The 144,179-nt window shown below is 46.3% G+C and overlaps 1 long non-coding RNA gene across 1 annotated transcript; it reads right to left on the minus strand.

Moving 5' to 3' along the window:
* Positions 1-3,499: 3,499 nt before the first annotated feature.
* LOC118902489 lies at positions 3,500-102,682 on the minus strand. Its single transcript, XR_005021567.1, has 3 exons — positions 102,284-102,682; positions 101,248-101,323; positions 3,500-3,624 (listed from the first exon to the last, which is right to left on the minus strand). It is a non-coding gene; the product is annotated as an uncharacterized LOC118902489 (long non-coding RNA).
* Positions 102,683-144,179: the final 41,497 nt, after the last annotated feature.

Below are 144,179 nucleotides of genomic sequence, written 5' to 3' on the forward strand. Positions count from 1 at the left end.
CGGTTTATTTTTATCTGTTGATTTTGCAATTAACAAAGAGAAGGCGCCTCTTTCCGACACGCTGGTTCAGGGGTTCAGCGCGTCTCGCTACCTTGACCTCTTTACCAGCCTCCGACGTCGCGGCGTGGCTGCACAACTGGGAAAGATTTACACTTATTTTCCTATAATGGAAAACTCATCGCCGGACATCGAGTTACTCACTTTGATTTGTTTTCTTTGGAAGAAGCGGCCGGCGGCGGCAGCAGTGCCCCAAGCTGGGTCATTAATATGGCAGCAACAGCAACAAAGACCTTTACAGCCGCTGCCTGTAAACCGTGGATAAAGTTCAAGCATTTATTCTGTCTGAGGCCTCCCAGTGTCTATAAAAGCCCAGCACGATTATATGATCAGTGTCAAGACCCACTCTCCCTCTTTGTGCTCCGGGGTGCATTTCCTTGCCCTGTCCCTCCGTGTTGCCACCGCAGCTGCTCTGGTGCTAATAGCAACCCAAGGCACAGACGACTGGAGTGTTCCTTGGGCTTTGTTTTAAACATGGTGTTTGCTTGTGTTAACTACCGCCTGGCTCTCTGACACCCGTGAATGGAGCTATGCGGGGCTGTCAATCAACAACAATAATAATGCCATCTGGGTTTGAATAATACTAACGAGAAGAAGAAGAAGAGGGATACTGTGTATTAACATAGCACCTTTGTCCCAGAAGCTCAGAGGGCGTTTGGGATAATAATTCATTCATGCTCGGAGCACTGCTTGGCGGTAGATATTATGATCCCACCGCGGGGGACTGAGACACAGAGAGGGCAAGTGGCTGGCCCTGAGGTCACACAGTAAGTCAGGGGTGGCATAGAACTTAGTTGCTGAGAGTCCCCCAAAGCACTGGCCCTGCAGGATCACACTGATCTATGCCTCTGTGCCTCTGGTTTTAAGCTCTAGTTATACGAGGAGCTATAAGACCTAGTTTTTCCATACCTTATGGGATGAAGGAAAGGAAGAAGTGAAAAGAATGTCCTAGGGTGGAGGACACCTCAGAGATACTCAGCGTTTTCAGAGAGCCCATCCAAGCCAGGGGCAAGGAGGGGAGGGTGACCGGATGTAGGGGTACCACGCCGAGAGACATCTGGGATTTCCGAAGGGGGGGGAGGATGGTGGAAGGATGTTAAAGCGAGATGGATAAAGAGAAAGAGAGATTTCCCAAGTAGGGGAAAAGGTGAGCTCAGCACAGAGCCAGAAAGCTCTCAGAAGGCCAAACAAGAGCAACAGCCAGCCAGAAGGAAGGATAAGGCTGGAGAGGCCAAGAATTTCCTGGCTTGGTCTAAAATCCCATTCTGCACTTTGCAGGTCCCACCGAGGTCCCTCCCTTCCCAAACCCCTTAGCACCCGGGGGGTTCAAACCTGTCACTTTAACTCAGTAGATTCTCTCCTAACTTCTCTGTGCCTCAGTTTCCACCTCTGTAAAACCGGTTAATAACATTGTCCCATTGGGTGGCCTAGCACAAAGCAATAACTTCCAAATTAATCTCTCCGACTCCAACCTCTCTCCGATCCCTGTCATTGGGTCGTGATGAGGATGAAATAAATAAAATGCTGAGAACAGTGCATGACACATAGTGGTGCCTTATAAACGTCAGCTGCTCTTATCACAGGCGGTAATAGGACTGTAATCGTCACCATCATCATCTTCCTCTGGCCTCTTCCTCCTGGACAGTTAAGGAATGGAACAAGCACCATGGGGAAAGTGTCCAGCCATATAAGGCCACATGATGAAAGCTTCCAGGGCCACCTCCCTCGGCCGTGCTGTGTCGCTTTCAGGAACAGCACTCTGCAGACCAGCACTGCGCTACCATCACGCGCTGTGTGCTTTAATCCTGTCTCCTCTGATAGACTCTGAACCACGCACGGTAACACGTCTAATTCTCCTCCATCCCCCAGGGCACCCAACTCCACTTGACAGGCAGCCTTTGCTCGGAAGACACATGTCACTTTTCCATGATTTCTCGACCACCTGCCATGTGCCGGCCTCTGAGCTGATGTATTAGGGAGGCTCTTCCCCCGGGAGATCAAATTCCTTGGTAGAAGAGATAAGCCATATGAGGAATAATTCACAAACCTTAGTGGGCCTCAGAATTCCTTGGACGGCTTGTTAAAAAGAATCTAAAATGACTTCGAATGCCTATCGAAATTTCATTTTTATTCTTTTTCAGTGGAACTTGTAAAAGTCTGTAAGAAAAGAAATGACGAGATCAAAGAGATAGCCCAGAAAATCAACCTTGCAATGCTGTAGAGCGTGGATGAGACCAAGGAGAGATTGAAGTTGGGGAAATTGATTCGGGAGTAGCTGTCGTGTTCTAGGGAGGTGCGAAAAGTGCCGAGCGAAATAACGAACTGATGGATTGGTTTTGAAGTCTTCTTAAACCTCTCATCAAATCCTTACTCTCCCGGTTCCGTCTCCCTTGCAGAGCTGGAGCTGACACCTTCTGCCCTATAAGTTCGTTATTTATGGTCTCGTCTGTCCTTTGCTTTTGTCCCTGACCCAGTTTAGAGACGCTTTATCACTGGGACTGCCTCTGCGGCCCTCTAGTTTCCAAGGCAAGCATTCTTGGCAATCAATAAACAGATTTACAGTTCCTCCCCAGACTTTCCAGGCAGAAAGCCCCTGTGTCACATCTCTCCAGGGCGCAGGCAAGTCCTCCTCCCTCTTCTCCATCTCTCACCCCATGCGAGGACTTTGACCTTGAGTGGATTTGGGCTCCCGTTTTCTCTTTTCCTCTAGACTCTGAGCTCCTTGAGGGCAGACCCCAACCTCTATCCCGCATTCCTTTTCAGTGTAGCGGCTGCCATAGCGTAGGTGCTGGAGAAATCTGTCTTGAAAATAATTAAGGACACATTTTATTAAAACTATCTGTCATTCTTTGTGTATTAGATATGGAATGCCACATCCCCTGTAGATATCCTTGTGAAAGCATATGGCTTACGGGATTTCTGTTTCAGACAGAATTTGTTAGATCCACACAAGAAGGCAGTGTCTGTGGGACGGCCTTCAAGAACAAGAAGTCACCTCCGTAACAGAGGAGTCTTCACAAATATATATGACTTCTTCCCTCCCTCCCTCCTTCCTTCCCTCTCTCCCTTCCCTCCTCTCTCCCTCCCTTCCCTTCCTCTTCCCTCCCTTCCTTCCTTCCCTCCCTCCTTCCTCCCTCCCTTCCTTCCTTCTTCCCTCCCTCCCTTCCCTTCTTCCCTTCCTTCCTTCCTCCCTCCCTCCCTTCCATCCTTCCTTCCTTCCTTTCTCCCTTCCTTCCTTCCTTTCTTCCTTCCAGCAACACACGGTGACTGTGTGAGATTCTTATACAAGGCACTGTGGGAGACTGGTTCCTGCCCTTAAGAAGTTCAAAATCCAATGAAAGATACACACCCACTCATCCTTTTATCGGATAAACTGAATTTTATTTGAAACCAAGGCACAAACCACACAGGTCCGCCTGTGTAGGAAGGAGAAACAGGATCGCGGTGCTGGAGCTAGAATCAGGGGAGCTGGACCGCTGGGCTGCTTCTCCGCAGAGGAGCTGTAGGCACAGCCTGGTGGGGTGCGGCCCAGGGAGCCAGAACCGCAGCGATAATGTGGCAGGTGAGCTGCGGGGAGATGGAGAAAGATATTGATGGACCTAAATGAGCCGCAGTGAGGACACGGGGTCCTACTCACAGGCAAGGACACGGATGGAAGCTTTGGGAACAGTGACATGAACCCCAAGTCCAACAGCGCTGGCCCCGGTGGTCAGCCGGCCTTGGCCCTGTGTCTTGAGGCTGCGGTGCTTTCTACACTTTCCCCCGTGGCTGTAGGACACGCTGGACACTTCCCTTTGGGGCCTGGGCCTGGGGATTCATCTGGCCTGGGTCTGGATCTATCTGTCCTTGGAGCGTTTTTCTTGAGAACCCTCACTCCCTTCCCTCTCCTCACCCAGGGCATGGTCTTGACCTTCAGCCTGAGATGGCGCTCTCAAGCTGAAGCTCTCAGTCTTTGAAGCTCTGTGCTCCCCCCAGGAGACAGACCACCACGATGGGCAAAGGGCCCCCGGGCGCCGGCCCCCTGCTCTGCTGCCCAGTCCTCACCACGCCATGGATTTTCCTGGAGGGAAACAGAGGAATCCACACGCTCCCGGCTTGAAAAGATTCCACGCTGTCTGCACAAACAGAGCCTAGAGTCTCCCGGAACTGCCTTGCTCTCACCTCACCCCCAGAAAGGCTCCCTTCCCAGCCCTTGCAGGCAGGCTGTGAATTGTGGCTCTGACTGCTACACACTGATGTACTATGGGGCTGAGGCTTGGGGTTTCTGCCTTAAAAAAAATAAATCTCTGCATTTCCTCTCTGCACTGGTCATGCTCGTCTCTGAGGACCTTTACTTCCCAGGCAGCCCTGAGCAGCACAGACAAGCGGATTCTTGGGAGTGGCCTGACCTCACTGCAGGCACCCAGGCATCGCTGTGTGGTCTGCAAACACGGTCAGCCGACGTCCACCAGAGCCACACACACGACGAACCGTTCACCATGCTCGGACGCCTTTCCACGCTCCGGCGCCTCTGCCCACAATGCCCCTTCTTTCCTGCTCTGCTTGGGGAACTCCTGTTCATTGTTCAATGCTTAGCTTTAAGGGCGCTCATATTGGGAAGACTTCCCCGCCTCCCAAGTAGAAAGATCCTGGCTTCTTCCTTCACTGTGCTCTTTGGAGGTGCCTCAGTGACAGTGCTGAGGAGGCTGATTTATGGTTGTCTGTTTAGAGATCACTTCCCCATCTAGACTATGAGCGACCTGGGGGAGGCCCTCAGGAGACAGTTGTACAGGTTGTGCACTGTTCAACCCTCTGGGGTGCCATTCACATTGTAGTCTAAATATATCCTGCACAGTTCTAAGCAGCAGCTTTGAGGTAGTTGGATCTTATTGTTAATAGGGCCTGGTGCACAACAAAAGTTTGTTTATTCAACCTAATGTAAGGCCTCTGCTCAGATTTTAACTCCTCCTGCCCTGGTCCCATAAAAGATGAAAGAAACACGAGTTAGCCCAATAGCCTCACAGTGAGAAAATGTCCAGTTCCCCTTGGAGACAGTACATTAGTTATAGATCTAGGAAGATACTCAAGATCTCAATAAGGCCTTCAAACAGCTAATGGCTGGTCCAGGGGTATCAAAGGGGGTTTCAACTCATGGGCCAAATCAGATTAGGAGACAGTGACTCCCCAAAGCATTAAACTGACAAGTCCGCTGAGTCAGCATCCGAGCTCAGTGGGAAGGAAGGCCCCGTGGATGTGTGAAGTCTGTCCTGGAGGAGCGATGGGAAGTGGAGGCTTGTGTGCCACGTGGCTGCCGCCCTTTCCAGTCTGGTCCTGGACGAGTGACAGTGAGCCGTCAGACAGTATAATAGAAGCCACTGTCCTGTCCTGCCCTGATGTTCTCGGGGTCCTATGACTGGTACATGAATTTTTGTCCCAGTGCCTCAGTTTCCCACCTATGTAATGAGATAACTTTCTTTCAGGGTTTTGGAGGGTCAAAGGGGAGCTTCTAATCCCAGCCCCGCCTCCAGTAAAAGAAAAAGACTCTGTGGGATACAGAGAGGCCCAGAACACCTTTCAGCTCACCATGCAATATAGGATCCGCCCCCATCCTCACTCTGACACCCATTTATTTTCTGGGCGGCCCCCCTACCCCTGTATCCTGAGATTAGGAGAAAATGAAGATGGGAGGGTAGGAAAGGCAGTTATAATAATAACAACGATTCTGACTACTTGAAATGCAGTAGACAGGCATCAGTGGGTAGGGCAAGGGTTCTGGTTTGCCCTCTATCACTGAAGGAAGGGCCAGAGGGTTGTGATCAGGACCCCAGGCTCCGGGACCCCCTCGCCTGGGCTCAGCTCCGGGTCGTGATACTAGTCAGCGATGTGACGCCGAGCAATTTGCTTCACTTGACACTCCAGTTTCCTTGTCTGTGAAAGGGGGCTGACGTCGCACGTAGCTCTCAGAGTCGTGAGGATTAAGTGACCTAAGAAACGTGTGGTACTTAGAGCAGAGCCTGGTTCACGGTAAGCTTCCAGCGTTACTGTTACTTGTGCGGTTACTCTTACCATACGGTGCTGCCCTCCCAGCCCAACGAGGAAGGGGCCGTGGACATAGACAATGTGACAGGAGCACTTGAGGATGGACCAGGGGCCACCCAGTAGTCCAGCAATGACCCGCTCCCATTGCTTCCACCCCACCTCCACCCCCGTTATCATTCTAGCTTTCACAGCCTCAGCTCAAGCTGTCCCCACCTCCCACCGCATCCTTTTCTCAGGTGGTCTGTGCATGAGTGAACGACCACCTGCCTCCAGCGTGCTCGGCTCTCTGCCAGGAATGTCAGAGCTCAGACACTCTGTCTTGCGTGCCAACCACTTAATAAAAGACCCTATGGACACTGGCACCTATAAGGTTTGCAAATCCCCTGGATGATGCCGTGGCTTGCTGCACTATTCCTAAGCGCATGCGTTTATTTATTACTCTTTTATCAGATGCTAAGTTGACTATGAGAGCAAGATCTTGGAGGAAACAAGAGGGATGCTCGCCCAGCCCTGGCGCGTTTCCTGTGGATCAGTGTGTAGAATGACCGGGCCTCCCCTGTCTACCTGGCAAACGCTTCTCCATCCTTTCAAGCTCAGCACAACCACAACCTCCTCTGGGAAGCCTTCCTGATCATCCCCGAACCTCTGAGCAGACTTGGTAACTCTTTTGTGAATTCTTTTTGCCTATAATTTATAATAGACTTTCTGACGTTATGCTTCAATTGCTTATTACACTCTGAGCATCCTGCAGGCAGGAAAATCCTAATTTACCTCTGACTGCCCGGCGCCTGACAGGGCCTGGTGCACTGCAGGAGTGCATCGTGTTTGTAGTGGCACCTCTCTGCCCACAAAAGCTCTCTGGGGCCACGGATTTTCAGAGTTTAAGACTTGGTTTCAGGTATGAATCCCAGGCTGCCAGAAGGATTCAAAGCAAATATGAGGGAAGATATGTTGACAATTATGGTCATAAAACTCCAGAAAAACTTACCAGAAATTCTGGAATCTTTTTCTTGGGCTTTACAAATGAGGGAGGATAATTTGGTCCTGATCCTGTTTGGTGGTGGGGACAGACCTGGCTCTCCACTGGCCTTCAGCTCCAGGAGTCTTTAAGATGACTTCTGGGCATATGTGGGTGCCCGTGGGCAAGAGGCTCACCCACTTCCACCTCTCCCTCACCCTGTCCCACTGGGTAGGGTGCCCAGCCCTGCCTTTCTGCCCAAGTTACAGCCTTCTTTCCTGTCAGGTCAAGTCCCACCTTCCCTACAAAGCCTCTTCTGATCAGCCCCATCCAGAGGGAAACTCTCCTTCCTCTGGGTTCTGGGCAGCATGACATTGACCAGGCCTCTGATTGGTTCAGGAATGTCACATGGGAAATTCCTCTGAAAGAAAACATTATTTCTCTTAGGCCTCTGTTTCGCTCCTCAGCGCTGAGCACAGTTTGGGATCCTGGTGTGTGTGTGTGCATGTGTGCATGAGTGCGTGTGTGTGTGTGTGTTGGCATGGCAACATAATATGTATAATCCGATTCGGAGATCCTGGTGTCACATCTGGAACAAAACAAACTCATTTCTAACATCTTGCAGGGTGCATGAGGTCTCTGCCACGCTAAGGTCTCGAAGAAACGAAGCAGCCCCCAAACAGGGTGGAGAGCTGATGTTCCTTCCCTGCCTGCTGGCCTGCCCTCCCCCTGCCCACCACCCCAGATACGGAATGGAAACTTTCAGGGGAAGAGACTTCTGAACAGCTGTGCGAGAGACCACACGGATTCCCCACATCTGCCAGCATCCAGTGGGCGAGCTCATTTCCCCGGGGGCTGCCGTCTGCGCCTGTGGGGTCCTCGTCAGTCTGCCTCGGGAGGGGCTGCGGAGGAAAGAGGAAGTGGCCCCAGGTGGAAGGAGACCTTCCTCACATCAGAAAGCTCACTGGAGACAGGCTGAAGGGCGAGGGAGCCCACGGACGCCTGCCTTGACGAAGAGAGTTTGCTTTCGAGAAAGTCCCTTTGTCCGTTATGGTTGAAAGGAGGTATTATCAAATGTACAATGGATTTTAAAAAGAAACTTCACTCCCATCAAGTCCTCCTCCTCCCTCCCCAAAGTCAAAGTCAAGAAGCGACTGCTGGTTAGAAAATATCCTACAAAGGAATATGGCCCTGGACCACGACAGCTTTCTAGGGTTAAAAACAACGTTTTAATGTGTACATGCCCTATCGCCCACAAAGAGCTTTCACCCTTTCACCTGTGGCGTCTGGTCCCCAGGTGGCCGTCTGGGAGAGGTGGGCAGACAGCGCTGACATCCGTGTTGGTACCAGGATAGGTACTGATGTGGGTACTGACGTGGGCGGAGCACCCACCCCGACTTTCTAACGTGGGAGCTGAGACTTACAGAGGCTTCCTGGATCGCCCAAGTTCACAAACCAGAACAGAGGACTCGGGCTCTTGCATTTGACTTGTAAACCCACGTACTTTTCCTTTTGCAAAACCGTGAAGTGGTCTCTCAAGCTGCCTTTTTCTTCTTCTCCCACTTCCTGAGGGCCCTGTCTCACAAACCCAGCCAAGCCCTGGGATTCCTGTGGGTAGGACACAATCCCTTCCCAAGTTGAGTTTGGGGTCCACACCCTGGCAGAGCAGCAGAGGGGGGGTTTCAGCCACACTGTCCAACCCCTTTGGAAAGCCCACCGTGACCCTCTGGATGTGTGGCTATGGCCCCAAAGTGTGGGGAACCAGGCTTGTGGGAGATCTGGGTACCCAGGCAGCCTGGCATCTCCTGTCGAGCTGTAGGGCATCACCTATCCTGGGCCTGGGCGTTGTCACCTGTAAATTAAGGGGGCGGGGCCAGTGATTTCCAGAGACACTCCCAGCTCCCCGGCTTCCAGGGTTCCATGACGGACAGGGGACAAGGGTGGAGAATTTCCCTGGAGGGAGCCTGTGCCTCTGAGACCCTTCCCTCCAAGCTCGTCCTGCTGTCAGCCTGGAGCTGGGCCGGCCCTGCCTGGCTTGGGGACCCCTTTGTGCAGCATCGGTTGAAGGCTGGGTGAGGGCGGGCTGGGGCCAGCAGGGGGGAGACCCACTGGGGTATTTTTTTCAGATGCATATGTCCCCTCTCAGGCAGCCCTTTCAGCGCTTGGGACAATGTGCTCTTTTTGTCCCCAGCTCTTTCAGCCGCCTGTTCATTCTCTTTGCATCTGCTGTCACACAGGACATCCCGGCTGGCAGGCGACCATGGGGACACATTGTGCTCCCTTAATGAAGCATGGGGCTGGGGATATGGGGGTGGTTGGGGGCCTGTGTGAGCCAGGGGCACCCCATCTTTCCACTCCAGGCTCCTCTAGAGGAAAAGGACCCTCAGCCCCTCTTTTACCTCTTACTGTCCAGATGGATGTGACTAGCTCCACATCAGAGGCTTCGGAGATGGGATGCTTGGTTTGGGGGGGGTGGGTGTGAGCTGGAAGACAGAGGGTGCCGTTTTCCCTCAAGGAAACTGAGGCACAGCTGGGCAGGTAGGAGGGAGGTCCTGGGAGAAGGGGGGTTCTACCAAGAGCACTGGGCCTCCATCCTTCCCACAAAGAGATTCCCTGCGCCATCCAACATCCGAGCAGGTAAGACAGGACGCTGGGTACCCTCTTTCATTCTTTAAAAACTTGCCATGCCATCAGCCACCTGGGGTTAGTTTCTAAGGGGTAAGTTTTGAAGCCAGGGGGTCAGGGGAATGGTCTCTCGGGGTCCCCTCAGGCCCTCATGTGTTAAGAGTTGGAGGCCTTCTCCATCCAGGTGAAGAAGGAAAAGCGGGATGGCTGCAGAGTTTGCAGGAAGTGGCCAAGGGCCACACAACGTACAATAGCACACAAGTGGGCAGCTGGGGGAGATGGCAAGGTCATGCATGGGTCTTCCCCTCACCCCAAATGTTCTTTAAGAAGGTCCTGTCATCATGTTCCCCACCGCCCAACAGTAAAGAAAAATGAAATCGCTGGAATCCTGGGGGAAGAGAGGCTTTTCTCCCTTTGTGGCTTGTAGACACACATCTGTGATCTCTGCACCAGAGACGATGATGCTACCAGAGCCTACGGCTGTCTGCACGGTGGGCATGGCCAAGGCACCTCCCCGTCTCCCATCCCGGTGCCAGCGGGCAAGGCAGCCCCGACGTTTCCAGTCAGGGCTGCCCTTGGTCGTCTGCGGCTCTCAGGGCCAGCAGAAGTCCTTTTCCCCAGAAGGGAGCCCCTCGCTCCAGGCCCTTCCCTACTTGCTAGGTCACCTTGCGTATGCCAGGCTTCACTACGACGTTCTGGCCTGTGCAGATGGTTTCCGGACGGTTCCTGCAACTTCAGAGTTGGCCTTTCTGGTGTGTTTCCCGCCCCAGTCCACCCCTCGCTCCTCCTGGCCTGCTTCCCCGCCGCCCACCACCCTAAAGAAAAAAGCCTGGGCCTTGTCCAACAAGGCCCCCTGTCCCCTTTAACAAGCAGAGTGTGCTGGCATTGCGATTGGTGGTCTTCTCCCTGAAGGTCGTTAATTGGTACAGAATGTAGACTTTAGTTGTCTTGCCAGCCCCGATGAAAACGCAGCTGGCAGGTAGCCGAGACGGAGGAATTTGTCATAGGCTAGATCAGCCCAAGCTCTAAGAACCAAGTGCGCGGCTTATGCAAATAGTTTTGCTTAGCATGGACCCTGTGTTCCTCTCCCCCTTCGCTCCCCCGGCAACGTTTCTCCAACCGAAGGGTGGGAGGGGTACAGGGGAAGGAGTGGAGCAAGCACTTACTTGCCAGATCTCATTCTACATCAGAAAGGAGCAAATTGCTTTCCAAAAAAAAGAAAAAGGCAGGGGGAAAAGAAGACAAAACACCCATCCTTTGGGCTAATGTACAGAGCCGTTTGAAAGCTGAATGGCTCAGTAAGAAGGGCCAGCAGTGAGTGTATTTGGAGAGAGACTATTATCCCCCATCAAAACCCATTCACGCTCTCTGGGAGGCCTGCAGAGCACCTGGGTGGGGACTTGGAACGTGGGGATCTCTTCTTCCCTTGGCCACGATGATGTCACCTCCTCAACCCAGATGCTGACGTCAGCCTCATTTGGCCAGAGCATCTGGGCACCTGCAAATCCCAGCAGAGAGAAGGGTTGCAGTGGCTACTCTCAGCATGGGTATCCAGCAGATAAGCCAATTCCAAGCTGTGTGATTTGGGATACACCACTTAACCTCTCTGAGCTTCAGCTTTCTCATCTGCAAAAACAGGGGTAGAACCCTTCCCACATATTGAAGTACTACACCTGGCACATAGTAAGGGCTCAGTATGAATAAAGCAAGATAACAAGAGAAAGTAATGAGAACGCTGCCCTGTAAGCCATAAACAGTAAAATGTTGGCTGAATCTTGACTGGCTCCTAAGGTTGGTGAAAAGACCAAAAAAAATAATCAAGAGAAAAGTTGAATTTCAAGGCGTCAAGTTGGTTCAACCCTGGTTGTATTGAAGATGGGGGCGTGGGGTGTGATTGGGGAAGAAAGCTGTGAGGTTAGTCTAGGACAGGGTTTCCCAACCTCAGCTACTGACATCTGGGGCTGTGTGATTCTTTGTTAAGGAGGGTGCTGCCTTGTGCCATTAGGACGGTCAGTGTCCTCTACCAACGAGATGCCTGTAGCAGCTTCCCCGGTTGTAACAACCAAAACGGTCTCCAGACATTCCTAAATGTTCCCTGGAGGACAAAATCTCTGTCAGTTGAGAACTACCACTGGTCCAAGATAACTTCCCCCAGGCAAGCAGATTAGTGACCTGGTGAGCCCCTCGGATGTGGGCATGGGAGGCTTACACTTCTGCTGCTGCCTGACACTGTGGCAGAGATCGCAGTTCCCTGGTTAAGGACCATCATGAAGGTCAAGGAGGGTGTGAACCGGATTTCTGTGCATGCCAAGGATGGAGAGGGTATCGTCGACTCCCGGTATCTAGTCTGTCATGGAAAGAACTTGGAAGTCATCATTCCATCCTGCCAACAAGTAAAAAGCTGAACAAACTGAACAATCAACAAATCTTAGATCCATCAGAGAGGTGAAGTCAGAAGGCAAAGCACTGCCCCTCAAACTGGAGAGACAGACAAGTGAATACAGAAAAGCACAACTTAGAGGACTAGAAACCCACCAGCCAGGGTAGGAAAACCTAAACTGTAACTGACAGATGCTGCAGCCTCAGGATGGACAAGTCTGAGAGGTAAAACTCCAGGGGGACCCCCTCCCCATTTTTGTCAGTTCTACCTCCAGGATCTCTACCAGGTTCTCACAGTGATTATTGGGGGGTGGGGGGGGGAAAGGAAGAGCATTCTGTTCTTCTTAACAAGGCCTGACCTCAAGAGAAACTATTTTCCTGGAATCTGTCCTACTGGGGTCTGATCACAGCCCAACCAGTGGGGGAAGGGAAATACCTATAGCCCACTCTAGACATCGTATTGCACCTAAAGCATGGAGGTGGGGGACCGAGAGGTGCTTGTGGAGCTCAGAGTCCGGGGACACAGGCTCACTAAAGGACTGAGACCTATTATAGGACCACAGAAGGCTTCCTCTCCCCCAGCCTCACCACTACATCCCTAAAGTCTTTGCACCCAGGATATCATGTCCGCTCAGCAAGAACAAATTACAAGGCATACTAAAAGGCAAAGACAAAGTTTGAAGAGGTGGAGTAAGCATCAGAACCAGACTGGTATGTGGCAGGGATGTTAGAATGACCAGACTAGGAATTTAAAACAACCACGATTAATAACCTAAGGGCTCTAACGGATAACACAGATTGGCAATGTAAGCAGAGAGATGGAAATTCTAAGAAAGAATCTAAAAGAAAGGCTAGAGATAGAAAGCACTGTCACAGAAATGAAGGATGCCTTTGATGGGCACATTAGATCACATACAGCTGAGGAAAGGATCTCTCAGTAAGCAACAAGGTCCTAGCACAACAAGGTATAGGATGGGGAGCTGTATTCAATACCTTGTAATAACTTACAATGGAAAAGAATTGGAAAAAGAATCTATATCTATCTATCTATCTATATCTCAACTTGAGGATATTTCAATAGAAATTTCCAAAACTGAAAAACAAGGAGAGAAAAAGACAGAGGAAGAAGAAGAAGAAGGAGAAGGAGAAGAGGAGGAGGAGGAGAAGGAGGGAGAATAAGAAGAAGGAGAAGGAGAAGGAGGGGGAAGGGAGAGGGAGGAGGAGGACGAGGGAGGGGGAAGGAGGAGAGGGGAGAGGAGGGGGAGGGGGAGGAGGGAGAATAAGAAGAAGGAGAAGGAGGGGGAAGGGAGAGGGAGGAGGAGGACGAGGGAGGGGGGAGGAGGAGGGGGAAGGGGGAGGAGGAGAGGGGAGAGGAGGGGGAGGGGGAGGAGGAAGAAAAAGTGTCTAAAACCTGTGAGACAACTACAAAAGGTGTAATGCCTGTGTAATGGGAATACCAGAAGGAGAAGAAAGAAAGAAAGAACAGAAGAAATATTTGAAGTAATAATGACTGAGAATTTCCCCAAATTAATATCAGACACTAAATCACAGATGCAGGAATCTCAGAGAATATCAAGCAGGATAAATGCCACAAAACTATACCTACACGGATCATATTCAAACTGCATAACATCAAAAATAAAGAAAAAATCTGGAAAGAAGCCAGAGGGGGGCAAAAAACCCTCATCTATTCTATAAAGAAACAAGGATAAGAATTACATCCAACTTCTCAAAAACCATGCAAGCAAGAAGACAGTGGAGTAAAAGCATTTCAAGTGTTGAGGAAAAAACCCACTAACCTAGAATTCTGTATCCATCAAAATTATCCTTCAAAACTGAAGGATAAATAAAAACTTTCTCAGACAAACATTAAGGGAATTCATCGCCAGCGTATCTGCCTTGGAAGAAATGTTAGAAGAAGTTCTTCAGAGAGAAGAAAAACAATATCAGTCAGAAACTCGGATCTACATAAAAAGAGGAAGAGCATTAAAGAAGGAATAAGTGAAGGTTAACTTATTTTTCTTGTTCTTAATTCATCTAAAAGATAACAGTTTGTTCAAATTAATAGCAATAATATATTCTATTATGTATGCTTATGTATGTATATACATGCTTATGTATATATATATATATATGCTTATATATAAGTGAAATGAAGGACAGCAAAGATACAAGGTATGGGAGGGAGCAATTAGGATTATTTTGTTAGTATAAAGTACTTATACATGAAACACTACAGTGTTATTTGAAAGTGGACTTGGATTAGTTGTAAATATATATTGCAAACTCTAGGGCAACCACTAAACAAGTTTTTAAAGAAAGAAGTATTACTGATACACTACGAAACTATAGAAAATAGAATCATTGTAAAATGCTCAATTAAGCCCACAAAGGCAGTGGATATTACACTGAGATCACAGGAAGTAAAAGCAAAAACTGAGAAACAGAACTACATCAAACTTCAGCACAGCAAAGGGACTCATTAGCAGAATTCAAAGGCAATCTATAGGATGGGAGAAAATATTTGCAAACCGTATATATGATAAGGTATTAATATCCAAAAAAATAAGAAACTCCTAAAACTCAGTAGCAAAAAAAATTTTTTTACCTGATTTAAAAATGGGCAAAAGACTTCCATAAGCATTTTTTCAAAGAAAGCATGAAAATGGTGAATAAGTACATGAAAAGATGCACAACATCCCTTATCATCAGGGAAATGCAAATCAAAAACCACAGTGAGAACACCTCACACCCAATTAGGATGGCTACTATTTTTAAAAAACACGCACAGAAAATAACAAGTGTGGTGCCAAAGGTAAAGAAATTATAACCCTTGTGCACTGTTGGTGGGAATCTAAAATGGTGCAACTGCTACTGAAAACAGTACGGAGGTTTCCTCAAAAAATAAAAATAGAACTACCGTTATGATCCGTGATCCCACTTCTGGATATATAGCCAAAAGAATTGAAGGCACAGTCTTTTTTTTTTTTTTTTTAATTAGAGTACAATTGCTTTACAATTTTGTGTTAGTTTCTGCTGTACAATGAAGTGAATCAGCTATTTGTATACATCTATCTCCTCCCTCTTGAACCTGCCTCCCACCCACCCCCCTCCCACTCACTTAGGTCATCACAGAGCACTGAGCTGAGCTTCCTGTGCTTTATAGCAGGTTCCCACTAGCTATCTATTTTACACATGGTAGTGTATAAGTCTTGAAGAAGTATCTGCACTCCCACGTTCACTACAGCATTATTCAGAATAGGTAAGAGGAGGAAACAGCTTAAGCATCCAGACGAATAAACAAAGAAAATGTGGTATATACACACAACATAATATCAGCCTCAAAAAAGAGAGACTCCTGTCATAAGCTACGACATGAATGAACTTTGAGATGTTATGCATAGTGGAAAAAGCCAATCACAGAAGAACAAATACTGCATGATCCCACGTAGATGAGGTGCCTAAATTAGTCAAACCCACAGAAGCAGAAAGTAGAAGAGTGGTAGCCAGGGGCTGGAGGGAGGCAGATAGGAGGAGTTGCTGATCAATAAGTATAAGCTTTCAGTCATGCAAGATGAAAAAGTTCCAGAACAGTTTGCGTACAGTTACCACTTTTGTACTGTACACTTAAAATGGCTAGGATGGTAAATTTTATGTTATGTATTTTTTACCACAATAAAACACACACATACACACACCATAAAAGAGAGCGGAAAACAAAAATAGGAACAAAGAATAAAGACAAGGGATAGAAAACAGTAACATATATGGTAGATATTAATCCAACTATATCTATAAGCACTTTAAATGTCAGTGGTCTAAATATACCAATTAAAGACAGAGATTGTCAGAGAGGATTAAAAAAAGAGACCCAACTATACGTTATATCTACAAGAAAACCATTTTAAATACAAAGACACATATAGATTAAAAGTAAAAGGATAGAGAAAGATATACCATGCTAACAGTAATCAAAAGAAAGTGGTTGCAGCTATATTAATTTTCAGACAGAGCAGATTCCAGAGGAAGATAGTTATCAGGGATAAGGAGGGCATTACATAATGATAAAGGGGCCAATCCTTCAAGACGACATAACAATCCTAAATGGCTATGCACCTAACAACAGAGTGTCATACTGTGAGGCAAAAAGATTGAAAGACGGCAAGAAGTAGATGAGTCCACTACTGTAGCTGAAACTTCAACACCCCTCTATCGGAAATGGGTTGATTGAGCAGAAAGAAAATTAGCAAGGACAAATTGAAATCAATAGCACCATCCATCAGCTGACTATGATTGATATCTATCAACTATTTATCCAACAATAGCAGAAGGCATATTCTTCTCAAGCTCACAGGCAGTGCTCACGAAGATATACCACATCCTGGGCCATAAAACACATACTAACGTATTTTAAAATACAATGTCTGCCCTCAGACCACAATGGAATTAAACTAGAAATCTATAACAGAAAGGTAGGTGGAAAATCCCCAAATACTTAGAGAGCAAACAACACACTTCTGAATAACAGAAGGATCAAAGAAGAAATCTCAAGGGAAATTAAAAAAAATTTTTTTTAACTAAATGAAAATGAGAATACAACTTGTCAAAATTTGTGAGATGCAACAAAAACCATGCTTAGAGGGAAATTTATAGCAGCAAATACATATATTAGAAAAAAAAAAAGATCTAAAATCAGTCATCTAAGCTTCCATCTTAAGAAACTAGAAAAAGAAGAGCAAATTACCACCCCCCCGCAAAAAAAACCGAATAAAAGAAACAAGAAAAATTAGAGCAGAATGAATACATTGAAAACAGGAGATCAATAGATAAAACCTGTAAGGCTACAGGCAAAGCAACTGCACATAAGCGCTGTCCTCCAGCTGATAAAGTTATTTCCTATGGGGGTATGAGTAAACAATATGATTCTGCTATAAACTGTGTACTGGAAATGGACAATTAAGTAAATGGAAGGTGGGGAGTGGGGGCCAATGGTTCCTGTTGGAGTGAGAGATTACAGGATAAGCAAGGGGCGGAGGCTAGAATACACCACGTGGTAATGGATTAGAGTTGAAGACGTTAGCATGAACTTATGTTCCCACATGATTACACCTAGAAATCTTTACTGATATGTGTACATACATGAGATAGTGCACACACAATTATCGCCTTGCTTTGCCAGCTGAAAGAGCCTAAAAGCAATGGCACTCCAGTAGCAATGCGCACAGCTAGTACCCAGATCTTGGTTCTAACAACCATCCTCCAGTGAAAGGGACCAGGCTTCTCAAAGAATAGCTGATTCAAAGACTGGGTCAGGAAATACCCAGAACAAGTCGGAGCACCTTGCATTTCCAGAAAGTAAGGAAGTCTCAAAAAGTAAAGTGAGTGAAAATTAAAGTGAGATAATATATATGAAAGCAGTTTATAAAGCATTATGGCTTGTAAGAATTGTATGTCAGTAAGAACAAATGGATCTGAGTAAGGTCTGTGAGTTTCAGTGCATGGGCAGTATGATATCTGCTTTGACTGCTCTGAAGGTTTCCTGATTCTAGGATGTTGAAGTTGTAGAATAAGCAAGTCTGAATAAAAGAGATATCACTGTATTTAGAGAAGAACAGGTCCTTGCTCTTGTAAATATCTTAGTACACAAATCATCCCATTCCCAATGCACACAGAGATAAATAGCTGCTTCTCTTACATGTGCATGTTTTAGATTTATCAGGGCTGTGAAGCCTGAATCGTAAACTCTAAAAAGCCTGGAACCTTCGGCAAATATCTAAGAGGGGCATCCTGCATTCTAAGCACCATGGTATTTTCTTTCTTGACAAGGAAGCCAGTTCATTGCCCTCAGTGTCCCCCATCTAATCCTGCTCCACAAAGATCGACATGAAAAGGTACAAACGTTCTGTTTTCTTGTCTAAAACTCTATACAGTAAGCCCCCTACATACAAACGAGTTCCGTTCCGAGAGCGTGTTCGTAAGTCCAGTTTGTTCACAAGTCCAACAAAGTTAGCCTAGGTGCCCAACTAACACAATCGGCTATATAGTACCATACTGTAGTAGGTTTATAATATTTTTCACACAAATAATACATAAAGAAACACAAAAAATAAAGAAAACTTTTATTCTTACAGTACAGTCCCTTGGAAAGTACAGCAGTACGGTACAACAGCTGGCACACAGGGGCTGGCATTGAGGGAAAAGGCAAGAAGAGTTACTGACTGGAGGAGGGAGAGGAGGTGGGAGGTGGTAGAGCTGAAGGATCGTCAGCAATAGGAGACGGAGGGCAAGCTGCAATTTCACTCACGCCTGACATTGACGGCACAGGTTCTGGTTCCCTGCTGGATTCAATTCTATCTACCCTCTTGAAAATACGATCCAGTGATGTCTGGGTAGTAGCTCTTTTTTTCTCGTCATAGATGACACGGTAGCACTGGATTGCATTCTGAACGGCTGCTGCATCCTTCATGTACCATTCTGCTTTCAGGTCCTGTGCCTCAAAAACTAACAGTGCCTCCTCAAATAAAGAAAATCCCCTTGCCATTTCCTGCATCGTGAATCTCTTCAGTTCTTCAGTTACTTCTTGCTCCTCTTGTCTCTCTTCGTCCTTTTCTCTGGGCCTCCAATTCCATCAGGTCTTCATTAGTAAGCTCCTCGTGTTGCACGGCAAGGAGTTCAGTGAAGTCCTCCTCTTGCAGATCTAGCTTGAAATAAAGACACTGTACTACGGTACTCTATACAGTACTGTACGGTAAAGTACACAAAAGCACAACCACTTGTAGAGGATGCACGCACGTGACAATGTACGTCAGACACGTGAACTAACTTACGTGATTGGACATGCGAATGCACGTTTGCATGTTTGAAAGTTCAAAACTTGAAGGTTCGTATGTAGGGGACTTACTGTAATGGCTCCTTGTGGTCAAAAGAAGTGCTTTTCTGGACATTCCTTTGAACAGCAGCACAGTTTTTCCACATGAAATATTCACTAACCCATTAAATATAATGAGTAACAGCTGGAAACAACCTGATCCACCACCCCCTTGATACTAGTAACTGTTCTTAAGGTACCTCCAAAGGACCACTGGCTCCACATGACAGACCTTGAGAAACACTGGCCTAACAGACAAGTTGCCAACTCCTTAGCATGACACAGAATGCCCTTCACAATCTGGCCCCGAGATTTCCAGCCTTCTACTGCGCTACATCTCATACCCTCCCTCCACACATGTGAGCATATGTGTACCTCAGTTTCCTCATCATTAAAATGGGGATGATGAAACTCGCATGGCCGTTGGGAGACTCAGTTCAGTTCCTACACTTAAAGTGCTCAGATAGTGCCTGGTACTTAGTAAGCACTCAATAAATATTAGTCTCTATTAATTTTTTACCTTAACCTTTGACACAGCCCTACAGAACTTCTTATTGTCTCCAAACAAAGTGTTTTTTAAAGCATCTGTATTTTGCATATGTATTCCTCTACCTAAAACCTCGTCTCCTTTCTTTCCTTTACGGCCTAGCAAACTCTTACTCATCCTTCAAAACCCATCCCAAATATTTCATTTGGGATGCTCTTCTAGTTTTCAAGGCGAAAGTCAAGTGTTCATCCTTTGTTCTCCATAGCACCCAATACATACCTCCATCATGGCCTTGCCACACAGTACTGAGGGTCAATCCAGGCCAGTAGCGAAATATGCATTCACATAGCCATGAGTTCTGACATCCAGCAATCATGCAAGAAACTTTTACTGGGGAGAAATGCAGTGATAAAGGCAAAATGGGGCTTCCCTAGTGGCGCAGTGGTTAAGAATCCGCCTGCCAATGCAGGGCACACGGGTTCGAGCCCTGGTTCGGGAAGATCCCGCATGCCACGTAGCAACTAAGCCCATGAGCCACAACTACTGAGCCTGTGCTCTAGAGGTCACGACGCACAACTACTGAGCCCATGTGCCACAACTACTGAAGCCCACGCACCTAGAGCCCGTGTTCCGCAACAAGAGAAGCCACCACAATGAGAAGCCCGTGCACCGCAACGAAGTGTAGCCCCCGCTCGCCGCAACTAGAGAAAGCCTGCGCGCAGCAACGAAGACCCAACGCAGCCAAAAATAAAATAAATAAATAAATTTATTTAAAAAATAAATAAATAAAAGCAAAATGGCATGGTCGCAAACTGGGAAAGGATTAACTTCAGATTTTATTGTAAAAATATGCCCACAAGAGGGCAAGAGGTGCTTAAGAATGATTTTTTAAAAAGTGGCTTTGAGGGCTTAACTAAAAGGGCACAATTGAATGTTTTAGCGCTGGAATTATGACCCAATGGCAGCTTAGCAAGGACGCTACTCCCACTGGCTCAGAAAAGCCCTCAAATCAGTAATTGGGGGTCCACTGCCTTCCCCCCTGGAATGTCTCTCAGCTGTCTGGATGACCTTGGACACGCAATGCCCACATTCCACTGCGCGCTCATGGAACCCTGTGCTCAAGACCTACCTCCTCAATAATGCTCTGACTTGGACCCTTCTCTGTCTGCTACTCATCAAAACGTGTTGTCTGACAGCCCATCTATTTAGAGACTTTGAAAGATCTAACCGTAGTTTTTTTGAAACAACTTTACTGAGATAACGTTGACATATAAAAACTGCATATATTTAAAGTGTACGACTTGATGTCTTGATATATGTATTCACATCCACAGGAAAGTTTAAGAGGAGGAGGGTGTCAGGCAGGTAGACAGGACCACGGGCAGCCCTGTGCTGGCACGGGCTCCTTTTGTGCTCTTCTAGGTACTGGCCTCACCTATCCTGCAGGAAACCCTACCTCAGGAAAGCTTAGAAAGACTGCATCAAAGTGGCTTCTCCGTATCCCCACTTCTAAGCCATGATGTGACTAAGCACTCAGATGCTGGCCATCTTGCTGTTAGTCGCCTGGTCAGTCCCGGCCAGGATCTGATCACCAGTTCTGGTCAGACACGTCCTACTTACATGTCCATTGATGGAAAACCATACTGGACCCCAGAACGGCAGTGACTGTGGACTCATTCGTATCCTCAAAGACTTCTCAATCTTCTCTTCTCCTCTCTGAGTACTTCTGGTGTCTTTCTTCCCAAATCCCATGTTCTGCCATTTGGCCATTTCCGGAGCTTTCTTCTAGATCTTTACACCCTCACCCTTGCATGTAGTTGCCACCCCTTCCACTGCCTTATGACAAGCACTCCATCCATTAGTCACCACATTGCCTACTCCCCCCTCTCAGCTCCTCTGCTGATAACCTATTGAAATCGTCAGCAGAAGTAGATTATCCACTCTGGGAATCTATTTTCTTTGACTCTAATCACCCTGGTTGACTTCTCCTTCTCTGAGACTACAAGACTTTCTCCTTTCTCTCACAGCCATCAATCGATTTGTGATCACTGATGTAGAATAATTCTTCTATGAGTCTAGACAGAACGTGCATGCACACACAGTCCTTGCCAACGTGACACTTAATAATAATAATAATAATAATGACAACAACATCACCAAATGGTGCTGCCTGGACTTCCTTTTTATGAGGAGGGAGAGACAAAAGTAAACAGCTGATATCATAGAGTATTTTAGAGTAGACAGAGGGCTTTTATCTATTTCAATAGAAGCCTTCTGATTGACTGCTCACTTCATAGTCTATCTGCTCCCAAAGTAAAACAGTTCTGTGTATTCCAGCGCCTGAGAGAGGGGCTCGAGGCAGATGATTTAAGACGACAGAGCCAGACCCAAAGGTGCCGGAGCAGGAACTGGTTCCCCTTATGCTGTCTCTCTTCCTTGGGGGAGAAGCTGACAGTGGCTGATCCTAGTTGCTAGCCAGGAAGAGAGGCAGAGCAGAGGAGGTGCTGCTTCCTCTCGAGGTCTCCCTCCTTGGACCGGGTGGAGCGGATTCCTTTGCCTGTTGTTTTCCCTTGGGGCCCCGCAGAAAGAACACCCCAAGTGTGAATGCTTGCGTAGGAGGGACCCAGGACTACTGTGGAAAGTCTGTGGGTGTGGGGAGATGGGGGGCATTGAGGTAGAGGATGGGGCGGGGAGAAGCAGGGTGGAGCTTCAGTGGAGATCAAGTGTACAACCACTGCATGGGGTGGTTAGAGAGGAAGTGAAAGGCTCTTTGCCCCAAAATATGGCTTCCCCAAGCCTGAGAAAATAGCTGGAATGCCCTCATTACACATCCTGCTTCTTTAATACAGTAAGAGTTTCTGATAAAATGCAAAGATTTCATCAAAAAGAAGTAGTATCTTATACTCCGCTTATTTAATGCTGAGCCAGGCACAAGGAAGTGAGACAGCAGACAGGTAAGTTCTGACAAGTCAGGAAGGATGGTACAGGAGAGATGCCCAACGTGAGGAATTGCCCAAGTGATGGATGCAATGTGATAATAACATGAGCCCAAGTGGGGGGAGACGGTGGCTTTAGGAGAGGGGGAGGGACACCTATGACAAGACTCACCCATTCCCCTACTTTGCTTCAGCCATCCCAAGCCTGATGTGAATTTCACCGTGCGTGTCAGTTACTCAGGGGGACCCTGAGCGTGCACCTGGGTCAGGTTCTCCACGCTCACCTATATTCGGGGCACTCATCTCAGACTGTGGCCACACACTCAGTAGGGAGAATGTTGACTAATGTCTCTCTCCCCTGCTGGCCTGTGGCCTCAGGAGAGTTTGGAGAGGGTAGGGGGTGGCCTGGTGTCGCTCCTCACTTTATTATCAACATCTGGCATGGGGCTTCCTGCACTGCGATTGAATGAAAGAATAAACAAATATGCCAAAAAAGAACACACAACATGGCGAAGCAATTGCCAAGTGAGAGAAAAGGTAAAACAGCATAGGAATCTGGAAAGGGGAAAATATCTGGAACACTCATACTGTTGTGAAATCATAGAATTACAGAGCTGAAAACGCCTTGGAGATTGAATGTGCAGCTCAGTATATAACTTATTACTACAAATGCTAGCCCTGTCCATTGTCGGAGAACGTTAATCTTTGGAAACATCCTTCTCAAATTGAGCCAAAGATTGCCCATTTACTTCTACTTGTTGGTCCTAGTTCTACCTTCTGGAGTTAGCCATTTAATAGTAATAGCTAAATGTATTAAAGTTTATGTGCGAGACCTTGTTTTAAGAATTTTGTATACATTACATCAGCTAGCCCTCAAAATAATCCTATTATTATCTACATATTACAGGTGAGAAACTGAGGCTCAGAGATGTTAAGTACCACATGCAAGGTCACACAACTAAGTAAGTGGTAGAGCCAAGATCCAAACCCAAGTCTGCCCAATTAGGTCTCTCTCTTACCTTCGACACCTCATTCTGTAAGAGTAATTTCTTTATGTGGCATCCCAAATGTGTGTTGGCAGTTGTGATATCTGCCCTATGACAATTCTAACTATGTCGTTGTTGCTCCATTGTTCACATGTCAGAATAATAACAACAACTTATTTTTGTATTTAATCACATGCCAGGCATTGTAATAAGTTCTTTAATATATTATCTCACAACAAACTGTAGAATAGATATTCTTCTTCTTCTTTTACAGATGAGGCTAAGAGACACGGAGCAATTTACCCAAGATGAGACAGATAGTAAATGATAGATTCAGGATTGAAACGTGACTCTCTCTTACACCAAAGGGAAGGATTTCATTTACTTTTTTAATGTTTCTCAAGTTACCATCTTGACTTGGCCAAAAACTGAGATCCTCTAGGGAACAAATATTTTAAAACCATAAACTTAATTGATAAACAAGAAATCTGATTATTGAAAAGAACAATAAAGTAAATATTTGCCAACTCTGATAAAGAAAACTATATTAAATATTTTTAGAAACTTAAGAATGAGAAAAGAAACATAACAAAAGATATACTGATATTTTTTAATTGCAAAAGAATACCATATATAATTTTGTAACAACTTTAACTTAGATGAAATAAATGGTTTTCTAGGAGACTTATTCAAAAGATGTAGAAAACCTGACTTAGAGCAATAATGACAGCAAAACTGAAAAGGTAATGAAAGATGTAACTCTTAAAATGGCATCAGAAAATGCTCTAACCTTTTTACTTTCAGTAATGGAAGCTTGTTCCAGCCTGTTTTAGACCAAACCTGTCCCTGAGAACAAGTAGAAGAGCTGGATTAAAAGTTAAATAAATAAAGAAATAATCTATTCAAGGCACTGGAGAGCCACCAGGGCAGCAAATATTTGTAAGAACAAGATGCCAGAGGGAAGTCCAGATTGGTGAGTTCAACACTCGTTGTGGCTCTTCCGTTAGCGACATTTGATCAAAAATTGTGGCTGTGAAGCTGAGAGCACTTTCAGCACCTGTCAAGGTTTGGGGAACAAAGTTTGGAGATCAGAACCCCCCAAGAGGAAATACCTGGTTAGCCTCCCTGGTTTTCCATTGAGATCCCAAAAGACTATCCCTTAGGGGTAAGGGTGAACCAGAACCATACTGGCCCCCACCAACACGAAAGCCCACTTCAAATCTCTAGTTGGATTATTGATCAGCCCTAATCTAACTGCCTACAAGAAACAACAACAACAAAATTCTATGGAAGAGGACACTACATAGAAAATCAAATTATCTCTCCAATATTTTATATAAAATATCTAGATAAAAAAATATACAATGAAAACACTAACCCAAACAAAACCTGCAGCTGTATTAATATCAGACAAAGTAGATTTTAAAGCAAGAAATATAGAAATATGTCTTTAGTAGAGACGAGGAAGGTATTTTAATATGGTAAAGGAAGTCATTTCACCAGGAAGACATAAAACTTTTAAATTTGTATTTACCAAAAAAAACCCCAAAAAAACCACATACCTTCAAAATGCATAAACAAATATTGACAAAACTTAAAGGTGAAATGGACAAATTCACAACCACAGTGGGAGATATTTAGTGAAATTCTTATCAAAATATATCATATACAGAAAAGTATACAAATTATAAGTGTAATGCTTTATAGTGGGAGATTATAATATGTTTCTTAGGAACTACAGAATAAGCAGACAGAAGTCAGTAAGATTATAAAAGATTTAAACAACATAATTAACAAACTTGACTTAATTTACATATACAATGTATGATACCCAACAACTGCAGAATTCAAGTGCATATAGACTTGACAAAATATATTTACCAGAACTGACTATATGCTAGTTCATAAAGCAAGTCTCAAAACATTTTCAAATTATGCAGAATATGTCCTTTGATCACAGTAGATTAAACTAGAAATCAATAATACAAAGATAACGAGAAAATCTCCGTGTAGTTGGAAATTAAGCAACATGCTTCTAAATAACCTGTAGGACAAGGAAGAGATAGTAGATATTTTTAAATTAAATTATTATGAAAATATGACAAATCAAAATATATGGGATACAGCTAATATAGTACTTACAGGGTAAAGTGTATAGCCTTAAGTGCATATATTTGGAGAGTTAAGTTTTTAATCTAAAACTCAATGATCCTACACATAAGGAAAAGACAACTAAGTGGGGAAAAAAATAGGTAAACATCCCAAATAGGCATTCACAAAGGACGATATCCAAATTGCCAAAACATGTAAGAAAATGCGCTCAACTCAGTTATCAGGAGCAGCAAATTTAAACCCACTGAAACACAACTGAACACAGACCACAGTGGCTAACATTAAAAAAAAAAAAAAGACTCATAACACCATCAAGTGTTGGTAAGGATACTGAGCAACTAAAGTTCTCATGCACTACTTCTGGGAATATGAATTTATACACCCACTTTGGAAAGCAGTTGGTGGAACCTAGTAACGGTCGACATATGCACATTCACTGACCCTATTTTTCCACTCTCAGTAGAAATGTGTGAGTGAATGCCCCAAAGACACGTACAAAAATGTTCAGAGCAGGGTTACTCATACGCTCTAAAACCGAAAATCATGCAAATGCCCCTCAATAGCAGAATGAATAGATAAATTGTGGCATATTTTATACAATGAAATACTAGACAACTAAAATGAACAGACTCTTGCTTCACACTGCAAAAGAACACAAGAGTATATATACTGTATGATTCCATTTATATAAAATGCAAAATCAGGCAAAACTAATCCAAGGTGATAGAAGTCAGGGCAGTGATGATGTCTGGGGAGGAAAGTGGGGGGCAGTGGCTGGAAGGAGGCAGGAAAGGGCTTCTTGGGTCTAAGTCATGCTCTATTTCTTGGGTCTAAGCCATGCTCTATTTCTTGGGTCTAAGTCATGCTCTATTTCTTGGCCTGGGTGGTGGTCCTAGGAGAATGTTAACTCTGGAATAATTCATCAAGCCAAAACTTATGACTTGAGTGCTTATCTCTGTGTATGACATACTTCAATTAGAATGTTTAAAAAAAATTTAAAGTCACTAGACCCAGATGTATCCATGGATGAACTCTACCTGACCCTAAAAGTTGCAGATAATCTTTGTGATATATAAATTGTTCCAGAGCAGAGAAAAAAGGTGAAGGACACAAAACTCGTTTAAAAAGTTTAATGTAATCCCAAAGACAAAGCCTGACAAAGAAATTATAAGCCAGCCTTACATATGAACTAGATGCAAAAATCCTAAACAAAATATAGGCAAATCAAATTCAGCCATATAATATAAGGATAATATCTCATGACCAAGTAAGATTTATTTCAGGAATGCAAAGTTGGTTCAACACTAGCGGCATAATTTATATATTAACATCATAAGAAAAAAAAAATCCCATTTTCAAACTAGGAGTACAAGGAAATTTTCTTCAGTGTATGTGGGTTATCTACCAGGAATGGTGAAAACAGAAGCCTATCTATCAAAATGAGGAACAAAAAAAGGATACCTCGATTATTGCTGTTACTCAACATTTTACTGGAGATCCAGACAAATTCTGTACACAAAAAAATATACACAGAAATAATAAAAAAGAAAAGACAAAACTGTTATTGTATGCAGATTGCATGATCATCTACCTTGAAAATCTAAGATTATATATATATATATATATATGTAAAATTATCCCTGGCAGTCCAGTGTACTCCCAATGCAGGGGGCGTGGGTTCAATCCCTGGTTGGGGAACTAAGATCCCACATAACGCAAGGCTTGGCCAAAAAAAAAAAATTATTGGAATCAATAGATGTCAGATAGTGCTAAAAATATACAAGAACTAATTTCTTTCCTATAAATCAGCAATAACCAAATAGTAAATCTAATAGCGTTTGCTATAGCAACAAAGTCCTAAAAATAGGCATATACTTAATAAGAAACATGTAAGATCTATAAAGTGAAACTATGACACTTTCTTAACTGAACAACATAAAAAAGATTTGAGTAAAAGTTAGTTTCTGTGCCACGGTAAAAATGTTCTATATTATAAAGTTAATTTCCCCAAATTAATTCATGAATTAAAAAAAAGTCCCAATGAAAATTGCAACAGATTTTTTTAACGTATCTTGACAAATTAATTGTAAAATTAATCTAGCAGAGAAAATAAACAAATAAAGGCAGGACTTTTATGATATAGAACAATATTACAATAAAGGCGTCAATGAATTTTTTAAAAAATAAATTTATTTATTTATTTTTGGGTGTGTTGGGTCTTCATTGTTGGATCTTCGTTGCTGCACGTGGGTTTTCTCTAGTTGCGCGAGCGGGGGCTACTCTTCGTTGTGGTGCGTGGGCCTCTCACTGCAGTGGCTTTTCTTGTTTCAGAGCACAGGCTCTAGGCGCGCGGGCTTCAGTACTTGTGGCTCGCGGGCTCTAGAGCGCAGGCTCAGTAGTTGTGGCGCACAGGCTTAGTTGCTCCGCGGCATGTGGGATCTTCCCAGACCAGGGATTGAACCCATGTCCCCTGCATTGGCAGTCGGATTCTTAATCACTGCGCCACCAGGGAAGTCCCATGTCGATGAATTTTAATTAGGCCTGTTAACTGGTTGGTTAATAGTTTTATCACTTATAGTTTATTGAATCACCTAATAATTAAATAATGTGGTTTATAATAACAAATACAATTGGCATTCCTAGGTTTGGGAATGGAACTGACTGGTAAGGATACAGTTCAATGGGTAGGAGCTGAATGATTCAGGTGTCCTAGACACCTAAAGTCAGTGGGTATTCAGTGTATCATATACTTAGTATATTTAACAAATCGAAAGGGTAGGTTAATCAGGTAGGTGATCACTTCCTTTAGTGAACTCCTACTGTTCAAAATAATGGTGTTTAAAACACTATGGGACCTCCCCACCCCTTAGGTATGGGCTATGCATAGTAACTGTTTCCAAAGAGATCAATATGGAAAGAGTGGAGAAAAGAGTAAGTTTACCATGAAGAAACCAGAGAAACACTGTTACAGCCAGGTGATCCAGGCCAATGTCAGCCGTCACAGGTAATGTTGATAATATGCACCCTTGATATGATGTGAGGAAACTGGCACTTTACTTCTGTGATCTTCCTCCCCAAATTTATAACCCCAGCTAAATCATGAGAGAAACATCAGACAAATCCCAATAAAGGGACATTCTACAATATACCTGACTAGACCCCCGCAAAACTGCCAAGGTCATCAAAAACAAGGGAAGTCTGAGAGATTGTCACGGCCAAGAAAAGCCTGTGTGACATGATGACTAGATGTAATGAGGTTTCCTGGATAGGATCCTGGGGAAAGGACGTTAGGTAAAAAATAAGGACATCTAAATAAACTGTGGACTTTAGTCAACAGTGTGTCAGTGTGGGTTCATTAATTTCAACAAATGTACCACACTAATGTAAGATGTTAATAATAGGGGAAATTGGATAAGGTAGTATATGTGAACTGTCTTTACTATCTTCTCAATTTTTCTGTAAATCTAAAACTGTTCTAAAAGGTAGTCTATTTAAAAAACAAATAAGCAGGGCTTCCCTGGTGGTGCACTGGTTGAGAATCTGCCTGCCAATGCAGGGGACACGGGTTCGAGCCCTGGTCTGGGAAGATCCCACATGCCGCAGAGCAACTGGGCCTGTGAGCCACAACTACTGAGCCTGCGCGTCTGGAGCCTGTGCTCCGCAACAAGAGAGGCCGCGACAGTGAGAGGCCCGTGCACCGCGATGAAGAGTGGCCCCCGCTTGCCGCAACTAGAGAAAGCTCTCGCACAGAAACGAAGACCCAACACAGCCAAAAATAAATAAATAAATAAATAAAAATTAAAAAAAAAAAAAAAGCAAACAAACAGTATAAACGATATTATTACAAATGACCAGAAACCTCTCCCTGGGTGATGGACTTAAAGAGAAGGTTTGAAAAGCTCTTCTTTGTGTTTTCTGCATATTTAAAAGTTTCCACAATTAACATGCATTACTTTTGTGCATAAAAAATACAATTTAAAGCCAAAGCAAAGAAAACTAGTATCCTTTTGTCTCCTTCCTCCTCGGCCCCCTCATCTCCTCTCAGTCCTTTGCATATTCAGCCTCATCCTAGGCTTTGGGACCAGCTCCAATCTGTACCAAACCCCAGCAGAGGGGCCTCGAGTGAGGCCGTAAAAGGGAAAGCTGACACTTGGCTGGAGCAGAGAGTTTGTTTATCTTAAAAAGAAATTGTGCAAACAATGCACTTCCTTGCATGCTCCTCACAGTGCAATTCACAGTAGCCAAAAGGGGGAAATAACCTAATGCCCATCAATAGATGAACAGATAAACAAAATATCTATATAATATCTATCTATACCATGGAATACTACTAAGCCATAAAAAGGAGTGAAGTTCTGATCCATGCTACCATAAGGATGAACCTCAAAAACACCATGCTCAGTGAAAAAGCCAGATACTCTAGGTCACACAATATATGATTCCATTTATGTGAAATACTCAGAACAAGTAAATCCATAGAGTCAGAGCAGACTGCTGGCTGCTAGGGGCTGGAGGGAGGGGGAAATGAGGACTAACTGTTTAATGGGTACTAGTTTCCTTTCTGGGGTGATGCAAATATTTTGGAAGTAGATAGATGTGGGGGTTATACAACACTGTGAAGATACCAAATGTCACTGAATTGTTCACTTTAAAGTTGTTAATTTTATGTTACGTAAATTTCCAATAAAAATTTTAAATTCTCTGTAAAATTTTAAAAGAAATTGTGGAGATGAGCCTCTCTGGGCCCTTTGTTTCGCTGGGGAAGTGGTACATATCCCGGTTTTGGAAATCCTGGATGCCTCTCCAGGGAATGCGTGTGAAAGGCAGCACTTCTGACTCAGTCTAAGGACTTCACAACCTACCCAGGAGGGAAAGGGGAGTGAATGTAGCAGATGGAGTCAGAACAGTGGGGATGCAGGCCCATAAAGCTGCAGAGAAGGCTGAGCTAGCTGGAGAGAAGGAGAGTCAGTCCCTGGTAAGAGCGTGGGCTCCGGGTTCAGAAAAATCTGTGTTTGTATCCCAGCCCTGCTCCCAGCTACAGGAATCTCTTTATCTCTCTGAGCATCAGTAACTTAAGAATACTGATATACCACAATCTCTCATCCACAATCCCCGAATCCCAACAGGAAGTTCTACTGTAAGTCTGGTGCAAACTCATTTGGTTGCAAAACCGGGCTTGACCAGAAGTAAAGCTATTTATAGGCTTTATTTATTCCACTTAATATGAATATTCATACATTTCATTTTAGACATATTAATGCATTTGATTAGAGAATGCTCCCCCCGACCCAGCTGAGGGTGTTTGATTAATGTACAGTGCAGGTACCTCATTACCTTTCTTATATCTGCAAAATTAATTAATAAATTAATTCCCAAACTCATCCGGCCCTGAGGGTTTTGGATAAGCACTGACGACCTGTAAACGATCAAATGTATTACATGTTTGTTACATGCTAGTCTAGTGCTTCACGCTTTGCATAGATTTTCTCATTTGATGCACATAAAACCTGTAACAAATTGGAACTCAATAAATATGAGCTGCTATTATGGAGTGGCATCAATACAGGGAATCTCCATAGAAAAAGTCAACTTCAAGGATTTAAAGGTGGCCAGTTGGGAGGGGAATGGTGGATAGCGTGGGAAAGGCTTCTACAAAAGCTGGGAAGAGGGGCTATTTCCATTCTCATTTTTCTCTCATCTCAACCGCTGAGGAAAGAAAACAGTTGGAGACAGTCAGGAACCCATGGCAAGGAGTCTGTATTTGCTAAGGAAAGGTGGGAGGGTCTGAGGAGGAACGGCCATGGATTATGGATTTCAGTCCAGCTGGAAACTGGATTTCCACCATTTCCCCTCACTCTAGTGCTTCCACATAAAACCAAATGAAGATAAAATGTAGACACTACCAGGATGTTTTGTGGATGGAGGAAAACCACATGTTTGTAGTTCTTTAAGGATATTGAATTCAACGGCCACGTTCGTGTAAGACATGTTGCAGAAGGTGTCCTTCCTAAAAACCTGAAAATATTTACATCTCAGCACTTGATGGAATATCCATCAAGGAATTCCTGGATCATTGAGAGAGGGCACAAAGAAAAGCAAAATCAGAGTCAAAACTGAGGACCACAGATTCAATTTCCAGCCCAAGGTCACAGATCTGCCTAGTATAAGGCAAGGGAGGGGACTCAAATATCCTTCCTTTCAACAACAGATGTATTCACCGCTCTAGGGTACACTTAGAAATGGTTGAATCAAGGACAGTTCTGCGGAGGATTCATCAGAGAAGCCCCACTCTTAACACCAATCCCTAGCAGCTGTTCTAAGTGTCTTCTTTTATCATAGGTTACATTATCCAAGTTTAAACCACACAATGAAAGATCCAGAAAGATCTCAAAGGAGAGCCCACAGAATGATTGGCAATGAAAGGCAAAAGGGTTTTGCCTTTGTCTCCCTGGATTTATGGCATGCGACAGAGGTAGTGCCCAGCCTAACCCCACCACCAGCCCCTTGGATGTCCTCGGGCAAGACCGCTACCGTCAAACAAGAGGATTTAACAACTAATCGCCAAGACCTCTTTCAAAAGTTCTTAAAATGTAACTTCAGATCCATAGAAAAGTTGTGAAAATAATACAAAGAATCCATCTACACTCTTCATCCAGATTCCTCAAAGATTAACATTTCACTCTGGTTTATCCTTTTCTGTGTGTGTGTGTGTGTGTGTCTGTGTGTGTGTGTGTGTACTGTGTGAGATTAAATTGCAGACATGAAGCCCCTTTACCCCTATTTATTTCAGACTGTCTTTCCCAAAAATAAGACATACTCTAATACTACCATAATACAACTCTATAAATCAAGAAATTAGCATTGATAACAATACTACTATCTAAATTACAGACTTGACAAAGATTTCACCAATTGCCCCAATAACACCCTTTTATTGAAAAAGAAAATCCAGACTCGTATTGTGTTCATTTATCATGTCTCTAATTTAGTCCCCCTTAATCTGGAACAGTTCCTCAGTCTGTCTTTGTGTTTTCATGCCATAGACATTTTTGAAGAGTAGAGCTCAATTTGTTTGTAAACTGTCCTTCAAGTTGGGTTTGTCTAATGTTTCCTGGTGATTAGATTATACATATTTGGCAGGAACTCCATTTCAGAAAGCACATAAAGTCAATTTGTCCCATTATTGCTGATGTTAATTTTGATCACTCATTTAAGATGGTGTCTGCCAGGTTTCTCCACTGTAAAATGAATATTTTCCCCCTTGTAATTAGTAAGTGTATGATGGGTAGACATTGAGATTATATAAAATTTGAATACTCCTCAAACTTTTACCGATCGGTTTTAGCATCCATTGATGTTTCTTGCCTAAATCAATTATTATGATGGTTGCCAAATGGTGATTTTCTAATTCCATCATTTCTTCTACATTTATTAGTTGGCTTTCCATGATGAGAAAGAGCTTTTCTTTCTTCTCTTTCTTTTTCTTTCTTTCTTTCTTTTCTTTCTCTCTCTCTCTCTTCTTTCTTTCTTCCTTTCTTTCAAGTGTAGATTCATGGATTCTTAATTATTCCTTTAGTATTATTATTCATTTTGATGTTCAAATTGTTCTAGATTCTCTAAGACCTTCTTTAATATTCTATAAGAAGAGAAGGATGAACATTATGTGTTTGTAAACACCCAGTTATTTTTAAGGGTGATGTTTAAGTTATAAACGAAATGTTGAACCACGGCCTAAAATACACCAAGGAAAGAGATGCCATGGTTGAGTACCCAAGCCTTAAAGAAAAGGATTGAATGCTTTGAACGTAAGTGTTTGTGTGGGGCTGGGAGAGAACAGCTATGGGAAGGGGGCCCTTAAGTACAGCTAAGTCTGTGAACTGTGGAAACCTCTCTGATACAATGGGAGGTTTGAGTTTCCCATTTCACTCAGGTCATAGCTGAAGGTTATTTACTTAAGCTTTTCCAGGAGCTGAGTCTGATGGGCCATGCAACCCTTCCACTCTTGTATTTATTCTGACTGTATCCAGTTGGCTTAATTTCCTCCCACTTCTTCCTCCACACCTGCCCCCAACTAGCAGGAAATAGAGCCTCTGGCCATCACCCGTGATGCTGAATGAATTATTTGGAAATGGTTTCTTCAAGCACGTGGAATGGCATTCGTAACTTCTGGGTTTGGTTCACGTGAAAACTACGAAAATCTCACTGGGTAGGAGAACCCAAAGGTAATCTCCAGGGCTACAAGCTGTGTGTCCCTTGTGTTGGCCACAGCTTGAAAGTGTCATTCACTGTCCACACTCATCCCACCCCAACGTTAGATAAATCTACATAGACGTTGGTTCAGGCTGGAAGGGAACGGTTCTCTTCTTAAACTGGGCTCCACTAGGAAATAACGGCATGCCTGAAAATCACTTGGAAAAAAATAAATACCTCTGCCAAAACCCAGTCATCTAAATTGGTTTAACATCTTTGGGCCGGGGCAGAGGGTGACTAGTCGTAGGTGCCTAGGTAACCTGCATTTTCTGGACTCTCTGGACAGAATGAAGAGGTGGGGTGCGTGGGAGGGGGCAGCCTCATTCCCTCTTGGTCACCCAGCTCAGTGGCCAGGCAGCACAGGAATCTGCACATGTGCTTTCAGGAGACCAAGGGGCCTGTGCTTCAGTGGTGGCATGTAGATGCTCCTCTGAAATGCTAATAAAGACTCCATTTGGGGACTGCTAACAAAGTTCTCAGACTTGTTAACGGATCCCTCCCTCTGAAGGCCAGAGACAGCAGCGTTAAACAAATGGCTCCAGCTGATTTTAACCTAATTTCCAGCTCATCACCCTTCTAAAGAAATATCCAAATGCTCTCTCTCCTTTCATGCTATCTCCCTCTTCTCAGATTAAGGAGAAAAGGAAATTGAGGGGTAAGAAGGACATGGAAACTGAGACAGAGTGCTGCTAGGGTCCGGTTGTTGAGCGGTTCTTGCATTTAATCCTCACAACAGATGAGGTAAAGCTAAGGAAACTGAGACTTGGAGAAAGTATGTGATTTGCCAAGAGCTCTGAGATCCAACCCTCTTTCCGGGTGCTGAGCTATGTCTGGTGAGTCAGAGGACTAGTTTATGGTCATAGCTTGGCTACAGGTTTTCTGTACAACTTTAAGTAAATCATATAAGTTCTCTGAACCTGTTTTCTCAACAATAAAATAGGGATTTGTTTCTATATATACAAATGTATATATAGAGATAGATATGACTATCCAAATGGATATCCATATATATCTCCACATATATTTGTGTAAATATATCTATATATCTATATCTATCTCCCTATATATCTCTACCTATCCATCCATCCATTCATCCATCCATCCATCCACCCATCATCTATCTATCCACCCAACTATCATCTATCTATCCATCCATCCATCATCTGTCTATCTATCCATCTATTATCTATCTGTCCATCCATCCATCATCTATCTATCCATCCATTTTCTATCTATCCATCCATTATCTATCTATCTATCTATCTATCTATCTATCTATCTATCTATCTATCTATCTATCTATCTATCTATCTATCTATCTTTCTATCCATCCATCCATCCATCTATCTCTCTATCTCCCTCCTAGAAAGGATTTGCAGAGCCTCCATCTCCTTATCTCCTACTGCCTAATCAACCCACTCCAATTTGCCTTCCTATCCCATCACTCCAGGAAACAGCTTTCTTTAAAGTCATCAGTGACCTCCAGGTTGCTAGTTTCAGTGGATATTTACAGTCCTTATTTTTTCATTATATTAGTTTCATACAACATAATGATTTGACATTTGTGTATACTGAAAAATAATCACCACAAAAAGTCTAGTTAACATCCATCATCACACACAGTTACAAATTTTTTCCCCTGTGGTGAGAACTTTTAAGATTTACTTCCTTAACAACTTTGCAATATATAATATGGTATTATTAACTATAGTCACCATGCTGTACATTACATCCCCAGGACTTATTTATATTATAACTGGAAGTTTGTGCCTTTTGCCGCCACCCCCCCCACCTCTGGCAGTTACCAATCTGTTCTCTGTATGTATGGTTTCAGGTTTTTAGCTTTTGTTTGGTTTTTGGGGGTTTTTTAAGATTCCACATATAACTGAGATCATATGGTATTTGTTTTGTCTGTCTCACTTACTTCAGTTAGCATAATACCCTCAAGGTCCATCCATGTTGTCACAAATGGCAAGATTTTCTTCTTTTTTTACAGCTAAATAATATTCTGTTGAATATATATACCACATCTTCTTTAACCATTCATCCGTTAGTGAATACTTAGGTTGCTTTCATGTCTTGGCTATTATAAATAATGCTACAATGAACATAGGGGGTACATATATCTTTTCAAGTTAGTGTTTTCATTTCCTTTGAATAAATACCCAGTAATGGAATTGTTATATCATCTATGGTAGTTTTATTTCTAATTTTTTGAGGAAGCTCCATACTGTTTTCCGTAGTGGCTTCACCAATTTGCATTCCCAACAACAGTGCACAAGGGTTCCCTTTTCTCCACATCCTTGCCAACACTTGTTATTTCTTGTCTTTTTGAGGATAGCCATTCTAATAGTTGTGAGATGATATCTAACTGTGATTTTGATTTGCATTTTACTGATGATTATGATGTTGAGCATCTTTTTCCTGTGCCTCTTGGCTATCTGTATGTTTTCTTTGGAAAAATGTCTATTAAGATACTCTGCCCATTTTTAATTTTTTGGTTTTTGGTTTGTTTTTTTTTTTTTTTTGGATATCAACTCTCTATAAGATATACAATTTGCAAATATTTTTCTCCCATTCAGTAAGTTGCCTTCTCATTTCTGTGATGTTTTCCTTGTGGTTTACAGAAGCTCTTTAATTTGATGTAGTCCCACTTGTTTATTTTTGCTTTTGTTGCCTTTTCTTTTATTTTCAAATCCAAAAAATCATTATCAAAACCAACGTCTAGGAGCTTACTGCTTATGTCTTCTTCTAGAAGTTTTATAATTTCAGGTCTTACACTCAAGTCCTTAATCCATTTTGAGTTAATTTTTGTGTATGGTGTAAGATAACGGTCCAGTTTGATTCTCTTGCATGTCACTGTCCGGTTTTCCCAACACCATTTGTTGAAGAGACTCTCCTTTCCCCATTGTATATTCTTGGCTCCTTGTCAAAAATAAATTGACCATATATGCATGGATTTATTTCTGGGCTCTCTATTCTATTCCATTGATTTATGTGTCTGTTTTTATGCCAATACCATACTGTTTTGATTACTATAGGTTTGTAATATAGTTTCAATGAATAGTTCAATGAATAGAAACAACATCCACCCAGGTTTACAAGTCAGAAATTAGGTGTCATCCTCGATCAGTCATTACCCTCCCTCCATATCTAATCTATCACCAAGTTCTCAGTATCCTCTTCATGTCCATCATCACAACCCAAGTACACTAACAGCACCTCTTCCCTGGACTACTGCTGATCTTCCAAACCATTCTTGTTCCCCTCCAGTCTGTTCTCCACACTGCAGCCAGAGTGATCTTTATGAACTGGAATCTGATAATGTCATACTTCCTGCTTAAAATCTTTGGTAGCTTTCCTCGCTCCCACTGCAAAACGCATAATCCTTAACATGACCCATAAAGCTTGCCAGGTCTTTCCCTCCTGACTTCTCTGTGCTTCACGCCCCACGATTCTCATTCTGTAGGCTCCAGCTACACCACCTTCTTTCACGTCTCTGAATCTGCTGTAAACCCATCCTTCTGCAGGGCCTTTGCACATGCTCTTCCTACAGCCCCGATCACTCCTCTCTCTTCATCTAGACAACCCTTACCTTTATTTTTATTTTTTTAAGCGTTTATCTCAGTCATAACTTCCTCCAGGAGGACTTCTATGACCTCCTTGGCCCACAGGGAGTTGAATTTCCCTGTTATGTGTTCTCATAGCATTAATAACAGTAGAAATTCGTTTAACCAACCTCTCCTTAACTGACTTTCCAGATTCACTAACACTTTCCAGCTCTCTATGATTGGTACCCATGGTACTCTGAATGCTGGAAGCTGTTAGGCCACTCTTTAACGTGACTGACTATTTCTGTTTCTCTCTTGTTTAGAGTTTGCTTATCAAGGGTCATTTGTATTTGTTCCCAAATTGATTCACGCTAGTTGTGCACGCTATTGTAATTTACATAACTGAATTAAATATTATGTAAGCCAATGAAATGTGAGTACAAAAAGTATTCATCTGTATGAGAATTCAGTTGGATCATTTGGGAAGACTTGATAAAGGTAAGGCACCCAAACTTGCTTAGCAGTGAGTGAAACAATTGTAAAAGATCGGGGAGGGCATTATCAAACTACAGAAGAATTCTGCAGATTTCTTTTCAAGTCTGTCTTTAACTTCTCCCTCCCCTTTCAAGAAATCAAAACAGGAAATCATGGACGATGCATTAAGGGTGTGTTTTATACAAGAAAGAACACAGAAAAGGCATTGGCTCTGCATCAAAAGATTCATGCAGGTGTGTGTGTGTGTGTGTGTGTGTGTGTGTGTATGTACACACATATATCTGTCATGTTAAAATACATATTCGTGGTATATATCTTTTCTTATAATTCCTTCCTCCAGATCAACCCTTCATACAGGTAGTAACACTGGAACATCCCCATCAGGACTCATCATAGAATTCACAGAGCCCAGTGTAAATAGAAATATGGGCTCCTCATTCAAAGTGTATTAGGTATTTCAAGATGGTGACAGCACAGCCTTCAACCAAGTGTGGCGCCCTGTGATTCAGCAAAGGTCACATCCCCATGAAACAGGCTCTGGTTCCCATCTCCTAGCACAGAATTTGGCATGTGATAAGTGATTCTTTCACTCAGTAGGTATTTATTGAAGGCCTTCAATGTGCCAGGCACTGCTCTAGACTCTGAAAATATACTACTGAACAACAGAGAATCAGTGATGTTTGAGCTACAAATTTGGCTCTGAGCTTCCTGGTAACCAAAGCAAAACATGAGATACCATCAATCACATCATTCTTATTATCAGAAAGGAGGAAGCAAACCAATGTCCCAGGGATAAAAAGAGATAGCAGTCTACCTCTTACTCCCTGACAGAACCAAATGAGATGGCAGCTGTGAAAATAACCTAAAGAAACAGAAGGTGCTATGATACACAGGGAGGTATTAGCATTAGAATTCTTTCTTTCTATTTATTTATTTATTTTTGGCTGCGTTGGGTCTTTGTTGCTGCATGTGGGCTTTCTCTAGTTGTGGCGAGCGGGGGCTACTCTTTGTTGCAGTGCGCGGGCTTCTCATTGCAGTGGCTTCTCCTGTTGTGGAGCATGGGCTCTAGGTGCACGGGCTTCAGCAACTGTGGCACGTGGGCTCAGTAGTTGTGGCTCACGGGCTCTAGAGCGCAGGCTCAGTAGTTGTGATGCACGGGCTTAGCTGCTCTGCAGCATGTGGGATCTTCCTGGACCAGGGCTCGAACCCGTGTCCCCTGCATTGGCAGGCAGATTCTTAACCACTGCGCCACCAGGGAAGCCCCTAGAATTCTTTCACAGGATGAAAGGGAAAACTTTTCATTGTGACATCTCTGTTTTTCCTGGAAGGGTGCTCAGTAAATTCATCTTCGTAGGCAAAGAAACTTTCAAATCGGCTAACGTTTTAATGTTGGAATCCAACCATCACTTCAGCGTACAAAAATTTCAACCAGTCTGTACAAGTTTCACCGATCTCCCTTCCTGACCCTTACAAGAGGAAGAAGGCTGCCCAGTGCCAGGCGGGCAGACATTAAAGATGCCCTGGGTCTCAGTCCTCCCCTCCCCCTCCCCCTCCCCCACTCCAGGAGGCTGGAGGCTGGAGACGCTGGAGTCTTTTCCTGCTGCTCGACCCTCATAACCCCAAGGCCCCAGTGGGTCCACCCTCAGTAACACGGACAGGACTTGTGAACAGACAGACATGGAGCCAAGGAAATGTTGCTAAGGGCAGCGAAAAGGAACCTCTGCCATCCTCACCTTCCTGCCATTGCACTTCTCTCTTCCTCTCTTCCTGGCTTGCTACCCATTTCTTGGTGTTTCTGTGCTCTCTTCTCACCACCATCACCACCATCGTTGACTCAGAGGAAGTCCTATGTAGTCTACGTTTCACAGAGACAGACAGTTCGGCAGGACAGACATACGCAGGCTGGCTTTGCCTTTCTTTGTGGCTGTTACCCTGTGTCTGTGTATCTCTCTCCCACACACAGACAAACCAAATAAAGATCTGTGTGTACTTCAGAGAGAGAGAGAGAGTTTGATGGGAAACCAATAAATAAAAAATACCAGCTATCTTGACTAGTAGACTTTTATCTAGATGGAAAAAAAACAAAACCAAAACCTCATTAGGTCAGAAACATCTTAGGACCCTAAATGGAGCTCAGAGAAGTTCATTTCGTGACTATTTGAAACATTAAACAACGAGCCCACAGATTCCCTCAGCCACCTGTTTTAGGCTTTTCAATACCAAACGTCAACCCGTAGAGACCAGCTACAGCCAGAGAGAAAAAGATCTGAGCATCTCCACCAAAGATGTCACCAGACTACGAATCTACTGCCCTTTGAAGTCCCCCATAAAGTGTGAAAGAGACAGCATCCTCACCAGCCACTGGCGTCAACAACTGACACGGGTCCCTTCAATGGGTACCCGCTTAGGTATCAAAGAGACACCTTTAATGAGAGAAGAGCTTGCTGCGGGATTTCTATTTTAGGCCTTGTGCTAGTAAATATAATTCTGTTTACACAGTCTTGGGTCTGGGACCAGCTCGAGCTGCAAAATGACTGTTTGAAGTGCACCTTAAGTGTGGTCTTTGAAGCTCTGAGCTGTGGTACATGTGGTCGAGTCTCTTTCTTTTTCTCCACCGTGGCAGAATTGTCAACTGTTCTTCAGTGGCTTATATAACATCCATGTGAACAAGGCGAGGACCTGGGGCTGGGGGCCCAGCCCACTGGAATTGTGGGTGGCTGTCCTTGGCATTGGAAGAGAGTAGCACCCCTGGCCTCCACCCACTAGATGCTTGTAGATCTGCCCATAGTCGTGACAAATAAAGAAGTCTCCAGACATTGCCAAATGTTCCCGCGAGGAGCAAAATTGTCCTCAGTTGAGGACCACTGCTCACAGTACTTCTTCACTACATCCCTCAAGCTTTATTAAGTAGGATTTTAAGTTTTGTTCTAAGACTCACAGATCTTGAAATCAAACTTATGGTTACCAAAGGGGAAATGTGGGGGAAATGATAAATTAGGAGATTGGGATTAATATATATACACTACTATATATAAAATAGATAACTAACAAGGACCTACTGTATAGCACAGGGAACTCTACTCAATATTCTGTAATAACCTATATGGAAAAAGAATCTGAAAAAGAATCGAGATATATAGATATAGATATATAGATATATCTGATTCACTTTGCTGTACACCGGAACGAACACAACATTGTAAGTCAACTATACTCCAATAAAAATTAAAATATATATATAAATAGAAAATAGATTTTGTTCTAAACCTTTGTTCATTGATATTATGTTTTTTTCTTTAACCGATGAATCAATTCAAAAGGTTTTAAATTCTAAACATATGTTGCTTTTTTTTTTAGTTACCTTTTTGTTGTTCATTTATAACCTAATTAGACTGGGTCAGGGAAGGTGGGCTCTACAATCCTTATTCTTCTGCATTTGTGGAGACTTGCTTTGTGGCTGAGTACCTTGTCGGTTTCTGTAACTATCTCTTCTGTGTTTGAAAAATGTGCATTCTTCAACTGTTGGGTACACGATTCTATACAGGTCTGTTAGATCAACTTGTTCATTGCGTTATTCAAATCTTAGACAGTCTTGCCAATTTTTGTGCCTCCTGACGTACCAATTACCAGAAAGGTGTATTTTAAAATCTTCTGTAACGATTTGTCAGTTCCTCCCTGAAATTCGGTCAAATTTTTGCTTTTGTACATTTTGAGGGTCTAAAATAGGTAAATACAAATTTGGATGTGTTATACTCTCCTGATGAATTGTTCCTTTTATCACTATATAATGACCTTCTTTTTGCCTTAAAGATGTTTACTCTGCTGCAGCCTTCTAGATAGTTTTGTTTTGATTGGTATTTGCCTAGTATACCTCTTTTTATCATTTACTTTCAATTGTTTTGAATCCTTCTGTTTTAGGTATCAATATGTATTTTGAAAGCGGCATAAGTAAGTTTTCTTTCTGTTTTTTTCACATTGAACCTGACAATTGTCTTTCAACTCGTGAGTGTAATCCACTTAGATTTATTGTGTTTCTTAATATATTTAGATTTATTTCCACCATTTCTTGAGGGACTTTCTATTTACTCTGCTTTTTAATGCCTTTTCTTCCTCTTTTCCTGTCTTCTTTTGGATAGATCAAGGTTTCCATATTTCTCTCTTTCCCTCAATTAATTTAGAAATTACATGTTCTGTTTCTACTCTTTCAGGGGTTATCCTGAAACTTTTGTCAAGCCAGTTGGACCTAAATTCTAAAGTTAATATTACTACCCTCTTCCTAAATAATATAAGGAATTTAGAATATTTTAACCCATCTTACATATCGCTATCCAACATTTTAGGTAGTTCCACTTCAGTTTTATACCCTAAGTGTTATTATTTTCATTATTGTTGGCTTTGAGCAAATTAATGCATTTTTTGGCTTTGCCTAGATGTTTATCAGCATCTATAATAACCATCCCTTCTTGCCTCTGAATCTTTCCCTCTGACTTCAATTTCTTCTTTCCTAAAACACAGACTCTAGAAGTCTTTTCCATGAGTGTCCTTGAAAAATACATTTTTTTGGTCATTGCTTTAGAATATCTTTATTTCCTCTTGTTTTTAAATGATAGTTGAAGATGGTAAAAATGAAGACTGACCATTTTTTTTCTCTCTGCACCTTAAAAATACTATTTCATTGACTTCTGGCTCCACTGTTGCTTTTGAGAAGTCAGTTATAAGTCCAATTATGATTTCTTAGTGAGCAATCCATATTTCTCTCTTGTCGCTTTTAAGATCTATTTCTTTTTGGTTTTCAAAAGTTCTCCTATGATGTTATGGGTACAAGTTTCATTTGATCTTTCTTAGGACTCATTTCCTGCCTCTGAAGATTTGTTTCTCTCATAGGTTCTGGAAAATTCTCAGCCTTTTTCTCTTTGGTTGTTTTCTTTCCTCCTTCTCTTAATATTCTCTACCTGAAATTCTATTACTCATACGTTTCCCCTCTTTCTATCCTCCATGTCTCTTAATCTTGTTTTTATATTTTCTATTTATGTATCTATGCTGCATTGGGGGCAGTTTTCTGAAATCTGCCAGTTCTTAACCTCTTACTTCAGCTATGTGTAACCCATGTCATTTACTGCACTTTGTTTTTCTAGGTTCTATTTGTTTCTTCAGGTCTGTCTGGGGTTTTTTTTGGTAGTGTCTTAATGATTTTTTTCCCCTTTATATATCTTTAACGATGTAAAAAAAACACTAATTTCTAGTCTGTCTCCAAAAGCTCTATTTTCTGAATGAAGATTCTTGGTGGTCTACACCTATTGTTTGCTGTATCTGCTGATGTTTGCCCATGGGGGGTTGTGAGACTATAACTTCAGAGTTGAGAATTCACTACGGTGGGAATGAGAATTCTGAAGGGGCTGCACTGAGCGTGTGTCCTGCAAGGGCCATCTGTGTACAGTTCTCCGTGGGATCCCAGCAGCACTGTCCAGAAGATGGCTTCTCATTATTGTTGATTTGAGGGTTCCTGGACCACTCAAGTAATGTCAGTGCAAACCCCTGCTCCACGTGAAGGTCAGCATGTAATTATGAGATTACAGGGGACACTTGTTTTCCTTCCACTCATAGCCCAGGCTCAACAGACAAGCTTATACGGCATCTCCCTTTGTAGGTGACCAGAATGTTTCCTTATAAACCTCTTCCTCGCGTTACGTGAAAGCCTTCATTCCAACTCTCCACCTGGCACAGACCCAAGGCCTCATATTCAAATTTCTGTGGACCTGAAAACCCAATCTAAATTAGAAAATTTAAAATCCTAAAAGCCTAAAACCCCAATCCTCCCCATACCTGCCCCAGCATCCAGGGTCGCCCCACATCCGTTCACTCATTTTCAATTCCTGCTTGTTTTCTCCTGGGGGATCCTTCTTACTTTCTGTGAGCTCATCTTTGCATGTAGAAAAAACAATTTTTTTATATATATATTTTGTTCAGCATTTCTAGGAGTTTTGAGATAGGAGAGTTTTCAGGTCATCTAATGTGCCATATTGTAGAAAATAGGGATCCCCCCACCCAGACATAACAGTCAAAAGCACTAATTTGATGTTTCCCCATTACCTAAACAGTAACTACACAGCTCATCAGCATGACCTGGAGAAAACAATCTGGCTCATATGTGCTTTTCCTGTTCCGTTTTCCATCTCTCTCTTCTTTTTAAAAAATTCTTTTTTATTTTTACATAATTTTTAAAGTTTATTTTCCATTTACAGTTACTACAAAATATTGGCTATACTCCCGTGTTGTAGAATACATCCTTGAGCCTGTCTGACGCTCAATAGTTTGTATGTCTAAATCCCCCACCCCGATATTGCCTACCGCCCCTCCCCACTGGTAACCATTAGTTCATTCTCTATATCTGTGAGTCTGTTTCTTTTATGTTATAGTCACTAGTTTGTTGTAGTTTTTTAGATTCCACATATAAGCGATATCATATGGTGTTTATCTTTCTCTGTCTGGCTTATTTCACTTAGCATAATGCCTTCCAAGTCCATCCATGTTGCTGCAAATGGCAAGATTTCATTCTTTTTTATGTGTGAGTAGTCCACGTCTTCTTTATCCATTCATCTGTTGATGGACACTTAGGTCATTTCCATGTTTTGCTTATTGTAAATAACACTGCTATGAACAATGGGTTTCATGTATCTTTTTGAATTAGTGTTTTGGTTTTTTGTTTTTTTTTTTTCCGGATATATACCCAGGTCCATCTCTTCTTAATGCCCTACATTCTAGCCACACAGACAGCACATGGTTCTACCAACTTCCACACACCTACAACTACCAGACTTAGGCTCTGCCGCATCCTTCTCTCATTTCACAAACTGCTGTTTTCTGGCCAGAGCAAACCCCAAATATTGGGTCCAACACTCCAAAACATAATTAATCAAGCCCTCCCCGAAGCTCCCACTACATACATACCTTGTTCAGAATCCTTATCACATAGAACAAAGCATTTTTACATCTTTAGCTAGATTCAGATCTTTTATGGGGTTAAAAGCAAGATTTTATCCATCACCCCCAACATGCAGCACAATACCTGGCACATGGTAGACACTCTAAGATGCTATAGCAATTGTCTTGAATTATGAGGCTATTCAATTCTTGCCCAGAGATATACAGCTTGAAATTATGGTACCTTTGTGTGTCATAAGCAGCCTTATTTTTGAAAATTTCTACATAACTGCTAATTGTCACTGGTGCTAGGTTAGTCGCAATACAGGGCAGATAGGCTCAGTCTAGCCTCTGCCCATAATTTTTATTAGATATTAGTCCTGACTCATGATGAAGTTCCATTTCGATAGCTGAGTGAGGGGTCACTTATAATCTAGGACAGACAGTACAGCTGCAAGGCATGAAGACAACAATACAGAAACATAACCAGCCTGTCTTACTCACTGTTGTAACCCCACAGCACGGTCACTGACATGGAGCAAGTGTTGAATGAACACACGAATAAACACGAACGAGTGGGCAAGAGATTGTGTGATAAAAAAAGAGAAACTTCAGCCAAGTGGCAGACAGAGGAAGTTAGAAGGTATGTCTGACTCCACCACTGGACTTGTGGCTTGGATCGTATCTTATTCGCCATGGTATGTGTCTCGCATGTACAACACACTGAGTTGAGTGTGGACTAAGCAAACACTTCGTTTGCTTGGATGGATGGATGAATGAGAAACTTAATTATGTGCAAACTGAATGAATGAGAAACTCCCAGATCTAGAGTTACGGAGAGAGGGAAACCGAAAGGCCAACGTGTTGGATAAGAAGGAAGAAATTAATTTTCATAAACCTTTTGGGTTTGGCCTCATCCATGCATGCCAGCCTTACTCGCTTGACCCTCCTGCCCACCCATCCATCTATCCGTCCATCCACTTACCATCCATTCACTCAAGAAACATTTTCCAAGTACCTACTGTGCGCCAAGCACCGTGCTTGGGGTTTACAGATTTCAGTTTTGTATTGAGAAAAACTTGCTGATTCTCTAGCCGTAAAATGGTCCCACCGGCAGGCTGGGAGCTGATATGTCTCAGAATTTTCATTCATTCCTCCTTCATTCATTCCTCCAGCAAAAATCTTTGAGCACGTCCTCTCTGCCAGACACTGTGAGGCACCAGGGATTCATTCCTTACTTTATGTGTTTATTCATTCAATAAACAATGTGTAAGCATCTAATGAGTGCCAGCCATAGATGGGGGTCTCTGCTTTCAAAGAGCTTAATGTTAATAGTATTAAGACTCAGGCAAGAGACAAGTAAACAAATAAATAAACTAGTTGAGATAATGATAAGGCAAAATAATAATGAAATCGGGATGTGCTGGAGAGTGAGTATATCACGTGCATATGATATAAAATCTCTGTGGTCCCTGCCCTCAGAGGCAGAGACTTCTAAGAAAGCAGAGCGCTCACCAGATGCTCTGGGTGCCGCCTACCTGGATTCTTTGGACAGGCAACCCTGATGCGAGCACACGGCCGTGTGACCTGGCCTGGGGGCAGAGAAGCGGGGTCTTGGAGAGAATGGACCAGAAGGACGGGCCCCCTGTAGAGGCCTCTCTGCCTGCACTGCGTGTCACCAGGGGCAGAGCTCCTCGCCCCGTGGCCCTGGCTGACCTGAGAGCATGAATATCTGCCTTCAAGCCATTCAAATGAACCACCACGGCCTCCGTGGTCAGGAACTTTGACTCCCGGTGGACCTGCTTTTGAACTAGTGGTCTGGAGGTGAATGACTCCATATCTTGTTACTAATTCCCTACGGCCACCACTTCTTCCTGCCGACCACTAGCAGGAGGGCTGGGCGGGGACGGGCACAGAAGTTCAGCCGGGGGTCCTGGACGGATCAGTCCACCCAGCTCCGGCCCCTGCCATCTGGCCTCCTGCTGCCCCCCTCCCCCCGCCCCAGTGCTTTAGCCTGGCCTGACCGCACAGGTTTTGGAAGAGGCCAAGGTCACCGTGGGCCGACCTCCCCAGATGGACGCAGCCCGACACCGCAGCTGTGGTCCAGCCTGACCATGGATGCTCGGGGGCACTTACGCCAGATGAGGGCTGGGCCTCCACCGGTGAGGCTCTGATTAGACCCAGAGACCATGGCTTGATTCCCCTCCTCCCCCCCGCCGGTTCCTTCCAGACCCCAATCTCCTTACTTCCCAGCCCTGCTCCTTTTCCTGCCCCTCAAGACACCATCAGCCCTCCTCTGAGGTTGGTGTTCAAGGGAGAGGCCCTCCACCCAGGAACCCAGGCAAACACTGGTGAGAACCATCACTGGGCACCATTCCAGGGGATCAGCAAGTGGTCCCCTCAGTTCATGGGGCCACGGAGGAGCCCGGCCCTGCTGGACTGCAGGCTGGACAGTCTCCTCCGAGGGGCCAGGCTGCAGAGATCGGAGGCTGAGTGGGGTAGTGGTCTGGACCCCAGAAGCATCAATTATTGTTCTAATGGGCATATTTGCTCTGTGCTTTGACTGCAGCCATACAGCTTGGCCTAAAACACATTCTTTTTTGTAGCGGCTTATGATCCAGGGAAATGGAGGTGCTTCGTCTTTTCTAAAAATTACAGCCTTGACCATCACCCTTTGAATATACGTCTGTAAGCGCATGTATCACGTTGTACTGAGATAGTCCCCTTGTACATCCATTTCCTCCACTGGACTGTGGACTCCTCAAAGACGGGGACCCTTTCTTATTTGTCCTTGGCCCTCTCGTTGGTGACTGAGGAAGGAAATGGTGAGGATGACAGCTGCGTCGCTAGCCCAGAGCGAATCCAACTTTCATTCCAGGTCTCTTTGGATTTATCTTGGAGTTTATTTCAACTATGGTCATATCCAATGGTTCAGACACTAAAAATAATCTGGCATGAAACAATTAAAATCAACATTTGCTGGAAAGATGGATTAGGGTGTGGTGTCTTAGTTTACAACAGATTAATAAAATGGTGAGACAAACACTGTGTGATATCACTTACATGTGGAATCTCAAAAATACAACAAACTAGTGAATTTAACAAAAAATAAGCAGACTCACAGATACAGAGAACAAACTATGGTTACCAGTGAGGAGAGGGAATGGGGGAGGGGCAATGGATTCAGAGCCACAAACTACTAGGTATAAAATAAGCTACAAGAATATGTTGGGGCTTCCCTGGTGGCGCAGTGGTTGGGAGTCTGCCTGCCAGTGCGGGGGACACGGGTTCGAGCCCTGGTCTGGGAGGATCCCACATGCCGCAGAGCGACTAAGCCCGTGAGCCACAACTACTGAGCCTGCGCGTCTGAAGCCTGTGCTCTGCAACAAGAGAGGCCGCGATAGTGAGAAGCCCGCGCACCGTGATGAAGAGTGGCCCCCACTTGCCGCAACTAGAGAAAGCCCTCACACAGAAACGAAGACCCAACACAGCCATAAATAAATAAATAAATAAATAAATAAATAAATAAAAGAATATGTTGTACAACACAGGGAATATAGCCGATATTTTATAATAACTATAAATGGAATATACCCTTTAAAACTGGTGAGTCACTATATTGTACACCTGTAACTTCTATAAAATTGTACAGCAACTATACTTCAATTAAAAAATAAAAAATAGCCAATGAATTGAAGTATAACTGATTTTTGTGTACTAATCTTGTAGCCTTGCTAAATACTGTTTTAATATCTATTTTTTTAAAGAAAACTATTCTATCAATAAGTACACAATTGTTTTGTCTGTGAATAAAGATGATCTTTTTTTCAAAAAATAAAATCAAAATTAAAAAAAAAAAGTAAATTGCAGTGAAAAAATAAAATAAAATGGTGAGCTTCAAAACTGTGTATGATTCTGTTCAGATAAAGTTAACTGTGAGTGAGATTTTTCTTCTAAGATGCTCTTCTCCTAAGGTGCTGCTAAGATGCTCTGCTTCCGATTCTCTTCTACTAGGGTTTCTCTTAGAAATGAGGTCTTCTCTAAATTGAGAGGGGAGCATCAAGGACCCATTGATCCCTTTTCTATCTGGTCCCTGGATTTACAGCGAGAACCACAAGCTGGAGAAACAACACGTGACTTCAAGAAAGGGGGCCTCCTGGGGGCCTCTAACCAACCATTTCTCTTCACCTGCCAAGTGGAGATAACCAACCACTGAGTAGGCTGAGTGACATGGGTTGATCCCACAGCCCTGCTGAGCCAGGGCAAGCCGTCTCCCCTGAGAGGCAGCTTGTGTCTGGGCTGGTGGCAAAGCTGTCTGCTTCTACGCCCTCCTAGTGTGGGAGCCAGAATCTAGAAAGGGACCCTGACAGGAGAAGCTTGAGTGAGAACAGCTTCCTTCGACTGAAAGCTTCTGTAAGGGCAGAGATTGTCTCCATGCTTACGGACAGGCTATGGCCCTGGTGGCTGGTTGTCTGCTGAGCTGGAGAGGGGATGTTCCTCCCGTGAGTTCGGCTCTAGCTGCTGCTTCCCGCTGCCCTGAGGAAAGATCGTCCTCACCTTCTCCTTACCTGGCACAGTGACTCAGGGGGAGGCTTGGAACCAGACCCCAGGACACCGATTCCCAGGACACAGTCTCACTGGCAGAGGGACCTCGGAGTTTGCTGTGAAAGGCATGGCCTCTGGCGTCAGGCAGACCTAGATTCACATCCCAGTTTTGCCAGTTACTGGCTGTGTGACTTTGGGCTAGCTACTCGATTCTCTCTGTGCTTTGGTTTACCCATCTGTAAAATGGGCATAACAACAGCTACCTCGTGAGATTGTTGTGAGAATTAGGGATATAATATTTCTAAAACACTGAATAGGATACCAGAAATACAGTAAATGCTAAATAAATGCTCACTAAATAATTCCGTGGTGCCATCTAGTTCCCTGGAGTCCTGAGATCTTTCCCAGGAGTTTAAGAGCCCCTTGTATGGGAAAGGGGGCAGGGAGGAGAGAAAAAGCGAGCTGGGTTATCCGCCTCCCTTTAGCTAAAGCAAATGTTCTGTTTCTGTTGTCTCTGTCTGTTCCACGTCTAAGTCTGATGCGTCTACTCTAATCCAATCCCCTCGTGTGGAAGATGAAGAAGCAGAGGCCCAGGGACCGTAGGGATGTCCCTTGGCTGGTCCAACATGAGGCTGGGAAGCAACATCCTGTGGTGTCTAAGAGCACAGGTTCTGCAATGATGCTGCCTGGGTCAGGTGTCTGTTCTATCACTGCCTATCTTTGTAATCTCGAGCTTGTTACTCACTTCTTTGTGCCTCAATTTCCTCATCTTTAAAATGCCTGCTTCTATGTGGTATACACACACACACACACACACACAATGGAATACTACTCAGCCATAAGAAAAGAGTGAAATAATGCCATTTGCAGCAACATGGATGGACCTAGAGATTATCATACTAAGTGAAGCAAGTCAGACAAAGACAAATATCATACGATATCACTTACATGGCATCTAAAATATGACATAAATGTACTTATCCACAAAACAGAAACAGACTCACAGACATAGAGAACAGACTTGTGGTTGCCAAGGGGGAGGGGGGTGAGGGAGGGAAGGACTGGGGCTTTGGGATTAGCAGATGCAAACTATTATATGTAGAACGGGTGAACAACAAGGTCCTATTGTACAGCACAGGGAACTATATTCAATAGCCTATAATAAACCATAACGGAAAAGAAAAAAACTGTAAAATGCCTGCTTCTAAGGGTTTTTGTGAAGATTAAGTAAAATTTTATATCTAAAATGCTCAGAATGTCATCTGACATAGTGCTAAGCCTTAGTGATTATTTTTAGAACACCTGACCCCACTTCACAGTCTAGGAAAATTTAACTGTGAGTAAGATATTGACTTTAACGTGTCCTCATCCTTCACGGCAAACAGGATGCTTCATGAGGTGAAAAGAGCTTCAGTGGGCTGTGACCAACACAGAGAAGTGTCGTGTCTCCTCCGGCCCTGAAGGTTACTGACTTGGGTCAGACACTTTTGCTCAGAGAGTGAGTGGACAGATTTAGTTTAATGAAGAAGGAAAGCCCGTGGAGGGCAAAAAAAGGAGCGGCTGGAAGGACAGAGGCTCTTTTCTAAGCAATTTCTTGCTCCACCGTTATCCCTGCGGATAGGTTTGTGAAGCAGGGGTATGTGGGACCATTTCGGTGCTATTTTGACCACTAGAGTTCCGTGGAATGTTTGCTATCCTTAGAGGGTGGATTCCCAAGGAGAGGTAATGTCCACAGCAGACTAGACATGGTACCACCACCCCCGTTCCCTTGCTGGACCTGGCTTTGGTCTGTTTTCCAGGAATGCAAGTCATCCACTTCTGTTCCCTGGTTCCTTCTGTGACCGGGTAGCATTGGCAAGGCACAGACAGCTCTGGGCCAAGGATGGAGGGAGGCTTTTCTCCTTTAAAGCAGGCTTCCCAAATGTTCAAGACCATCAGTGCCCCCATTTTCTAACCAATACAGTCCAAACTCTTCAAGGGCCTCCCGAGACTGCCTTCCCTGAATTCCATCCTTCCATCCCCAACATCACATCATTCGATCCTCTCTGCCCACCTTCACTCTTTCTCCGCCCTCTCCTTCCCCATCACACACCCATCCTCAAGATTCTCACCCGTTCTCCAACGCCTGCATTGAACCCCATAATTGGATGAGCTCCATACCAGGTATCCTATAACACACTGTCCCTCTCCTATACCATTTACCACGTACTGCGAGCAATGAAGTTGGAAATGTAGCTGAGGAGCTTTCTAAGCCAACTGTAGAAGGAGCAGCTTGATTCCTCCTGACCCTCTACGGCAAAGAGTGAGGAGAGAGATAACACGAAGATAGGAACTGTAAGCCAAGAAAAACCCAAAAAACAAAAAACAGAACTTGGAAGTTTGGGAAATTCCCAGCCTGTCCATACCGCAAAAAATACAGTTTGTTCTGCGGAGAACACTAAGGGCGTGGCTGAGCAATGCCGTGACAAGGAGATGGTGAGTGTGGCTGTGGCTGAGCAATGCCGTGACAAGGAGATGGTGAGTGTGACCCAGAGGTTCGCCCAGCCTGCTCAGGACACGCAGCATTAGAGATGGGATTAGGCCAGCAGAGGCAGCATTAGAGATGGGATTAGGCCAGCAGAGGCAGCATTAGAGATGGGATTAGGCCAGCAGACACGCCAGCATGAACCAGAGGGGGCAGGCAAAGAGGCATGGAGTCAACGAAGGCTGTTAGACGTCCTGGATGCTACAGGTTGGGACCATAGAGCTATCTGGCTACACATGTGTGCTATCCTTCCAGAAAAGGGAGGAGGGACCCCAAAGGCAATTCAGAGATGACCAGGGCTGCCACTCCCACCACAAGGCCCAGAGAGCACAGGCCAGGGGTCTGAGGGGAAAGGGGAGGGCGGGGCTGTCTCCTCCTCTGTGTCAGAGGAGAGGCCTGTGGCCCTCAGCAGAGACCCACAGTGTGGGCTGTCCCCCCATCCCCCAGAGAGCCACCTTACGGACGGGGCCCCACCTGGAGCCCCTGCACCGTTGTGGGGATGACGTTGCCACCCCGATGGGGCTGGAGGGCAGAGCACTGAGTCAAAGAGGATTATTCTTGAGGCCTCGGATCTCATGGAATTTGCCCTGCTAGGTCTGGGACTTGCTTGGGACCCATCACCCCTTCCATCTTTCCTACTTCTCTCTTTTGGAGGGAAGATATCTGTCCAATGCTTGTCCCATCATTGTAGTTTGAAATCACATGTCTTGTGTGGTTTCACAGGTTCACGGCTAGAGAGGAATTTTGCCTCAGGATAAATAACACCTCAGATGTCGTTCATATCTGATTTAGAGGATATTTAGATGAGACTGAACTTTAGACATAAGAGTTGATGGTGGAATGAGCTTAGAATTTAGGGGCCGTCAGGATGGAATGTATGTATTTTGCATGCAAGAAGGACATGATTTGGGGAAAGGGCAGGAGCAGAAATCTATGGACAGAATTGTGGTCCCCCCGTTCATATGTTGAAGTCCTAACCCCCAATATGATAGTATTTGGAAATGGGGCCTCTGGAAGGTAATCAGGTTGAGATGAGGTCATGAGGGTGAAGCCCTCATGATGGGATTAGTGTCCTCATGAAAGGAGGAAGAGACCAGGGCTCGCTCATGATCTCTCTTGCTCTCTCTCTCTCTCTGCCATGTGTGGACCCAGCAAGACTCCGCAACTGTGAGAAGTAAATGTTTGTTGTTTCAGCCATGCCATTGATGGCATTTCGTTAGAGCAGCCCAAGCACACGAATACAACAACCAAGGTTTTCCTGGGACCCTCACAAAGAGAACCACGGGCTACACAACTTACAGTAGAGAAATCAACAAACGACATGCATGGGCGGAAATTCAAGAAAACACATGGAACTTGGAAGAGAAATCAGAAACACAAGTCACGATCTTTATAGGGGTCACAGATAACCAAGGTATTTCGGTTTTGAAAAAGTGGGGTTAAGTGCCAAGGGATTAGGCATCTCCGATGTTTTTCAAAATCACTTCCTTTGGGAAGTCTTCCGTGGTCTCCTGCTGGTTTCTCCCTGAAAGTTTAGCAACTTATTCCACAGAGATATTTCCAGGGACGGCGTCATCTACCCAGCCCTGTCTGCACAGAGTGGGAATGGATGCATATCCTTTTTCGGTCCCCACTGAGTGCCAGGGAGAGCGAAAGCAAGATACTCCTGTTCACTCATCCGAGGATGCTGTGTCGCCAGCAATAACTCTGAAGTGCTCTTCACAGTTTTTATGGCACTTTTTATTATCTTCATCGATCCTCATAACAAACCCTGGAAAGTGGTTGGTGTCATCATCCCATCTTACAGATAAGAAAACTGAGGCTCAGAAAGGTGAAGTAACTTGCCCAAGGTCATTCCATTCATAAATGGAAGAACTGGGTTCCTAGCCCAAAGCACTTGACTCTAGAGATCATACACTCATCACTATGCAGGACCGTCTCTCAGGCGTGTGTGTGTGTGTGTACACAGGCACACAAGTGAAAGAAAGGCATGTGGTGGAAGGACGCGGGAGTCATTTATTTCTGTCCTTTCAGACTCTTTGAGTGAAAACTCCACACTTAAGGGGTAGATTGTAATTGCTTATTAATAAAATAAGTTTTATTAATACATGTGTTTATAAAATACTTTCTATTTTGAAAAACTCTTTCTTCCAGAAGTGAGGACTGGGGAAGGGGTATGACACAGAGGCAGTTGGGGTGGTCATTGCCATTCATTCATTCATTCATTCAGAAAATGCTCATTAAGTCCCTTTCCTGAGCTAAATTCCGTGCAGGTGGCGGAGGCCTCTCTGGACCTCAGGCCCTGTCTCTGCTCCGGCCCACTGCGCTCCAGGCCCCGCACTGGGGTCCTCTTCCCGTGATGCTGACTGGCGGTCATCCTCGGCGGGGACGCTGGTACCTGTGCAGACAGTCTCTGATGGAGACTTTGCCCAGGCATTCAGCGGCGACAAGAAAGGAATGTGCTTTCATTCTTCCCAGGCTCTACCTGGGTGCGCTGGAGCTGCTGTCACCAGGAGGCTTCTGTAAATAAAGCTGCTTAATCTCCTTAGCCGGATGGTGGTGTCAGCCGGCCGGGAGCCGGCAGGAAAGCAGCATCGTGCCTCAGATTCCCCAAATTGTTGGGAGTGGTGGGTGATCCCACACAATCAGAGGGGCCTGCGCTGGCTTGTCCAAGGGAGGGGAGCTGGGTTCAGGGTTTTCTCTCCGTCTGCTGCTCCGGGCATGCTCCATGAGGCGTCTTTGCCAGCCCAGAGGGGCTGAGCAAATTCCCTGGACGTCAGGCAGCTGGGTGGTTTCCAGAAGCACTAACACTGCCACTTCCTCCCACTGGAGAGCTCCCCAGGGGCTTACACGAGAACTCCCAGCTCCCCAGCCCAGCCCCTGGGGCTCATCACCCTATAAAGTACCCAGACCTATGCATCTGTGGGTCTCTGAGGCTTCTGCAACTTGTGAGGCCCTCTTTAAGAAAAAGGACACCGACCAAACAGCTGGAGCCTCACCAGGTTTTGGGAGGGGTCCATGGCAGCAAGGAGGCCTGAAGCTCAGCTTCGTCAGAATCATGTAAAGACCCCCAGTGCCCACACCTGCCTTTTCAGTCTCTCTCTCTTGACCCCTACGTGGATCCCTCCAACCCCGCCAACATCTGTGCTCAGAGGGCATCTTCATATTCTGTTCGGCATCCTTACTCATGCTTCTGTGAGATAAATCTACACGTAAACGACGCTTAGCTCCTTGAGATACTAGATTAACGACAATTGCTATTAGAGTAACTGTTTTTCTGGGTGCCTCCTAGGTGTCGACTTTGTGCTAGATGCTTACAGCCCACAAGGCAGGGAAAGATTAAAGACCACTCTGTTCACGTGAGGCACTACATCTCAGAGATGTTAAGTCACTTGCCATGGGTCCTATGGCTAGTAAGTAGCCCAAAAAAGGTGTAAGTTAAAAATCACATCTTTCAGACTTCAAAGTCTAGGCTCTTTTATGCACACCAAGCTGCCTTTGTTCTTTTCTGTGTTCTCTGTAAGGTCCTCCATGAAGCCCAGTGCCAGACACACAGTAGTATTTTCCAAAGCACTTACACCTGGGTGAGAATGTTCCTTAGAGGGAAACAGGGCCACATATCTGCAATTGGGTCCCAGAAAAATTCAAGTCTTAGTGTTACCACTATACTAGACTCCTAAATGTTTACTATTTGATGCTTATTCATTGGCTTTTGCATCAGGCGCCCCATTTCTGCTTTTCACATGCAGACCTCGCCTACATGTACCAAGCAGCTATATCACAATAATGCTGGGGGAAAATCCCCTGAAATTCAACGGTGTAGCTCTAAGCATCTACTTCTTGCTCACGCCTCCATGGTTCAGCTGGGCTTGGCTTGGTTTCTGGTCGGCTCCGTGTGCCTCTCTTCCTCCTTGGGCCAGTGGTTTCCCAGGGTAAATGCATCTCAGGGCAAAGAAAGGCACACAGAGGACCAGCCCCATCGCTAAAGCACATTCAAGCCTTTGCTCGTGCTACAACCTGTTGACCAAAGAAAGTCATACGGCCAAGATCAAGGTCCAGGACAGAGAAGTCCACCCTGCCTACCATGAGAACACACAAGGCAGAGATGCCTGACATCGCTGCGGGGAGACCAGTGATCAAGGACCTCCGTGTAAAGCTGAAGAGAAAGATGCCCCCAGCTAACCTTCAAGCTCTCAAAACAGGCTTCCAGTCCGTTCAAAGGGTGTCAGGATAATTCCTTTCAAAACTCTCCAAATCACTTTAACTTCAAATGCCAACAGATCTATGCTATGAAGTATTTTCAGAGAAGAGTAGGAAGAAAATGGCAAGCACTGAAAACTCAAAAATGCTGGGTGACCCAGCTTCCAAGAGAAAGCAGCCCACGGAAGTTGAAAACTACTTTTTAGTAGGACTCCAAAGGCACATAACTGGGGAGTAACTCAAGCTCGTTTCCAAGTCTCTTGGTCTCGAGTAGGTGGGACCATAGTTAAAGGAGAGCCTCCCAACTCTCCACCTATAAAAGTTTCTGCTGACGAACTTTTTCAGTCATTTGATATCAAGAAGGGAGGCAATTTCCATTCTTTCCCTGCACCGGGCCGTGATTAAAAGTTTGGTGTCCTACCTGTATTTGAACTAGCAATCTGTCTGTTGAGTTGGACTACCTCTAGCCTGGGGGGGATGTCAGGTAAACAGAGGAAAGCAACTGGAATTCACTCACAATAAAACAAAGGAACAAAAGGTAAAAAAGCACTCTGGAATTCACCAAGAAGAACCCCATACTTAAGTTGTCAGGGATGCATTCTCCTTTAAAACTGTTTTGTCATTGTCCCTGGAAATCAGTGTCAGTGATGACTTTTTAAAAGTAGAGAGGGATAAATTAGGAGGTTGGGATTAACATATACACACTACTATATATAAAATAGACAACCAACAAGGACCTACTGTATAGCACAGGGAACTCTGCTCAGTATTCTGAAATAACCGATATGGGAAAACAGTCTGAAAAAGAATAGATACATGTATATGTATAACTGAATCACTGTGCTGTACACCTGAAACTAATACAACATTGTAAATCAACTATAGTTCAGTAAAATAAATAAATAAATAAAATATCTTTTGAGAAATATGTGTAGTAATTATGCATCTTTTAATGCAGAAACAGATGCGCCAAAAATAGTCAGGGGGTTATTTCTATGTATGGAATCATTAAAATAAACAGTTATTTATTTATTTAATATATGATGTTATTTCTCCTTTATTTTATTTTTATTTTCTGTTTCTTCTCTATTAGCCAGGTGTTAATTACATATTAAAAAGAGGAAAAGGTTAAAATAAGAAAAGGAACAAGCTTAAAATTTTTCTTCTTTTGGAAATGGCAAGTCATGGAGAAAATGTGTTTATAATGTGTCCCAAAGTGTATTCTGCAGACACTGGTTCTTCATGCATTAATGAAGGTCCTTGATAATTAATGGGGTCCTTGATAATTAAATATGGAAAGATCTTAGACCAAATTAAAACCTTTAAAAACTGCAAGAGGGAATAGCCAAGAAGAGAGCAGAGTAAGTAGCATTCCCAACCCTACTAGACCAATGATCCTTTTTTATCAAGAAGCAGCCCTCCAGAGTAGCGCATCTTGGGAATTACTACTTGAGGCCATCAGTGCCAAAGCATCAGTTCTGGTGCAGAGACAACAAACTGTTTAGCAAGACTGGTGGACTGGACCGCTGCCAGCCACGATGCCAAGCAGGTCTGTGTTGCCCTCTCCTGGGTTTAGTGGACCCTACTCCCCCCCATCCCATTTCCCGTCTTCTCCATCCTGCACGCCCTGCCCTCTGCCCTGCAAAGCTTCAGTATCAGAACCAAGATGGCAGAGTGGACATATGAGAAGTCCTCCGTTGAGGCAAGAGGCTGCTGCTCTGCGCTCTCACAGCAACTTGGGCCGTCCTTCTACATAACGCTAACACAGCTCATTCATCCTTTCAACCCCACTATTCATTCAAAAACATGGGCCTTACATGAGCAAGACGCTGCACTTAGGCACTAGGGATTCAGTGGTAAGAACAACAAACGCTCTCTTTACCTTCCTGGAGCTTAAATTCTATCGAAGAGAATGAATCAGCAACGAAAGAATCAGTAAGATGGGTCCTGAGTTAATCATTGTTAAAACTGGGTGGTGGATACACGGAGTTACTTTTACTATCCTCTCTACTTTTGTATACGTGTGAAATTTTCCATAAAAAAAGGTTTTTTAACGTAAATAACAGAATCACACAACTAAATGCAAAATTCCATTGGTGACAAGTATTCTGAAGGACGGAGAGAGATGGTATGATATGAGCACTTAGGGGAGAGAAGCACGGTAGGTGGGGAAGGTTTTCTCAGATGAAGCAATGAGTGAGCTGATTTCTCTGGAAACCGGGTCACCAAATAGCTACAGGACTGGGGAGGAGGCTTCCAGCAGAGGGGACAGCAAGAGCACAGGGCTTGAGTAGACGGCGTCACACACGTGGGACCCAAGGGAGCCGCGTGGCTGGAACCCTGGAGTAGAGAGGATGCTGGGGGAGAAGCCGGAGAAGTGGGAGGGGCCGGGCCAGGGCTAGTCTGGGAGCACCCAGGAAAGCAGTAAGTCCTGCTCATCTCTAGCCCTGTGTAGCCTCTATGTCTGTGGAACAAGTCTGCAAATGAATACATAAAGCATGAGTGAAATGACCGAGGTTAGACAGAGGAGGGGCCAGGGCCAGGTGCAGCCAGGTAGCCGAGGTCCTCAGATGTTCTGCCCTTTAGGGACCCACTACCCTGGTCCACCCACTCCCGCCTCTGAGATGAGCCATGGCTGGAGGAGAGCCGATCTTCCCGCCTCTGACGTTTCCTTCCACCTGGAGCTGTCACTGGCCTCCCTGACACCCCGCCTCTCTGCCTCCCCACACCCACTCTGTCCCAGGCAGGTAGAGGGTGTACTTCATTGGCAAATTTGGAAGGAGAAGCTGGGCAGCCCTTTCCTCTCTTCTTCTCTTGGAAGCTGGCTGCCCACACAAGCCTGCGTCCTGCCCCCTACTCTGTGCTCTCGGTTTTACCAGAGGCCTGGCCCCAGAGAAGGCAGCACAGCCCTGCTGCGGCTGAGAGGACAGTCTGCCCAATACTGGTGTTTCATAGAGTGAGCCCTCTCGCCCATAGATATAAACCACTTTCTCCAATTTGTCAATAATGAAAGGGATAGTTCAGCTCCCATCACTTCCTCCTTTGCCTTATTCTCCTGATGGCTCTGAATCAGGATGGGATAGAGGAATGCTATTTATTGAATCAAGGCTCCCACTGCGTCTCCTAAAGAAAGTCACCCTCGGGGGGCTCCCAGCGTTGGAGTGGCCACCTGCCCATGACCCCCAGGGCACAGTCCTTGCTCCCCTGAAGCTTCTGCTTAAACTTCCTATTTCTCTGCTTTTAGTCCTTGCTGCAAGATCTGACTCTCATTCTTTTATTCATTTATTAAGTAAGGTGGAGAAGGTTCCTTCTCCCATGGGGCTTACAGTCTAGTGAGAATCCACAGAAAGAAACACAATAAAAAGCCAAGATAGGGAATTCCCTGGCTGACCAGTGGTTAGGACTTGGTGCTTTCACTGCTGAGGGCCCAGGTTTGATCCCTGGTCGGGGAACTAAGAACCTGCAAGCTGTGCGTCACGGCCAAAAAAAAAAAAAAAAAAAAAAGCCAAGATAATTTCAGAGAGTAACAACTACTATAAAAACAATCTAACGGGGCTTCCCTGGTGGCGCAGTGGTTGAGAATCTGCCTGCTAATGCAGGGGACACGGGTTCGAGCCCTGGTCTAGGAAGATCCCACATGCCGCGGAGCAACTAGGCCCGTGAGCCACAACTACTGAGCCTGCGCGTCTGGAGCCTGTGCTCCGCAACAAGAGAGGCCGCGATAGTGAGAGGCCCGCGCACCGTGATGAAGAGTGGCCCCCACTTGCCCCAAGTAGAGAAAGCCCTCCCACAGAAACGAAGACCCAACACAGACAAAAAGAAAGAAAGAAAGAAAGAAATTAAAAAAAAAAAAAGAATGCAACACATTCTTAAAAAAAAAAAAAACAATCTAAGGCAACATGATAGAGAGTATCTGTGGGCAACTTTAGATTATGTAGCAGGAAGTGGTATTTAAGTGGAAACGCGAATGACAAGAAGGAAGTAGCCATGCAAACTTCTGGGCAGAGGGAACAGCATCTGCAAATGCCCTGAGGTGGGAATGAGCTTCATGAGTCTGAGAAAGAGAAATAATGATGTTACGGCACAGGAAAGACGGGGGCAGGTTGCAGGCTGAAGGCGGGGTGGCAGGAGCAAGTCACGTGGGGTCTCGTGGGCTTTTCTTGTAACATATCAGGAAGAACCCTGGGCCTTTCCCACAATCGTCACTGTGTCCACGATGGGTCATCCCTCTTGTTCAGCAGAAAGGTGAGAGTATAAATGAACAAGAGCTCAAAGTTTGAAGCGCCGCCCTTTCAGTCATATCCATGGTTGCCTGTTGGGTTTTTGTTTGTGTTTGTTTTGACTTTTAAGAATTACAGAAAAGGGTCAATGCTTCACCCAAATAAGTGAGTCACTAATAGCAGAATTTCAGGCAGTTCTGGGGAAAAACTTGGGGATTCCTTCAAGTCTCCAGACTAGGGTCATAGGCAGGGACAAACCAGGACTGAAAAAATGCAGTAACAGTGGGAGGGAAAAGCAAAACAGAGTGCCAATTATTTCAGTAAAAAAGCAAAGACGCTAGCAGCGCATCCCCCAAAGAGAGAAGCACGTGGTGACACCTGTGCAGAAGTCCCCTCCGTCACCTGCTGAGCGCTTGGAGGAGGAGACCTGAAGAGCAGAGGGGAGGGCACCCGTGTAAGCTGCCTTTTGGGGTTCATTGTTCAGAGCAGGTGCTGTTGGGGAAGATGGGTGTGGGGAAGATTCTCACGCTCAGGCTGGAAAATATCCCACCCGAACTAAAAACGCCATTTTTCTCACTCTGCCCTGCCAAGAACCAAACTCCAGGCACTGCAGACACACAGGAGAGGGGTGCCCACAGGGAAGCCCCGAACCCTCCAAGCAGCCAGAAAGCAGCCTTGCGCCCGGCTAACCTGATTGGCTGCAGAGTCTTCAGACTCACCTGTCGCTTCCTGTAGATGCGGATGAAGTTTTGTTTCTAGTAACCAAGTCTGCCCACCGGGAGAAGCCTTCCGAGGTCACAGTCTGTCTCTGTCACAGGATAGTTGGGATTTCCCCTGATCTTAAAAAGCCCCAGCATCCCGGGGGGTCTCTAATTCCTACATCTGCAGAGACCTTCAGCGAGGTGCCCTGTACTCTTCTCTGAGCCGCAAACCTGCTAGATTCCCACACTTCCCAAATAGGCAGAAGTTCCCAGCGTGATTTGGAGCGCTCCGTCCTTTGATTTGGGTGCCGTTGTGCTATCAGGAGCAGAAATCAGAAGGAAGCGCTCTGCTTTGCCACGCAGCCAAATGAACAAGCACGAACTCCCCTGGACGGTCCCCTTGGCGTGCAGTGCTGGGGGCGCTGATTAGCAGGGAGCGCAGGATAGGAGCCTGTGAGCCTGTCTTCTCCCCTTCTTGGTCTCTGTCTACAGACTGAAGCCTGAAACCTGCCCTGCAGAGAGAGGGAGAGCGAGCGAGCCCACGGGGAGACCCGCATCAGCCAGGAACCAGCACAATCAAAAGCGAACAAAACTATTCCGAAAACCCAGGGCAGCATGCAGGCAGGCAGGGCTGTCCCCCAGTGTTTGAGTTTAGTTCCTGTCTGAGCGTGAGGCCGGACGGGCTTTCTGAAAACAACCCCCCGCCTCCTTTCCAAGTTCAGTTCATTTCCATCCAGCAAACTTCCACTGAACATCTGTAATGTTCCAAGCTGACTCTGATGCGCTCTCCCCTCCGGGAGCTCCCGGGGAGGTGGAAGGGGCAGCTAGAGTGAGGTTTGCAAACTGGCGATCCCCGGGCCAACGTGGTCCAAGGCCTGGTTTTACAGGACCCGCCAGCTTTTTACTTGGTTTTGTAAAAATCAAAAGAGGAATTGTATGTGGTGGCATGTGGAAATTAGATGAAATTCAGATCTCAGCGTCCACAGGTAAAGTTTTATTGGGACACAGCCCTGCCCTTGGTTTCCCTGTGGTCCATGGGTGCTTTTGCCCTAAGGTGGCTGCAGTGAGTAGTTGCGACAGAGGCCACATGGCCCACAAAGCCCAGAGTGTTTGCTCTCTGGCCCTTTACCGAGCAGGTTTGCTGACCCTTGGGCTAAAGTTCTGTCTCCAGCAGTAATAATATAAGGTCATTTCCAAAGATAAGAAAACTCCCATGCCGTCGAAGCGTTCTTGGGTCTCTTATTATTTATAACAAATGACTTGATGACTTGGTGAGCTGTCACTCTGCTACGTGGATGTGGGGTTTCTAGTAGTCTGGGGGGAAAGGACTCAGGCTCTCCAAAGAAGGTTCTGAAGTGAGATTACAGTAAGTATTGGAGAGGGAAGAGCGTCCTGGGTGACACTCAGAGTCAGACCTCCTGGGTGCAAATCTGAGCCCCACCGCTAACCAGAGGGACCTTGGACAAGATGCTTAACTTGGCTGTTTCAGTTTCTTGACCTATAAATTGGGCATAAGAAAAATATTTACCTACTAGGGCTTTCCTAAAGATTAGTTAATTAAAAGATATAAAGCATTTAAAAGATTGCCCATGATTATTAGTGAGAAATGTCACAACTCTCGCGTTTCTTTAAAGCTTATGTGCTTGTACACTGTCATTTAGTGACTAGTGAAGATGGCTAATGTTTGCTATGCTCTTCTAAGGAAGTTGGTTTGCTTGTTTGTTTTGAAACAATCTTTGGCTGGAGACAAGGGGATCCTCGTGCGTTGCTGGTAGTATTGTAAATTGGTACAGCCGCTATGGAAAACAGTATGGAGGTTCCTCCAAAAATTAAAAATAAAACTGCCATATGACCCAGCAATTTCATTTCTGGGTATTTATCCAAAGAAAATGAAAACATATATTTGAAAAGATATATCCACACAAATGTTCATTGCAGCATTATATACGGTAGCCAAGATACAGAAGCAACTTAAGTGTCCATTGATAGATGAATGGATAAAGAAGGTGTGGTGTGTGTGTGTGTGTGTGTGTGTGTGTGTGTGTGTAAAGGAAATACTACTCAGCCATACAAAAATGAGCTCTTACCATCTGTGACAACGTGGCTGAATCTAGAGGGTATTATGCTAAGTGAATTGAGAAAGACAAATACAGTATGATCTCACTTACCTGTGAAATCTAAAAAACAAAACAAACAAAAAAACAAAATGGGGCTTCCCTGGTGGCGCAGTGGTTGAGAATCTGCCTGCCAATGCAGGGGACACGGGTTCGAGCCCTGGTCTGGGAAGATCCCACATGCCGCGGAGCAACTAGGCCCGTGACCCACAACTACCGAGCCTGCGCATCTGGAGCCTGTGCTCCGCAACAAGAGAGGCCACGATAGTGAGAGGCCCGCGCACCGCGATGAAGAGTGGCCCCCGCTCGCCGCAACTAGAGAAAGCCCTCACAGAAACGGAGACCCAACACAGCCAAGAATAAATAAATAAATAAAATAAAAATTTAAAAAAACCAAAAAAACAAAAAATGAAAACAGTCTCATAGATACAGAGAACCATCAGGTAGTTGCCAGAGGGAAGGGGGAAATGGGAGGGCAAAGAAGCTGAAGAGGATTAAGAGGTACAGACCTCTAGAGAGAAGATGCATGAGGCACAGGGATGTAATATACCACATAAAGAATATGGTCAATAATACTATATTACTTTGTATGGGGACAGATGGTTACTAGATGTATCGTGGTGATCATTTCATAATGTATGCAAATGTCCAATCACTATAGTACACCTGAAACTAGCATCATATTGTCAACTATATTTCCATTAAATAAAAGAATGTGGATACACTGTGATTACGGTTATATAAACAAAACATGCATTTGAATAAAAAAATAAAAAATTGAACAATCTTTAGCAATAAGTTAAGGGAAGTTAACTGGTTGTACAATGAAGCTGAAATCTCTCTAGAGAAAAACCATCACAAAGGAATGACGTAATTTCATTCACTGTAGAGAATAGGGGTCAGCTGAGTGCTAAACCCAGCGAGATAAGCAGGATGTGTTTTTCTGTTGAACATTAAGAGAAGTTTCTTGTGGCAGCAAACTACAGAGCAGAGGGTTAAAAGAGGTAAAGACTCATTATCCCTGATAACCAACCACAACAGAACAGAAAAGCTAGTTCGTAGCTGTTAAAAATAAATCCGAACGCCCCAGTTAGTGAAAACTGTATTCAGAACTGTTTGATGAATGTGAAGTTAGACGTATACACACTACTATGTATAAAACAGATAACTAATACCGACCTACTGTACAGCACAGGGAACTCTACGCAGTGCTCTGTAATGACCTACATGGGAAAAGAATCTAAGAAAGAGTGGATACATATATACGTATAACTGATTCACTTTGCTGTACAACTGAAACTAACAAACATTGTAAATCAACTGCATTCCAAGAAAAATTTTTTTAAATGTGAAGTTAACTACAGATATACTTAACGTCTTCCTGTGTTATATCATTTTTGAACTTTGATCTAATTGGCACAAGCAGACATTAGGGAGTGATTCCAATGGGTATTAAGACTTTCATAAAGAATGACATTTTTGTAGAACATTCAAGAACTTTTTAAAGTTATCTTCGACTGCAGGAAAATCTTGAGGAAGAACTCACCGGCGTCTCCAAGGCTTGCTTTGTGACCCTCAACCTTTTGAGTCACGGTCAATATCCCAGTGTGACAAAGAGGGTGGTGACTCTGGTGAAGGCGCCACAAACATCAGCCCCGTGACCTTCAACAACCCGGTTACATCTCTGACCTCAGTTTTCTCGTCTGACAAAAGAGGGCAGCCGACGGGTTGAACTTTAGGTTTCCTCTGAGTTATTAGCAGCCATGACCTTTAAGTTGCAAACTGGCAGCATGACTTTTGTCATCTCTGCTACTGTATTTGGTCAACGTTTGAGGGTCTATAGCAGGGGCAGGTATAGGGGAAGGGAACGGGGAAAACGATGATTTACAGATATTCTAACACTTATTTTCTCTTTCTGTGAAAGAAACTCGAAAGAAACCGAGAGGGTTGGTTTCAGTTTGAACTTCCGGCCTTCTGTTAAGCATCTGATGTGGGTTGATCTGAACATGACACGGTCCCTGATGGGAGAATTGCTTATCACTGTGTCCACGTATTTCTGTATTAATTCACAGCATGATGGCGAGGAAGGAACCAGGAAGAACCTGGGTAATCCCATGAATGCATCCCTTTAATTAGATAATCTGTAGTATTTATGATTTTGGGGGAACCACAACTTGGCATGCCCCGTTTCTTTTCCCAGCCTCATCTCTTCCTACTCACCCTCCTGCCTCTTAACTTCAGTCAAGGGAATCTGCTCCTCTCCTTTGCCTCTACCGAGGTCAGACTATTTTCTATACATCAGGGTATGACACTCAGCCCCGAGGGGAAGAGGGATGACCTTAGCCACCTGCTGCAATTACATTGCTTTAAAAATTCAGGTGTGCCTGGGGCACTTCTGCTACAGTCCTGTTAGAGATGCACTGCTCAGACTTGGGGGGCCTATAACACCCTTACTTTGAAACCAAAGAAAGAAAGATCAGTGCTTTGGGCGAGTGTCTTAAGTCAGTTCTTCAACAGGCACCCGGAGATGGAGGTTGACAGGGGAGTGATTGTGGGAAAAATAATTATGGGGAAGTAGGACAGTCCCAACAGCCCCAGATGCTCCCACGGGGAATTCTGGAGAATTGCGATGCCTTCTAAGAGTTGTCCTGCCCTGAGGAGAGGAGGCCAGGCCTTCACATACCCCCATCCACCTGTCATCGGATGTGGGTTGCCCCTGTGGAGTACGTGACCTTGGGTCAGGTGGCTGTCTTCAGCAGAGGGCAATTCCCAGAGATGGACCAGCCCACTATACTTCCAGCATCTGGGAGAGTGAGCGCTTCATCCGGAAGGTGGATTCAGGGCAGTTTGTCACCGCACACACCACAGTGTGCTTTCACTGTGAGTTTGGAGGAGGGAGGGGAGATTTTCATCATTTGGGTACCACACACAGGAGATGGCTGTTTGTTTCACCTTGGGTTCCTCAGTGGCAGGCCACAGAAACCAAGGCAGGATGCCTTCATCTATTGATGGGACCAAAAGCATAGGAACCTGCAGAACTAGGTATGGGCACAGAGGAGAAACTAGGACTAGCATCACCACAGCTTCTGGACCCCTCATCTGGCTACTGGCCTGGGAATTAACACCCTCCCGTCTTTGTGGTGATGGTGTTGGTTCATCCTTTCAGCTCTCGGCTCAAGATCTCAAGGACTGGGAAAGAGAATCTGATTGGCTTAGTTTAGTTCACGTACCACCACTTAGCTAGGGGCAGACAAAGGATGGTTTCCCCCAAACTGCACACAATGGGGGTGGGATGCCATGAGGAAGGGGATATATATGCTGAGACACACACACACATTCACATATGTACACACAAACCCATAAACGTTTAAAAGTGGCGCATAATTAGCCAGGAGGACACATCCTTTTTCCCATCCATCCTCGAAAAGGTACGAACAATGGGCTCAGACATCATTCTGGCGCAAAGAGGATGCAGGACAACCTTGGTGAGAGTGACATCACACCCCCAGGTCCCCAAAGGAAACGGCATTTCAAAATGAGCAAGATGAAGTTCTAATCATCGAAACAGGTTTCTTTCTTAAAGAAGAAAAACAAAGGCAATGTCTTCTCACTGGGAAGTTTCCCATCAGAATTTTCTAGAGACCAAAACAGCAAAACAGTTCTTAAACAGAGTCAGAAATTAACACTGGACTTTCCCTGCAGTTGTTTTGCTGCCCTTTCCCCCCTTTATCGCAGGGAGGTTTAAGACTAAGGCAGGTGACGCCCAGGAGATGGAGTTTCTATTCACTGCTCGTGGTGCCAGGTGGACCAAGGTTCACAAAGGGTATCTTCAGGTCACTGCTTGGATGTTGTAAGTTATATATCAGGCAGCTGTTTCCCAGGGAAACAGGGAGACCTCTTCACTAAGTGTTGCACAGCGCAGGCTCTCAATGTGTGTTGGAAGGAAGGGAGGAAGGAAGGAAGGAAGGAAGGAAGGAAGGAAGGAAGGAAGGAGGGAGGGAAGGGAGGGAGGGAGGGAAACAGAAAGGGGTAAGGAAGCCTACCCTTGACTCATCAGCATCTAGATCACAGGTAGATCACACATCCTACTCAGGCATGACCTTTTCTGACTAGATCCCCTGTGCAGAGATCTAGAATTACTGAGGAATCTCCCCCTCATTAACAAAAGAGTATGGGTGTAAGTCAGGGACAGGAAAGAGCCCGTCCTGAGAGTTCTGCTGATTAGTGATTTATTCGAAGAACTAATGATTGAGAGGCTAACAGTTTTATGATAGAAATGTGTAAACCCTTCTAGTCCAACAACCTTATTTTACAAATGAAGACACCAAGGGCTAGAAAAATAATGTGGGACTTCTGCTTCCGGCCAAAATGGAGCAGCGGGGACCTTATTTATCATCTGACTTAGACAAAAAAAAAAAAAAAAAAAATCTCTCTGGATCAGCATGTCTTTCTTTTCTCTGAAAACCAACTCAGGACTGGAGAGCAGGGCTGGGACTTAGGTGAGGCAAGTGAGGCCTTCCTGCCCAGCGCTGAGGGCGAGGGCCATCTCAATCTTGCCCGCTTGGCACTCTGCTTGCCTCCAGGGGACAATCGTGTGTGACTGAGGTGAAGATCCAGGTAAAGATCTCGGCTGAGTGCTTGGAGCTGCACTTTCTGCTTCCTCTTTCATGTGGTTTTGGTTTGGACTCTACCTTTGATAAAGACGTTCACTCCCATCAGCCTCCCTGCCTCTTCCACCAAAGCCTCCCCCACCTCACCCGCCTCCACTCGGCTGCCGGCTTCGGGTGCCCCAGTGTGGCTGCTGCCTTGAGCCCCGCCCACTGTGGTCGCGGTCGCCGCCCAACCGCCCCCCCCTCCACTGTCCCGAGAGGTCCCCGGAGCACCGGCCACTTGGCGCTTCCTTGGGCCTGTCCGGCTCTTTCTCCCCAGCTTTGCATGTCGTGCTCCTGGCCTGTGTCAGGCCTGGGCAACATGGACTCCAAGTAGAGAGGAACTCTGGGCAGATTGGACTGGACCAGCCTTGTCCCTTCTTGGGAGACACTGACGCGGGTTGACAGGTGGCGTTTGGGGAGGTGGGGATGGGGGGAGGACGCTAACAGGCCAGCTGAGTGCCCCTGTGGCTAGAAGGCTCTGTTTCTAGCAGTCATGGGACAGCGGGCCTGCCCCCTCTCTCTAAAAGTCAAAACAGAACTTGCAAAACCGAGTGCAAACAGCCTTCCTGCATCTCCCAAGGCCCGCGCTGATCTGCTTGGAGCACGAGTCCTCCACAGATATCAGTTTCTAGCCGGCACCCTGGGTCATTCCCTACGCGATGGAGGGAGGACGGATGCTTTCCCTTATCAAAGCCAAGGTCAGGAGTGATGATAAGAGAATCTTGGGCTGAAAAAGCCCCCTTAAGGGTCATCTCTTGCATCCCCCTCCAGCTAAGGCTTTCCGTCCTCCTCTGCAGATAGACCCCTGGCTGCGGGCCTCCCCTGAATCAGCCCCTGCTCATTCACACTCCAGCGATGGGCAGCTCCATGGACATGGGACAGACAGGGAACGACATCTTTCTGAGATTTGGGTTAGATGTCACCTGCTCTAACACAAGACCAGTCCCTCCTGTCTTATCTCTTGCGGAGAAGGGAACAGAACAGCAACAGGCTGGAGGGCTGGAGGAGGACCAGGAGGAGGGACTGAAGTCAAAACCAAGGCAGCCGAGTCCAAGGCTGAGGACACTTGGCTCCGTCTAAACCCTGGCTCCTCAAATTGTGGTCCATGGCCCAGGAGCATCTGCTTCCCCTGGGAGCCAAGGAGAAATGCAGAATCTCGGGTCCCACCCCAGACCTACTGATTTCACTTCTGCAATTTTATCAAGATCTCCCAGTGACTCATTTGTCCGTAAAAGTTTGAGAAGCGCTGGGCTAGGGCTCAGCCTCCTCATTCACCGTGAGCTTTGGGGCAGCGTGAGCTTTGGGGCAGGAGCCTCGACCCAGAGTGAGATTCCTACACCACACCCTTCCCTGAGCCCCCGAGGGCAGCGGGCTCGGCTCCAAAATCATCCCAGCCATCTACCCGGAGCCGGGTGGGAGCGGTCCTCCAGGCGATGGGTCCCTCCATCTCTGTTGCTACTGGAGAAGCGCAAGCTTCACACCCAGCTGGGGCCCTGCTGGCTGCAGCCCCACGTCGCCCCGCTTTTGCGCTCGGTACAGGGCACTCGGTTTTGTAGGGTGGTGAGGGTTCTTTTTCTTTATGTGTGTGTAATTCACTTGGCTTGCTTTTTTTGTTTTGAACAAGGGGTGGGTTTTATGTCTCTGAATGACACCCTTGTGGCCTGTGTCCCCCCCCCCCCGGCCCCCTTCGAGGCAAGGCCTGTTTTTAAGCATCAGGGTTCTGCCACCCGGACCTGGGGAGGCATACTTAAAGCTGTTTAAATTGACAGACCAGGCAAACAGGATTAACTCTGCGGGCACAGAAGGGGAGGCAGGGGCCAGAGGGGCCACAGCACGGTCTACATGGATGAGCAGGAGGACAGCCGGCCGGGCTGGGCAGGGGCCTATCGCTCGAGCCGGCCAAGAATTCTCGATCTGGGAGGTAGGCAGAGAGCTTGCAATCTGCCGGTGATTGGATTAGACATGGTGTGAAATTCGGAGCAGGGCCGCACGGCTGGGGCTGGGGCCCAGGCTGCTGTGCGGCCCCAGACCGCGTGGGGATGCCTGGCCTGCCCCAGCAGGCCTTGGAGACGGCTTGGATGTCACGGCCCTCACAGGCTCCCCAGCGCCTGGCCTGGCATCTTCCCGCCCCACTGAATCTGCCCCTGCGTTCTCAGGGAACGTGGGGCCCCGGGCCCCTGCTCAGAGCGACCCTCACTCGGCCGTGCTCTCAGCAGAGGCCCGGCTGCCGAGGAGGGAGGGGCCCCGTCTATCAGGTCTCTCTCTCGCTACCCTCCCTTTGCCTTTTCCTTTGTCTCGTTTCTGTCTTCCTCGTGTGCTCTCTCCCTCCTGCATGGCCTGGTCCATTCAGAGGATTCTGCTCCATCTGGATCTGTTTAAGACCCCGCTTCCACTCGTGGTTTCCACTTTCTCAGGGGTTGGGAAGTCCTGACGGGCATCCCTGAGGACTTTGCAGCTTCCTCCTGAAGCCTGATCAGGCAACCGGGGCTGGCGGAGCCGGAGGGCGGGTGGGATTTCTCCTCGCTGAGAAGCTGACAAGGTTTAAGCCTTTCTGGCGAAGGCGAGAACACCAGGTGCAGGTCGAGAAAGGGAAAAGAGCGACTAGAGGAAGAGGTTGAGTGGGCGGAACTGGATTTTAATGGGCCTTCCCAGACCCCGGCCAGACCCCAGTTGGGAAAGGGGCTGTTTTAGCCAGAAGAAGCAGCCTCTGGCTGGCGATGGTGACGCAAGCCACTGGTCAGGGCATGGACGCCTGGATCCCAGGCAGAAGGCCGACGCCCGTCACCTCCTGCCCTCCCTCCGACTCTTGTCACAAAAGGCAAATTTTAAAAAAAATCTCTAAGCCATCCTGCCACGCGGAGAAGTCTTTGATTCTAAGTCTGCCCCTCAGCTGCGGCCCAAGTACAGCGTTGGCCAAACGTCCTTCCTTGTCTGTTTCACTGTGTCTGAAGCAAGAAGGTCAGGGATCACACCCCCTTCATCTGCTTTGAAAAGTCGCCCATCTCTTGCTATAAGAAAGACCTCCATGGTTCAGCTAGTTCTAGGACCACAGCATGTTAGAGCTGGAACAGGGCACAGAAACAAGCTCCCTTACTTTACAGATGATGACACTGAGGTCCCTGGGGCCCCAGTGTCACGTCAGAGTGTCCAGACATCTCTCCAGCTCCCCTGTTAATGACCAGCCCTGTCACTAGTCAGGGGAGAGCATGCCATGAACAAGGTCTCCTGCCCCTGGTGCATCACTTTCCTCTCCTGCTGGCGCCACGACTCCACCTCCAAGGACACCTGAGCACGGTTCCCAACAAACCACAGGAGGTGTGTTCCCCTGTGGTACCTGGGAAACACCTGTCAGGAGGGCATCCCCCTCCCTCCCCCTGACCTCTCCCCACCCCAGGGGCAGCTAGACTTTCTTTCTTACTTGGGGATTGTGAGTGCCTCTTTGGTGCCTTTCAGAGAGGACAGCCTGTATTAGTCTATAGATTTCAAGGCATGCCACACTTCAGATCCACCTGCATTGTCTACCTAGGTTGTGTGTTAACAAGAATTCCAGGGTTTGCTAGGAAGAGTGGTCCAAATGTCTGCTATGGGTGAGGGGGAGAATGGTGACTCAAACTGCAGCCCCTGAACTTGGCATAGAAACAGGCAAGCCAGTGCACCCCGGAAGAACACACGTCCCCAAGCCTGCAGAGCTCCACCCTTAACTCCAAAGAGGTGCCTTCCCTTTCTCCAGCCCGCGGCAAGCATGCTCGGGGCTCCCCAGCCCTTGCTTGGCCATTGAGACGAGTGATTTTCCAGTGGAGAGAAAAAGCTTTTTGAACCTTCCAATCCCCAGTATGCAAACAGAAAACAAATTACAGAGACACCAACAGCCCCTGGGTCTTATTCAAAATGTCCCCCAATTCTGCAGGCACCTCCTACCCACAATTTTCTGTCCACTGTTTGTGGATGCCAGTCTCCCAAACTGGCCCCCGCAAAACTCTCCCCACCCTGTGCTCGTAGGCGTTTCTCCCTGGTGGGGAGATGGAGTCTCTTTCCTTTCCTCTTGATCTGGGCTGGCCTGTGACTGGCTTTGACCTACAGAATTTGGCTAAAGTAACCTGGGACTTCCAAGCCCTGATTTTCAGAGGACTGGTGGCTCCCGCTTCCTCTCTCTTTGGAAGCCAGCAGGGATGTGAAATGCCAGAGAGCCCAAGCCCATGTGCTATGCGGAAGCCCAAGGCAACCAGAGGAGAAGCCACGTGCAGGACCCCCAAGGCCCCAGACACAGGACTGAGATCGTGGTTTCCCGCCAGCTCGGTGTCAGCAGAATGCAGCCAATGAATGACCCCAGATGACTCCTCATGGTCAGAACTGCCTGGCTGAGTCCCGCCCAATTTACTGACCCACAGAATTGTCGTTTTAAGATGCTAAGTTTTGGGGTGGTTTGTTACACAGCAGTAAACCCACTGAAACACTCTGTGATCGTGTTTGTGGCCCGACACCAGTGAAGCCACGACTTCTTTCGGTCATGTTTCAAAGTCAGTCTATCACTGACTGCCGCGTGGGCTGCAAACCACCCACAGGACTGCCTCATTCCTCGGAACTGAAGGAATCACCCACGCATCTTCACACTGTGTAGACAGGATCGGGAGTGTATTGGAATGCTCTGGTGCAGCTTTGGAAAGGACAAGTGGGTCTCCTACATTTCTTTTAAGTCTGACAGTGTTCCATTCCATCCTCGTTTCTTTGGCCCCTTCACTGCCTGGGCTCCTGTGCCCATCCAAGGACTATACAGTTTCAATTCCCTGCAGGTGATTTGTAGCGCATCCCAGGGTCATTGTCTCCATCCATCCCCCCAGAAAGTCCCATCATTCTTCTCCTCGGAGTTCTGGAGTAAAAGTTCTCTTTACCAAGCCAGGTGCCAAACATGAGCAGACCTTGTCCGAAGGTGTGGCGTTCTGCCCACGGCCATGGAGAGCTTGGTCCCGTAATCTGCTCTCCTGGGGACATTCGCAGAGCTCTTAGTGTGCAGTTGGCACTCAAAAGTGAGTCCCCAGGCAGGTAAACCGCCAATGGTTCAGTAACACTATTTCAAACCGTATTAGATAGTGAAAAGGCTGGGGAGAAGAAGGGAGCAAAAATAGTGTACTAAGATGAGCTCAAAAGTACTTATTCTTTAAAAAAAACCCTAGTTCCCATCAATAGGAGACTGGTTATATAAACCACAATATTCTCACACAATGGAACATTAACAGCTATAAAAAGAATGAGGAAGTTTTAAAAATATATTGATATGGAAAGTTATCCAATGTACACTGTTCTGCAAAAAAAAGTTTCAAAATGTGTACAAAGGGTGCTTCCTTTTTGTCTAATGGGGAAGGGCAACAATAACGTATATTTACACGTGTTTGCATTTGCATAAAGAAACACGGAGAGAATACACATGAAGTTAACAACAATGGTTTCTCCTGGCAGAGCAGAGAGGAAAGAGGGACGTGAGGGTAGGTGGATGACACGGTGAACTGAAATTTACCATAAGCTTTTTTATTGTTTTGATTTGGGGCCATGTGAACTGCATTACCTAATGCAAAAAAATGTTAGGGGGGAAAAAGGATACGTACTTTGCCTAATTTGATTAAAGAAAAGCACAAAAAGCAAAACCAGGATCCGAAGCTTTGGGTGTGACCATGCCTATTTAAGTTGCCCAGGAAAACCCCAGGATTTACAAAGAGCTTGAAAAATCTCAGGAAGGAGGAGAGGCAAAGGCAGCGCTCTATCATGGTTTCCAAGAATCTGAAGCCACATTGGGGTCTGCAGGGCGAAGTGGGAGAAACAGGCTCCCACACCTGAAGGAGGTGTTAGACTCTAAGAATTGTTAGGAGGGGTTTCCATCTGGACTTAGGAACCTCACACTCTGATTTGGCTGAGTCTTGAATGAGCTTCCAGACCCGTGATTCCAAGATAATTATCCCAGTCCAGATGTTCCTCGACAGTGAGAAAGAGTTCCTTTCTCCAGCTGTATCCTAACGGCAGGTGGAAACCGGCAGGTCTGAACCTGAGCTCCATGGGTCAGGGGGCTTGTGCCTTGGGTACTAAACCTGGACAAGGTGAAATGACTTGCATTCATTAAATTAGCATTCCTTCCCTCCTTTTAGAAATAGAAGATTATAACTTCCTTGAGAGCAGGGACACCCACGCCCTTCCCATTTCTGTTACTACTTGTGGAATGAATGAAGGAATGAACGCACTGTCTAAAACCTATGAAATACAGTTTGTTTGCAAGTTGTGTGAAAAATCATTTGCAGTAAAGCCATCAAGTTATTTTCTGAAGCAACAAAGGTTCCAGGCGGTTTCTGACACTGGGAGAAGGTGATAGCTTCGCCAGTAGAGGGCAGTGGTGACTTGTCAATTAATACAAGAGTGTGTGTGTGTGTGTGTGTGTGTGTGTGTGTGTGTGTGTGTGTCTACGAACTGCAGCCCACACTCTTCTCTATTCCTTCTCTCCAGAGTCAGCTTCTTCCTGCTGTTTCTGTCAAGACAGAATGACCTGCCTTCGGTCAATACATACACTTCAGTGATGGACAGCTGAGGTCATAGTCCTTGACCCACAAAACCCCCTTGGCTGGACTTGGCAAACCCACTCTGTGCTGGAATGAACTTGAATTCTACATTAATACCTTCTTAATAACATTCAGAGACCGTGGGGATTGTTTTCTGGGAAAAGAAGATGCCGCCTCCTTCCCTCTTCCCCTGGGGCCTCTGACCCCTCTTTATCTCCTGACAGGCACCATATCTAATCACAGGAATGAGGGGCAGCCCAGCAAGACCTGGGCGCTCTCCGGGTGGAGGGAGCCGGCAGTGACAAGCTCTCAGCCAGGATCCCAGGATCGCAGGCTGCTCAAATATTTAAGGGTACAAAGAAGCAGCTGTCAAGCACTTGTGCATTCGGGAGGGAGAGGGAGTCGGGCATAATTAGCCTGCACTGGTTCCCCGAAAGGACTTCTCCTCCCCTGGGGCCCCTTGAGCCCAACCGACTGCATGCAAATCAGCACCAGAGGAGGTTGTTTCCCTGCATTCCTTTCCTCCCAAACTCTGGGAAAGAAGACTTTCTACTCCAGGGTAATAAACGAGTGCTCCTCCACAGACCTGGCGGACATCCTTCACCCCTGACTTTTGCTGGACCTCAGTCATTTCATCTGATAAATGGGAGAACTGAATTCACCAACTCGCCACTTCCCAACTGAGGAGCCACGTGGTACCCAGCAGAATGCAAACAGTGACCCTCTGGGACAAAACTAACTCCAGAAAGTCAGGTGTGTGCAGGGTCAGGTCAGGCCTCACAGGCCGAGCGTGGTGTGGCCTGGAACCACTAAGGGTGGGGGAGGCGGGAGGCAGGTGTCACACAGGAAGGGAGAACAATGACATCCAAGTAATCATCCTTCGATCTGTGTAACTGCTTACAGAGCGCTCTTCCATGCCCCGCACCTCCTGAAACCTCAGGATGGATTGTGATGTTGACCAGAGCAGGGACGGCCCCACTTTAAAGACGAGACTGGAGCAAACCCAGGGTGAGCACCCACCCCGTGGTTCTCCAGTTTGCTGATTTCACAGCAGGCTCTCCTGTAACAAATGGGTAGAAGGCACTGGTGGAAACAAGCAAGGTGCCCGGCTTCCACACAGAGGTGGCAGGAAGCTCAGGATGGGGGATTCGGGCAAGACCTTCTGGGGTGGGAGGGTCCCCCGGAGGTAACCCCAAACCACCCCAAACGTTGTGGGTGGGAGGGGGCTCACTGGCTGTAAGCTGCTGGGCTTACAGAGCTGCAAGGAAGAGCAAAAAAGGGAGACGCCATCAGTCTTGGTTTTCAGAGGTACAGACTAAAGGCTGTTTGGTGCTTATGGTTGATTTGACTCCAACATGGCAAAAAACTAAAATCCTCTGTGTACTTAGCCTGAAAGGGGCTACGTCAAGGGATGGATGGCACTGAGTGTGGTCCAGTGTCCAACTCTCTCCAGCAATGAAGAACGACGGTCTTTATGGGGAGCCTTTAGGCTGGAGGCACTGGTTTGCCTGTGACCTGGGAGAGTTGGATGGGGAGGTGTGGCCAGGGAGGGAAGCCCTGGTAAATGTAGGTGGAGTCAACACCCAAAGTTGTGCGTGGCTGGTGCCCATCTCTGTCCTGCAGATGTTTTAGAAACACCGTAGGGCACAGTTAACTGGGTACCTCACTTCTCTCAGGTATGAAATCACTGAAAATGATCGTAACAATTACTGTCGTATCACGATGCCTTGATATAGGTATCACGTTTCCTAGTCTCCGTACACATATTATCTCACTTGATCCCCCCAAACCTGGAACACATACAAGGCAGGAACTATTACTGTTCTTTTACAGAGGAGGAAGCCGAGTCCCAGGAACTGAAATGATTTGGTCAAGGTTACACAGCTGGAACATCACTGAGCTGAAGCTCAAACACAAAACTCCTGACTCCATCTTCCAAGTTGAGAAGAGGAAGAGACAGACCCGGCAGCCTGGCCTCCCAGACCTTTCCGAGGGCCTTGCTGGGTGCAGCTCCAAGGAAAGGCAGTACAGAGCTATCTGTGCAGTCCCCGTGACTTCAGGAAGCTTCAGTGGCCTTTCCCCACTGGATCAGGAGGAAGAAGAAAGGAAGGATGGGGTGAGGGTGCAGCAGAGGAGTGTGGAGGGAAATGAGAGAAAAAGCAATGGGCTGGGAATCCACGGCCTTTTTTTTTTCAATTGAAGTATAACTGACGTACAGTATTATATTAGTTTCAGGTGAACAACATAGTAATTCAATATTTTTATACGTTCCAAAATGATCACCACGATAAGTCTAGTTACCATCTGTCTCCATACAAAGTTATTACTGTATTATTGGCTATGTTCCCTATGCTGTACATCTCTGTGACATTTAAATTTTATAACTGGGACTTTGCACCTCATAATCCCTTTTGCCTATTTTGCCCATCCCCCCTTCCCTTCCCTCTGGCAATCACCCATTTGTTCTCTGTATCTATGAGTCTGTTTCTGCCTTTTTGTGTGTGTTTGCTCCTTTGGTTTCTTTTTTTTTTTAAGATTCCCTATATAAGTGAAATCATATGGTATTTGTCTTTCTCTGACTTATTTCACTTAGCACAATACCCTCTAGGTCTATCCATGTTGTCGCAAATGGCAAGATGTCATTCCTTTTTATGGCTGAGTAATATTCCATTGTATAAACATACACCACATCTTCTTTATTCATCTATGGATGGACACTTTGGTGTCCATGTCTTTGGTCCATGTCTTGGCTATTGTAAATAGTGCTGCAGTGAACATAGGGGTGCATATATCTTTTCAAATTAGTGTTTTCATTTTCTTCAGATAAATACTCAGAAATGGAATTGCTGGATCATATGGTAGTTGTATTTTTAATTTTTTGAGGAACCTCCATACTGTTTTCCACACTGGCTGCACCAATTCACGCCCACCAACAGTGTAGGAGGGCTCCCTTTTCTCTGCACCCTCACCAACACGTGTTATTTCTTGTCTTTTTGATAACAGCCATTCTGACAGGTGTGAGGTGATATCTCATTGCGGTTTTGATTTGCATTTCCCTGATGATTAGTGATGCTGAGCATCTTTTCATGGGTCTCTTTGCCATTTGTATGTCTTCTTTGGAAAAATGTCTGTTCAGATCCTCTGCCCGTTTTGTAATTAGATTTTTTTTTTGATATTGAGCTGAGTGCTTATAAATAACTTTGGATATTAACCCCTTATTGGTTATATTGTTTGCAAATACCTTCTCCCATTCAGTAGGTTGTTAATGATTTCCTTCACTGTGCAGAAGATTTTTATTTTTGCTTTTGCTGCCCTTGCCTGAGAAGACAAATTGAAGAAATATACTGCTAAGATTGATGTCAAAGAGCTTACTGCCTATGTTTTCTTCTAGGAGTCTTATGGTTTCGGGTCTAAGAATCTATGGTCTCGGAGTTTAGTCTGACTGTGCTTTTAGCTGCAACTTGGGGAAGGTCACTGCATCAATCTGAATCCCAGGCCCACCCTGTGTAAAATAAGATGCTGGAACAAATGATTCTAAAGTCCCTTCTGGCTCTAAAACGTTAGGATTAAATATTCATCTGTGTACACATGGACACACACACACACACACACACGGACCACTGCACCCAGATTATGAATGCTAACACTAATTCATTCATTCATTCATTCATTCATTCAGTAGTTGCTTGTTATATGCAAAGCAATGTTAGTGCTCAGTTATGACTTAAAGATGAACATAAGCTAGTTGTATATTTGAATTTCAAAGTAAACCAAACTATTTACGTTGGTATTTCAACCTGTATGTACCAAGAAGAAGGTTGGAAATTTAGGATAAGTTATCAGTGACTTGAGCTTGCAGGAGATGCTGGGTCCCCATGTTCATGCTAGCTACGAGTAAGCTCAGAGAGTATATCTTGCTCAGGAACTAAACCACGTATCCAGCACATAGTGAAACCGAACGCACAGGCTTGATGAACTATTTCACGTGCCAGGTTCCCCAACAAGAGCTGAAATTGCCCTTAAGACACAGATCATCCTAAGAGGTACCACGTCCTGTGGACTTTTTCCCACATTAGTGTAGTGAAATAACTGCAGATGGGAAAGGGGTAACCAATGGTGGTATTTTGCTGGAAGAGAGGATGTTATGAGCCCTGGCAGGGTGACCATCTCTCCTGCCCACTTCTGCCTAGTGCCACCGTGGAATGAAACACTTCCTTCTACTTTCCAATTGCATCTGCCCCCCTAAGCTCACCAAGAGGCCGGGGCTGAGGGTGGAAGCCAGGAAGGAGAGAGAGCCAGTTCACCAAGACACAGAGAGGTTGAGCCAGTGGTCTCGGCCCACACAGGAAATCGGATGCAGGGGCCCTGGCGCAGCCCTGGAATTCATGAGCTCCAGGCTTCGCTTCTAGACAGATGCTTGTGTTTCCTCCGATGTTTGTTTAATGGCAGAAACATTTCACTGGAAACCAGAGACCTGGCTTCTCTGAGGCTCACCTGTTGCTTTGGAATGTATTTATTTGTACACGGGGCCCCGTCTCGGCAGACTGTTCCCTTCCTCCAGCCAGAAGGCTGATGTGCTCACGTCACGGTCTCCACGGCAACGGACCCTGATATTACAAACGGCAGATTGTGCCTCCAGGTAGATAGAAAGTGACCCCGGCAGGTAATGTGGGCCAAACAAACTTCCTGGTTCCAGGCAAAGGTCTCAAAGAAGAACAGTAAAATGTGCCCTCACTCCCCACCCCTGGACACGCTCTTCTCCGGGGCAACAAACATCTCACCATCTGAGGTCTAGTTTTTTTCTCCCATTATTCTTGCGAAGGGAGGCAAAAGCATTTCTGCTTTCCTTACTGATCACCGCCCCTCCCTCAATCCCTCTGCCTCCAGGGTACTCATAAAACTAAAGACAAAGACAAAACGCCAGCTCCCCTGGGTATGGTCATGTCTGAGCACGGACCCTGGGTATGGAGACGTGCGTCCTAGGCATGGTGGTGGTGAATCTTCGTGGGTCGGTGCTGATTCATCCTCGAAAGGAAAGGAAAGGAAAGGGAAGGAGAGGAGAGGAGAGGAGGAGGAGGAGGAGGAGGAGGAGGAGGAGGAGGAGGAGGAGGAGAAGGAGAAGGAGAAGGAGAAGGGAAGAGGAGAAAAAAGAACAGAACAGAACAGACCACTGGAACTATGGGAAGCCACCCCTCCCCCAGCCAGCACATCTCTGTACCACCAAGTCCCGAGCGTCAGGGCTCCTCCTCATGGTTTGCCTCCAGGGTCCCCGACAGCCTGACTCTCAGTTCCTATGGCCTCCAGGCCATCAGTTCCATCCCACCAGGGCCAGGGGACCCAGCCCTCTTACAGCCTCTCCCGGGCACTTATCTGCTTTGGTGTTTCCCGTGTCCCTAAGCTTGGAGCTGTCTCCTACGCCAGACCATGGCTCCAGGGCCCTGGAGACGGAATTATGGGCTTGGAGGAGGTAAAGCGGAGCACGGGGTGTGAGCCACGCACCCGGCTCCCGCACCCCCTCACAACCACCTCCCTAGGCTTCTCCTAAGGCCCGCCTCTGAGGCCTGGCCACAGCTGGCGGGGCCATCTCAACCCAAGCCTCCAGTCCTGAGGAGCTCGAGGAACTGAGCTGAGATGCCAATCGAAGTGTGTCTACCTCAGAAACCAAGGGCTGGCCTGGCCCTTCCTCTTTCAGCTTTGGACCATAGCGACATCCCCAAGCCACCTGCATCTCATACAGAATACATTCCTGCCCGCAGCAAACAGCTACGGTATCCATAGCCTTGGGAGGGGCTGGTTAGTCATCACACTGCCAGGAAGTGGACATCTTACCAGTGGTCTGGAGAAAGGGGGACCCGGGAGAAGGCACTCTCTGTCCCCACCAGGCCTGCATGTCCAAATCTGACCCACCCTGCAAGACCGCAGACAAAGCCCATCCTCCACAAAGCTTCCCTGAAACACACCTGGCAGGGACCACTGCACACCCACAGCACCTGATCCAACCCCTGCCCAGGTGTGTATCACTGCATCTCGTGTTCACAGGTAAGCTACATCCTACCTTCCCTACTAGGCTTCATAAGCTGCATAAGGACAGGGTCTGTGTCTGATCATTGTGTCCTCTTTTGCCTTGAACTTAATAGCTGCTTAATAAACCAGAGTAAATGCATAAATGACTATAATGCGATGGGCCGTGTGTGACTTCAGTGTCTGGACTACTTCCACCCACCTTCTCCTTCCACTCCTAAGGGCTCTTATCCCTGCCCCCCTGCCGGCCACACAGAGATGCTACTTCACACCCAGCTGTGGATGCATGTGCTGTAAGGCTCCCCTCCCCACCTTCCCAATCCTAAGTGCGACACATAGGTTAATGTTACCTAGTCAGCTCTTTTGGGGCAGTGACCTTCCCAAAAAGGCATTTCTTTTTATTTTTCAATCAATAAAAACAGAGCTCCCCTTTTGAAATTTTTGTTTAAGGTTCTAGACCCTGGCCTTGAGCTGTAGGCAAGAGACCTCCTCTTCCAAGATGACGAGATCCTTTCTTCTACGCAAATTAAACTATAAGCTTTCCTAATGGAGCAGATCTCTAGAACTGGCTATTTCTTCCAAATGAACCACATACTGTCTTCTTGGCACAATTAGTTTTAGCTTTGACTGCAAATGACAGAAATAGTATTGGCTTAAACAAGATGGAAAGTTATTTCTCCCTCCAATAGAAGTCTGGAGGAGTTAGTGCAGGGGTGCCAGGGGGGCTTCCTAAGGTCATCAGGGCCCTAGGATCCTTCTATGTGGTCTGTTATTCTCAGAGCTTGGCTGCTACCTCATGGCTCAGAATGACTGCTGAGCTCCAGCTCTCATGCCGGCAGCCCACCTGCCGAAACAAGGAAGCAGTGAAGAGGGACACACTTCTTCCCTTTAAAGACACTTCCAGGAACTTGCCCACTACACTTCCCCTAAACTCTACTGGCCACAAGGGAAGTCGATAAATGTCATCCTTCTTCTGTTTAGGTTACAGATTGCGTTTCTAAGGAAGAAGCAGGTAATAGCTACTAGAGACACTAGCAGACCTAGCTCTACTTTGTCCTGAATAATTATTTTTCCATCTTTGAAAGACCAGTTTTCTCATTCCTCAGTGGCCAGGACTGGCAGAATCTCTACGTCCACCTTTGCTTTTTTTTTTTTTAAACCATTGAATTATACACTTTATTTTTTTATTTTTTTTGGCTGCACCACCACACAGTATGTGTCTTAGTTCTCCGACCAGGGATCGAGCGTGTGCCCCCTGCAGTGGAAGCGAGGAGTCTTAACCACTGGACCGCCAGGGAGGTCCCCACCTTTGCTCTTTTTTTTAAACCATTGAATTATACACTTTATTTATTTTTTAATTTTTTTTGGCTGCACCACCGCACAGTATGTGGGATCTTAGTTCCCCGACCAGGGATCGAGCGCATGGCCCCTGCAGTGGAAGCGTGGAGTCTTAACCACTGGACCGTCAGGGAGGTCCCCACCTTTGCGTCTCATAAACCAGGTGTTTAGATGGGGCTGGGGGATCCAAGGTACAGCAGGTCAGGTGATTTTCTCAAAACATGCAGCCAACTAAAGCCAAGACAGGAGGGACACACGGAGGTCCCGACTCCCAGGCTCACTGGAGTGACAGCTCTAGGAGGCTCAGCTGGGTCTGAGTCAGGAGAGGAGCTTGTCACTGCACAAAGCCCAGGGTGCCGACGAATGCCAGGACCGGGAGAGACACGGGGGCCTGGCTGAGAGCAACCTCCGGAAGCTGTGGGTAAGAAATCTGTGCCCGGAGGCGCCGGGTGCCAGCTGCACAGGGACTGCGGCTCCCTGGTGCCATCTTGCCCCTCAGCGCCCCGCTCTCCTCCCAGGGCAAGACCTGCAGCGCCTGCTCCAGCCGTGGCAGTCTCCCACCACCTGGCCGGGAGCTTGGGACCCCGAGAGGCAAACCCCACAGCTGCACCCATTCTTGGGGGCACCGAGTTTCCAGGTGAACACATCCCTGCCTGGGCTGGTAGCTACGTGCAGACTTTCCCGTTATCGTCCTGAATCTGGCCCGGCCCCTCCAGCTCGTGCCTCCCTGAGTGGGACGTGCCCTCCCACTGATGGGTTCTCCTCCCCAGGGCCTCGGGAAAGGTATTTGGGCTGGCGGTTTGCCTGTCCCTTCTCCCTGGGTGCCAGGTCCTCTGAACATCCCACAGACTGTGGGAAGGATGGTTTTGAAAGATCTTACACACGTAGGCTTATAGTGTCCTATAAGGTGGGGATGTGCCAGGTCCGGACTAGCTTGGGCTGGAAGGCAGGATGCCTGGCTTCTATTCAGGGTTAAGTGGACCCACAAGGGAAGAAAGACACTGTCCTGCTCAAAGTACCTTTCAGGGGAGAGCAGTGGGGAGCCCATTCAAATGGGGAAATGGAAGCTCTTCAGGCTTCCATCCTTCGGAAATGCAGCCTCCCTCCCTGGGCCGGAAGATCACCTCCGGACTTCAGGTGAGTTAAGTTATTCTCACTCCCCTTTCACAGGGGAGAACACTGAGGCCCAACCACTAGGATGGGGTATAATTTCCCACTTCCTCTGTATCCTGCACAGCTCACAGGCCCTTTCTAAAGGGGTGCTGGGCCACCATCCAGGCATGCCCTCGTGCTGGATCTGCAATGGTGAATCCTGTTTTTTTGAAAAGCCCAGTGTAGGAGGGTTAACTCTTCAGGACAGTTAAGCTAAGCTTCCTTATTATCAAACAGGGTTCCCTGCCTCCCCTCCTCCTCCTCCCACCTCCCTCTTTCCCCTCCTCCTTCCCTTCATCTTCCTCCCCTTCTTCTCCTTCCCCTTCTTCTTCTCCTTCTTCCTCCTCCTCCTCCTTCTTCTTCATGAAAATGTTGTTTTTTAAAAAATGAAATCCTCCCCTCTAAGCCTAAAGTCTCCTCTGACCCCCCCGCCCAAGTACCGCTCTTCACTCTACTCCCCAAAGGAAGCCCCATCGCCAGTTCAGGGTGCATCTTCCCGGCCCGTGGGTGCACACAGAGCTCTTTTTTCCCCCGACAAAACAACAGGCCTGGAGAAAGAGGTTAGAGGGCTCCCTTTCGCACCAGATCCGGACCGTTTTTGCCTCTCCTTTCTCTTCTCCAAGAATCCTCCAAGAACAGGTTCATTGCACCCCTCCCCACTGCACTTGGACTGAGTTCTCTCTTACACCATCCTCTTCATACCCCAAACCAAGGGGGCCCAGGGAGGGGCCGCCCGGGTAAGGAGAGGAAGTGGGCATTGGCCCAGCGGCCAGGGAGGAGGCCCTTCTGGGTGTGGTGGAGAATGTCAGAGGCCTGAGCGCCTGCAGAAACGCATCCATGGGAATGTTCCCAGTCTGCTTGCCATGTTATCCCAGGCTGGAAGACGGCTGCGTGACCCTTGTCCCCAGGTAGGCAAAATCAGACGCAGAGAGAGGGGCAGAACTGCGCGAGGACATCCTGTCTCCTGCCCCACTCAGGACCTCGCCACGACTCCACAGAGAAGCCGCCTGCTCTGGAACATGTCATGACTGAGTCTCTCTTTTGGTTTTAGGAACACGAGGTACAACAAACAGATGGTGAATGGCGGCCAACAGGACACCTGAGCTCTACTCTTGCATACTTAGAATTAAGAATTTTCCACGTCCTGTGTTGTCTTCATATGCAATATGAATGGAGAATAGATCTTATGCCTCCTTGAGACTTCTAAGTTTAAAAGATTCCCATTTTGGAAGGAAGGAGCTAGGAATGAAAGTAGCAACAGGCATTGGAAACACTGGTCTTCAAATCCACCAACTGTGGTCTTCGGGCAGGTTGTGTTTTTTGCTTTTTTTGTTAATTGGTTGTTTTTTTAACATCTCCAGTTCCCTACCTATCTACTTAATTTTTGCCAGTTTTAATACTTTTTTACTGAAGTATAGTTGATCTACAATGTGTTAATTTCTGCTGTATAGCAAAGTGATTCAGTTATACATATATATATATTATTTTGTATATTCTTTTCCATTATGGTTTATCATAGAATATTGAATACAGTTCTCTGTGCTATACAGTAGGATCTTGTTGTTTATCCCCCACCTACTTTAAAGTAATTAAACGGATCTGAGGATTAAATGAGATGACACTTACAAAAGGAGCTAGTTTGAGACCTGGCACACGATGGGTATTTGGTAAACAGTGGTTTCATAACCAGTCTCACTTTCTTTGAGTGTCGTGGTCTTGCCCCAATTAGTTTAATCCAGTGGACATCAGGCATTTAAAAAAAATGAAATTTGGGACTTCCCTGGCGGTCCAGTGCTTAAGACTTCGCCTTCCAATGCAGGGGGTGTGGGTTCGATCCCTGGTCAGGGAGCTAAGATCCCACATGCCTCGGGGCCAAAAAACCAAAACAGAAAACAGAAGCAGTATTGTAACAAATTCAATAAAGACTTAAAAAAAAAATGGTCCACGTCAAAAATTCTTTAAAAAATAAAAAAAATGAAATTCTTTCCACACGTCCAGGTTTGTGGACTGTCGTCATAAATCCCCCAATCTTAGTGGCAGGCTGGAAGGTTTTTTAAAAATGTATGTAACAGTGGTTCATTGAGCAAGCACCGAAAATGAAGTGGACAGCTGAGGCAATTTTCTAGATAATCCCCGCCCCAAATCGGGGATGCCTGGGGCTGAAGGATCAGGACACTTGTGCCAGTCCCTGCCCCGTCCTGCCCAGTACAGACCTGCTTGTTTCACTGATCCTTTCCTTAATAGACTTATTTAAAAATACAGTGTTGATTCACTATTTATCTCAAACTGTATGCAAAGATTCTTCGGAGGAAAGAGACAGGGTTGTGTCTCTTAGCACCTTAAGTGCTAGTTTTTAACAGACATTAAATCTGGATTAACAATCATAATAGCCTGACTTGCTGTTGCTTTTGGAAAAGCCAGAAACACAGCCTTGTCTGTTGCCTCGGTTTTTTTTAAATTAAACTATAGTTGATTTACACTATTATGTTAGTTTCAGGTGTACAGCTGCAGATTCTTTTCCATTATAGGTTATTAGAAGATACGGAATATAGTTCCCTGTGCTATACAGTAAATCCTTGTTGTTTACCTAGCCTCCTTTGTTTCCACCATGTCTCCATAAAGGGCCCAAGGTGTCTATGAACACTGCCAATTTGCAAAGAGAAAAGAGAAACTCGGAGAGGTTATGGGACTGGTCCATGGTCACACAGGGAGGCTATGATTACATCTGAACAACAATCCAGGTCTCCAGATTTCAGGTACATTTGAGAACATTTGAGAAGCCTCTGGGGAGGGTCCAGCTTCAAAAGAGAGAGCTGATGCCCTGACAGCCTGATGCAATTTAAGGAATGCTGGAGGACCAACCAGTCTTCCTCCCTCTCTACCCTCTTCACCCAAAAGCATTCCTCCCACTGAGATGCCTGAAGTGATTCATTCCTTGGAGGATTCCCAGTCACTGGTCCAAAGATGATCTGGGGCTGGTTGCACACTGACTCAGTACGCCGGGGGTGGAGGGCAGGGATTCACATTTGTTAAATGCTCCCCTGGTGACCCACAGCCAGGTTTTAGTTCACTTTGATTTGAGTCTTGCTTTCCCAGCTGTCCTAATTTGAAAAGGAAGGACACCTCAGAGGCATGAGCCCAGATGGCTGGAACCTTAGTGCAAAATTATCCTGGTCCTGAGAGACGGCCCTCGATAAAGGGTCTCCCTGATCAAATATGCTTGGCAATGCTAATCACACTTTTTGCTTTCTTGCAGATTTGTTGTTCATATTAGCGTGGTAAAGGCTCTCGAAATTCTTGATAAAACTTGGTCAGCACAGCGTTTCCCAAATGGAGTTGACCCAGAACCCTCCCCCATTTTTTCCCTAACACCTGTTAGTGTTCCAAGGGACACACTTTGGGAAACGCTGACTTTGCGTAAACCACTTCTGCAGCTTTCTCTCTGGACAATCCAGAAAAGTAAAGGGAGATTAACGGGAGCTGGAAAAGTTCCAAAAGGTTAAAAACATGACCAAGTAAAAATTTCATCTGTTTCATAGTTGTGCTTGAGACCAGCTCGATTTTAAGGTCTCACGCAAATACCATGCAGGAGATTCCCACAGACTTGGGTGCGAGCTTTCTATATTTTCCCTATGAAGTGAGTTTTTGTACATCAAAATTGTTTTCTACAAATATTGATATTATTTGTAGGTGGTTTTAGAGTTGATGAAGTCCTCAATATGTTGATATAATATATATGAGTTGGAGGGTGAATATTAATATCTCATTTTACGACAAGAATATTGACATTCTGTAAGCGTAAGCAACTCCTTTGAGAGCTGGAAGTGCTCAAAAATAATTCAGTCCAATGTTCCTAAGCCTGATTCCACATCACAAATACGTAGTGCCTTTGCTAAAATCATGCGCCCTGGACATTCTGCTGCAGTACTTCTCGTGTAGGGCCCAGGAAGCTGTCCCTTTCATTAACCCAGGTGACGCTGATGCTGTCTGCCTGTGGACCCATGTTTGGGTTTAATCCTCTCTTTTTTTATTAAGAAAACTTAGACCCAGAAAGATAAAGGGAAGGACCCCAAATCACAGAGCCAGGGCTCAAACATGGATTTTTTCCTCTTCCAAGTGTACTGCTGTTGCCCCTGAACGTTCGCTGCCTTACCTTGGAGCACAAGGAGTCAGGGTGGCTCGTGGTGGGTGGATCGTGGTGGGTGAGTCATGGTGGTTCATGTAAGATATTCAATTAGCACATCTGGAGGCAAGAGGGAAAGGCACTTTGGGGGGGTCAGCTAATCTTTATAGGAGTCATATCTGTGCAAAATTGTTTTCTTGAATGAATAAAATAAGATTTTCACATTCGACATTTAATTATTTTCCCTTTAAAAGTGACTCAGCACGGACATCGAGAACAGATTGGTGGTCGCCAAGGGGGGAGGGGCTTGGGGGAGGGATGGAGTGGGAGATGTAAGCTTTTATGTATAGAATGGATCAACAAGGGCCTACTGTATAGCACAGAGAGCTATACTCAAAATCCTATGATAAACCATAATGGAAAAGAGTATAAAAAGATTTATATATATATGTATAACTGCATCATTTTGCTGTAGAGCAGAAATGAACACATCTTATACTTCAATTAAAAAAATACTAAAACAGGAAAACATAAAGAAATACAAGTGATTCAGCCTCTCAGAATCTGTCTCCACACTTCCATCTTTCAGAAATCCTTCCTAGAATCATCCAACCCACAAGCCCAGGCTTTGATCTCACCCCTCGTCAGCAGCTGGATATCCTACTACCCTTGAAGATATATACTTTTGCTGATCTGTTGAATGTAAATATTCCTGAGACCTTTTCCTGACCTGTGTCCAGCCAGAGGTAAAATCTCCGTCTGTCCTCACTCTGGGTCCCCACTGGGTCTATACCAAGTTAATGAACATCATCAGCCAGGCGTGGTAGAAAAATATAGCTGAGGGTCAGGAAGCGCGGGTTGTCATCCCAGTTCTGCCACTAACTGGCTGGCTGCCCTCAGGCAATTCCTTCCTCACCCTCTGCTTCCATTTCCCCGTTAATAAGTGAACACATCGGACTTGATTAGTATTTCCCAGGAGACGTTCCAAAGGACAGTTCCTCAGGAGGTTAATGATTGTTATATGAAAGAAGGCCCTCTGTGGTGAAGTACCTTTCAGAAACACCAGGACACGTGGGTCTCTACTGCAGGACGCCTCAGAGCCTTGACCATTCCTCATGCATCTCCACGGGTGGCGGGGGGCGGGGATGGATTGTACAGAACTCTTGCTGGGGAGGCATCCTGCGAGATTAATGCTCTACTTGGCCAGAGTCTGGGCAGGACTAGCTCCAGGGTCCCTTCCAGGATGAAGAGATGTGAAGAGTGGACTAAGAACTGGGCCAGAAGCCAGGAGATTGGGGTTCAAACCTCCCCTACTTACAAGTCGTGTGACGGCCCCTGTCTGAGTCTGTTTCCTCAAGCACACCTCAGAGGGCTGTGCTGAGGTTGTGCACTGCACCCAACACCCGCCTGGCCATGAAACAAATGCTGGAATTCTACTAGGACCTGGCTTTCTCACCGGCTGGCGTTCGAACTCTTACCTCCCACCCAGGTCTTCGTCAACCGCTCCATTGGATTTCCTTTCTGAAATCGTTCTGTGCATCGACCCTAAAACTGCCTATTTTATTTTATTCTTTTAAATTAATTTTTATTGGAGTATAGTTGCTTTACAATGTTGTGTTAGTTTCTACTGTACAGCAAAGTGAATCAGCTCTACGTATACATATATCCCCTCTTTTTTGGATTTTCTTCCCATTTAGGTTACCACAGACCCCTGAGTAGAGTTCCCTGAGCTACACAGTAGGTTCTCATTAGTTATCTATTTTATACTTAGTATCAACAGTGTATATATATGTCAATGCCAATCTCCCAGTTCCTCCCACCCCAAACTGCCTATTTTAAAGAAGAGTTTGCGACGGTCCTGACCACTGACTCAACCTGCCCCTGGGCATGAGCTCCCTTTCCTTCGCCTGTTCTCTGGAAGGGGGCTCTTACAACCAGACCTGGCACTGAACACAGCCAGGTATGCGTTCTAACTCCAGGCTTGAGAATGTGTGCACCAAGGCCCCTGAAGCTCTTCTAACCGAGCCAGAGGCCTTGGGGAGTTTGCTGGGATACCCGGCCACCTGATGCAGGGGTCCTGGGCAGTGAGCAGACAGGATTGCTGCTGACACACAGTGGAGCCCACTCAGGCCTCAGGAATGCTATCGCCTGGCCTCCCCGGAAGGCAGGTGTTTGTCTAGGCTGACCCAGGGTCAGCCCTTCTTTCCCCTGGGCTGAGCCTCCACATTCTGACCCGGTCGGGGTCAGGGGTCACAGGAGATAAAGGTCAGGAGGTGCTGACGGTGGTGGGCAGTGGATGTCCAGTGCATCTTGCATGCAGGGAAGACCCAGAAGAAGTTTCTCCATTAACAGGGATATCAGCGTGGCTTGCTGGGAAGCAGGATCTCAGTAACTTAGGATCGGAAGATGCTGTTCTGAACGCCGATGCTTTCATCAGGGCAGGCGAGCGCCGCCGCCACTATCCTAAGAGCCTTCCACGCGCTCAGTCCTTCAATCCTCCCTATGCTAGGAGGCAGCTTCTATTCTTTTCCTCATTTGCATATGCACAAAGAGGTGAAGTAACTTGCTTCAGTTTCCACAGTCATTTAGTGGTGAATCTAGGAAGTGGGTTCTAGAACCTGAGATCCCACCCACCTTGCTAGCCTGCCTCTTGAAACTTGACGAGGGGCTCACTCTTTGAAGCCCAAAATGGGGCTGTAAAAAAGCAGGTTTGTTCAAGCTAGTATTTCACAGAGCAAGGCACTGTGGCCTTACGAACAGGGCAGGCCAAGAAACCAGAAAATGGGACCCAAGGGCTAGCACCCACGTGAATTCCATTCCGCTAAACTGTCCGCCCATTACTTTACTTCCTGGACTTCCCTCCCCTGGGGCGCTGCACCCTCATCCTGCCTGCACCGTCAACACAGGCGGCTAAAATAGGTATTGAAGGTGCTTTAACCTTTACCTCCTTTCTCCGGGAAATAACTTGGAGAGGTGAGAAGGCCAGCACAGGCGACATGGCCATTTATTTCTTCATTGAGTCAACAGTATTTATAGACACTCAACCAATGCAAGAAAAATGAGATCAGGATCCTTCCTGTTAACAGCTCCCAGACTAGTAAAGGGAGAAGACAACGACGCAAGCATGAGACTACAAAAGAGATTCTTAAGTGTCCCAAAAAAAGCTCTACAGGACTTGGGAAGGGAGCACCTGGCTGGGGAATCCCAGAAGGCTTCCTGGAGGCAGTGAGATTGGAACTTCTGCCATCACCAAGCAGCTGTTCTAAGCTCCAGAGCCAGTCACCAGCCCTCCTGGAATTCCTTGCAGGATGCGTCACAAAGTTCCGGCTCCCAGCTGAGAAAGTGCAGCCCCGGGCTGAGGCAGCCCAGAGCCCCACCAGCCACAGGCCCCGTCACAACTCTGAGGGGCCTGTCAGAACTTCCTGAAGAAACAGCTGCTTTAAAGTAGGGGATGAGGAAGAGCTTGGCAAGTTAATCCACCAGCGTTTTGCCCGCCTCTGCTCTGTGTTGCCGGGCCCGGTCCCTAGGAGACAGCCTAACTGTGCAGGAAGGCAGAATGGATGCTGGCTGGAGACAGGACGGCAGGGAGGGAGATAAAGGCACTCTCTTGGGTATCACTGCCCTGCGGTGACTTGTCCAGTTCATTTTTCCCCCGTCACCCTCTTCTCTTCCCCTCCCTCAACTCTGCTTGCTCTAAAGGCCCCAGAAAGATAGGTGACCATGTTCATAGGAGATTGGCCTGGGAGGCTGCTGAAGGCCTATGTCCCAGGTTGTATTTGCCTTCTAGCTCTCCTGTAAGATGCGGAGATTGGGGATTGTGTCGCTTCACGCCTCAGACTGGGGGGGGCAGGCAGGTGGAGGAAGAGAAGGTAAGAGGCATCGCCAAGACCATCCGGCAAGCTGGTACCCAGACCCCTGAAAAGTACCCAAGCCCCAGCAGCTCATGTAAGCACTGTTCCCATCACGGATGGCTAATCTGTCACTCATCCATTTCTCCATCCCACAGAAATATATCCAACACCTAACAAAATACAGACGCTACAACCTAATTATGCTCCGTCAGTGGCTGGAGCTCTTTCTCAAATGTTAATCTCCCTAAAAACTAATCCAAGATAAAATAGGAAAGTCTTGCTACTTTTTAAGGCCCGATTCAATTGTTTTAGGGCATGGTTTCCATGTGCCTGGTTCAACTCCTTGCGAGACAGTGGCACTTCAGAATCAATGAACTGATTCATTCCCTGAGGACAGATATATTTGCTGCCATTAGCAATGCATTTATTCAGTCATTCCTCTGGAAAACATTTTTCACGTGTTGTGTTTCATGCTACTGGTGGGTAGGAGGACAGACACAAGGCTCCAAAACAGGGAATTACTATCTTTTTGTTGCTCGCACTTGACATCTGCCCTCTGCGCAGCTCCCCGCTAGCCCTAGGAAGGGGTGCTGCAGGCCCCTTGGTGCAGCTTGGAGAGTTTGGGTAACTGCACCAGGGACCCAGAGCTGCAAGCAAGTCACAGGCACAGGGAAGAGACTCCCATGTGGGCAGGCACGGGAGCCACACGTGGAGGAAGAGGGGGAGGAAGCAAAGACCGCTGCCTTCCTATTGGGCCACCATTCAAGGCCCTTGGAGAGAAAGGCAGGAAGCGATCTGACCCGAGGAAGGAAGATCAAGATGACGTAGCCCTTCACAAAGGTGTGCGCCTGACCCCTCCATGGCTTTGTTCATCATCCCTAGAGGGAGATTTGCACAAACACTCAGGGTGGGGAGAGGAAGAAGGTAACCAGAGGCTGAGCAGTTCGCTGACTCAGATGGACACCAGACTTGCCCCATCATTCTCCACTGTGTAATAAAAGCAGAGCGGAGGAGGAACGCCTTTGGAATAACTTTCACAAATGACTCAGACCAAGGCATTTAGGTGAAGGGGGTGGGAGACTCATGTGGGAGGGGGGGTGGGTAGCAGCAGAGAGGATAAAGAGGAAATAGCCCCCTGGCCTTGGCCTGCCCAGCTCCAGCAACCTCAAGGTCATCCCAGGGGCATGTCCAGGGCCACAGACGGACAAGTCTCCCATTACTCATTAGCCAGCCTGGGCACTGGTCCCCTTGTCCCTGTCCTTGGCCACAAACAGAGATGAAAGCCGAGCCGCCAGCTCGGGGAGCGGGGGCCTGAGAGCTCAGGGGCTGTCTCGGCCACCGGCATTATCAGAGCCTGGGACAGCCAAGAGAAAGGGGGACGCTGGGCTTCCACACACTCTGCGCCCTTCACACCTCCGCCTCACCCAAACAAACGTGGGCAAAAAAGCCATCATTAGTGGAGAGCGGATTTTAGCAGACAGCTCCCCGGGCAGACTCCTTGAGCCAGCTTTGCAAGGACACGCCAGGATGTGCTGATGAGAGGGAAAGAATCCTTCCCAAAACCCTTTCACCAGACCCACGGGACGGATGTCTCTACTCTCACCTCGAGGCTGAGAAAAAAGCACCTTGGATTCAGGTGCAGCCACACCGTCCCGGCCTTGGTCCTGCCCAGACTCTGCTCCCCACCACTCCCCTCACTAAGGGGCTGTGGGTAGGTGCCCATGGGCCCATGCCTACCCTTGCTTTTCCAAGCTTCTCCCACCCATCCCTCACCAACTGAGATCACAGAAGTCTAGAAAGCAGCAGGTCCCTCCCATGACCTTGTCTGAGTGACGCAGCTGGCCTCATAAGTCCCCGATACCCCACTCGGAACCAGGCCTGGCACCAACCACATCTCAGGGCTGCTGTCTTGGCCCCGGGTCTCTGCCCACGGCCCTATCAATGGAAACTTGAGGTTGATATTCTAGGCAGAGAAAACGAAACAGAGAGCAGGAAGGGGCTGGCGTTCAGAGCCTCCAGAGGGCCTGGTTCTTGACTCTCAAGCTCTTTCTTGACTAACAGCCAACAAGGGCTAAACGATCAGGGTGGCAACAGGAAATCCTCATCCATCCCATTTTCTCAGCATTCGAGAGACATCTGAAGAGTGACTATAATGTGCCCAGTGTCGACATGGGTACATACAAAGATCTGGTCCCTGATCTCGAGGAGGTCCTGAACTTGGAAAAGAATAGGGTAAACAGACACCACTTATAACCATGAGCGCTGCCACCGACTGAGCCCCTAGGAAGTGCTCTGTTTCTCCAGCCATCGTGTAAGATGCCACACTCCCGCCCTGTTTCCTTGTACAAAATAGGACACAGACACTCGGAGTGCAGGCCAGGGGGAAGGGCTGCCAGTCACGCCCCAATCTGGTGCGTGAGTTGCAAGCAGGGACAGGACACAGTTGACTGAGGCAGCCACCTGGGAGTTTACTTTCTCCCCTACCACTGCTTCTTTTCCATCTCCTTTGCGTCTCACCTTTGCCCTCTGACCTTTGAGTCTAGATCTGATCCCCGCCTCTCTTGTCTCTTGTTACCCCTGTTGCTTAAATCCATTCCTAGGGTTGCAGGCATCACCTTTTTTTTTTTTTCTAATTTTATTTTATTTTATTTTTATTTTTTGGCTGCATCGGCTTTCTGTTGCTGCGCGCGGGCTTTCTCTAGTTGCGGCCAGCGGGGGCCACTCTTTGTTGCGGTGCGCGGGCTTCTCATTGCGGTGGCTTCTCTTGTTGCGGAGCACAGGCTCTAGGCCCGCGGGCTCAGTAGTTGTGGCTCGCGGGCTCTAGAGCGCAGGCTCAGTAATTGTGGCGCACGGGCTTAGCTGCTCCACGGCATGTGGGATCTTCCCAGGCCAGGGCTCGAACCCGTGTCCCCTGCACTGGCAGGCGGATTCTTAACCACTGCGCCACCAGGGAGTCCCAAGCATCACCTTTCTAGTTGCAATCTCCAAACCTGAAGCTCCAGCTCACACCTCACCTCGTGCTCCAGACCCCCATTCCATCCCCAAATCATTTCAGATACTTAACACCATTTTGCCATTCGCAGGCTACTTTTTTCCAGATCTCTTTGCCCATTGCTGGGATTTCAATAACCTGAATCTCCTGTGTCATTTTATTCTCTCCCCATCCCAAGACTCCTTACCTATGTCTTCTTGAGTTCTCACGTCACTAGCTTACTCAAATTTTTTCCATGTTCCCCTAACATCTATAGAACATGGCCAGATGCCTACAGACGCCTCTGTGTTCTGGTGCCAACCTACTCTCTACTCTCTTCTCCTCAGATCCTAGACTCCAGGATTGTAACCTGTGGGGGCTTCCCGGGGCAGACCTCTCCCCCATACCCTCTGCTTTAGCTCCGCTCTGAAGGACTTAGATAATATGGGGTTGGCCAAAAAGTTTGTTCGGGTTTTTCTGCAAGATGTTACGAAAAGCCCAAAGGAACTTTTTGGCCAACCCAACAGTATCTGATGCACATGCCCCAAGTTGATTTACAGATGTGAAACCACCCCCACCCCCCATCAAATGGGAGAAGCTAACTACTTGAGGACCATGAGCACACAGACCCTAGGCCTCCTGGAGCCTAAGGACTGATGTGAACCCCTGTGACACCACCGTTACCTCACCATCAGCCAACCAGAGGATTGTGCATGAGCTGATCACATATGCCGGGACACCCCTCCCTTACTTGGCCTTTAAAAATGCTTTGCTGAAACCCTTTGGGGAGTTCGGGTGTTTGGAGCCCTAGCTGTCCCGGACTCCTTGCCTGGCACCTGCAGTAAATGCTGCCCTTTCCTTCCCTACAACCTGGGGTCAGGAGATCGGCTTTACTGTGCGCAGGTGAGCAGAGCCACGTTTGGTTCGGTAACAGGATGACTCACTACTGCTCTGGGGCATCTCAGTGCTACTGTTCCCTGCGTCCTCCTGGGCGTCTCTCTCCAGAGATGCCCACCCCCCTTGGATGCCCCGCCTGCTCCCAGAGCGAGATGGGGGCGCTTCCCCCCTGGATTCCCCTGCACATGGTTATTTTACACCCTCTGGTACTTGGGCTGAGCCTCCTCTTGCATTTTGGTGCTGGGGAAGGAGCGTGGGCCATGAACTTCGAATGGGTGTAAATTCTGGCTCAGCAACTTCCTAGCCGTGTGACCTTGGAGCCTTTAATAGGAGCCTTTTTTCCCCCATCTGTAAGACTGGCACCAGAATATAACCTTGCTGTGAACGTTACAAATAATGCGTGTAAAAACATCCCACACGAGCAAGTGATCGATGGGCAGTCATTATTAATATTATGATGCGTTTATGTATTTCCCACTAGAACATAAATACTTGGGGTTTTAGGCTGACCAACTTCTTTTTGTTTTGTTTTGTTTTGTTTTTTGCATCAACCTTAGTCACCAGCACAGAGCCAGGAATACAGAACTCTTCCCAGCAATGCTAGCTGAAGCCTGACAAAACTGGAGGAATCAAGATTTCCTCTTGTCTCCCTTTGCTGCTGCCCTGGATGGGCCCGCTGGCGTCCTGGAGTCAGAAGCCTCCAGGATCACGCCCCGCCCCTCTCCCCTCGCCTCCGCCTCCGGAAGGGCCTCTGTTTCCCCAGCCCAAGTGCCTCAATATCCACCCCGGCACCATACATATAAGATGTTCTGTAGGGTCGCTGCATGGAAGGACTCAGCTGTAGGTGGAAACGAAGGTCGAGAGCTTCTCAAAGGAACAGGAGTCATAAATCACTCTGAAGCTGGGATGCAACCCCAGGAAGCCCTGCCATGCAAACCACAATTCCCTAAACCTCTGTAAGAAGTGGCCTCGAACCCCCTGGAGACCTGGCAGGAGATTCCTTTCTCTCAGTTGCTTGGCACTTGGCCGTTCTAATTCTGGCTGAACCCCAGAAGCCCAGAGGCAGAGAAAAACTAAAAGCCGGAACACCCCTGCCCTGGGAAATACTGGCTGACTAGGCTTCTTTATCCCATCCTCGTGGCTCTTCCTAGAGCCGAGGCCGGAGATGGTTCATATCGCAGGTGGGAGTCCCGGCTAGGGGTGACACCGCGAACCCCAGTCCCCGGCCTCCGCCTTGGGCTGCGGAGTGCTGGAGGCCAGGTCTTGGAGCCTGGGAGGAGAGAACACTGGTTGCAGATGCGAGCTTGCAAGGAGCTTTCATGTTCCGAGCAGGGCTGGGAGGCGGGGGAAGTGAGACTCCTGTTCCCCGGAGCTCCTACAGGCAAAGCCGCCCGTGAGCCTATAAGCCCCAGCATAGCCTAAAGGTGCTGGCTTCAGTCTGTCTTGGCCCAGAGTAAATCAGGGCCAGAACCAGAGAATGCACTGGAGTCAAAGTGGAAAATGAGACTGTGCAGGAGAAAGCTCTCCTCTCCAAAATATATAGGCATCAAAGTGTACCCCTGTCTAGCTGGGACAGGAGCCATCAAAATGCAAATGTGGGTTTTGAGAATGCTAATGTTGGAATTGGAGAACAATACCGAGACAGACTTCTTGGGGCCGGGGAGAGGGCCCCAGGGCAGGATGTGGGAGCCGAGTGGGGGGCAGGGATGAAAGGGGCAAAGGAAGTGAGAGAGCCCGAGAGGAGAAAACAGCAGGAGTCAATTGAGGTTGAAAGACTGCTGGGCCGGCTGGGAAAAGGGGAGTGCTGGAGGGGACGGGTCAGAGAACCTGACCGCTGACCGCTGACCTGAGGCTGTGCGCCCAGGAAAGGGGAGGGGGGAGTTCAGCCCAGGGGGTGGGGCGGCAGGACGCGCCTGGAGTCTGGGCTTGGACTTGAGGTCAAGGCCTGCGGAAAGAGACAGAGGGACCCGTGTTTCTGAAAGGCCGGTGATGCCAGGAGACGTGCTCTGCTTGGGTGCAGCTGGCCTGAGAGGCTGAGAGCAAGGGGGCCTGGGAAGGGGGCCTGAGAGCCGGCGCGGGCCAAAGTCAGGCTTGGGTTGGGAGCTGCTTCCCAGGGTTTCAACTCGGCTCTTGCCCCTGTGGACGGCTTGCTCCCTCCCTGGGCCTCACTTTCTTATCTGTAAAACCAAGACCATTGGTGCTGGGAGGACCAAATAAGTCAAAACCAAGCCTGGCACAGGGAAACGGCTTGTGATGTTGGCTGTCATTTTCGTAGATTAAGAAACTGAGGCTCAGGAAGGCTTGAGAACACGTGCAAGTCAGACAGCAGGGGACTGATGGAAACTGGATCCCAACTCCACTGTCAGATCTGTGCCTGTCCCCCTGCGGAAAGCAGACCCCCGACGTGGGCCGTGGGACCCCAGGAGGCCGTGGAAGACATGAAGCCTGGAGCAGGTAGAGAGGCAGCAGGAGGGGAATCAGTGCCAGGAGAGGGGCTCGTCCTGAGGGTGGAGTTCTCATCTGCAGCAGGGTCACCCCCAGCCCTGGCCTACCGTTACAGCTTGGGCAATCACTCTGCCACAGCTGACTCTCCACCCAGACTGGGAGTTCCAGAAGGCAAGGACCGTGGCCCGTACCTGTCTTGGGTCCTCCAGGGCCGTGCACGGCACGGGGTGAATGGTCGCCAAATGGGTTCATTCACTGAACACGCTCTGTGCTCAGAGGCGGGAATATACAGATGCATACGATACGACCCTGCCTTTGGGTAACTCCTCTTAGCCTGGTGAGTGCATGCAGGAAAGAATGAATGGAACCTGGGAAGGGCCAGTCAGTAGAAAGTGTAATACTACATAACAATCTAAAATGATTTTTAAAAACCCCATTGTGTGGTGATGGAAATGTTTTGTATCTTAATTGTAGTGGTGGTATCATGGGTATATACAACCGTTAAAACTCATGGGGGCCTCCCTGGTGGCGCAGTGGTTGAGAATCCGCCTGCCAATGCAGGGGACGCGGGTTCGAGCCCTGGTCTGGGAAGATCCCACATGCCGCGGAGCAACTAGGCCCGTGAGCCACAACTACTGAGCCTGCGCGTCTGGAGCCTGTGCTCCGCAACAAGAGAGGCCGCGATAGTGAGAGGCCCGCGCACCGCGATGAAGAGTGGCCCCCACTTGCCACAACTAGAGAAAGCCCTCGCACAGAAACGAAGACCCAACACAGCCATAAATAAATAAATTAATTTAAAAAAAAAATTTTAATGTAAGCAGTTCTTTAAAAAAAAAAAAAACTCATGGAATTGTACTTTGAATGTAGTTCATTTTACATAAGTCGTTTCTCAATAAAGTTCAAAAATTCCACCCCTACAAAAAAAAAAAAAAAGCACACTGCTCACTGCTTTCTGACCAGAGTCAGACCCATCAGGCACCCCGCTTTCTCTCCAGCACAGACCCGAGCCAGACCCACACGCTGGCCGTTGCTACGTGGGTGCTGTCAGAGTCTCAGAACTCTGAACAAGTGCTGCCTTTACAGAAAAGGGGATGTTCACCCTCCTACGCACACCGCAGTCGGGAGGGTCCAGAGCTATTCACAGCCCTCACCTAGACTCTCCTGGGACAGGGACCGCTGGGGGCCCCGGGGGGCAGGAGGCCAGGGGAGCTGGGATGATGCTCTCTGGCGTGGAGCTCCCGGTCCCCGCGGCGGTGCACTGGGTCCTCACGGGGTATCCCCACCCCAGGGAGCCCGCCAGTGGAGCTCAGCGCTTGGCTACCCAAAGATCTACCTTTTCAGGTGGAGTCAGCAGAAGGATTCCGTGAAAATGGTGGTTAAAGAGGGCAGCTTTGTGAAATAGTCAAGAACACACATATGCACACATTTTCTCATTTAGACAAGACTCATTTCCTATGGGGTGAACCACAGGGAGCCGGTGATGTGTTCCCTCTTCGGTGGAAACACCACAGCCTGAGGCTGTGTGTATGTGAGAGAGAGAGAGAGAGAGAGAGAGAGACAGAGAGAGAGAGAGAGGCTGGGAAACTGAAAGTGAATCAGGCAAGGGGCCTTTCTGGGGCTCACAGGAAGGATGAACAGAGGGCCAAGACGGGCCCAAGCAGGGAATGGCTGACTCCAGTGAATCAGGTCTATACAAGGGCCCTAGTGTGAACGCGGAAAATGGCCTGCTCGCCACACCCTTCCCCATCAGCTCTGCCCACAAGGAGTCCGCACGGCAGGCTCTGAACCTCCCGCGCGTTGCCCACAAGAGGAGTCAAAGGATCAGGAGCAGTACTCGTGCCGGAAGCCAGTTCAAGGGAAAGGCAGAGACCCCCGCCCAAAGGGCCCACAGAGGCAAGGATGTGTGGTGACTTGTCCACAGCCAGGGGGACAGTCAGAGAAGATACAGACACATTTTTGTAGACTCTCAGCTCTGGGATCCACGTTGGGTGTCCGGATTCCACAGTGAATGGGAACCAGTACAAGCACATAGAGACCAAGCCTGGTGCAGTGTCAGGTATGGAAAGGGCTGAGTTTTACAGTCTCGCATGCACTTTTTACCAGGAGAAAATGGAAAAAAAATGAGAAACTGGGCTTTGAAGATAGACCAGTGTTGATGCACTCTCTCCAGTTTGACCGCTTCTTGCTCTTCCCCTCCATCATTACCTCTTCCCCACCATCATCACCTCTTCCCCACCATCGACTCTTCCTCACCATCATCACCTCTTCCCCACCATCATCACCTCTTCCCCACCATCATCACCTCTTCCCCTCCAGCATCACCTCTTCCCCACCATCATCACCTCTTCCCCACCATCATCACCTCTTCCCCTCCAGCATCACCTCTTCCCCTCCAGCATCACCTCTTCCCCACCATCATCACCTCTTCCCCTCCAGCATCACCTCTTCCCCACCATCATCACCTCTTCCCCTCCATCATCACCTCTTCCCCTCCATCATCACCTCTTCCCCACCATCATCACCTCTTCCCCACCATCATCACCTCTTCCCCTCCATCATCACCTCTTCCCCTCCATCATCACCTCTTCCCCACCATCATCACCTCTTCCCCACCATCATCACCTCTTCCCATCATCATCACCTCTTCCCCACCATCATCACCTCTTCCCCTCCAGTATCACCTCTTCCCACCATCATCACCTCTTCCCCTCCATCATCACCTCTTCCCCACCATCATCACCTCTTCCCCACCAACATCACCTCTTCCCCACCATCATCACCTCTTCCCCACCATCATCACCTCTTCCCCACCATCATCACCTCTTCCCCTCCAGCATCACCTCTTCCCCACCATCATCACCTCTTCCCCACCATCATCACCTCTTCCCCTCCAGCATCACCTCTTCCCCACCATCATCACCTCTTCCCATCATCATCTCTTCTCCTTCATCATCACCTCTTCCCCACCATCATCACCTCTTCCCATCATCATCTCTTCTCCTTCATCATCACCTCTTCCCCACCATCATCACCTCTTTCCATCATCACTTCTTCCCCACCATCATCACCTCTTCGCCACCATCATCACCTCTTCCCCTCCATCATCACCTCTTCCCCACCATCATCACTTCTTCCCCATCACTATCATATCCTCCCCACCATCATCATCCTAATTCAAGCTCCCAACATCTCTCACCTCCCAGCCTGTCTTCTCACTTCCACTCTGTTAACTCACGCCCCGCACCTCAGCTGGAAATATTTCTAAAATAAAAACTGGAACATCGAATCCTCCTCTTAAAACCCTCCCGTGGTTCCCCATCGCCCTCAGGATCAAGACTGAAGTCCCCAACATGTCCTTCAAGGCCCTGCAGCACCCGGGCCCTCCTCTCCTCGCAGCTCTCCTCCAGCCATGCTGGGTTCCTCTGGTTCCTTCAGTGTGCAGAAGGCTTCCTGCCACAGGGTTGGTGCACACGCCAGTGTGATCACCCGGCGGCACTCAGTTCAACTTGTAATTCTATGTGTATGGTGATTGTTTGATCAGTGACTGTTTAATTGATGGTTGTATCCGCCACTGGAGCGTAAGCTCTCTGAGGACAGAGACCACAGTTAGTTTTACTCTCAGTTGCAGTGCCAGTGCTGGACAGAGTGCCTGGCCTATAGGAGATGATTAACAAATGTTTGCTGAACAAGCAAAGGAATAAAGTAATGGAGCCAGTTCATGTCACAGATGCTTCATAGCTGGAAAGCACGGGGGCCAGATTAGGAGCCTGGGGCTTGGAAGGGCAGAGACTTGCCAGAGATCACATGGCGTGGCTATGTGGGGGAGCTGGGACTTGGTCTGAGTATCATCTCCCTTCCCTTTTATGTCATTTTGACTCAGCTATTTGGTGGTGGCAGTGGCTGTGGCAGTGGTGCTGGTGGTGTGTGTGTGTCTTTGGTGGAGCTGACAGCAGAGCCAGCTTCTAGATCACAGCTAAGGGAATGGTGCCCAGAAAAGTCTTTTGCCATGTGTACATTTCCCCACTGTAGCATCTTTTCTTTCTCCTTTAGAAATAACCATGATTGGTTCCCAGACAACACTGCTAATCTAAAGAAACAGTAGGTTCAACTTTAAAAAATATATGCCAGCTTTGGGAATGCATTTTTTTAGTCCAGTTAAAAATACAGGTTAAGACTACTACATACCAGAACAGACACTGAAATCAACAAAACATCAGAATAGATGACCAAATTTTTTTACTAAATGGACACAGTAGATTCTGCATTTTGGTAGACAAGGCTATAGCTTGTGGTCTCAAAGTTCACACTTACCAGTAAGTTCTGGAGGGGAACTCTCCTGTTTACCCTTGGGCTGCTGGGCTCATCATAATCGATGCTCCATAAATATCTGTAGAATGAATAAGTGAATGGAACTTTCAATGGGCTGGAAAGAGTCCTGGATAGCAGAAGGAAAACCACAGCACCCAAAATGCTATAACCATCTGTTCTAGCATTTATTTGCTACCTCTTGGAAGGCCTATGATCTCCTAATACAATTGCCTAACAGAAACTGAAGACCAGAGATAAGTTTGGTCACCTTTTCACCATTTGAATGTAGGTAAGTTACCTAACCTGTCTGAGCTTCCACAGCCTCATCTGTTAAATGGGTACAATGATTCTTTACTCTCCTGAAGATAATTTTTTAATGAATTCAACCTAATATTTACCGAGTGGCAGGCACTGTGGTAGACACTGGGGATGTGGTACAAAAAAAAAAAAAAAAAAACAGAACTGGTCTCTGTCCTTTCTAGTGGAGGAGACATTAAGCAAATAAGTACAAATAAACTTGTAAAATTACAGTTTAGGGTGTGTGCTGTGATGGAAAACCACAGGGTGCCATAAGAGAGAATGGCAGTGGGGCCAATTCAGATCAGGGTGACATTTATGCTGAGACCTGAAGGAGTCAGGAGTTGGCCAAGGGAGAGGCTGGGGTGGGGGGATGAAGGGAACAGCATGTGCAAAGGCCCTCCAGGGAGGAAAGAGGTGGGGGCGGGGGAAGGGGACAAGGCTGGGTGTGGAGGGAGTAACGCTGATGCTCCAAAGGTTTTACGTGTGTGTGTGTGTGTGTGTGTGTGTGTGTGTGGCGGGGGGTGGGGGGACGCGACTTGATTCCATTCATGTGTTAAGAAAAGCCCTTGGGCTGCCGGGTGGAAAGCGGTTTGGCCTGAGAACGAAAACCAGACCTCAATGTTCCTCGCGGTGTTGAGATAAGAACCAGAATCTTAGAGGTGACAGGGGCCCAAACCTCTCATTTTAAAGATGAGAAAAATCGGGAACCATAGTTGTGAAGAGACTCAGCCAGGCTCACATGTGTATTTAGCTGTGAACACGGAGAGAACTCGGACGTTTGATATCTCTTTCCAGCACCTTCTGCACTCTTGATGGGTCTGTGCCTCTTCTTGCCTTCCACAACTGGAGGAGAAAAGACTGACGGGTGCTGGAGCTCTGGGGCAGCCTGGAACTGGACTGTCAGCGGCTCCCAAGGATGGGTTCCCAGCGATGCGCCCCGCGCCGGCGCCGGAGTCCCTGGCAGCTCGCAGCAGCTCACGTGCCGCAGTGGGACCTTGCGGCTCAAGGCCCTGAGGCAGCCTCCCTCCCTCGTAGGCGGCTCAGCCCCCACTCTTCACTTCCCTCCGGGCCTCTACCTGCCTAAACACACAGCCAGAGCCTGCCACTCCACCCCCGCCCGCGGGCCAGAAAACAAGCAGGAACCGCCGTCCGCCGCGCCTCCCTAGGACCCGGGACCCGGATAGCAACCGGCTAAGCGGCGCTGCGATTGGCTGGCCCGACTAAGCTGCGCTGCGGTTGGCTGCGCCGGGCTAAGCGGCGCCACGATTGGCTGGCCCGTCTAAGCGGAGCCGCGATTGGCTGGCCCGGCTTAGCAGCGCGGCGCTCGCCCAATCGCGGGCCGGGCCGGGCCGGGCCGGGCCGGGCAGCTGCGGGGCCTGGCGGCGGGGCCGTGGGGAGCGGGGTTTGACATGCCTGTGGTATTTGCTCAGAGGGGCATGACCACTTTGGGCAAGTCTTTAAATGTGAGTCAGCTTTCGGCCGATCCCTGGGAAAAATTCCTTCGGTGTTGTCAGGCAGGGTTCGCTCGCTGCAGCTTTTTTTTTTTTTTAAACAATTCAAAAGGGATAATCCCACTGAATGGGAAAAGGCCTTCGGACCCGGTCCCCAGCTTCCCGAACAGGGGCCGCGGGCGGTGCTGGGGGACCAGGCACCCCAACCCGGGCGGGCGCCCCCGATATGCCGGGCCCAGGGGATGATTGTCAGCAGGATCGGGGCACCTTCCTCCCCTCCCTGCGCCCCCAGCCCGGTCTCCAGCGGGGCACATACTGGGGGGGGGGGCGGTACGAACAGCGCCCCCTGGAGTTGTGCAGGCGTCTCCCGCCGCGTGGGAAATGCCTGGCCCACCCCTTCCCGGTCCTCCCTTAGCTGCCGCTCGCCCATCGCACTGTGGGTCCAGTACTGAAGCCCGCACTTTGTAGCTCTGGGGTCATGGCTGATCTCTTCACCTCTCTAAGCTTCAGTTTCGGCATCCGCAGAGTCAGAGGCAGCGGTCCAGAAAGTGAACTAGTCCGGGAGAGGGGCCACTTGGGGTGCTCTCCTAGCTTGGGTTCCCCAATTGCAAGGGCAAGTCGTTCTGCACTCCGGGCCTCATTTTCCACATCTGTAAGATGAGGGAGTTGTTCTAGAAGAGTCCTTAAGGGGCGTTCCAGTTCTATGAGGGTAGCTGCATCAGGCCATCCCTGTAACCCCCTCCGGGAGCCTGTGCGCTTCGGGCGGACGCGGCCCTGGGGCTCGCCCACCGGCTCCAGCGCGACTCCAGGATGCTCCCCTAGTCTGCCCAGCTTTCCCTGCCCGTGTGTCATCTCAGAGACTCGCAGCAGACAGGGTTGGGAGCAGAGGGGAAAAAAGACCAAAAAAGGCCAAGGGCTGAGGGAAATGAGCAGAAACTGGAGGGATTTATGTGCAATTTGATTTTAAATGAACATCTTGTGCAAAAGAAGAGGCAGCTTGGCACGAGTTACTGGTGAGTTCATAGCTTAGGCACTCTTGGTCATAGGGATATGATACTGTGAAGATCAACTTAGCTCATGTGGCAGCAGATTTTAAGAAGGTTGACCAGAGGGAGGCTGTAGAGTCTCCGCCTGGGAATCTTTCAAAGATCTGGTAGGCACCACACTGCTTCCTTGAGGGGCTTTGAAATGCAGGCTGTGTAAAACTGTGAGAGCCCTCTGAATCCACCGGAACAGGGGAGCTCTGGGCACCCATGTGTGTGAAGCAGGTTTGATAAAAGAGCATCCCATTCAGCTGCTAACTCAGGGATGTGACCTCGGGCAAGTCTCTTGCCTGCCTTTTGACTTGCTGTGGGAAGAGGGATAAGGCTAATTGACCTCTGAAAGTTCCCTCCAGCTCTGACACCCCATAATGAAATGGAATAATGTGTGGATAATTGCTCTGAAAACAACAGAGCACTGGGGGGTCTTTAATTGCTCTGAAAACAACAGAGCACTGGGGGGTCTTTCGGTTAAACTCTGCAACTAGTTGTAAATCAGGGCCTCTACTGCCTACCATCTGAGGCGGCCACAGGGCCTTTGTTTGGCATCAGGGTTTGCTGCAGCCCGTGAATCAGTATTTATTCCGTTCCTCGCGTCAGCGCCTTCGCCAGTGTTCTCACTCTGCCTTGGTTTCTCCACCTCCCCTTGCCTTTTCCAACCTCCTGTGACTCCCATGGATTGTGCTGTGCCTTTACCAAGCTTGGGTTCCCTGTCAGTCTGGAGGAAGAGAAACTAGAACCAGATTGGTTTGTCACCACTAATTTTGACCATGCCTCTTCCTCCTAATCTGACCTTCCCATTCTCCTGGTGGTTCTGAGCATCGTGGAGATGGTGGTGGGGCAAGAGGTAGGTTGAAGATAAAGAAGGAAGAAGGCAAGGGCCAATCATAAAGGAAAGAAAAGACCAAAAGTGGTATTTTTTTCTTTTAAAATTATTTCTACCAATTCAAAAATAGAAAAGGCCAGCTCAGCTATGATAAGGAGGGTCAGATGATCACTAAATGCTAAGCAAAAAGGGAATTCCTCAAGACCGTGGGAACCTAGTGGAGAGTTTGGCTCTGCTTGGGCAGGTCAAGGTAGTCTTCAGAGGAGGTGACATCTGGGATAGTTCTTAAGGATGGAGAGGAATTTTCCCTGCAGCGAGAAGCACATCTATGCTGAGGGTAGGGCACGAGCAAGGCAGAGAGATGGGAGAGTGCACATCTCCCCTCTCTCTAGGTGGGCTTGAGTCACCTAGGAGAGGCAGGTGCCAGGTGTGTTGGGAGCATAGGGTGCTTGGGTGAAGATGGCAGAACTGAAATGGAAGATAGAGACCATTTAAATGGTCTTACCTGTCGTGTTAAAGAATTTGGGCTTTATTTGGGAGGAAATGGAGAGGAATTGCAGGCTTTTGAATCGGTAGGCAAGATCAATGGTGAAGAACATAGTTTAAAGGTCAGGTTATACAGTGAAATTCAGGTCATGAACAACTTAAAAATGGAATGGATAAGTATAGAATGAAATAGAAAATATCAAAGAACATGCACGTAGTAAGTACTGGTTCGCGAAGTATATGTCTGTGTGTATGATTGTGTGTGTGTCCTGGGTCACGATATAAAAGGTACTTATTACTGTCAGTCATGATCTTAAAAGTCTGAACTCCATTGGATTTGCAGCCCCTCCAGAGGGGTGCGCTGGAGGGCAGAGACACAGGAAGTTCTTGCAAACAACAGACGACCTGCATTCTCTCCCACTTCGAGTTCGTGAGAAGGAAGTTGCTTAACTTTTGAAGACAGTTAGCTGATCTCTTCCAAGGCCTCCTCTGCAGAGGAAAGGTGATTACATTTGCCCTGCATGACGGAGGGGGCTATTGAAGTATTTGGTAGCCTGCTGCATTGGCAGGACACCTGCCTGACAGAGCACGTAACACGGCCAGGAGTTGGAATTCGGTTCCTTCCAATCTCTGCCCCAGACCCTCATGATCCTGGTACAAATCATGATGCCGTGACTAAAACCATGGTGTTCTTCCATTCTTCCAATGAAACATGATGCACTTACTGCAGCCATCAGTGGGGGCCAGTAGATGTGTACGGTTCCCTGATATGGTGTGATTGGTATCTGGGTACCAGTTCAGTGAAGATGGGAGACAGACGTCATCCCCCACTCGTGAGTAATGGCCTTATGTTTAAAGCACTGAAGAAGATGACTTCATAATGTCTGTGGTCAGTAATACCAGTGTCTTAACAGACCTGAGTGTAGGGGAGCCCTGTGGGGATAATGTATGTCAACTGAAAAAAATGCACAACCTAAAAGTTGAGAATTATGTTTTATTTGGGGGACAAAACTGAGGACTTAAGCCCGGGCCACAGCATCTCAGGTCACACCGAGGGACCGCTCTGAAGAGGTAAGGGAAGAACCAGGATCTATACGGGTTTTTGCAACAAAGACTGGGTAGCTGGAACATCAAAAGATTATTGTTAATTAAAGAAAAACCAGACATCTCAAGTTAAGGAATTTAGCGCTTTTCTATGCAAAACTCTGGGCTCATTGAAGTCATTCCTTTGGTATGCACTTCAGCTATCTGGGGCCGGTATCCTGTTCTTTCCCACCATGAGTCCTCTCAGGGTGCACGGTCGGGGTGGCTGCGGCTTGATGGTGGGCATCCTGTTTCCATCCTGAGCTCCGTCAGGGCTCACCGTCAGGGGCAGCTGTAACGTGTTGGCTTGGTGGCTGCAACATCCTTGGTTTACTGATACGACGGCACCGTTTTTCATTCACATGTAGTTTCCCATCTATGCAGTCATAGGACATCTCCCTTCTGCTGGCCTCACAAAAACCAGAGCTGCTGCCACCATAGGCCCTAGGACATACTCATTGTTTTAAGACTGGTTCTCAGGGTCTACGTTTGTCCTAACTCGGGCAGCCTTACATGCAACAGGGTTTTGTTACTTTCCAGAGTTCAGCCACGTGGAGAATGTAGCTCCCTTGCTGTAATGCAACATGGTCCAGTCTGTTTCTTTATAAGGTGACTGACACTGCCTGTGACGACACGCAGTGCACACCCACGCCCTCCTCTCCCTACCCCAACCAAACCCTATGGTACAGATACCAGCCCATTTATGTAGCTCCAGACGTACAGCTTCCTGGTGACAACTTCAGGGCAAACATACCCACGCCTCTCTTGGACTCCATAAATCTGCATATCCTTCCTATCCGAGCTGGGATTTTTCCAGTTCCTTTGTCCCTTGTTCCTGACTGGTACCAAATTTGCAATAGCAAAACCAACCAATCATAGTCTGAACACCACTCTGTGCCACGCCCTATACTGGACACTTTATATATTCAGCAAAAATCCAGGAGATATTATTATCTCTCTTTTACAGATAGAGCACCAAAACTTGGATATTGTTAAATATTTTCACATCTAGCGAATGATCAAGCTGAGTCTCAAAACCAAGTTTCTTTAGATGGTAACCCATGCTTTGACCCCCGAGATATACTGCATCTCCTGATTCCTTTCAAAACCATCCTTCCCCAAGAGCTGGGAATACCTTCTCTCTCTCGGCCCATTCTATCTTAGAAAAAGCAGGAAAACTCACTTACCTCCTTAAGATAGAAGGTCTAAGTGGAATTTAGTCTTGCCCTGGGACTCATACAGAAGAAGAATTTCCAAAAGTTGTATGTTCAGACTTCTGCCTTTTTATGGAGTTCCCTGGTTGTGAAAAAAAAGGATTGTTCTCAGCGTCAGATAGAAGAGAGGGAAGGAAAGTGCCCCAAATTACACAGTTCCTGATCTAAATAAGCTTGAACTCTGAGCCGACCTTTTCTTCAGCACTTATTCATTCCTTATTCACAGCTTTGCCCTCCATCCCTACCTTCCTCTGGACATCACTATTGTGTCAGAAACACCGATCAGTCATTCCAAAAATATTGGAGTGAGTCTATACTAACCATCTTTGGTGTGCATAACCCTACTCTTGGCATGGAAGTAATTATCCAAGGCTTAAGCACCAGCCGCTCGACGTGCAGGAAAAAGATCAGAGGTGGCTAGATGCATAAAGAGCATATGATGTAGGAAAGGTGTCACAACTGCCAGGTTGGAAAACAGGCCATCCTTTTCACCAGCCTGACATAACAATGCTTTCCCTTTTGTCCCTTTGCTTGGAACAGAGAATAATAGAATTTCCTGAGTTGGAAAGGTTCTTGTAGGTCACCGAATCCAGCCCTTCCCACCTGATGCAGGAATGTGCACCGTCACTTCCCTTCTATCGCTCAGCCGACCTCTCCTGGAACACTAACTGCTAACTGCTGTTTTACATGGACTACTTACTCCGTCTGGGGGAAGCTTTCATGTTTGGAAATGGCAGTCATTCTCTAGCAAGCTTGATCTGATTCCTCAATTCTGCCACTCATGAGTCCTCTTTCTACACCTTGGGGTGATAAAAGTCCTAATCATAATAATCCTTCAAATATTTGAAGGCAGGGATGATGGCATTCTTAGCCTTCTCTTCCTCATGCCCAGTCTGTGCCAGTTTTGCAATCGTGTTGCTTCTCTCTGTAATGTCAATTTCACGTGTAGGGCAGATTCTAGTAAATGTGTGAATCCTGAGCTTTGACCATGTGCCAACTCCCTTCAAAGACATGATCTCATTCAATTCTGCATCCAGCCTCTGAGATAAGAACACTTTACCTTTTATAGAGAAGGGAATTGTAGCTCATGAGGTTAGGGGTTTAGGCCAAGGCCATATAGTTAGAAGTTGACAGAAGTGGCCCATTCACCTGAGCCTTTTGCCAAACACATGTGCATTAATTTTTTTCCTTGATATACGAGTTTCACCAGGGCAAGGGTGGTACAAGACATCCAAGATACAGGCCTTCTTATCCTTAGCTGAATAGAAATACTGAGAAGAGGTGATGTCTTTCTGAAATCTCAAGTCTGACTCAGTAGAGCCCCTTTCTCCCTCTCCTTCTCTCCCACCTGATTCTGGCTGTGGATTGTAACAAGGCACGGGGCCACCTCTCCATTTTGGCAGATAGAGGAACGGAGCAGAGAGGTTGATACTTTCTGTCCATATTGACTCAGGGACCCTGTCGAAATCAGAATTGAATCTCCAGCTCTCAAAGACAGTTTTCTGTACGCATACACAGAAAAGGGCTAATTTCACGTGTGTATGCTCAGAGTGGAGAATATTGGAGACATTTGCCACTTTTCCATAATATTTTTGGAATACAGGAGCCCTCTGGTGGCCAAAACAGCGGGACGGTGTCCTTGGGAAAGGCTGTCTGAGATCTCCCGCCAGGGCTCCTCTAAGTCATCTCTGGCTTCATTTTGAGGTCACTCCCTTTGCCATTTAGCTTTTTTCTTCCTATGTTCATGGAGGGTCATTTGCTTTTTTTGCACATTCTCCTTTCTTTTTTCCCCGTCAAGTTCCTCTCCGCACCTTCCCCTCCAGCCCCAGCTGTCGCCCCCCGATCCCCCTGGAATCTCTCCTTCCTGCGGTCTTTGGCCTCAGGGGACCCTTTCTGAAATCTGGCCGGTTCCCCTGTGGCAGGTGCCGATCGACAGCTGCTGCCTCTGCTGCTGCTTCAGTCGTGTGGAATTCAAATCCCTTGTGGGTGTTCGGAGCCTGCAGATGGATTAACTAATGATGCCTGTTCATCAACGAACATTTGCAGCCTCCCGTTAAGCTCACGGGGGATGCTGATCGTCACCCAGGACCCAGCTTTCTTAGAAGAGCAGATGACTTTCCTCTCCCTTAAGCCCGAGGAGCTGACCGCACATCACCTGGTCCCCGGGGTGGACCAACTATCCAAAGCTCGGCCATTCCAAGTTTCTGTGTTCAGCTCCCTGTGGCGCAGAAGTCTGCTTTCCTCTTATAGTTTGCACGGAATGGCCTGGCTTCTGGAAGTCCTTGCCATGCTGATACCAACCAGGGTTCTCGGCCTTCTCCAATCAATGGAAATTGACTAGGTGCCAGACAAGAAATCCAGGCAAGGCTTTATTGGGGTCCCTGCTGTAGCAGGGGGGGAGTGAAAAGGAGTAATAAGTCCCCTTGCTCACTCCCCAAGGGGCGGGTGCAGCAGGCTGGTTCCTTCTGTGGGTGAGGGTGTCGGGCCAGAGGGGTGGATTAGGGGGCTTGCTCACCTCTCCGGTAGCGCTGTGTGCAGGGGGGGCATGTGCAGTACCCTGCTTTGGCTCCCAACGCCTTGTGTTTGCTCCCAACTCTTCAGAAGTGGCAGTTGGGTTATTTTGGTCTTTTTGTGTCTTGTTGTCCATCCTTTGGCCCAACTGCACACGCACGCAGTTATTTTCAGTCCCTCATAGTTTCTTTGTATTCTGTTGCAGGAGGAGACGTTTATCCAGGTGCAAGCACTGCAGCAAAGGGTCCCAGCTTCCCAGGTCCCAGCCTTAGGACTGTGTCTCAACACATCAGCAAATAAAGACCCACAAAATAGCCATTCTATATGTGGATAATTGAGAACTGACCATCGATCCAGAGGCAGATAGTGGTGGCTTCAGTGGACTACAATGAACCACATAAGGGGAAAGGACGCTAAGATAGGACGAGGCAGAGATTTTGGTTAAGATTTTCAACACAGTCTTGCTGGTTTTTCGTGTAATAAGGGGATGGGGCAGTATAACACTTAGGAAGCACATTGGACTCTTGGGGAAAAAGAGCTCCTTTAAAATGAGCTGGTGACTGTGACTTTACGATGCTTAACTATTAGTGGCTTAATCATAGGGCAATGATATTGGCCAGTTCATGACCCTCACTCTGGAGGCAGTCAGAAAAGCCCTCCAGAGGATCCAGGATCTGCCACAGGAGGGTGGCCAGGGTTGAACGTAGGAGCAGTTTTTCTGGGCTTGTGTGAAGGTGAAGCAAGAGGAGGGCTCTGGGAGGGTCATGACGTTTGGAAAGTTGCAGCTCTCTATAATCTGCAGAGGAAATGGCTAGAGAGGGTGGAGAGGGATACAGAGGGCATAGTTAATCTGGTCCAGCTCAATGAGGGATGGTGCGGTAGCGACAAAATGCAGCTAAGTTTCTGCTTCTACTCCCTCCAAGGCAAGCAAGAGTGGCCATTGGATGAAGCAGGCTGAACTGAGGCTCCCGGGGATGAGGGGTAGGGCAGCACTGGAGATTGCTCCCTGCAGGCTGCAGAATTCTCTTCTCTCTCGATTTTAAGACAGTGTAGATAAGTCTTTTTAAAAGCCTGCAGGTGTAGATGGGTGGAGCCCTTCCTCCAGGAGGCATGGGCTGGCCTCTGGGGGTGCTCTAGAATGCTCTCCAAACCTGGCATTCTGGAACCTCCTCAGGCTTCCCGTTTCCTGGCATTTTATGGATGTTTGAAGTGCACGATGTCTAGGGGTTGGGGGTGAAAAGGTGATGCTGAAGCGTGTGCAAAATCTGTCGTCTGGACCCAGTGCCTCTCAATAGGCTGCCTCCTTGCCCTCTATCACTGCCCAACAAACCACAGCTACTCTCCCATCTCTCCGTTCTGACACGACTTACAGGATTTGCTAGCATGTCATCATTCCACCAAGAACCCTTGCAGTACAGCAGCACGTGGTTGACTGCATTCCCCTTGGTCAAGTGTATGTGCTCTGACCACGGCATCCTTTCCAACAGCGCTGCCGGCGTGGATGCGTTCAGCCCTCTGTCCTCACACGAGACTTTGGGCAAAGGGCCTGGACCAGGTCTATGAATTGTGCTTTGTTTAGCAGCTCCCTCCAAAGACAGGCGCTCAATCAATTATTTGTTATCGTGACCCTGATGTCGCAGTGAAAAGTGCACTGGATTGGAAGTCAGAAGCTCTGGTGGAGTCCCTGCCTACCACCCATGAGCTGGGTGACCTTGAATCAAGTCTCACTTTGCTTCTCCAGTCTCCAGGTTATTCAAGGAGGAGATTTGGACCAGATCACCTTGAAGGGTACCTATAGCTCTGAAATCTTCTGCTTTCGTAGGGGTGCCCCCCTCCAGAATACTGTAAGCTCCTCAGGGACAGGGGAGAACCTCACCTGCAGGGTTCCTGGCATGACCAGCCCTTGAAGGTGGTGGTGGAGGGGTGGGAGATAGATCCCACCCACCCAGTCACCTTCCAGGAGGAAGCTAATGATGCTTTAGGAGTAAGAGGCACTAGGAGAGGCTGGAGGGATTGCCACCTCTTGTTCGCATGCCTACCATGCACCCCGTTCTTAAACTCCCTCCATCAGGAGATGCTGGGAGCCAAACACCGGGCCAGATCCGGAAGAGCAGGACCCAGAGGGCAGCCCATCAGCCTCACACTCCAAACAGGAAGTTGGGGCTGAGCTGTCAAGACCTGTAGAAAAATGCTCCCCACCCCACTAGGCATTGGGAGAGCTCTGCTTCCTCATGACAGGCCGAGATTTAGGCTTTTCTATGGAAATGCTCATGTAAATGGAAAGAATAGGCGAGAAAGTTCGGGCATGGAGCCGAGGCTTTCGTAAAGGGTAAGATTCCTCAGCTGTCATAAATATCAGTGGGAGGGGAAACAGGTGGTGAATCCCTGCCTTCCTTACACAAATATTTTAAGTGGATCATAAACCCCCTCTGTTCTCCCAACCAGTAAGTCCTTGCAATGTTTTCGTGCTTGCAGCTTAGAATGCCAGGAATTTTTTTCCCCAAATCAAGCTGGTGCATCACTCTGCTAAGTGACTGCTGGTGTTTGGGGTAAATAGACTTCGGTTCGAGAAGGAGGGCTTGGGTCCTAATTCCCTCACTTTGATAACTGATGAAGAGGCTGGCCCGACCTCCTGGGCTTGATGGACTTATGGGTTGTTGGTGGAAACGTGTCTTGTTTCCTTTCCGATACCCAAGCCCTAGCACACAGGAGTTATGTTTGCCAGACAGGCGGGGTGGGAAGTCGTGGCAGCAGCTCTGGGCGAAACCAGGAGGATGTGATGGGGCCAACTGAGAGAGGGCGTCGCTGGTTTCTGATGAGGGGGTGCGTGTCAGGGGAGCAGAACCTGGGGGAAGCCTTTTCCTGGAGAGGCAAATGAGGTCCAAAGGGGGATCCCACGACCTCTTCAGAGGAGGAAAATGCTCTGAGAAGTAAAAAGAGGTATAAAGCGAGGAGACATTATCTGAGGGTCTTTTGAAGTCATCAGATCTTGTCGAGAGAGAGGCAAGTGGTAAAGCTCATTATGTGAGCATGAGATGATTCTGCTCACACCAAGGCGGAGGGGAGAGAAAATCTAGAACTTAAAACTGCAAGGTCTCCTAGAGGTCTCTGGGTACTTTATTTTATCCATAGTAGCTTGTATCTACTACAAACTACTCTGTATAAAATTTTAAAAAGCAACAAGGATATATTGTACACCACAGGGAAATATAGCCATTATTTTGTAATAACTTTAAATAGAGTATCATCTATAAAATATTGAATCACTGTGTTGTACACCTAAAACTAATATAATATTGTCAATCAACTATACTTCAATAAAAAATATTTTTTGCATTTAAAAAAAAAAAGTTCTCTCGGGCCAGAGCTTTCATTTCATAAACCAGGGCTTATTCCAGGAGTAACTGAGAGGACTTTTTCTAGGACAGGGCATGTTTAGTACAGACTTGAGTGGGAATACCAGCACCTCAGATACTAACTGTGACCTTGGAGGATGAGAATGCCTACGTCTTGGGGCTCTTGAGAGAACTGAATGAGGAAATGTATGTGAAAGCCCCCAAAACTTGGTGTGTGCCTAACAGATCCCACCTGACGGATGATCACAGCTCCTTCGTTGTGACTGTGACCCTCTTGACTGCGAGCCTGTACTCTCTCGAGAGTCAGTGAACAAAGGGTAACTGAGTTGCTGCTGTCTGCCAGGCGCACTGCTGTTCTATTATAGGCATTTCATTAATTACTAAGATCATATTAGTCTAATGAATCTTTGTGAAACCATTAGCCATCGTGCTGATAAACAAATAATAACAGCGGTGGTGGTAGCAGTGGTAACAATGACTGCTCTAGATATTGCACATGAAATGAGGCCAGGAAGAAGGAGAAGTGCTTTGGGGACCTAGCCCTCGAGTTGACTCCAGTTTTTGTTTTTGGTTTTTTAAAAATATTTATTTATTTATTTGGCTGCGCCAGGTCTTCGTTGTGGCATGCAGGATCTTTAGTTGCGGCATGTGGGCTCTTAGTTGTGACATGCGGGATCTAGTTCCCTGACCAGGGATCGAACCCGGGCCCCCTGCATTGGGAGTGGGGAGTCTTTTTTTTTTTTAATTAATTAATTAATTTAGTTAGTTAGTTTTGGCTGCGTTGGGTCTTCGTTGCTGTGCGTGGGCTTTCTCTAGTTGCGGTGAGCGGGGGCTACTCTTCGTTGTGGTGCGCGGGCTTCTCATTGCAGTGGCTTCTCTTGTTGTGGAGCATGGGCTCTAGGCACGCAGGCTTCAGTAGTTGTGGCACATGGGCTCAGTAGTTGTGGCTTGCGGGCTCTAGAGCGCAGGCTCAGTAGTTGTTGCGCACTGGCTTAGTTGCTCCGTGGCATGTGGGATCTTCCCGGGCCAGGGCTCGAACCCGTGTCCCCTGCATTGGCAGGCGGATTCTTAACCACTGTGCCGCCAGGGAAGCCCAGGAGTGGGGAGTCTTAACCACTGGACCACCAGAGAAGTTCCGACTCCAGTTTTTAGTTGCAAGGGATCTGAGGAATGGGAACTCTCCGTGTCACTCGTTCACTGGGCAAACATTTATTGAGCACCTACTATGTGCCAGTCGCTTTCCTAGGAACTGGCGACATAGCGGTCAACACAAGCAAAATTCTTTCCTGAAGTGGAGATTACATTCTGGTGGAGGCAATAAACAGAGAAGGAAATAGATCTGTTGTGAGGTAGGGGTAAGAAGTAGGAACATAAATGGATCAGGGCCAGGGGACAGAATAGTCGGAGGGATTGCTGCCTAGTGAGGGGCTCTCTCTTGGAGGAGGTGACAACCGAGTAGGGGCCCGGATGGGGCGGGAGATGATCATGTGATCACCATGGCATGGGGGCAGGGGTGGGTTCCAGGCCAAGGGAGGTGCTCTGAGGTGGAACCACAAGGAGGCCACGTGTCTGGAATGTGGCTTGATCCCTGGCTAAAGGTGAATGTTCTGTTCCTGCCTGGTTGCAGGAAAATGAGTGATTCACTGCTGAGAGGCTCTTCTCTGGAGAGCTTAGGGACAGGCCTGGGGCAGGGCAAGGCCCACAGTGGAGATGCAGGCCACAGGGACCACGCGTCTTGGGACTTTCCAAGAGATGAGAAGAGGCCGTGAGGACTGCCCGTGACTTAGCAGGGAGTCTGAGAAATGGCCTCGTGTGTCAGAACACAGAGCCGCATGGCTCTGGCTCAGTCCGGGGTCTGTCACCGTCCGGTGTCCGAGGCAGTTTTGATGGAGGAAAAGCAAAGCCAGTATCAGCTTCAGAGAACTGGGAAGCTTTCCCCAACTCCCCACTTTTCCACTGAACTATTCGGGATCATCAGATATGACTTCCCAGTTGCCTTTAAAGTTTTTTATATTTCCCAATAGCATCATCTCTTAAAGTAGACCCATGAGGGCAGGGGCCCTGTCCAATCATAGAATTCCCCTGGGAAACAAAGCACGGGCACAGAGGTGACACACAGTGGGGCTGGATGACCCTGCTATTGCTTATCTAATAAAGTTCCACGAGCTTACTTCCTGCTCACCTCATAAAAGTCCCGTCTTCTTGTTTGTTCCCCATTTTATCTCACTCAAGCTTCAACAGTTACCCTGGAAGGTAACCTATAGGTTTGTGAAGGCAGAATATTTTCACCGGTTCCGGTCCTTTGGGGCTTTGCAAACTTGTCTCTATTTGCAGCCTTCTCTCTACCACTGATGAATTCTTCCAGATCCATGGCATAGTGACAAGAGCACAGGGGCCGGGGGCACTGTTTCTAACCTTTACTAGCCGTGCACCCTTGTAACCCAACCTCTGGGAGCCCAGGTTTCATGCCTGCATTTTATAGGGTGCTGTCCTAGATGTTAGGAAGACCCAGTCAGTATTATACCCGTTCTGTAAACCCTAAAGTGTACACTGAGGTTGCAATCATACCAGCGACATTCTCCCACCAACCTCCTCCTGATCGTTTGAACTGTCTCTTCCTGAACTTCCTGCCTCTGGAATTTTAATTTTTTTTAATGGACAAGTGAACACTGGATTTGTCCAAAGGATAAATATTTTCCCCCTTGATTCTGACCTTACCTTTCCTCCTCTCCTCCCTTCCCTTTGGGAATCCTTGGAGCCCACTGGGTCAATGGCTTCAGGGAATAATCTATAATGATCCCTAGGTTTTTCCCAAGGACATAAATATTCAGAGCCCATTTCCCTGTCATTCAAATAATTTCAACTCAGTACACGTGGCGTGAGCTTCCAGTCTGGGTTGTGTATTAATTATAACTGGAGGCCGTGAGGAGTTAAAGGTGAACAAGGGGACATCACAGAGCACAGGTCGAACGGGAGTGATGGATGCACACATCACGGGGAGACCTTGCACAATAAAGCAGGTGAACCTCCACCAGAGCAAAGTGCTGGGGGACCCGGAGGCCTGAGCCATCAAAACCGGCCGAGGGGATTAGGGTCCCCTCCTCAAGCTGGCCACTTCTCTTGCTGGGCCATCGCCTGTGTCTCTTCTGTACTCATTTGCAGCCTGATAAAGGCTGACGGAACAGGGCAGGGGCCTTTCTTACCCTATGGGGAGAGGGTTCTATGGCGAAAGGGTACCCCATCCTGAGAGCAAGAGCCCCTGAACCAGTGGAAGGAAGACCAGGAGGGAGGGGCGGGGAGGTCAGATCAGGGCTTGGAGAAAGAAACGAACTTGGCCTGGCAGGAATCTGTCCTGTCCCAGGACCGCTTGGGGTTTTACACCAGGGCCTGGACTGTGCCACTCTGCTTACACCAGCCCTGGCAGGAGGCTCCAACGCGCCGCGAGTGAAAGGAGCCTGGACCCGTCATTAAGACTGTCCAGCCGGGCTCTCTGTCCTTTGTCAGGCCCGGGAGGCTCCGTATCATTACTCCAGAGCACTGGCTCCCCTCCGCCTCATTACGCAGTACATTAGCTGTGGGAACTAAACCCATTACAGAAAGGAGGGGGGGAGTATTGGCACACGGGGAAAGAAGCCTTCTCAGATCCAGCTAACAACTTGTGCCTATTAACTAAAGAAGATCATTAGAAAACTCCCATCTCCTCCTCTCCTCTCCCCTGCATCCCCCCAACTCCCCATCATTTGCCACGTCAGACGTGGAGGGGGAGGGGAGGAGAGAGAGAGAGAGAAAGCAAGGCTCACACTCAAAGATGGGGCGTTTTGGCTCGGTGGAGACACTGACCAAGATAAATTAAGTCCCACTTCATGACTATTCTCTATCCCCCCCACAACAAAACAGACCGGGGGTATGCATTTCTTTTTTCTTTCCTTGTGATGAGAACTTTTTTTTTTTTTTTTTGGCACACCACATGCGTGATCTTAGTTCCGTGACCAGGGATCAAACCCACGCCCCCTGCAGTGGAAGCCCGGAGTCCTAACCACTGGACCACCAGGGAAGTCCCGAGAACTTTTAATATTTACTGCCTCTAGCAACTTTCAAAGTCACAATACAGTATTATTACTCTAGTCACCATACTGTACATTACATCCCCTTTGTGTTTAGTTTCTCTGTGGAGAAATAAGCTTCAGTAAGTAATAGCCCAATGTGCTTGTCCACAGCAAATGAGGATTTTAATTTAAAGAGAATTCTTTGGTTTTGGTTTTGTGTTTTGTTTTACGTGTTTTATTGAAGTTTAGTTGATTTACAATATTGTGTTAGTTTCAGGTGTACAGCAAAATGGTTCAGTTATACATATATGTATCTACCTAGTCTTTTTCAGGTTCTTTTCCCTTATAGGTTATTACAAAATATTAAGTATAGTTCCCTGTGCTCTACAGTAGGTCCTTGTTGCTGGAATGCTTTTATTTCTACTATTCGGTAATGTAAATACCAGGGCTGGAAAGTCATCTTGAGATTCATCAATTTAAACCTGTTTCTGCAGATGAGGACACCAGAGCCCAGAGAGAGTAAGTGACGTGTCCCATCCCTTACGAGAGCTGCGCATGAGTTGTTTGCAAACCTGGGGTTCTTTCCTTTCCGACAAGCTTCCTCCTGTTTGCTCATCTTCTCTTTCAATTTTCCTCCCTCCTTCCCAGCTAGGGGTTTGAGAATATCCTCCAAGAAATCCATTAAAGCACCTTGGATATCAGGCCACACGGGATTTGGACCATCAGCTGTGGCCTTGCCACTTGCTCTTCCTCTCCCCCATGTTAAAGAACAAAACAAAAGACCAACAACAACCCCCAAACCCTCTACGTAATACGGTTCGTGCCGCTGGTCTCAGGGCAAAGGTCCACCTGAGCTTTCTCTATGTTTCCCAACTGAAGCAGAAGCAAGCTCACGGCCCCGTTGCTACCTGGACGCCTCCTCTGGCGCCCTTTCTAGTTCCCGCGGCAGCCCCTAGCCAGACATGGAGCTGATGAATGTGCCTTCGAGTGTACGTGCACTTTTCCCCCTCCGAATGTTCCAGCTCAGTCTGAAACCGCTCAATGAAAGAGGGGACTGTGGAGAGGACAAGCCATGCGTGGCTGTCCCCTGGCCTCCTTGGATCACTGGAGGAAAAGCATATCAGGAGAATGTCAGAAACCCCACCACCCCAGTAATGTGGGATACTGAGAAAAGATATTTTTCTCCTTAAATCGGAGCCCTTTTTAATTTGTGTGCATGTGTGTGCGTGTGTGCATGCGTGTGTGTGTGTGTTCACTGTACTCTGCAAAATGGTCTGATTAGCATTTCCTTTTCAGTTGGTCCTTCTCTATCCCAGCTGCACCAATTGTGGTCAAGAAAACAGAATTGGTGCAGCAACCATTCAGGAAGGCAGCTGAAAGGGAAAGAGTGGGGAAAAGACAAGGCGTGAGTTTTCTTACAGCTTGAGGAAACTCTTCCAATAAAAAAGACAGAGAAGAGATGAGATGAGATATTTGGAGAGAGCAGACAAAACGATGCCAAAGACTCAGGAACCTGAATTAAATGATACAAGCGGGGAAAGGTGACTCCAACTAACAATGGGAAATAAATGAAAAAAAAAAAAAAACATGTAGAAAAATGCAAAAAAAAATTCTTTTTTTCAGAACAATGGGACAGGAGAGGCTGGTGTTTTGAGAAATGAAAAAATAGAGATGGAAATTTGCTTATTTCCTTTCCCTGTTTTTTGTTTAAATTAATGCTTCTTTTAACATATCCTCTTCTAATAGAGGGAAATGAAATTGGCTGGCCTTCAGCCCCAAAAGAGAGGCGGCTTCTTGCCTTTGAGTGACTTAATGCAGCAGAGTTAGGGTTGATCTAACCATCCTTGCTTTGGGACGGAATCTGGATTCTTGTTTCCTAAGTTTCCCCCTTGATCTTGAGCACACTTCCTTCTTCTCAGTTGCCTTCTTCTTCCCTCTAACATTATTGGGATGTTGGGAGAAGTAATCTGAGATCAGCAGAGTGAAGGCTCTGGAGAAAGTGTAAACCATGTTCATAATGATGATTCTTGGGATCCTTTTTAAAAGATCACATGCAAAACCTTGCTGTGACAGCTCATTTTTATATGCTTATACCTCACCCTTCAAAATCACCTAATAGGGACTGAAATATCTCCAGCTGGCTCTCAGCCCCAAGGAGGTTGTTCTTGGAAAGTGTCATCTCCTATTGTCCATTTTCAAACTTGAAAGAGATACAGGGGTGTGTACTTTACAGGGAAGAGTCGGTACCACAGTTCACATAGGGAGGAAGCCGCCAGCAGTTAGGAAGTAACTTGGGGGGATGGACTGGACCATCCCCCTCTGGTCATGATCACAACCCAAAGCAAGTGAGAGGTCTCTGTGGGATCTCACAATAGCCCTAAGCCTCTCTTAGGGTCCAGGTCACCCAACCCAGGGTATCAGTACTGAAGAGTTTAAGACCTTGAGTCAAACAGACCTGTGTATGAATTTCAGCTCTACCACTTACTGGCTAAGCAAACTTGAGCAAGTTACTGCCTTCTCTAACTGGCTTCAGTTTAAAAATGGGGATACATTATTTGCTACAGAGAATGGCTGGGAGGATTGTAAAAATGCATGCTAACTACCTACCTTGCAATAAGTTTTCAATAAATTCTAGGAATATTACATGATGGACCAGGAGACGGGAAATCCGGTATTGATATACACATGAGTCCAAAGCTGGCTCTGTCACTTTCCAGCTCCGTGAGCCAGGACAAGTTAATTAACCTGTCAATGCGTTGGTCTCCTCATCCATAAAATGTGGGTAAAAATATCTACCTCATTACGTGGGCTAAATTAGATAATTTGTATAAAGCGTATGAGCCATATCAGGCAGATAATACATGGTGATGATAATTTTTATGTTTATTTCCTAAGACTTTGGTGTTCTCCCTGCCACCAACCATGTATGCGATCTTTAAGATGTTATGGAGTTTTCAAAGACCTTCATTTCCCTATCTATAAAATAGGGGTAGAGCTAGATCTCTTTCTCCATTCCAACACTGTGATTACGTAAACTTTCTATTTTTATGAGTTTTCTGTTTCAAAAATGCCTATTAAGTAGAGAATTGCATTTCCAGAGCTGTTCCCAGGTGATGTTCTTCCCATTTTATAGCTGTAGATGTAGACTCTAAGGCTTAAAGAGATTAAATAATTTACCCAAGATCACAGAACCCGTATGTGGTGCAAGCAGGGCCACGCCTCAGTCTCCTGGGCTCCAACATCAAGGCTTTCCTCTGCCGGACAATGTGACCTCTAGGAAACAAGTCACAGTAATTTCTCTGTGCCAATGAGTGGACCACACAAGAGGGTCCAGGCTCGCTTCCCATATAAGGCAGCGCATTTGTTACCTCGGTTCCAAAGGGGTCTCTAGAAGCCACTTACCCCTTCACCTGCCCCGAGGAACCTTCCCCAACCTGCCGCAGCTAACCTCCCCCGTCTCGGCACCCTGCGACCACCGGGGTTTGTTCGAACTGAGAATGTGCTATAAGTGTAAAGCACACACCAGATTTTAAAGACTTAGTATTAAGAAAAGGTCTAATAGAACATTCATAATTTCTATGTTGATGACATGTTGAAATGATTATATTTTAGAAATTTGGGTTAAATAAAATATTATTAAAATCAATTCCACCTCTTATTCCTTTTCACATTTCATGTGGCAACTAGACTATTTAAAATTAAGTACGTGGCTGACATCTGTAGCTCATATGATGTTTCTAGGGTCTGGGATGAAACCACCAGCGTTTGAGACTCCGCTCTGCCACATCCTCCCGGTGTGACCTTGGGCAAGTGCCTGAATCCCCGTGGGCTTCCATTTCCCCATCTGGGAAATGGGGATAAGAATAAGACCTACCTCGTAAGGTTATTGTGAGCATTTAATGACTTAAATTTCCTCTCTTGGAAGGCGTTCCACTTCCTCTCCACCTCTTCGGGATCTGCGTCTTCCAAAACAGCACGGTTTCTTGGAACTCCTGGGACTTTAGACGGTCCTTGACTTTCTTGCCTCATTAGCTGACAATTTCAGTGCGCGTGCCTGAAGTAGCATTTGAAGCGGTCTGTGAGTTCCTTGAAATCAGGTCCTATGTTTTTATCTTAGTATTTCCCTTCCTGTCAAGTCTCCCGTGGACCTAACCTAGGGCCCGGTCAAAGCGGTGTTGCATAAATGCTTATTAATGGATTAGTTGATTAATATGCCTGCCCTGCCCCCATGCCAGGAAGTTGGCAGTGCTTAAAAGGAAGTGATGGCCTTTCCTCTGGTCATTCTCAAGCCATCTCTCTTGGTTATTTTCTCCAGCACGGAACAACCCCATCTCTTTCATTCCAATTGCCCTGCCACTTCTTAGGCTTTCAGAATGGATGGTGGCTTTTTTTTTTTTTTATGCATGTGAATATTAAGATCAGCTGTCATTTGAAGGCTTGAAGGAAGTGGCTGGGTTCATTAAATTCTAATTGCGCTGATGGGTAGGCAAGATAGTTGCTTTGATTCAGGGAGCTCTCCCTTGGCTATTTCTGTCGTTCTGGTGGTGGTGGAGAGGGAAGCTGAGAGCAATGGTTACTGACGTGGTGTTGAAGGGAGTTCAGAAGCACCACTGCTCACCACCCTCCGCAAGCTCCATCTTCACGTCTGCCGAGCATCGCAAGTCTGTCATTACCCTTCCTGGGAACTTACCCAGGAGGGGAAACTTTCACTAGCTTTGGATCTCGCTCGAAGTTCAGGGAACATGTCTTCCGGGGAAATCAAATCCCCCCAAACAACATACCTTTGAGGGAAAGGATCCTGGCTTTGATTTCTCTCTAACAATCTGGACTGATCTGGAAATTGCACCACTAACGGCCTTTTCTTTTGAATTAAACATGACATCCCTTGGAAACACCCTTCAAATGCTCCTTGACATTTAGGAGATGGCAGCCTAGTGAGTCCTGAGCCCTTAGTATGGAATCATATGGAGATATTGAAGCTGCACGATGCTAGAAGGAGAGGGGGATGTAAAAGGTGCTGGGGTGGAACGTGAGGGGCACCACGGGAAAATTCTGCCACGTTTTCCCAAGGCCAGTCCGAGAGTAGAATCTAGGTGAGCCAGGAAGTGTCTGCCTGACAGGTGTAGGAGACGCTGCGTTGCACTGCTCAGATCTCCCTTCTGGACCGAAGGATTTACTCCCCTCCCCGGTGGGGATGCACTTGGCTCACAGCACTCAGCTCTCAGCTGTCTCCGGAATTGCCCTTGCTGAACAGAGATGCCTCCTCCATGGACAGATCCCCTTCCCAAGGCAGCCTGGGCAGTAAGGGTACAAAGACATGGCCCCATGACTCAGCCTGAGGCACCTCTGGGGGCACGTCCCCTGTAACTGATGGACCAGCCGAGGCCTTTGGGACTGCATTGCGGCCCAGCCCACCCTCTGGTCCTACCTGCTTTCTTCTCTTCCCCCGTAGGTGGTGATCCAACGAGCACTTCCCAATAAATGTCCTTCACGCTAATCTTCATTTCAGAATCTGCTTCCTGGGAAGTCTGACCTACAACAGGTGGCCCCCCTCTTGGCAGCCAGGTGACTGCTTGTCGGCCTCTAACACCCTTACTACCCATCCACTGCCAGACAGCTTGCAGAATCTGCCTCTTCTCTTGCTCTTGGCTCCCTGTGTGGGTAGCTCTGACATCACGTCTGCAGCTCCACGCACTAACTTTGAGTTCAGTCTGCGTCTTAACAGATAAGCATGCGCTGCTGGCATCTCCCGAGGTCTCTCACTCCATGTCAGCTGGGACCCCCCCCCCAGAGGGAGAGAACTGCGTCTCCTATGCTCGTCGTACCTCCCCACCAAACTCAGTTTCAGACTCATTCCTCTTTGGGAGAATAATCAGTGCTGCCTGTCAAGCCTGGCTTCCAGAAGCCTCTGGGACTTTGTGCTGCCCTGAGCCCATCACCAAAGCAAAATGTCATAGACTCTGGCTGTCAGTTTCTGAGGACATTTCGTCCACTTCTCACTGGAACAGGAGTCGTCCTAGGCATCCCTGAAAGGTAATTGGACTTTAGCTGGCTTTTTAATCGAGAACGCTCAAGATGTCAGCTCGGCTCACTGCCAAGCACGGGTCCTGAACCAAGCCTGGCACCTTAGTGTCTGTCGTGAATCCCAAACAGAGCAGCCTATAAGGGCTGAGTCCACTGACAAGGGCACTCAGGCAGCCAAACGGTAAGATGGAATTATAATAAAAGGCCAAACACAATGTATTTTGGTTTGCTCAGTGACGCACGCTGAAAATGCACATCTAAATCCCACGAAGCCTCGCCAATGTGGAATGATCCTCCCCGGGGCCAGCTAAGCATCTTCTGCTTAAACCTGCAAGCCCAGCAGCAGTTATGCTTATTCTTTAGACTGAAAGAGTTTCTCCAGACTCCCTGGCCACCCCTCCTGGTGCCTTTCCACCCAGACAGACAGGTAGGAAGTTCCTTCAGTTCTCCGATCAAAATTCTCCTGGTTTCCGCAACACCTGTCCTCCAGGAGGGGCAGGGAAGAGCGTATCCTTCATTCCTCACAGACTTGCCCGCACTTGCCTGTCAGTCCTTCCAGGAAAATGGCTTCTCTGGTGGGTGCCTGTGTGTCCACGGCACCCTTCCCCAGGGCCAAGTGCCAAGTGACGAAAGTGTCAGGGCTTTTGAAATTGTCAGAGAAACTGATTTCCTTGTCAAGTCTCGTCCTGTACAGTTGGAGGGCCAGATTCTACTTTCGTGTCAGCTGCCACGCAGATCAAAGGCTGCTGACAAGGGGCTGAAGCGTTGGTGCCTGGCCTGCTTCAACCTTTCCTCGGCCCAGCACGGGGAAGGCTCCTGGCTTTCGGCTTCCTTGAACTCTCTTATCAATCCTCCTTTGTGGGCCAACAGATGAAGGGCCTGGGAAATCGTTTTGAGGGACATAACTCAGAGAGAGCATTCTTAAATTGCAACACGAGGCCCTTTTCTGGTGCAGTGAACTCCATCAGATGGAAGTCCCAAATCGCCATCTTTTTTTAATGTATAAGTCCCTCTGGAGGATTTTCTTTTCTTTTTTTAAAATTTTATTTATTTTTGGCTGCGTTGGGTCTTTGTTGCTGGGCGCCGGCTTTCTCTAGATGCGACGGGCAGGGACTACTCTTTGTTGCCGTGAGCGGGCTTCTCATTGCGGTGGCTTCTCTTGTCACGGAACATGGGCTCTAGGCGCGTGGGCTTCAGTAGTTGTGGCACACGCAGGCTCAGTAGTTGTGGCTCGCGGGCTCTAGAGCGCAGTCTCAGTAGTTGTGGCGCACGGGCTTAGTTGCTCCGTGGCATGTGGGATCTTCCTGGACCAGGACTCGAACCTGTGTCCCCTGCATTGGCAGGCGGATTCTTAACCACTGCACCACCAGGGAAGTCCCTGGATGATTCTCTTGGTAGATGCTTTAATAGTTACTAAATCTCCCAAAGGTTGGTTATTAAAAAACTGAAAGTCTCCAGTATAGCTACCCTGCCATTCATTATTACTGTTGTCTTTGTTATTAGTTTAACAAAGTATTAATAACATTTATGGTTGGAGTCAAGTGCAGAAAAAATTTGCAGAAGGAGGGAGGCCAGAGGAAAGAGGAGACAAAGATGGGGATGGGCAGAGCCAACCATGCCTTGGGAAATGCAGGCGTGTTAGGAGTCCAGAACTGGGGGCTGGGCTTCAGCGGCAGCATCAGAGGAGGTGAGATTCCAGTCCTGGGGGAGAATCTCCATCCACGGATCCCGCAGAACAAGAGTGAGCCTTCCCTCTGCTTATTGTTGGGTAGGACACAAAAAAGATGACCTCTGAAGCCCCTTCACGTTTATCCTAACACCATGAGGTAAGTGAGTGATGGACAGGTTCACGTTATCAGTAACCCCAGATGTATCTGAAGGTATATCAAAGTCAAGGTTAAGACAGGAGATGGGATGCAGATGAGCAGTTGTAGAAAGCATCCAAGTGCCCCAGGAAGGAGGCATGACAGTCAACTGAGAGTGTGGAGCGTGGTACCCGGAGCGTGTACTTCTGGACTCAAGAGGGACCACTGCTGGCTTCTTAATTTGAGCTTTCTCTTCAGTCTTTTGGCCCGTGCTAAGCAACATCCCTTGATTGCCCTCTCCTTTATACCTACTTCTCCTCCCAAATACCCCCAATTTTTCTGACTGGTCACTGGCCATCTGCAGGACTCAACTAAACCAGACAGGGGAGATGCTCAGCCTTTTCTTTGAAACTACATTCAGGCGCTACTGGAGACACCAAAGTCTCAAAAATGAAAAAAGAAAATATCTCCAGCTGAGACTGAGCACAGCATTGACACACTTAGCCCAGAAAGCTTCCTTTTTTACCTAGCTTGGCTGTTGGGAGCTGTCAGATCCCGAGACCAGGGAGACTTACTCCTCTGGGTGGCCATTCCTTCCTGCCCATTCTCAACTCATTCTCCTCCACAGCACTTACAAGAGTGTACTTTCCCAGTCTGTTTAGGTCTTGAGTCTTAGCAAGAGGTTGGATGGTAAATTTGCATAGAGAGGAGTCCCACATTATCTTAATCTACTTGGTTTCTGAATTTCAGGTAGCAAGCTGTGAGAATCCAGACAGCACGGTGTGATCCAAAAATTTATCTGAATCTCTTAAGTTCTCGAGTTTAGGCAGCAAAGTTTACTTGTACCTTTATTTATTTCCATAAACGTGTCTCTCACTTGACAGTGGATTTCTTGAGGGCAGACCACCAGATTTCTCTTCGTTTCTGCCTGGCACATCATGTACTAAGTACTTGATAAATAAATCAAATTATACAAAAAAAGTAGAAAACACTGGTTAGACATTGGGATGGGTAAACTGGATCAGATAGGATTGGACACTAGAGCATGAAAAGCACATTGAAAAGATTCAGAACATGAAATGAAGTTCTCAATCCCGGTTGTCTATTAGAATCATCCAGAGAGCTTTTAAAACACACTCTTGGGGGCCTCCCTGGTGGCGCAGTGGTTGAGAATCTGCCTGCCAATGCAGGGGGCACGGGTTCGAGCCCTGGTCTGGGAAGATCCCACGTGCCGCGGAGCAACTGGGCCCGTGAGCCACAATTACTGAGCCTGCGCGTCTGGAGCCTGTGCTCCACAGCAAGAGAGGCCGCGATAGTGAGAGGCCCGCGCACCGCGATGAAGAGTGGCCCCCGCTTGCCGCAACTAGAGAAAGCCCTCGCACAGAAACGAAGACCCAACACAGTCATAAATAATAAAAATAAATAAATTTTTTTAAAAAGCCCTAATTACCATAAAGAACAAGAAAAAAAAAAAACAAAACCACACTCTTGGTTGGGCTCCATCCTGGACCAATTAAATCAGAATGGAGGTTTTGAAAATGGGAATCCAAGGTTGAGAACTACTGATTTAACCTAATTTGCTAAGCCCCATGGTGTGCCTCTCCTACTGGCACTAAGTTTAGCCTCTGCCAGTTGACACGTGTTAGGAAAATCTTTCCATTTACAGACATTTGTTTATTTGCGTGGAGCCAGACAGGCAACACCCAAGTTTGGTGAAGCATCTGGGCCATTGAGAATGTCAATATCACTTGATGACTGTGTCCATTTCACGAGAAATTACTAAGCCCAACAGAATGCTAGATGCAGGGAGGGTTATGAAAGGACCTAAGACAGGGTGCCTTGTTTCCAGGAGAGAAACTAGGCAAAGGTGGTACCTGTGAGCCTTTACAATGCAATGCATCAGCAGTCACATGCCAAAGTGAATGATGGAGATCAAGGTGGTGGTGGGAGTTCAGAGGACGTGGCAAGTTACAGAGGGAGGTCAGTCTTGAGCTGGACCTCAAAGGATGAGTAGTATTTGAAGAGGTGGAAGGGAGGGAAAAGAATACTTTCAGTTGCAAGCACTGGTAGTGTAGGGCTTGACAGTGATGAATTTCTCTGATCCACTCTGGCCCTCGAAATGCATCTAGTTCTCACGGGTCCCAGGTGAAAGTCCAACAAGGATGCAACATCTTTCAGACTCCCTTCCTTTGGTCCTCTCATCAGATCCCCGATGCTCTCACTTCCTGGTCCTTCACATCTGGGCCAGAAACTCCCCCAGTTCCCTTGAGTCAATGATAGGTCTAGACTCATTGGTCTTATGGTCCAAAGCTTGGCTCTTCACTTTTTTGCCTTCAGCATCTCTGAGATTGTTAACTGAGAGACATTCTCTCCTATGAGTGGCTCCTGGACCTCTCTCTAGCTGGTCTAGTCCATCCTTCTCTCCTCCCCACCAGCTGTACCCCAGAATTCTAAGGCATTGTCTCCGCCAGAGCAATGAGGAAGGTAGCAATCGATGTCCGAACCTACAAGAGAGCCTCTCAACCATTTTCACGTCATGGAACACATAGGAAAAGTAATGATATTCACATAGCAAATGGAGCTCCCTGCTCTCTGCTATCTTGCAGAAGTGACTGGTCCTGAGGGCTGAGGGGATGGTTTTCTGCTCCCTGGAACTGGGCAGCTGGACATCAGAGGGAAAGCCATGTTCCAAGCAACTCTGCTGCTAGCTGATACCTTAACCTCTGCCAACCTCCAGACCAGTACAGCCATTCTCAGTTAGGTTTCCCCCATCTTTGGGAAAAAAAAAAAAGAGGAAAACTTTAAAAGAGATACAGACATTAAGGCCCAAAATGAGATATTTTGGCTTCAAGACTAGACTTTGATCGCTTGGTAGGACACAGAAAACTGGTTCAGACTTGAGCAAGAATGTGCCTCTTGTCAAAGTTCCTGGAAAAGATGAAAATCTTGAGGGTGCTGAGCAGTTGTGCTTCTCCCAATTGGGGCAGGACCCTCCTCTTGCTAAGGCGACATGTTGTCCAGTCATTTTCAGCTGGACCCTCTCAGCAGCCATGGAGGAGCTGTGATAAGGAAGAAGATTCCCTTGCCTTAGTGGGAGCAAGATGGGATGGAGGCAAGGTCCCAGCGCTGCTGCTGGGAGGTTCCATCTGAAGGGCACATCAGTGCTCAGGGGTACGTACACAAGTCCACTGGGGTCCAGACAGGAAGTGGGTGCAAGCACCTAAGATGACATAGTAGAATGTCCCAAGGATGGCCAGAATGTCCCAACAAATGAGGGAGAAAGGCAGCAAGCAACTCTAGAAACTTGATGCCCAGGCAGGAAGGGAGATAGCCAACACTGCCAGACTCCTGAACCTCCAAGGCTAAGAATCAGCAAGGACACCAAAACTACTTCCTCTCCCCTGTGCTGCCGCCATGCTGGGGATGGCCCAACGGGAGGGAGTCCAAAGCCAAACTGGAGAATCACATCACCAGCGGGGTAGTCTGGATGGACCAGCCAGAGAGAGAGAGACAAGCCTGGAGTTGGAGAAGAGAGGAAAAGCTAAACTAGGGTACCAAATGGGATTAGAACCAAAGCAAAGAAGCAGCCAAGAGTGATCGCTTCCAAGTTAGGAATCGTGTCTTATGTATCTCTGTGTTCCTATACCTAGCACAGAGCTGCCATGAGGTTGAATTAATTTTTTTTGTGTGTTGGGGGGGATCTTAGTTCCCCGACCAGGGAACAAACCCGTGCCCCCTGCAAAGGAAGTGCGGAGTCTTAACCACTGGACCACCAGGGAAGTCCCGAATTAATTTTTTTTTAATCAAGGCATGACTGTAGAGCTGAGCCCAAAGTCATAAGGATCAAGTGTCTCAGCCACAGAATCAAGGGCTGCAAGGGCTGAGAAAGCAAGTCGGGCTGGCTTGCTGTGTGTTAGATGCCTGTGCAGGTTATCTGGTCTTGTGGCAAGGACAGCCTCATAGTCCAAAGAGAACCAAAGCACAGGGCCAATACTAGCAACATCACTGCCTCACAAGATCCCGAGATTCCGGAGTGCTTTCCGGTTCACAGAGGACACTCAGTAACTTATCCAGTGCATCTGATCTGCACAGACACCTGCTGAAGATATCCAAGAGTGGGTGAGACGTGCTCCCCTTCTTCTGACCGGGCTTTTCTTTCTTGACTGCCAATAAGATGGAGTGGACGCCAGCAGATTGTTTACCTACAACACATGTGGAGTGGGAAATCGGGAGGCCCATAGGAGGGACCTTGGCTCCATCCGAAAGCCAGCTGTGCAGGGAGCCCTGGTGGACGAGGGACTGGGGAACCAGAATAAATATTGAACTTTCATTTTGAAACACTGTGCTGGTGCGGCTGTTGCCCTTGTGATGGGCAAGTCATGAGGGCTAAATATTTACACTTTCTAATGGTTCCCACCAAACTGCTGGATGCCCTCACTCTACTGTAAGTTATCTATTTGTTTGTTCATTCATTCATTCATTTACTTACTTTCTTATTTTTAAAATGTGTTTGTTAGTTTGGGAAAGAGGTTGGAAGGGGGAGGTGTCAAACAGAAGTTGAGTCAAGATTCTCTTCCATCTCAGAGAAAGGAAATAAAACCACAGATGGAAAGTCAAGGTAGAGAAAGTGCTGACTGGCTTCTAGATCATTTACTCCCAGTTGTATTTAAAAAAAAAAACAACACAAAACTTTAACTTGGAATTATTTTAGGTTTACCAAAATGTTACAAAGACAGTAAAGAGAGTTCCTGTATATCTCTCAGCCAGCTTCTCCCACTGTTAGCATCTTACTTAAGTGTGGTGCGTGTGTCAAAACTAAGACAGTGACATTGGTGCCACACTATTAACTAAATGCCACAGTTTACTCAGTGTCACCAGTTCCCCCATTTCTGCCCTTTTTCTGTTCCAGGATCCAGTCCAGGATCCCACATTGCCTGTAATCGTCATAACTCCTTAAGTATCCTTTGATCTATGTCAGTTTCTCAGTCTTTTTCTTGTTTTTTTATGACCTTGACAGCTTTAAAGGGTGATGTTCAGGTATTCTGTAGAATGTCTCTCAGTTTGGGTTTATCTAATGTTGCCCCATGATTAGACCGAGGTTATGGGTTTGGGGAAAGAATACCATGAAAGCGAAGTGCCCTTCTCACTGCATCATAATGGGGAATACACACCGTCAACATGACCTTTTACTGGTGATATTAACTTGATCACTAGTTTAAAGGGGTATGTTTCTATGGAGTTCCTATTTTTCTGTAGAGTTGTTCTTTTTTCTCTTCCTTTATTCTGTTCTTTGGAAGCAAGTCACTCAGTCTAGCCCACACTCAAGGGGAGAAGAATTAAGCTTCCCTTCTGGGAGAGGGGATTATCTAGACATACTATTTGAAATTCCCCTGTAGGGGAAATTTGTTCCTTCTCTCTCCTTTATTTGTTTAATGATTTACTTATATTAGTGTATCCGTTTCTCAGCACCACCATAACAAATTACCACAAACAGGGTGGCTTAAAAGAATAAAAATGTGTTCTTCCACAGTTCAGGAGGGTGGAGGTCTGAAATCAAGGTGTTGGCGGGGTTGGTTCCTATTAGAGGGTCCAAGGGAGGACCATCCCCTTTCACGCCTCTCTCCTGGCTTCTGGTGGTTGCTGGCAATGCTTGCTGCTTCTTGGCCTTAAAGGCATCCCTCTGTTCTCTACCTCCATCTCTGTATCACCTTCTCCTCTTCCTATAAGGACACTCTAAATTCAGGATGATTTCAGCTCAAGTTCTTTAACTAATTATACCTGCACAGACACTGTTCCCAAACCAAGTCACACTGTGGTATTCCAGTGGACATGAATTTTGAGGAGACACGATTCAATCCAATACAATCAATATGGACTCAGGAAGATTTATTGTATTCTTTAGATTCGAATCTGTTTGTTTGTTTCCTCAAATGGTTCCAGCTTTGGCCGTGGGAAGCTCTTCCAGGTTAGCGTTTGTATCTTTTTCGCACGTCCTCATCTTTCCTTCTCTTTTCTTCTATTTTCCTTCCTTTTCTCTGTCTCTGTGTGTCTTCTTTACTTCCTGACTCCAAAAGATGCTTCAGGCTCATCTTGTATTTTCCCTGTCCTAGCCCTAGAATCAACCATTTCTCCATGCAGCTCTGATTCCTTTTATTGGAGAATGTTATTTAGAAACAAGGATCCAAGTGCTGGGTATGTTTGTTGCCAAGAGGGCATGGCTGCTTCTGGGTCCTCTCTACAGACAGAGTTAGGAAATATATGTATATGTGCTAAGTCGTGTACACACACATGTCTATATTCATTTCTGTATCTCTAGATCTCTATACGTACTAAATAAGTTCTTACCGCTCTCTCCAACTGCACCCTGGACTCTAGCCTTCCCTCCAGCGAAAATGTAACTTCTTTTTCTGGTGGTGAGAAATTTGGCTCTTTTATCCACAGTTTATTTACTTATTTGTTCAGCCTTGGTTTACACATAAAGTAGTTTCAGAATTGCTAACCTGTACCTCTGTGAGAAACACATTTTCCAATGAGAACACAGTGTTTTGTACAGTGCTTTCTGTCTGTAGCCTTACCGTTTCCAGTTAAAACACCATTTCCCACAGTTACTTAGGTCAGCTCCTTCCCCCCTTCCCGTCCCCCCCCCACTCCCCTTCACTGTGGTTAAGTCATACATTTGTGATACAGTTATTAAATCCATTTGTCAAAGTCTCCATGACATTCTAGGATCCCCCAACCTCCTGGTTGGTTTTTAAAAATAGCCTTTATTGTTGACAGCAGTCTTAGGTTCACAGAAAAAATTGAGCAGAAGATACAGAGATTTCCCATACAGCCCCACCCCACACATGCACAGCCTCTGCGTTATCAACGTCCCTCACTAGTGTGGTACATTTTTTATGATTGATGAACCTACACTGACAAGTCATAATCACCCCAAGTCCATGGTTTAGCTTAGGGCTCACTTTTGGGTTTGGACTCATGTACAATGACATGTATCCATCATTATAGTATCATACAGAGTATTTTCACTGCCCTAAAAACCCTCTGTGCTTAGCCTTTTCATACCTTCTCCCCCTCTTCCAGCCCCTAGTGGCCACTGATCTTTTTCCTGTCCCCAAGTTTTCCCTTTTCCCTTATGTCATATAGTTGGAATCACACAGTATGTAGCCTTTTCGTAGCTTGATAGCTCATTTCTTCTTAGTGCTGAATAATAGTCCATTGTCTGGATGGACCACAGTTATCCATTCACCTACTGAAGGACATCTTGGTTGCTTCCAAGTTTTGGCAATTAGGACTAAAGCTGCTATGAACATCTGTGCAGAGTTTTGTGTGGACATAAATTTGCATCTCCTTTGGATAAATGCTAAATAGTGTGATGGCTGGATCCTATGGTAGTGTATGTTCAGTTTTGTGAGGAAAGTAACAAGCTGCCTTCCAAAGTGGCTGTACCATTTTGTATTCCCATCGTAGTGAATGAGAGAGTTCCTGTTGCTCCACACCGTTGTCAGCATTTGATGTTGTTTGTGTTCTGGCCATTCTAACTGCTGTGTAGTGGTATCTCATTGTTGTTCAAGTTTGGATTACCCTTGATGACATATGATGTGGGGCATCTTTTCATGTGCTTATTTGCCATCTGAATGCCCTCTTTGGTGAGGTGTCTGTTAAGGTCTTCAGCCCATTTTTTAATCGGGATGTTCGATTTCCTATTATTGAGTTTTAAGTGTTCTTTGTATATTTTAGGTAATAGTCCTTTATCAGATTGCCTTTTGCAAATATTTTCTCCCTCTCTGGGTGGTTGTCTTTTCATTCTCTTGCCAGTGTGTCTCACAGAACAGAAATTTTTCATTTTAATGAAGTCCAGCTTATCAATTATTTCTTTTGTGGAACATGCCTGGGGTGTTGTACCTAAGCAGTAATTACCAAACCCAAGGTCATCTAGATTCTTTTCTATACTATCTTCTAGGAGTTTTATAGTTTTGCATATTACACTTAGTTCTGTGATCCATTTTGAGTTAATTTTTGTGAAGGTGTAAGGTCTGTGCCTGGATTCTTTTTTTTGCATGTGGATGTCCAATTTTTCCAGCACCATTTGTTGAAATGTTGAAAAACCTGTCCTTTCTCCTTTGTATTGCCTTTGCTCCTTTGTCAAAGATTGTTGACTATATTTATGTGGGTCTGTTTCTGGGCTGTCTCTTCTGTTTCATTGATCTATTCTGTCTTGATTACTTTAGCCTGATAGACTTGAAGTCTGGTAGCATATATTCTCAACTTTGTTCTTCTACTTCAAAATTGTGGTGGCTATTTTGGATCTTTTGCCTCTCAATATAAACCTTAGAATCAATTTGTTGATATCCACAAAATAATTTGGGGATTTTAACTGAAATTGCTTTGAATCTATAGATCAAATTGGGAAGATTTAACACCTTGGCAATATTGAATCTTCCTATCCATGAAGATGGAACATCTCCCCATTTATTTAGTTCTTTGATATCTTTCATCAGAGTTTTGTAGTTTTCCTTGTACAGATCTTGTACACATTTTGCTAGATTATACCTAAGTATTTCATTTTTAGGAGGATGTTTATATTGTTTTTAATTTCAAATTCCACTTGTTCATTGCTGCTATATAGGAAAGTGATTGACTTTTGTGTATTAATATGTAACCTGCAACTTTGCTATAATAGCTTATTAGTTCCAGGATTTTTTGTAGATTCCTTTCTACCTTTTTTACGTAGATGATCATGTTATCTATAAACAAAGATTGTTTTATTACTTCCTTCCCAATCTGTATACCTTTTATTGTTTTATTGCACTAGCTAGGACTTCTGGTATGATGTTGAAAAGCAGTGGTGAGAGGGGACATCCGTGCCTTGTTCCTGCTCTTTGTGGGAAGGCTTCAAGTTTCTCACCATTAAGTACGCTGTTAGCTGTAGGTTTTTTGTAGATATTCTGTACTGGGTTAGGGAAGTTCCCCTGTTTTCCCAGTTTACTGAGACTTTTTATCATGAATTTGAGTGTTGGATTCTATCAAATATTTTTTCACATCTGCTAATGTGATCATGTGAATTTCCTCCTGTAGCCTATTGATATAATGGATTACATTACTGATTATCAAATGTTGAACCAGCCTTACATACCTGCCATAAATTCCACTTGGTCATAGCTTTATAAATCTTTGTATACCTTGTAGGATTTGATTTGCTGATATTTTGTTGAGGACTTTTGCATCTATGTTTATGAGAGATATTGGTCTGTAGTTTCCTTTTCTTGTAATATCTTTGTTTGGATTGGGCATTAGGGTAATGTTGACCTCACAGAATGAGTTAGGAAGTATTCCCTCTGCTTCTATCTTCTGAAAGAGATTATAGAGAATTGACACAGTTTCTTCTATATTTTATTTTATTTATGGATCTAAGAAGAGTTGCTGATTTTTAAGTTTTTTCATTGTTTTATTCTTGTCAGGACAGAGTGGTGACTTCCAAGCTTCTTTCATGCTGGATCAGAAACTGGAAATCCTAATTTAAAAAAAGAAAAATTGTGTATGGTAAAGTTTACTCTTTGTGGTACACAGATCTGGGGGTTTTGACAAATGCTTGCAGTCAGATAACCACCACCCCAATACTATATGACACAGTTCCATCACACACACACAGTTCCCCACTTTCCGTATTTTAGTCAATGAGTTGCATTGTTTCTTCGAGATCCTACTCTGAATAGGTAACCCTCACGAAGAGCACTTTCCCACCCACTACTGAGGACCCTGACCGCTATGAGGTGCACAACCATTTCATAGCTGACAGTACAAGGTGTGGAGTGGCTCTTCAAGGGGATGTAGAAAAGAAATGAACTTGTAGGAGGCTGAACAAAATTTTAAGTCAAATAGAGCTTTCTGAAACTAATGGTTTAGCTATTAATGATTTATTAATGTAATGTAAGAATAAACAGATATTAATTATTGATGTCTTATGTACTCATCTGGTGCGGGACAATCTGAGAAAGACAGGAAACTTACTAGGATGAGAAGTGGGGGCTAGTAGGAGGCCCTTCTGGTTAAGTGATTTGGATTGAGTGCATCAACGTTTATGTCCATTCCCTTCCCAAACCCCATCGACACGGTGGAACAGAATAAAAAGATACACCCTACAAGGACAAAAAGAGGGATCCACACAGGTAAAAGACTTCAACTAAACGGGGCTGTCCCCCAATCCATCCACATGGCTGCCCTCCCTCCTTCAGGTCTTTAATCAAAGGTCATCTTGCCAATGCCACACACACTCTGTCTACCCTATTTAAGATTACAACCCAACACCCTCTTCCCCACACTTCTGATTATCTTTTCCTGCTCTAAGATCATACATAACATACTTACTTATTATACCCACTGCCTGTTTTGTTCACTGTTATATCCCAAGCACCTAAAACAGTATTTATCACATCGCAGGCCCTCAATACATTATTTGTCAAATGGATAAATGATGATGGTGGTCAGTGGGTGAATGGATACTGACTTAGCTGAGCTGAGCAATCCATGGATACCTATGGTGGACCATGAACAGGAAATCTGTCCAGCAAACCCAGGAGCGGAAGCACCAAGTACCTCTGAAGGTGGGGCTAGAGACCAGGGCTTCTTCACAGATTAGATGAGAAGCCTCCCCCCATCCAGGCAGCCAGGCAACTGCTCCTTTCCCACCCCTTTCTCCCACATGAGCAGAGGATTAGAGAGGAAGGTCCCTCTAGCGGGAAATTAACTGACCCAAGATAAAAACTGACAGACATTGACATTTGAAGATCAATAAGCAATGTCTAAAAGTGAAAAAATCAAGAACTAGCAGGATAATTGTTATAAGTTTTATAGTACTGTCTGACTTTTCAAACACGTATTCGCTTGACTTAAATAAAATCAGACTGAAAGAAGAAACATCCTGGGGACGCCTATTTTGTTTGACATCATCAAACAATTAAGTTGATTTCCCAAATAATTAAAGTTTTACTCTGAAAGCCGTAACTTTTTTTTTTTTTTACTTTTTATTATGGAACTATTTAAATGTACATAAAAGTAAAGAGAACAGTATAGAGAATCCTGATGTACCCATCATCTAGGTTTTTTAAAAAGTTTCCAATATGGTTTCATTTATTTTTATCTATTTTACTTATTTTACTAGAGAATTTTAAAACAAATTCCAGACATCTTACAATTTCTCACCAGAATACTTCTTCATATTATATCTTAACAAATAAGAACAATTAGATCACTCATCTTATAAAATTTCTCTGACTTTGTATTTGTCTGATTCTTTTCTTGTGCTGTTATTTACAGTTTTCCTCTTTTTATTTGCTGTAAATGTGTCGAGTTGGGATCTCACATAGATTCGGGTTCATATTTCATAGCATCAGGGGGCATATTCCATTCTTAGTGACGTGAAGTTTGATCAGTGTGTTTAGGGATTGGCGACCTGACTCATCCGTTACGATGTTTCCTACCAGAAACTTAATGGTTTCACCATCCAGTGATATCACATTGGTTTACCAGACATCGCAAAATGCCATTTCTTCTACATGTGTTCATTGGTATTCTTATATAAAATAGAACTTTCAACTCTTTGGATATCCTGGGAAAATCAGTATAAATTCTTAATACTTTATTTATTTAATATTTTATTTATTTAATCTCTTTATTTTCAGAATAATAATAGGTGCCCTAGCAACTTCCAAAGACATCCAATAAGAGATGTTTGTTTCTTTGTTTTGAGGAATCATTATGGACAGCTTTCTATTAATAAAATCAATTTTATCAAAGCATAATTTACATAAAGTATACTGCACTCATTTTGACAAATGTATAACCTACTACGTAATCACTACAATCGAGATACAGAATATTCTATGACCGCCCCCCCAAAGTTTTTCTCGGGCCCCTTTGCAGTAATTATCCCTCCACTTCCATCTCCAGGCACCCACAGATCTACTTTATTTCACTATTAATTAGTTTTGCCTGTTCTAGACTGCAATATAAATGGAATTATACGGTATATACTCTTTGTGTGTGGCTTCTTTCTCATTGCATAATGTTTTTGAGATTCATCTGTGTTGTTACATGTATCAACAGTTTGTTTCTTTTTTTATTACTGAGTAACATTCTGTCTTATGAATATACTACATTTTTTTTAACCTATTCATCTGTTGTTGGACATTTGGGGTGTTTCCACCTTTTGACTATTGTGAATAGTGCTGATGTGAACATTCATGTATGAGTCTCTTTGTGGAAAAATGCTTTCATTTCTCTCAGAGTAGAATTGCCGAGTTGTATGGTAGGTGAATATTTAACTTTATGAGAAACTGCCAAACTGTTTTTCAAAGTGGTTGTACTCTTGCACTCCCACCAGCAACATATGAGAGTCTTAGTTGTTCCACATCCTTTTCAACACTTGGTTTTGTCAGTTTTTTTAATGTTAGCCATTCTAGGGGGTACGAAATGATATCTCATAAAGTTTTAATTTGAACTTCCTGATGACAAAGGAAATTTTGAGCATTCTTTCATGGATTTATTGGCCATTCATATGTCTTCTTTTGTGAAGTGTCTGTTCAAATCTTTTGTTCCTTTTTTATTGGGCTACTTGTCTTATTATATAGTGTTGTATATTCTGGATATAAGTCCTTTGTTTGATACATGGATTGCAGATATGTTCCCTGAATTCATAGGTTTTTATATATTTGATGTATTTCTGTCCACTGCAGTCGTTATTCTTTTCAATGGTCAAATGGTCCTATTTTTAAGACAAAGCTTTTTTAAAAAGAACATGTATTTGAACCATTTTGTACAGGAATATGTGAAACGCATCCCTGTGGTTTTAAACAAAATCTCCTGAGCCCACAGATTTTGATAAATCATGAGTGTCATCTTATAAATACTCATGATTCCCTTTGGGTCTGACGAGGGAGAAGATGCTGACCGCCTCTTTAATAGATGATGCCACATCACCATGGGATATAACTCTAATGAAATAAAGTTGGTTTATAACAAACATGCCAGAACTTCCCAAACAAAATGTGACTTGTTCTGCATACAACCTGGAGACGATCAACCTATTCCAAAGAAGTTGATTAATGCAACTCAGCACAATTTTGAACCCTTCTTTGGATGGCCTTCAGATTCCATTTGGGCGTCTCACAAGAAAATCAACTTGTGCCCTTCAACCTTAATTAAAACTCCTTAAATACGAGACTTGACTCTGGGCCAGGCACAGGACTAGAGCCTTCTTATCCCTTATCACACTTAATCTTACACAAATCCTGGAAGATGGGCATAATTAACTCTATTCTACAGATTATGAAACTGACATGGGTAAAGATGAAGTTACACGCCTAAGGCCACGCAGTCACCGGGTGGCAGAGAGTGATGCAATCAAACCTGGTTCTTAGTGCCCCCAAGGCTGTACTCATCACAGTATACCATGCCTCCCAGCTTTTTTACTGGTTTCAGAAAAATAAAATCCACTTTAGATGGCAGAAGGTTGGTGAGGTATAGCTTGTTACACACCGTGGACTCCAAGGCGTGTTTGGAAGAGATTTCAAAACTCTTCTCAGCATTGGTAGCTCCCAGAAGAAGTGACCAGTCTCCCAGAGTGACTGCTTGAGAGGGACCAGGAGCAAGTGTTTCTCAGGGTCACCACCTTATTATTCCCATACCCGCTCTTCCTCTTCCTTCCTGTTCTATTACATGTCAATTTTGACTCCTGAGAATGCTTCCTGGTATTTCTAATCACGTGTTTTTGTTTCTCTTTTTGCAGGGAGAGGGCTTGAGCTGCTACAGATACTAGAATCTGTGATCCCTGTTGACACTGAGACATTCTATGTAGTCTCTTGCCTGATTTTGAAAGTGCCTCAGTTTGGGACTTTCATTTTTGTTTTTTGGACTTTTTATTTCGAGATAATTGTAGATTCACCTAATCCAGGGAAATCCGATGTACCTTTTACCCAGTTTCCCCTCGTGGTGTCATCCTTCAACATTATAGTACAATATCCCAACCAGGATAGTGAGAGTGATGCTGTCAAGATACAACCATCTCCACTCCCACGAGGATTCTTCACACTGCCCTTTTTCAGCCACACCCACTTCCCTCCCTCACCCACCCATTCCTAATCCCTGGCAACCACTCACGTCTCCTCCATGTCTATGATTTTGTCATTTCAACAATGTTATATAACAGAATCATACATTATATAACCCTTTGGGGTTGGCTTTTTCCTCTCAGCAATATTCATTCAGGTCTTGTAAGTATCATATCAGCAATTTGTTCCTTTTTGCTGCCGAGTCATAGTCCATGGATGGACCATGGTTTGTTTAACCATCCATCCGATGGAGGACACCTGGGTTGTTTCCAGTCAGAGGCTGTTACAAAGAAAGCCTCTATAAATATTCACACACTGGTATTTGTGTGAACATAAACTTTCATTCCTCTGGCATAAATGTGTTGCAGTGGAACTTCTGGGTCCTACCATAGTTGCATGTTTAATGTTTCAAGAAACTGCCAAACTGTCTTTCAGAGTAGCTGTGCCATTTTACATTCCCACCCGCAATTAGGAGGGATTCAGTTTCTCTGTATCTTCTCCAGCATTTGGTGGCGTCACTTTTTTTACACACTGTTCTTTCAAATACACTGTTAATTTTAGAATCGATTCAGATAGAAAAGTTGCAAAGATGGTACAGAGAGTTCCATGTACCCCTCACTCAATTTCCCTATGGTTAACGTCTTACATTTGTGGGGTACCCTTGTCACAGCTGAGGAAACCACACTGAAACGTAACTTTTTACTAAACTCCACAGTTTACTCGGATTTCACTCGTTTGTCCCCAGCGTCCTTTTTCTGTTGGAGGATCCCATCCAGGGTACCACATCACTTTCCTTTTTCACGTCTCCTTAGCCTTTTCTGGTCTCTGACAGCTTCTCAGACTTTCCTTGTTCTTTGATGACCTGAACAGTTTTGAGGTATGTTGGCCAAGTATTTTATAGCATATCCTTCAATTGAGGTTTGTTTTGTTTTTCTCATGGTTAGACCAGGGTAGTGGATTTGGGGGAGGAGGACCACAAAGGTGAAGCGCCATTCCTACCACATCACATGCAAGGTACATGCAATCAACGTGATGCATGAGGTTAACCTTGACCATCCGGGTAAGGGAGTGTTTGCCTGGGGTCTCCACTGTCAAGTTACCTGACCCCTCCTCCTCCATACTTTACCCTTTGAAAGCAAATCCTCAGCACAGCCCACACTCACAGGGTTGGGAGCTTAGTTCCACCACTTTGAGGAGGAAGTATCTACATAAATTATTGGGGATTCTCCTGTACTACTTTTTATTTTGCCCGTTCTGATCAGTATGTAATGATATCTCATTGTGATTTTTTTCTTTAATAAATACAAGCGTCTTTAATAAATGATGCCAGGGCAATTAGATAACTATATGGGAAAAAATGATGTTGGACTACACAAAATCAGTGGGTGCATGTAGACCTAAATGGGAAATACAAACTACAGGCTTTTGGAAGGTAATATAGAAGAATATCTTTATTAACTTGGAGATGTAGAAAGATATCTTAGACAAAAATTTCTATATGTTAAGGAAAATGATAAATCCAACTACAGTAAAACTCAGTGTTTCTGATTATCTCATTGTGGTTTTAATCTGCATTTCCCTAATGGCTAATGATATTGAACATCTTCTCATGTGTTTAGTTACCATCCATAATCCTCTTCAGTGAAATGTCTCTTTATGTCTCTTGCCCATTTTCTAATTGGGTTGTTTTTGTTTTGGCTGGGTTTTTTTGGTTTGTTTTTTACTGTTGAGTTCAGGGAGGTTATTTTTATACATTCTAGATACAAGACTATATTCAGATATGAAGTTTGCAAATATTTTCTCCCAGTCTGCAGTTTGCCTTTTCATTCTTTGAACAGGGTCTTTCACAGAGCAAAAAAAAATTTGTTTAATTTTGATGAAGTCTAACTTATCAATTTTTCCTTTTATGCATCGTACTTTTTCGGTGTCAAGTCTAAGAACTCTTTGCCTAGCCCTGGGTTGTGAAGATTTTCTGCTATTTTTTTTTTTCTACAAGTTCTATAAAAGACTTACATTTAAGTATGTGATCCATTTTGAGTTAAGACTTAGGTTGAGTTTCGTTTTTATGTCTATGGATAACTAATTGCTTTACCACCTTTTGTTGAAAAGACTATCTTTCCACCAGTTGAATTGCTTCTGCACCTTTGTGAAAAAAAAGTTGGACATACTTTTGTGGGTCTATTTCTTGGTTTTCCATTCTGTTTCATTGATCTCTGTGTCTATCTTTCTGCCAATAACACGTCGTTTTGATTACTCTAGCTATATAGTAAGTCTTAAAATTGAGAAGACTGATCCTCCCAACTTATTCTTCTTTTACAGAATTATTTCAGCTATTCTAGCTCCTTTGCTTTTCCATAAGTTTTAGCATAATACTGTGTATATCCAACAAAAGCCTTGCTGGGATTTTGATAGGAATTATTTTAAATCTGTATATTAATTTGGGAAGAATTGACATCTTTATTATGTGGAATCTTCTAATCCGTAAATATGGTACATCTCTCCATTTATTCAGATATTCTTTCATCAGCATTTTATAGTTTTCAGCATAGAACCCTATACATGTCTTGCTAGACTTACACCTAAGTATTTAATTTTTTTAGTAAGTATAAATAATATTGTGTCATTAATTTTGGTGTCCACATGTTCATTGCTATTATATAGAAATACAATTGATTTCCATGTGTTTATCTTGTGTCCTGCATCTTTGTTAAACTCACTTATTAGTTTAGGAATTTTTTTGTAGATTGCTTTGGATTTTCCTTGTAGACAGATAATCATGTCATCTGCAAATTTGGGCGGTTTTATTTCTTTCTTTGTAATTCATATCCCCTGTATTTCCTTTTCTTGCCTCATTGCACTGGCTACAACTTCAGCACTATGTTGAGTGAACATCTTTGCCTTGTTCCTGATCTCAAGAGAGAAAGCATTCAGTTTTTCATCATTAATTATAATGTTAGCTGTAAGTTTTTTGAAGATGCTTTTTATGAAGTTGAGGAAGTTTCATTCTCTTCTTTTTTTTTCCCCTGGGAGTTTTTAACATGAATGAGTATTGAATTTTGTCAAATACTTTTCTACATTTTTTGATATGATTATGTAATTTTATTTCTTCTTTTGCCTGTTGATACGGTGGATTGACTGATTTTCAAATTTCAAATCAGCATTGCATCCCTAGAATAAACTCCACTTCATTATGGTGTATATTTCCTATTACGTATTGTTGAACTCTTTTTCCTAATATTTTTTAAGGATTATATGTTGGGATATTGGTCTGTAGTTCTTTTTTATTTTGTAGTGTTTTGTCTGGTTTTCTGATCAGTAATACTAGCTTCATAAAATGGATTGGGAAGTTTCTTCCTCTTTTATTTTCTGGAAGATATTGTGTAGAATTCGTGCTAATTTTTAAAAAATGTTTTGTAGAATTCTCCAGTGAAACCATCTGGCTTTGGAGATTTCTTCTGGGGGAGTTTAATAATTATGAATTCAATTATCTTAATAGTTGCTGGGCTACTTAAAATTTGAATTTCATATTGGGTGAGTTCTGGTTTGCATTTTTAAGGAAGTTTTCCATTTCATCTAAGCTTTCAAATTCACATATGTAGAGTCGTTTGTAGTACTCCTTTATTATCCTGTTGATGTTTGTAGGACCTGTTTCATTCCTGGTGCCTTGTTACAGACTGGAGAGAATGGGAGTCTAGGCTCCCTACCCAGCCTTTGCTGGCCTGGATGGAGATGGGGCCAGTGTTTTTCTGTGGCTTTGGCTAGAACAGAGCACTTATTGTCTAAAAGATTTCTGTATTGTTAGACTTACCCTTTCCTGGTCCTTTGGCTGGAGAGGGTAGGTTTTCTTGGGGCTTTTTCTGTGTCCGTTGATGTTTCCAGGTTGCCAGCTTCTTCAGTCCAAGTCTGGGATATTGACGCAAATAATAATAATAGTAATAATAATAACAACAACCACCACCCAGGGAGCTCACTAATGTGCTATTCCTTGGGTCCAAAGTCCCTAACAGATCTGCCTTCTCTCCACCTTTCAGAATCTTCTTATGTTTGTTTTATGCGTGATGTCTAGGGCTTTTCATTGTACTTAGTGGGAGAAACAGAGGAAAGTATATCTCCTTCACCCTTCTGAACATGGAAGTCAAGAGTTTTCACTGTTAAGTAACCTGACAGTTGTTTCCTAGAATCTCGTACATTGAAGACGTTTATAGTTAAGTTGAGAAAACACAATTAACAACCAGGAACTAGGGATCCCGCATAAGACCAAATTTAAGTTAGGGCTAACTTGTGCAGAGTCCAAGCATCAGGACAGTAAGGATTCAAAGAAGAAAGGGAACAGAAGAAAGACAGGGCAGACATCGGTATGTCTGGGTACATCGTGAGACATTTTGTTTGGATAGCCAAAAGGGTACTCTTGCTTCCACACCTGGAAGTTTGAAAATTAACTGATAATTATAGGAGCTATTTAATTCTTTGTATGTGCATAAATAGGACTTATTTCCATGCTAGCTCCACCGTTATCAGCTCTATCAATTCAATGAGCAGTTTTGTCCAGAGATGAATATCACAGTGAGTCACGTTACATAAATGATGCACGGTGCCATTGGCATCCTCGTGTGGACTGAGGCTCTATGGATACAAAGCAAACGCCAGATGTGTAAAGACATCTGTTTTAGGACAGAAAAATTCTC

Source organism: Balaenoptera musculus, chromosome 10, assembly GCF_009873245.2.
Source record: "Balaenoptera musculus isolate JJ_BM4_2016_0621 chromosome 10, mBalMus1.pri.v3, whole genome shotgun sequence".
Classification (NCBI taxonomy): Eukaryota; Metazoa; Chordata; class Mammalia; order Artiodactyla; family Balaenopteridae; genus Balaenoptera; species Balaenoptera musculus.